We start from the raw sequence: 144179 nt of genomic DNA on the forward strand, positions 1-144179 counted from the left end.
TTTGCCGTCGTTGGCAAGGCCAGCATTTGTTGCCCATCCCTAATTGCTCATTGAACTCAGTGGCTTGCTAGGCCACTTTAGAGGGCAGTTAAGAGTCAATCACATTCAACCACAACCTAGGAATTCACCAAAGCTCCTTCTACAGCATCTTCCAAACCCATGACCACGACCATCTAGAAGGACAAAGGCAGCAAGATAGATGGGAACACCACCACGTGGAAGTTCCCCTCCCAAGTCACTCACCATCCTGACTTGGAAATATATCGCCGTTCCTTCACTGTCGCTGGGTCAAAATCCTGGAACTCCCTAACAGCACTGTGGGGGTACCTACTACATGGACTGTAGTGGTTCAAGAAGGCAGCTCACCACCACCTTCTCAAGGGCAATTAGGGATGGGCAATAAATGCTGGCCCAGCCAGCGAAGCCCACATCCCATGAATGAATAAAAAAAAACATTCCTGTGGTTCTGGAGTCACAGGCAGGCCAGATCCAGGTAAGGATTACCAATTTCCTTCCTTGAAGGATATTAAGGAACTAGATGTGTTTTTACGACAATCAATAATAGTTCATGGTCACCATTACTGAGACTAGCTTTCAATTCCAGATTTCAATAATTAAAGGGACTTGAACCTGTGTCTCCAGCATTATTCTTGGCCTCTAGATTACTAGTCTTTACCATTACATCACCATGGGACCACCACCTCCCCTTAGCAGTTGAGAAAGGCTTACAGATATGTGGTGCAGACCATCAAAGGGTATTTGGCTTGAAAATTAAGGGGCTATCTGCTTGAAGTGTTTACAATTAAAGGGTGCAACAGGATAGAGAGAGAGGAATTATTTTGTCAGGTCAGAGGAGTCCAGAACAAGGGGGCATAACTTTAAAATTAGAGCAAGACCTGCTGGAGTGATATCAGAAAGTATTTCATCATGAAAGGTAGTGGGAAAATTGGAATTCTCTCCCTTAAAAAAAGACTATTGGAGGTTGGTCATTTGGAAAATTCAAAATTGAGTGCTGGCTTTTTGTTAGGCAAGGTTATTAAGGCTTATGAAACCAAAGCAGGGAATTGGAGTGAAGATACAGATCAACCATAATTCAACCAAGTTGTGCGATAGGTTCAAGGGGCTGAATGGCCTCTTTTTATTCCTATATTCCAACTACCCACTAAAGCTGAATATGCACAGTATTTGTTTTGTTTTTAAACAAAACTACAAGCAATTTATTCCCCTGACCCCAGCCATGCATAACCACTGGATGAGGTGGATCAGTAGCACCCCAGAGGTCATCAGCAACAGAAACTGCCCATTTACATTGGGTGGTAGAACATGGACGCTGTACATAAATAGGCTTCCACCCTCAGTTCTGAAGCTGTGATTTGTGATTTTGTTGCTAGCTGTTCCTAACATTCCAAATGGCAGATTACTTAAAGAGCAGGATGGTCCAAGATGTTAGTCACTGGCCAGATGGTGCTAAGTACATTTCTGATTTGAAAACAAGTGATCCTATCACTTCAATAGTAGCTCGAAAGCATTTTAATATTTATGTGCATTTGTTGGTAAAACGGCTAAGACCTAAAGTCGAGCATGAGAGTGATTTCTCATAGCTGAGTTTCTTTATTCCCTTGATTACTAAATGGAGATATATGTTGGTTAAATAAAGATACATGTCACAGAGTAACTATATTTTATGTGGGTAAGGGGTTTTCCACTGAAATAAGTGTACATGGTTCAAACAGCCTCATGGCAGCCACACCTGTGGCTAGACTGTAATTTCTAAATAAGAAACAGAATGAGGCCATTTGGCCCTTCAAGCCTACTCCATCATTCAATAGGATAATGACCGATATTCCAGCTCAGCTTCACCTGCCCACACTATCCTCATATTCCTTAATTCATTGGAGAGTCCAAAAATCTATCTATTTCTGTCATGAATACACTCAACGATTGAGCAACCACACCTCTCTGGGGTAGGGAATTCCAAACCACAACCTTTTGAGTTAGATTTCTCCTCCCAGTCTTAAATAACTGGCCCCTTATTCTAAAACTCTTGACACTTCGATTGAGAATCCAGCTGGGCAAAACATCCTAGTGGCACCTACTCTACTGATCCGCTTAAGAATGTCACGTTTCGATGAGATCACCTCTCATTCTTCAGATCTCTAGGGAATGTTCCATCGAAAAGCGCCAGGATAAGGTCAGCTAATGGGAAACTTCCATTGGCCTGTGCAGGCAAGCTGTTTTGCAAAGTCTGGAGTGGTGGCTGTGGGGTGCAGTGCGCTCTTACGTTGATTCTCGAGGCACCCATGGTAATCATCCCTTCTCATTAGCTTTTTTTAAGGAAGTTTTCTTTCACGGGATTTGGGCATCGCTGGCTAAGCAAGCATTTGTTGCCCATCCCCAATTGTCCTCGAGAAGGTGTTGGCGAGCTGCCTTCTCGAGCCGCTGCAGTCCCAGACTCTCCAAACACAGCAATGCTGCCTCCTGTACTTCACTAAGCTGACACCAACCTGCAGTTGCTGTCAGTGACTTTGCGGTTATGTGAACAGGGTAATAAGTGGCTCAGAAGAGAAGCAGTCTCAGCAAGATTTGATTTGCATCTAGGCCCTGAACGCAAAACCGGTAATGAAATTTCTTTCAATTCCAGCATGGCCTGGTGCATCTCCAGTCTAATAAACGACGATCCGTTTAATCATTCCAGTTGGAAGCACTGGCTGGCTCGACTTGCAAACGAGGCTTCACCGATTCCACTGATGAAGATATTCTATCAAGCCAATGGCGGACAGATGCCGGGGGAGGGAGGAGGGAGGGAGGAGTGAGATGGGGCTGCAGTGGAAAAACAAAAGCCAAACACACATTATTCTTTCCAGCTTCATCCACCAGTTTATTTTCATTTGTCACCATAAGGTACTCATTTAACACTCAGCAATTCTACTAGATTGTGGCAGCGTGTGACTGTAAACAGCTGATAGGATAGACAGGCGCTGAACAACTGGCAAGTGCTCGATTACCTCTGGAAAGACAGCTTGTATCTGATTTAAAAAAAAATACAATGATCCTATTCAAAAAAATTTAAGACACAATTGTTTGGTCGTAGACGAGAGGGGTGGAATACAACGGCTGAGGTGCAGTTAAAGGCGCCACAAGGCTCCCGGGCGGGTGCTTGAATCAGATTCACCTTGATAGCCTGGTTGGGAGGGAAGCAGATTTCAGCAATAAATCCCCAAGACCAAAACCCATTAGGCTGCAAAATCAGAGTCAACAGAACTAGCCATTTACTATTACAGATCCGCAAGTGTCGTATGCCTTCCGGTTCCTGCCTATCATTACACAACAGCAAAGAGGCAAAAAGAAGAAACAATTGTCCCTGGAGGAGGAGGAAAAAAACTTGTGCCTGGAAACCTGTTTCACTCTGCCTGAATCCAGCCAGCTGAGTACTGAGCAACAGTAACATCTGTTCCCCATCGAGGGAGGACTGCGAGGTTCTGAGCACTTGTAATAGGACAGAGATTTGGGGAAGGGTCAAAACATTTTGGGGATGGAGTGGTGATGGGGGTGGGTAAGAGAAAACCACTTTCAAAACAAAATTAAACCACTTTGGCAAAGACATCAGTTGGTTATTATTTCATTTTCAGACTTTCATATTTCGGATTTGTGTAACATTAACAGATTGTGGGACCTGGCTTCTTTGGGGGAAGAGAAGGAAATTCTTCAACCTACATGTCACAGAAGCAGTATGCACAGAATCTTGAGCCCAGACCTGAACCACATTTTTAAAAAAAATGTGACTTGCTGCTCTCGTAGAGGAAGACCAATAGCCAACTGTACACACAGCAGCTCTATCAGCCTCATTGGTTTCCTCACATAAATTTTACAAGCATTAAAAAATTTATTTCACCGAATCTTGCAGAGTATTGGTTGAGGTTGGATACTGAGCTGAGTCGCTGTGTCTTACAGATTTTGTGGGGGGGGGGTGGTGGGGGAAGACTGCATCGTTAAGAAAAAAAAATTTGTAGGGTGGCGATTTAGTAACCAAGTGGCCAACGATGGGAGGTCACACCAGAGATTCTCGGGGTGGGGGTAGGAAAAAGGCATCGTTTTGGAAAACTGCCTATAGGGGAGGGCTTCAATTAAAAAAAACATCAGAAAACTGGTCCGTGAGGGAAAAAGGTGCCTGCTGGGTTAACAGTGCTGCAGGCCCCAAAAAAACTCATTGCCTTCGCTTCTTCACCAAGAGGTTCCAACAACCTATTCGAGAAAGAAAAAAATATCATTCAGAAATCAATGCATGACAGAGCAAAGAAAATATTAACAAAGTTTTTTTTTGAAATAAGCTATGTAAATTAATTTGTTCCACCATCCAGGGCACCTTTGTCCCTCAGTTGTCAGGGTCAGATGGGAATCTGCTGAATGCTGGTCTGGACAGTCAGGTAGAAGCATGACCAACAGTGGCTGTCACAGATACCAATTCCTGCTCCCTCACTTTGGGGCTATCCACAGTGCATCCCCTAAATGGGTTAGTCAGGATTGGGGATACTGGGAAACTGCGTACACCCGACATTTTGCAACACATTTCAGAGAAAAGTCTCCGATTCGTCCAACTGCAAGTCCAGTTCTGGCGAAAGGGTTCTCTCTCCACAGGTGCTGCCTGGCCTGCTGAGTATTTTCTGTTTTTATTTCAGGTTTACAGCTTCCGCAGTATTTTGCTTTTATGTTAGAAATACCGACACTTGGGTTTCCCCATTGCTCGCGGTCTGAAAGAACTTGGGCTTTGCTTCCCCACTACAAACATGGGTGAAACTTGCAGTGTGCCTAATGGCTTTTAAACAGAATGCAATCAGTACAATTTTTTTTTGGAAATAACAGCAACGAGGCACTCTTTCCTTCCTCGCCGCTGTTTCCCTAGCCGACCGACCCCTGTCGGGTCGGAAGGTCCATACGTGGGTTCAAGCCCTTAAAATCAGGACTTAAGCACACAGTTGAGGTTGACACTTCAGTTAATTACTGAACAAGTTATGCACTGTCTGAGCTAATTTGCACAAATAGCAGTAAGTGACTTAGGGAGAAATATTGGCCATTGGACTTCTCTGCTCTTCAGTGAATTACATCAAACATATTGCACAGAAACAGGCCATTTGTGCTGCTTCTGGCCACCTGCTTCCATCCGCAAGAAAGCCACGTTACAGAACTGCTCTCAAAGACCCGCTTAACAACAGGAGGATTAAGTACGAGAAGAAAAAGGCCCTCGGAAGGGAAATGGGTTAAGCAAGAGCACAAACTGAATTCTGCAGCGCTAGGGCAACTTGGTTCACCTGTTAAGTCCACTTGCCCGATTCTCACAGTTCATCGTGGTCTGTGCCTTCCCCATCTCTTTCCTCCTGGCAAAAAGCAGGTGTCGAGAACTCCATCAGGTATTCACAGCGGCTGGGCTCCGAGGTGGACAGCACAGCAGTCTCTTTGCCACAGGACAGCTTAACCTGTTAACAATTAAAACAATATTAAAGCCAGGCTCCTGCAGCCAGGTTAAAGGTTACACACTACCGTGCATCACTTTTTATGTGCCTGTTCACTCCCTGTTGGAGTCAGTTAGGTGCAGTGTCAGCATTCCACCTCTGGGTCAGAAGGTCCATACATGGGTTCATGCCCTTAATCAGGACTTAAGCACATAATTGAGGTTGACACTTCAGTTAATTACTGAACAAGTTATGCACTGTCAGAGCTAATTTGCGCAAACAGCAGTATGTGACTTAGGGATTAAGTGAATATTGGCCTTGGACTTCTCTGCTCTTCATCGAATTACATCAAACATATAGAACATAAACAGGCCATTTGGCCCAACAGGTCCATGTCAGTGTCTGTGCTCCACATCAGCCTCCTTCCAACTTTCTTCATCTAACCCCATCAATACGCCCTTTCTTCCTCACAGGCTTATCTAATTTTTCCCAAATGCATCTCTATTTGTTTTAACTAACCCTTGTGGAGGTCTTGTGGCGGTCTTGTGGCACGGTCAGTAGCACCTCTGAGCCAGAAGCTCCGGGTTCAAGTCCCATCCCAGGATTTGATGGCCAAGGAAGGTGTGTTCATAAAGGGACCAAACAGGTTGAGTATCAACCTGCAAATCCTTCCAACACATGCCAATGGCAGGCAGGAAGAGCGGAGAGATTCCTGCTCAGCCGTGTGAAGAAAAGAAAGTCGGAGCTTCTACCATCACTATCCATAGCTGCAGACTACAACATGCATGTAAAAAGTGCACAACAATTCAGACCACACACACAGACACACACAGACACACACACACAGACACACACACACACACACACACACACACAGACACACACACACAGACACACACACACAGACACACACACACAGACACACACACACAGACACACACACACAGACACACACACACAGACACACACACACAGACACACACACACAGACACACACACACACACACACAGACATCCTTGTGCTACGAAATCCTTTATGCCCACCTAAACCGGCAGCCAGGATTTTGGTTCAATGCCTTATTGTACAAGGCAGCACCTTAATCAGTGGAGATATGCTTCAGTACTACACTGAGGCAATGACCTGCATTATGTGCCAAGGTCTTGTACTCAAAACCTTCCAGCCCAGAGACAAGTTCTACCAAAGAGCCGTAGTGACACCAAACTGACTAGCAACAAAATCATGATGTATTGTTTCTCGTGCACATGACAAACTATCCACACACATCGCACAGATACAGGTCTAGACGCACTTACCAAAGTGGACCTGCTTGGCCCCTGCCAGCAGCCTGTACCATGTTCGTACTTCATTGCACTAAACCTGTTGCTTTCCGGTCCAGCCCACGAGCCCCATAAACTGCATGCAAACAAAAAGAAAGAAAGGCTATAATGGATCCCTGAACTAGCTCGGTCGGCCGGCCAGTTGGCCAGCTGCCACGTGAATCAGGTTAACACCAACAGCAAAGGGGGTTCGATCCCTGTTCCTGCTGAGGAAGATTCGGGGCCACCTCCTTACCCTGACCTGCCGCAGGGGAATCGCAGCAGTCTGCCATGGTTCAGCGAATAATCACCCAGGACCTGCCTTCGGGCAGAGAACTCAAGAGGAGAAGATGACGGCACCTCAACTCCACTTACCTGCCTTGGTTCCGTAACTCTTCATACCCTCACCCAACAAAAATCTATCCATCTTAGTTTTGAAACTTTCAATTGATCAAGCCTCAGCAGCCTTTTTGGAGGAGAGTTCCAGATTCTCACCTCCCTTTGTGTGAAGTGCTGCCTGACAACAACAATTTGCATTTATATAGTAACCTTAATGTCGTATAGTACTCCTAGGTACTTCACATTAAGAAAATTTAACACCCGTCAACTTATGATGATAATGGGACAGGAAAGCCTCAGCAGCCTTTTTGGAGGAGAGTTCCAGATTCTCACCTCCCTTTGTGTGAAGTGCTGCCTGACAACAACAATTTGCATTTATATAGTAACCTTAATGTCGTATAGTACTCCTAGGTACTTCACATTAAGAAAATTTAACACCCGTCAACTTATGATGATAATGGGACAGGAAAGCTAGGTTTCATGCAGCACATTAAAGGAGACGGGGATTAAGAGGGCTGCAAGGTTGGGGGGGGGCAGCAGAACCCAGGGCTTGAGGAGCTGAAGCTATGGTCGCCAATGGCACAGTGATGAAACTAAGTACACAAGAGGCCACATGGAGGAGCGCAGAGATCGCAAAGCATTGATGGACTAGAAGAGGTTAGAGAGATCAGGCGGGATGAGACTGAATAGGAATTTGAAAACAATGATGAGAATTTTAAAACGGAGGTGGTTAACAACCAGGCCAGGAACCAATGTAGGTCAGCGAGTATCCCTAAACAACCTAGCTCTGATTTTAAGGTTTTGCTCTCTCGTTCTGGTTTCCACCCCATAGGAAATCATTTCCATCTATCCTGTCAAATCCTATGATGTTAAACATCTCAATTAGATCACCTCTTAACCTTCTATACTCAAGGCAATGCAAACATGTCAAGGAGGGAGCTTTCCCCAAAGGTTCAGTGGGTAAATGCACCACACATATAGTACTGGAACACCAACACACCCCCACCCATGGGATATGGGTATTGATGGCGAGGTCAGCATATGTTGCCCACCCCTAGTTACCCTCGAGAAGGGGGTGGTGGGCTGTCTTCTTGAACTGCAGCAGTGCATCTGGCGTAGATACACCCACGGTGCTGTGAGGAATGGGGTTCCAGGGTTTTGACCCACTGATGACAAAGGAACAGCGATGCAGTTCCAAGTCAGAGTGATGTATAACTTGGAGGGGAACTTGCAGGTGGAGGTTTTCCCATTCACCTGTTGCCCTGGATCTTTTAGGTTGGAGAGGTTGCGGGTTTAAGAAGGTGCTCTCGAAGGAGCTTTGGCAAGCTCCTGCAGTGGATCTCACAGGTGGTACACACTGCTGCCACCAGACACTGGCAGCGCATGGTCTGCGCTCAGTTAGCTGATGTCAGCAGGTGTGTAGCACCTGATCTGTGCTGAACTGGGGTTCAGTGGAGGTGGTTTAAATAAACCAGCACTGGTTATGGCTGCTGGGAAGTGTTCATGTAGGTGTTGGGCAATGGCCAAGCACAGCTTGCACCCAGAATGCATTCCATTGTCAGCTGGAATGCTGACACTGGATGTTTCTCACACACACGGAGAATGACCGCTTGGATAGTGATGCCCAAGCACTGCCAGCATTTTCCAGCACAAGTCATTGCAATCAAAGGAGGGGGGGGGGGCGGGGGCGGGTGGAGATAACATGTCGGGGGGGGGGGTGGGAAAAATAAAATGAGCAGACAAAACCCATCTCATCTGGTGTTCAAGATCTGCAGCAGGGAAGTGCTCCTAATTCACTAAGAGTCGCCACCATGTCCTCCCCGTTTACAACTACCAACCAGAATAAATGTTCACTGAACGTGCTTCCTAGGCCAGGGCTTTCCCCAAACTACGGATCTCGACCAAGATCTTGGGATTGTGAGCTCAGAGGCAGCAATGGCTGTTGTGGAGCTCAGACTGAGTTGGCAGTTGCAAGGCCTCTTTAAATCCTGATGATTTTTTTTTTTTGGTGACGGGCATGGTCAAATGGGCTTCTTTCTAAGGCTTCAAAAAAAAAAAGCCTGCAAAATGGTACTTTTTTTTGTAGAAATCCTGCTTTTTCATCATCTCCCCCAACATTTAACTCCAGTTCTCTGCCAGCACCCCCCAGTCAAGAGATAAAATCCTTCCTGCCACTCAACAGCTGAAGCCCCGCCCTCCCCGCCCAAGGGCCGAAGCCCCGCCCAAGGGCCGAAGCCCCGCCCAAGGGCCGAAGCCCCGCCCAAGGGCCGAAGCCCCGCCCAACGGCCGAAGCCCCGCCCAACGGCCGAAGCCCCGCCAACTCCCTTTCTGCCTCCCTCCCCTCCAGCTTTCCCCTTTCAGCAAATCTCGTACAACCACTCCCCACCATCTCCCCGCCCCCCCTCCCCCGGCCCCCCAACACCCCCACCTCCCCAAATTTCCACTCTGGATTCAAACAAAGTCTGAAGCATTCAAACTGGGGTCACATCAGCGGGGGGGGGAAATAAGTTTGGGAGGTACTGTTCCTAACTACTGCAGCTGAAGCAGTTCCTTCCCTTGGGCGTCCAAAATCACACTGTGCGTCTGTATGAACATTTCGGTTTTACGACGGAAGGACTGGAAATGTGACTCTCAACCTAAACCGCCCTAGGCCCACTGGAGAAATAAAACAACAGAAAATATTGCAAAGATACAGCAGGTGCACCATCAGCTGATAGGGGGATAGGTGAACATCTTGGGTGCGGACACTTCTCAGTTCTGGTGAAGGTTCTCAATGCGAGCCATTAAGTAATGCAGCAGAGTCCAGGTTAGGGCTGCCAGTAGAGAGGGGTCAGGGGAAGGGGCACAAGGATTAGCTTTGGATTTCTTTCGCAAAGAGCCGGCACAGACATAATGGGTTGAATAGCCTCCTCCTGTAATGTAAACCTCCACAGTTAACCAGATGCTATAAGTTATCATTAATTTTCATAATTATAGATTTCAGCAGCTGTTCTTTAGTTCCACTATAGGGCATAGGTCATAATAGGTGGCAATGCTTTTGGCTCTGCACTCGTTTCGGCAATTTGAGATGATTCCAGCCTATTTTTGGCGCTTCTGCTTCACTTTTTATTTTAAAGATAACATTTAAGACGACAACCAATCACTAGCACGTTAGCACTGGAAGAGCAAAGTGAATCAAAACTAGGCATTCCCTCCTGTAGCATTCAGGGTTTAGATTCTGCATTCATTTCATAATGTGTTTCATGTAAAGACTCTGTGCTCGAAATACCTAAAGGATTCTCTTTGTAAACAGCTCAAGAGATAATGGATTCTATTACGCATCTTGGAAATCATCCTACACAAGTCAACAGAAGCAGGAAGGAATCATTCAGCTTTAATGATTGTTCAACTAAGGAGTGATTATGAAAGAAAGATATTAAATATTTAACACCTTTTTCAAAGCAATTTTGAGATACCCTGGACATTTAAATGTCAGGGCACTTTTCTTTAAAATAGGACTAAAACAGTAGTTGACAGAAAGAAAAATGGTTATTATTACAACAATATAGGGGATTGACTTTCACTCTACTTTGCCAAATATATACTCTCTGCTTTCAAGGTTTAAAACAGCCCTTTTCCTTTCAGGCGCCTTGACTAGCACTTGTTATTCATTACATATCGCCCAAATGGCAGACAGAACTAGTGCAAATTTGGATCACTGTTAGGTGGGATTAATTAATTTTTCAGTCTCTGCCTGGCTACAGTTCATCACTTACACAGGAGCTCACCCGGGGACTGCCTTACACAGTACAGCCGGCAGAGTGGTCCACATTCACAGGGTCTTTCGGCACACTCTCGGGTTATGAAGCCTTCACCGCGTTGCCAGATTTTTCATGGCTCCCTCTCCCTCTTGCTTTTTGCTGTGGCCATTTACACCTCTGGGCCCATCTTTTGCTTCTTAGCCTGACCCCTTCGGCCTTTCATCATAAGGGCACAAGAACAAAAAAAAAGGAGTAGACCACACAGCCCATTCAATACAATCGTGGCTGGTCTTAGGGCTTCAACACCATTTTCCTGCCCGTGCCCCACATTCCTCAATTCCCTGAGGCACCAAAAATCTACCCCAGCTTTCAATGTATTTCAACAATGGAGCATCCACTACCCTCTGGGGTAGAGGATTCCAAAGGTTCACAACCTTTCGAGCGAAGAAATTTCTCATCCCAGATCAAAACGATCGGCCCCTTATCCTGAGACGATGCCCCCGTGTTTTAGATTCCCCGGCCAGCAGGAATAATCTTTCAGTGTCCGCCCTGTCAGACCCCTTCAGAGTTTTATGGGTTTCAATGAGATCACCTCTCATTCTTCTAAACCCCGGAGAATATAGGCCCAAATTACTCAGCCTCTCATCATAGGGAACTCTCTCATCCCAAGGACCAATCTAGTGAATCCTCGACGTACTCCCTCCAATGCAAGTATATCCTTTCTTAAATGTGGAGGTTAAAACTGTACACAGTGCTCCAGATGCGGTCTCACCAAACCCTGTAAAGCTGTAGCAACTCTTTTGTCATCAAACCGCCCTGCCTACCACCTGATCACAGACCTTTCCCTTATACTGTTTCCCTGACCCTCCAATCTGTAATCGCTTAAAAGCGGTTCATCTCTACAGCACTTCCAGTTCCGGTGACAGATCACCGATCTGAAACGTTAGCTCTGTTTCTCTCCCCACCGGCTGAGTGTTTCAAGAGCTTTATATCAGATTCCCAACATCCACAGTACTTTGCTTTCATTTTTGCTTCAATGCATTTCAGAAGTTTGCTAGACGGATACTTGGAATGGGTGGGTTGTCTTATGAGGAAAGGCAGGCAAGGCTGGTATCTGCTGTGGTTTAGCAGTAAGAGGTGGCTTGATCGAAACATAAGATCGTGAGGGGTCTTGACCAGGTGGACGTGGAAAGGTTGTTTCCTCTTGTGGGGAAACCTAGGACTAGGGGTCACTGTTTAAAAATAAGGGGTTGCCCATTTAAGACAGGGATGAGGAGAATTTTTTTTTTCTCAGAGGGTCCTGAGTCTTTGGGGCTCTCTTCCCCAAAAGGCGGTGGAAGCAGTCTTTGAATATTTTCAAGGGAGAGGTAGATAGATTCTTGATAAGTAAGGAGGTGAAAGGTTATAGATGATAGACAGGAATGTGGAGAATTCAGATCAGCCATGATCTTATTGAGTGGCAGAGCAGGCTCGGGGGCCTATTACTCCTGCTCCTAACTCATATGTTCATAATGTTCCAAGCAGAGTACTTTGAGTTATTCCATATCATGGAGATACTTTTGTGCAGTACTCATGGCTACTGGGACAGCAGACTTGGATTGGAGAATGGCATGGATGATCAGTCTGGCTTGAACCACTCTGATTCTACTGGCATTCAGATAAACAAGCCAATCTCAGGCAGGTTCGCTTCAACAGGGTCGATTGTGCTGATGGCACAATGTGCTCACATACCAAAAACTGCAATGTCCAGTGCCACAACACCATGCAATGCCTCTGCCTTTCCTCACCACTGGACCAGGAAAGCCTGAGCATGAGCAATTCAGAGAAACTGATGTTCAAATTTTCCACTCACGTTAACCCATGCTATTTCCTACATTTAGAAGTGAAGAGGTAGGAGGAGAATAAATGAGAAAAGAAAGTAATTTGAGAAAAAAAAATGTTAAGGAACATCCACTCTGCGCATCGACAATGATCTTACCCAAGGCTTGTTTCTGAGCCTCCATGTTTTGGCTTCTGTGCCACTTTATTGAACGGACAGAGCTTGTAGATGTACCTGTAAGGAACAGAAAACCATCGTTAAATTCCTGAACAGTTTCTAGCTTAGGGGTGTCCACATACGGCTCCACCCCCTCCCCACTCCACACCGTCACCCTTGCCCTTAAAGCCGAGGTAACTCGATCCTACTTTCTCTTCTATTTCTTGTTGGTCTATTTGTCCTGTCTGAATTTTGTCGGCCTCGAGGTATGGGGAGGATTGTTTTGAAGCTGAGTGCATAAGTTTTAAATGAAGACACTAGCAAATTAAGATATACTGTCCATGTTTCCCAATAATTTCATAAAACTAGAAGCTCCAAGGTTCCCTACTGCACGCTCATGCAACGCACCAACGTTAAAGCCTGAACATGCAAGTTCTAACCTATTCAGGAGTTTCTTTTACAGGGGACTTGAGAATGCTTTAAAATAGGCAGCATTTAGTGACACCCCTATTCCCGATCAGAATGGAGATGATTAGGTATTTACCCCTGTCAATCACACCTGGAGCAACTAAATTTTGTGTACGTAAAAATTGTATTATGTAACTCTCCTCCACTCACTGCACTTTGCTGGCAGAATAACCCTGCCTATGTCGGAAGACTCTGCTGTAGTTTTCGTCACAAGTTGTGCTTGCTGCACAGTAGTTTGTACAGGCTCTTTTTAGAGTAAATAGACTGTTGGACACAGTTCTCTGTAAAATAGATCATTTGCAGTTGGTCTTGCCCTAAGTTCTATCCTGCCAGCGACCCATGGGCTACCTCGGTGATGACCACAGTCGCTTCGCCAGCAGTACATTAACAAGGCAACACAACAGAGACACAACCTGATCAATGCTCCAACAGAACATCCCAGGAGCACTTCACAGAACATAGGCTGGGAAGAATGTTTCCTGCTCACCATAAAAAGGATAAACTTACATTTACATAGCATCCCCCAGGTCCTCAGGATGTCCCAAAGCGCTTTACAACCAAGGAGGTACTTTTGAAGCACGGTCACCGTTGCAATTCAGGAAACACAACAACCAATTTGCACACAGCAAGCTCCCACAAACGGCAGTGTGACAATGCCCAGCTAATTTTTTTTTAAATTGGAATTGATTTGAGGGATAAGTGTTGGCAAGGAGAACCATGAAAAGCTCCCCCTGGCCTCTTTTGAATAATGCCATGAATCTCGTACATCTATCTGGCACAGGGGAAGATGGACTTAATGCCTCATTTAAAAGACGGTGTCAGAGCGCGCACACACTTACGTATGTGCATTATCGTCTCTGCAAGATGAACGAACAGCCTTCAACAATGACGCAAATGTAATGCACTTCAGCCATAGAATTTTATTTATGGTGCCAAGAATTGGAAGTATTTGCACAGTCCCTCTCAGCACTTATACATAAGCACCTCACCTCCATTTGTAATCACATTTGATCGAGTGTGGCATCAAAGAGCCCTAGCAAAACTGGAGTCAATGGGAATCAAGGGGAAAACTCTCCGCTGGTTGGAGCCATACCTAGCACAAAGGGAGATGGTTGGAGGTCAGTCATACCAGCTCCAGGACATCACTGCAGGGATTCCTCAGGGTAGTGTCCTAGGCCCAGCTGTCTTCAGCTGCTTCCTCAATGGCCTCCTTTCCATCATGAGGTCAGAACTGGGAATGTTCGCTGATGATTGCACAATGATCAGCACCATTCGCAACTCCTCAGATACTGAAGCTGCCCATGTCCAAATGCAGCAAGACCTGGACAATATCCAGGTTTGTGCTGACAAGTGGCAAGTAACACTTGCTAGGTTGCCATTCGCCATCCTGACTTAGAAATATATCGGCCGTTCCTTCACTGTCGCTGGGTCAAAATGCTGGAGCTCCCTCCCTAGCAGCACTGTGGACTGCAGCGGTTCAAGAAGGCAGCTCACCCACCACCTTCTCAAGGGCAATTAGGGATGCGTAACAAATGCTGGGCTAGCCAGCGATGCTCACATCCCATGAATGATTTTTTTTTTAAAAAAAACACCATTTTTAAATGACTGAAAATAACGAGAAAATAGCTCCACATTTTTCAAGTAATGTAAACCTTAAAAAGAAACAGCTTTCAAAACCTTTTTTTTTTAAAAAAGTGTTCATATTCATGTCCTTTCACCCAAAAGATCCAGCTTAAATTTTAATTTTCTCCATTTGTAATGGTGAAATTGAAGAAATGACTTGCCAGTCGCGACACCTCTCCTCCCACTAACAAGCTGTGCCACCGTGCTGACTAGGGATATTTATCAGAAACAGATTCATAAAGACAGCTTATTTTGAAAGCAGAGAAGATTTTTTTTTTTGTTTTAAAAAGTGTTCAGGCAGCTAACAAGTCTCCCTGCCTAAGTACAAACGAATGCAAGGAGAAGTAAGAGTGAACATTGGAATTAATGAGTTACCAGTTACAGCATCCTTCCAGCTATGAGAGAAGAGGGACATGCAGTTAACAAATCTGTTTCAGGTGGGATGGTGCTGAAGGCTGCAGAGGCTGATTCTTGAGAGGCAGGATCTGCCACAAGTGCTGCACATTGAGCTACTAGGTGTCATTGTGGGTTACTGGGTTTTTTTTGGCCTGGGTGTCTGTCGCCAAACTGCTGTAGCCAGTGGTCATCGCGGTGATGTCTCCATTTCCCTCTGTCGTCAGCTGGTTGACTCCCAGGTGCGATAATCGATGTCTGGGGCCGTGATGGGCACGCCTGCACGTGTCCCTGAAGTGGCGCTTTGAGCACCTACTGGTTGTGAGGCTCCAGCTACCTCACCATACACCAAGTCCTTGGGTGTGTGACCGTCTTCCATCCTGCAGGAGTGCCTGAGCCAGTGAAGCCGCCTCTGTGCGTTAACGAGTGCCAACAAGCTTGGGAGCTCTGCCTTTGAGATGCACAGGGAAAGCAGCTCGGGACAACTCACGGAACGCGCAAGAAATAGCATCAAGCTGACCCTTAGGGCCGAGCTGATGGTTCATAAGGCCTGTGTACCCCCGCACTTCACTGTATGACTGTGAAACATGGACCACTTGCAGCTATCAAAAAAAAGTTCAACAATTTCCACCTTCACTGTCTGTGGCGCATTATAAGGTATTTCCTGGCAGGAGAAAATCACGAACGCAGCAGTGCTCTCAAAAACAGAGCGCTCAATGAGTTACCACAAACATTGTAACTTGGTGATTTTGTTCTGTTTTATAAAGTACTGCAATGGCAGGAGTCCTGTAAGGGGATTTTGGTTTTTGTTACATGGATTATGCTAACGTGAATATATAGACCTGGAAGCGCCGTTCAATTGCTTTTCTCCCCCACAGTGAAATTCACCCAAAATCAGCTTAACAGTTCAAAACGTTCACAAAACGTTCAACGCAAATTGCATTCAGTGCAAGTCAAGTTTCTTTGACCATTTGCGCTAGTTTTAAAACGAATGCACTAGAATCCAGCCTTGCCCATAAAACCAGCCATACCCTACACACACGCACACACCACCCCCCCCCCGGAGGAAACATTTGCCAATGGGAGTTTTCGCCAATTGTCACAAGCCATCAAGATAGCTTAAAAAATTAAGCTGGATCTTTTAGCTGCAAGGACAGAAACAAGAATGTTTTGCAAGGTTTTTGACTGCAGTTTCTTTCCAAAATTTACTAAGAAATTGGCCCAACTGGAGAATACCTGTGCACTTTCTTTTATAAAAAGTCACGTTCAGTCATTTTAAAATCAGTTTATTCGCAGGTGCTGGATTAACACGACGATTAAAAATGCTCATCTTTGTGTCATAAACCCATTTTCAGCTGTATTCATTGAACGGTGCCAAGTTACCGCTCCTAAACATATCAAGGCACATTTTTTTTAAAGCAACTTTGCTGAGAAGGAGAATTACATTTACAAACACTGCCTGATTGCAATGTTTTCATAGCAGATTATGCATTAGGTGATTTGTAAGTGAGTTTGAGCAGAACCTGGGAGTGGGGGAAGGGAAAGAAACAAGTTTCAAAACGGACAAAATTTGTGCCCAGATCCTCAATTGCGCCCAAAGCAAAAACTGACCCCATAAACCCTAACAAATCATAAAACACTAACCTAAAAGATGAGATTTAAGATTACAAATACAAATGTTTTGAATATTCAAGAAACATATTTCAAAACAACAGTACACTTGGTCCAGAGCACTGTGGTAAACTAACATTAAGGAGATTTGTGTCTGCTCTTTATTTTAGCATGCCCAAATTTCATCGATTTAAAATAATCCGAGCTTAAGTCACTGTTTCTCCGGAACACCATGGTGGTGTTACTGATAGATAGTGCAAGAGAGCTGAATAATGGCTCTGGAGCCATTATCTAGCGCTGCATCACTGATCATGACATTTCGACATGAGAGATTCCAGATCAATTCTGCTTCCCCCACACCATCAAATGCTAAAGCTCCTCCAAATCAATTCTTCTAATGATACCATCAGCACCAACTGCTGAAGCAAAAGCTAACGGAAACACGATTTTCAAATGATGGCAAATACTCCTCTGAAAGAAACTTCCGCGCAATGAACTGCAATAATGAGCTGATGGGCGAGTGGTTGTATGGAGCTTTCAGTTCATGGGGGTTAATGAACCCACGCTGCAAGTGCCAAGACAGGATTAAACGGAAAATAAAGCAACAAGCTTCTAATCAGGGCACTGATTATCTGATGAGAAGAAATCAATTGTGAAGTTGAGTGAAAATAAAAATAATAATTCCAATTCTCCTGGACCAGTTTTGAAGTGAGATTTTCTCCTCTCTTAAATGTCTGTATGCACACTACTCTTATCTCAAATATCAAGAAAAGAATATGCAGTGAAAAGTGGCCTGACCAGTTTTATGAGGTTAAATTTATCTGTACTTGGGAAACTAGCAAAGCCATATTTAATGCTCATCCCTCGTACCCCAAGGTGCTGGTGAGAAGGTCTCACATTACTGTACAAAAATTTCAATACTTTTAAACTCAACCCTGAAGCTTGCATAATGAATATACATTATATAAAAACATACACAGATTAATTGTGAGCAGCATAAGGATCAAGATCAGGAAATGTCATAACACTGGCTTCAAGAATAATTAAAATCACAGGATTCTTTCATGGCTTAAAAATCGTGGAGGACATGAAAATCTTATGAGCCCGAGATTTCTGTTGCTCCACAGTGTTAACACCTATTAGGAGGGATAAAAACAAAAAAAACTGCGAATGCTGGAAATCCAAAACAAAAACAGAATTACCTGGAAAAACTCAGCAGGTCTGGTGGCATCGGCGGAGAAGAAAAGAGTTGACGTTTCGAGTCCTCATGACCCTTCAACAGAACTGGCAGTCAAGAGGACTCGAAACGTCAACTCTTTTCTTCTCCGCCGATGCCGCCAGACCTGCTGAGTTTTTCCAGGTAATTCTGTTTTTGTTACCTATTAGGAGGGGACAGGTTTGGCTGGGCTGGGGACGGCTGTGGACCGTAGGGTGTGCACACCAGAGTTCTGAGTCCATCCAAATGGCAGGGGCTGAATCACAAACAGTGCAGCACTTTCTACTCCTGCCATCCTTGGCAGAGCCTTGTTTCTGCGTAATACTGAAATATGCTTTTTTAAAAAAGGACCAAAGAAAAGGCCATCTACGTAGCGGCACGGTCAATTCAAATGGAGCTAAGCTGACAAATAACAAAGAGGTTGGCAGGTGAGGTGTAACAGGATGGCATCAGCAGAATCCTGTAAAAAAAAACACAGCAATCTTCAACCAGCTGCTGTAGATCTAAATACAAGAGTTTCATCTTGTGCTTTTCATAAATCATGCAATAGCCACAAGTGAACTCTCCTATTAGATAGGGGCGGCGGGGGGGGCAAATGTGATTGGGGGGGGGCGCGGGGGGGTGAGGGGGAGAAGAGGGGAAAGAGGGGGTTTGACAGTAATTATCTGCTGTTGCCCTTAAGAATTCGCTGCCCGAAGCTTTGGTTGGGTCGTGCTGATCTAAATGAGCACTGTGGAAGAAACATCATTTAAATAGATTCAGCTGCACAGACAACACACAAATATCTATTCCCAAACACCTGCTTCGAAAGCAGTGAGGATGTAAATTCAGCAAGCATATTTTTAAAAATAACCTCCCAAAATGAGACTGTTATTCCTTAACCCGGCTTGGTGTTAATGTGTGTGTCCGAACATAACTGGTCGCTTTTAGAGTTTGCTCGATCCTGCTTCAGAGCTCCCCATTCCTTATACACTGCGAACGCTGCACAATACAGAGATCCGGAGTGGGGGAAAAATAAAATCTGCAGGATCCGCTGCTTGTGTTTGCTTTATTGAAGACAGCAGCCTTAACCGAGAAAGATTTTTTTTTTTTGTTTTGTTTTGCAGGGTCGCAGTTCCCTGAACATCAGGGTGTTTATCACACCATGGAGTGCAGCCAACTGATGGAGAACCACACATCTGCCATCAGCGACTCACCTACTATGTTAAATCACCTGTGGACTGAGGCAGCTGCAGAAGCTTAGCATCCATCATCAATATGAGGGACTTTAGAAACTTAACAAATCAAACTTATAAAACAATCCAGCACTAGTGATAGAAATGCTGCAGTCAAAACGCACGAAACAGGTGATCTCACTGAAATACACAAGATCTTGAGGGGGTTTTGACAGCGTAGATGCTGAGAGGATGTATCTCTCCCCCCCCACAACCCCCCTCCCCTCCCCTCCCCCTCCCCCGCCACAAAGCATGAGGGAATCTAGAACAAGGGGCCACAGTTTCAAAATAAGGGGTCTACCATTTAAGATGGAGATGAGGAGGAATTTCCTCTCTCAGGAGGGTCGCTGGTGTTTGTAACTCTCCCTCAGAGAGCAGTGGAGGCTGGGCCATTGAATGTATTCAAGGCTGAGTTAGACAGGTTTTCAATTGATTAGGGAGTCAAGGTGAGGGTGTGCAGGCAGTAAAGTGGGGAGAAGGCCGTATCAGATCAGCCACAATCTAACTGAATGATGGAGCAGGTCCAAGGGACCGAACAGCCCACTCCTTGCTCCTATTTTTTTTAATGTCCTTACGTTCTAAAGATCGTTGATACGTTGGGACCATTTAGCACGTTAAAGTTGCTATTTAAATCCAAGTTGATGCTGCTGGTGATGATTGCTTAATGACAAAGAAAAAACCCTAGCTCCCATATACTCCGTAAGCAGCTCTTTCCATTTGCCAGGACAGCATAATGATATATTTTTCCCACCTTGACAAAGTTAGGTCCTCAGGATAATGATCTGTTCACCTCAGAACCTTTTACTGCGAACACAAGCAAAATAGCAAAAAAAGGTATGGGGAACAAAAGATACCACTCACTCATTTGTTGTCATTTCATAGCACTGGTTGAACATGTACGCAAATTCTCCATCGGCTCCAAAGTCAATCGTAAGCTCCTTCTCAAGACTCCTGTAAAACATCAGCAGTGAAACTGTAAATCAGGTGGTGCTATTTTCTGGGGGTTTTTTTTTAATTGATCACTCACCACAGGAATGATCACAGTATGCTAAAATAATCAGAATCATTGGATCCAAATTCCTTATCTCACTGTCGTAACGGCAACCAGTCAATCAAAAAAGGTCAAGAATATAAAAATAAAATGTAGGCATCTGGTTAAACAAAGTCGAACTTTCACATAAAAATGACAGCCTCAGCATAATGCTGTAAAACGTAACTGATCCCGTCACTCAATGCTGTTATCATTACTGGATAAAACAGCAGCTAACAGAGGTGACTTCTGCTCCTTAGCCAACGCCCCCTTAAAAATGTGTTTAGTTTCAGTGTCTGGGCAATCATGAAACTATTCAGACTATGATCCTTGCTTCCTGGTCTGTACAGATATGGGCAGACCCAGACCAAGGCGGTTGACTCTTAACTGCCCTCTGAAAGAGCCTAGTAAGCTACTCAGTTCAAAGGTAATGGATGGGCAACAAATGGTGGACTTGCCAGTGACACCCACATCCTATGAAAGAATAAAATATAAAATCTAAGCCTCATCTGGAGCAGGACAATCTGCTATGGCCAATTTCTTACCTCTTTAAGTGTTTGGGGGAAAAGCTCCATTTAGGTACAACACAGGACATTCTATACTGCGCATTTATTAGCACATAATGCCATACCTCACCCATTCTATAAATATATTTCAGAGCAAGATGTCGCCATTTTCAGTAATCCAAGTACGTTACAATTTCAATTTTTCAACCTGTGTTGTGCTACTGGTCCAGTTGGGCCAACAGTCAGAGCACTACAATTGGCCTCAGCTGGTGGGTGCAAGGAAGAACATCAAAGTAAAGTGGAATGGAGTTCCGGTGACTATGCAACAACTCCTGCTGGGAGTATACATGCGAATGTCAAGATGGGGACAAGATCATTCCTAGCTGTGATGCCTCATGCGATGATAACAGCAGAGTGGCCTATAGCATGACCAAGGAACCGAGGACCTGAAGGCACTCTCGGAGCTGGGCCCAGGACACAGTCACTACCTTCAGGAGTGAAAAGGAGAAATCTACTGCTTTATTTTAAAGTTTGACATGCAAAGGAGGAATTTAAAAAATGGACTTTAAAAAATAAAGAATTTATGTAAAAAAGAAACAGATGAATTACCCATATGCTCTTATCTGGTCCATTCTTATATATCTAAATGTTAGAAGCTATGAAAAAAAATGTTACGGTAGGGCACTTAGAAAAATTCAAGGCAATCAGGCAGAGCAAAGTGGTTTCCAGAAACATTTGACAAGGTGCCACATAAAGGGTTATCGCAAAAAGCAAAAGCTCATGGTGTAGGGGGCAACATATTGGCATGGAGAGGAGATTGGCAGTCTAACAGAAGTAGAGAGTAGGCATAAATGGGTCTTTTTCTGATTGGCTGTGGTGTGCCACAGGGATCAGTGCTGGGTCCTCAAGATAGGTAGGAATTCACCAAGGCTCATTCGGCAGCATCTTCCAAACCCATGACCACTGCCATCTAGAACCACAAGAGCAGCAGGCACATGGGAACACCACCACCTGGAGGTTCCCCTCCAAGTCACTCACCATCCTGACTTGGAAATATTTTGCAGTTCCTTCACTGTCACTGGGTCAAAACCCTGGAACTCCCTTCTTAACACCACATGGACTGCAGCGGTTCAAGAAGGCAGCTCACCACCACATTCTCTAGGGCAATTAGGGATGGACGATAAATGCTGGCCCAGCCACCAAAGACCACATCCCGTGAATGAACAATAAAAAAAAGACATACAGAGTCTACAAAAGGGGCATAGATGGGTTAAATGGGCAAAGATCTGGCAAATGGAGTATAACGTGGGCAAATGTGAAGTTGTCCATTTTGGCAAGAACACCAAAACAACATATTATCTAAATGGTGAGAGGCTGCAGAACTCTGAGATGCAGAGAGATCTGGGTGCTCTGGCGCATGAAAAGGCTAGTACGCAGGGACAGCAAGTAATGAGGAAAACTAATAGAGTGTTATTGTTTATTGAGGGGAATTGATTACAAAGGAAGGGAGGTTATGCTTCAATTATACAGGACATTGATGAGACCACATCTAGAGTACTGTGTACAGTACTCGTCTCCTTATTTAAGGAAAGATGTAAATGCATTAAAAGTTCAGAGAAGGTTTACTAGGCTAATACCAGGAATGGATGGGTTGTCTTATGAGGAAAGGTTGGACAGGTTAGGCTTCTATCCGCTGGAGTATAGAAGAGTAAGATGTGACTTGGTCGAAACCTTTAAGATCCTGAGGGGTCTTGACAGGGTGGATGTGGAGAGGATGTTTCCTCTTGTGGGAAAACCTAGATCTAGGGGGTCACTGTTTAAAAATAAGGAGTCACTTACTTAAGTGAGCAATAAGGGCAATTTTTTTCTCTTAGAGGGTCTTGAGTCTTTAAATCTCTTCCTCAAAAGGCAGTGGAAGCAGGATCTTTGAATATTTTTACGGCAGAGCTAGAGAGATTCTTGATTAACAAGGGGGTGAAAGGTTATCAGGGGTAGGCAGGAATGTGGTGCTGAGGTTACAGTCAGATCAGCCATGATCTTATTGAATGGCGGAGCAGGCTCGAGGGGGGCAAGTGGCCTACTCCTAATTTGTACGTCTGTATGTTCGTATGGCCAGAGTTTAATTTGTAATGGCTTCTCTTCCCACTCCTGCATCACTACCTCTGGCGCCCCCTAAGGATCCCTCTAAGGCCTTCTCGTATTTCTCATCTACATGCTGCTCCTTGATGACAACATCTGAAAGCACAGTGTTAGTTTTCACATGTACGTTGATGACACCCAGCTCTACCGCACTGCCACCTTTCTTGACTCCTCCACTGTTGCCCAAATATCAGGCTGCTTATCTGACATCCAGCATTGGATGAGCAGAAATTCCCTCCAAATAAATATTACGAAGATTAAAACTATTGTTTTTAATTCTCCCCTCCAAACCCTAGCCACTGACTCCATCCTCACCATGGCAACAGTGTGAGACTAAAGCAGTCTGTTCACAAACTTGGTGTCATATTTGACCCGAGATGAGCTTCCGAACACACATTCGCGCCTTTACTGAGACAGCCTATTTGTACCTCCGTAATATCGCCCAACTTTGCCTGCCTCAGCTCATCAGCTGCTGAAACCTTCATTCCTGCTTTCATCAGCTCTCTAGTATTCCACTGCAATCCTGGCTGGTCTCTCACATTTTAACCTCCATAAACTTCAGGTCATTCAAAACTCTGCTGTGTCTGAGCTCACGCCAAATCCTGATCACCTATCAGCCTCATGCTCCCAGTCAAGCAATGTCTTCATTTTAAAATTCTCATCTTTGTTTTCAGATCCTTCCATGACCTCGCCCCTCCCTATCTCTATAATCTCCTTTAGCCCCCACAACTCTCAGGAATATCTGCATTCATCTATTGGCCTCTTGAGCATTCCCAATTTTAATCCCTCCACTATTGGTGGTCATTCCTTCAGCTGCTTAGGCCCCAAGTTTCTGAATTCCCTCTCTAAACCTCTCCACCTTGCTTTTCTCCTTTAAGACACTCCTTAAAATCTATTTCTTTGACCAAGATTTTGGTCGTCTGACCCAGTATCTCCTAATGAGACTCAGTGTCATACTTTTTGCAAAGCCCCTTGGGGCATTTCATTATATTTTTGTACAATATAAATATAAGCACTGTTGTTGTTCTTGAAGTGTTATACCTTTATCTAGACATCCACTTCCCTACCACTGGATTTTCCTCATTCAATATTATTAAGTTTCGAGGTTGCTCGTTTCTATCTGAAGTCTTGCATGTGAAATCTGGAATTGAGACTAACAGCACCCACAATAATTTGATGGATGCAAGACATAGAGATCGAGTATCTTTATTTGGAAAATCTGTGGGCCGCTGAGATTCACCAGGACGTCAATGAACACCTTCTTGGCTATAATGCAATAGTCAGTCCCGCACTGCAAGTTACTTTGAGTGGCGATTCTCTTATGTTTGCTTGCACACAGAACTCTGTACGCAAAACACGTGAAGAAAAACAATGGATCTGGACATTGATCTGACTTTTTTTTTTTAAAACACACCTGGTCCCTAGTACCTTATAAAAGAAAACTTGATAAAAGGTTCATTATACATGGGTCTGGGTTCACGGAGAAATAATGTACAATTCTAGGCCAGCATGGTGACATGTCATCACAGGTGACTATCTCTAAATGTTGCCAGCACAGGACTATGACAGGTTCCGCAGCATGTAATGATTTACATGCTGCACCCACTCTTCCACTAATCTACTTGCCAATCTCACTCAGACACAACCCTCCCAAACCAAAATACTTATTTCCTTTCAAAGGAATGTTGCCAAAACCACAAAATATAGAACGACCTACAATAGGCAGGTTTCTTTAGTCCAGCAAAACCTTCCTCACCTGACCAGCACAGACACGATGGGGCGAATGGCCTCCTTCTGCGCTGTAAGCATCTATGAGTCTACAAGCAACCACTTCCCTCCAGCAGCGACAATGTATTGAAATGTCACAGAAACAATCCTGGGGTTTTCTGTCCTCGGTAATAATCACCTCCCTTAACAAAATAGAATAATGCCACATCCTGGACTACTTTTTCCAATATGACAACAGAGCTGAGGACATCAATAGCAACAAAAGTACAAAGGTCAGAACATAAAAGTTATTCAAAAAGGAAATCGCACCAAGAGGACACACGCCAAGTTATGTGCACTTAAAAGTCTTAAGAGGTTGAAATGTTTCATTATTGGGAAGTCAAATCACAGGACAAAGGCCCTTGACATACAACACTATCCAAGTGTAGGAGGAGAAAAACGTAGCAGTGTTCAGGCAAAGTTGGGTTTAAAATAGAAAGGCAAGTAAGGAGGTAAGGAGACCCTCAGCGATGAGTCCAGATTTCAAATTTTAAAAAACTCAAAACAATGAAAATATCTAGCGAGTCTACAGCATCTGTGGAGACACACCCACCCACCACACCCCCACACCCACACACACACACACACACTCTCTCTCTCTCTCTCTTCAGGTCTGTGACCTTCCAACAGGACTGGGAAAAGTTAGAAACACAATGGATTCGAGCAAGCGAAAGGGAGGAGAGCGGGAATAATAATAAAGGAAAGGGTCTGCAATAGGGTGGACGGCAGGAGAGATTAAATGACAGAGGGTTTCATCGTGCAAAGCCAAAAGGAGTGATAATGGGACAAGTCAAGAAAGAAAAGCAGTCTAGAGGAGGTGTAAATGGCAGGATGCTGAATAGCTGCCACCTGAAAGCAAAGTCAGGGAAATAAGAGAGTGAAACCAGCAAAGAACAACAAAAATAGAGAATGGGAGCAGAGGTTACTTCCCAAAATTGCTGAACTTAATGTTGAGTCCAGAAGAATGTAAAGTGGCGGGGAGGCAATGGTGTAGTGGTATTGTCCCTAGACTAGTAACCCACAGTCCCGGGGTAATGCTCTGGGGACCTGGATTCAAATCCCACCACAGCAGGTGGTGGAATTTGAATTCAAAAATTTGAATTAACAGTCTAATGAAAACCATTTTGATTGCTGTAGAAACTAAGACTAGGGAAGGAAACCTACATCTACAGCAATGTGGGTGACACGTAAGTGGCCTGGCAATCCACTCAGTTGTATCACAATCGTTACAAAGCCTAGAAGGGATGAAACCAGACAGACCACTCAGTATCGACCTATGCACCAGAAACAACATTGGCAAACTCAGCCCTATCGAGCATGCAAAGTCGTCCTTGCTAACATATAGGGGCTTGTGCCAAAACTGGGAGAGCTGTCCCACAGAACAGACAAGCAACAGCCTGACATAGTCATACTCATGGAATCATACCTCGCAGGTAATGTCCCAGGCACCATCATCACAATCCCTGGATTACTCCTGTCTCACCGGTAGGACAGCCTGCAGAGGTAGCAGCACAGTGGTATACAATTGGGGTGGAGTTGCCCCGGAGATCCTCAAAATCAACTCCAGACCTCGTGGCACAGGTCAAACATGGGCAAGGTAACTTCCTGCTGATTGCCACATACCGCCCTCCCTCTGCTGACAAATCAGTGCTCCTCCATGTTGAACACCACTTGGAGGAAGCATAGAGGGTGGCAAGGGCGCAGAATGTACTTTGGATGGGGGCTTCAATGTCCATCAACAAGAGTGGTTGGTAGCACCACTACTGACTGAGCTGGCCAAGTCCTTAAAGACATAACTGCTAGGCTGGGTCTGCGGCAGGTGGTGAGGGAACCAAGAGGGGGAAACATACTTGGCCTCATCCTCACCAATCTGCCCGCCACAGATTCACTTGACCACGACCGTACTTGTAAGAGTGACCACCGGCAAGTCCTGTGGAGACAAAGTCCTGCCTTCACACTGAGGATACCCTCCTTCATGTTGTGTGGCAAAACCGCCGTGCTAAATGGGGTAGATTTCAAACAGATCTAGCCACTCAAGACTGGGCAACCATGAGGCACTGTGGGCCATCAGCAGCAGAATTGTACTCAACCACAATCTGTAACCTCATGGCCTGGCATGTCCCCTACTCTACCTTTACCATCAAGCCAGGGGATCGATCAACTCTGGTTCAAAAGAGTGCAGGAGGGCATGCCAGGAGCAGCACCAGGCATATACCTAAAAAAGAGGCGTCAACCTGGTGAAACTACAACACAGGACAACTTGCGTGCCAAACAGCATAAGCAGCATGCGACAGACAACAGCTAAGCAATCCGACAACAGCTAAGCAATCCTACAACCAACTGATCAGATATAAGCTCTGCAGTCGTAAATGGTGATGGATAATTAAACAACTCACTGGGGGAGGTGGCTCCACAAATATCACCACCCTCAATGATGGGGGAGCTCAACACATCAATGCAAAAGATAAGGCTGTAGCATTTGCAACGATCTTCAGCCAGAAGTGCCGAATGGATGATCCATCTTGGCCTCCTCCGGAGGTCCCCAGCATCACAAATGCCAGTCTTCAGCCAATTTGATTCACTCCACGTAATACTAAGAAACAGCTGAAGGCACTGGATACTGCAAAGGCTATGGACCCTGACATAGTCCAGCAATGGTACTGAAGACTTGTGCTCCAGAACTTGCTGCGCCTCCTAGCCAAGTTGTTCCAGTACAGCTTTGACACTGAAATCTACCCTGCTATGTGGAAAATTGCCCAGTTATGTCCTGTACACCAAAAGCAGGACAAATCTAACCCAGCCAATTACTGCCCAGTCTACTCTCGGTCATCAGAGAAGTGATGGAAGGTGTCATTAACAGTGCTATCGCGTGGCACTTGCTTAACAATAACCTGCTCACTGATGCTCAGTTTGGGTTCCTCATTACAGCCTTGGTTCAGATAATGAAAAGAAGAGCTGAACTCCAGAGGTGAGATGAGAGTCACTGCGCTTGACATAAAGGCAGTGTTTGACTGACTGTGGCATCAGGGAGCCCTAGCAAAACTGGCATCAATGGGAATCAGGTTGGAGTCATGCCTGGCACAAAGGAAGATGGTTGTAGCTGTTGGAGGCTAATCATCTCAGTTCCAGGACATCATTGCAGGAGTTCCTCAGGGTAATGTCCTAAGCCCAATCATCTTTAGCTGCTTCATCAATGACCTCGCTTCCAACATAAGGTCAGAAGTGGGGATGTTAGCTGATGATTGTACAATGTTGAGCACCATTCACAACTCCACAGATACTGAAGCAATCCATGTCCAAATGCAGCAAGACCTGGACAATATTCAGGCTTGGGCTGACAAGTGGCAAGTAACATTCGCACCATACAAGTGCCAGACAATGACCATCTCTCCTTGGCATTCAATGGCATTACCATCATTGAATCCCCCACTATCAACATCTGGGGTTTACTGAAACTGAACTGGGCTAACCATGTAAATACTGTAGCTACAAGAGTAGGTCAGGGGCTAGGAATCCTGCAGCGAGTAACTCACCTCCTGACTCCCCAAAGCCTGTCCGCCATCTACAATGTACAGGTCAGGAGTGTGATGGAAAACTCTCCACGTATCTGGATGAGTGCAGCTCCAACAACATAAGACGCTCGACACCAGCCAGGAAAAAGCAAGCTGCTTGACTGGCACCCCACCTACAGACATTCACTCTCCCCACCACCAATGCACAATGGTAGCAGTGTACCATCTACAAGATGTAGCGCAGGAGCTCACCAAGACTCCTCAGCACATTCTATACCCACGATCACAACCAGCTAGAAGGACAAGGGCAGCAGGTACATAGGAACACCACCAACTGCAAGTTCCCCTCCAAGTCACTCACCATCCTGACTTGGAAGTATATTGCTGTTCCTTCACTGTCATTGGGTCAAAAATCCTAGAACTCACTCCCTAACAGCACTGTGGGTGTACCTACATCACAGGGACTGCGGCCATTCAAGAAGGCAGTTCACCATCACCTTCGCAAGGGCGATTAATGCTGGCCTCGCCAGCAACGCCCACATCCTAAGAACAAACATTAAAAAGTACCCAGTCGAAAGATGAGGTGTTATTCTTTGAGGTAGCACTGAGCAAGCTGAATCTAGATTTTAACACTGCTCCGATGCAAAAAAGTTAATAAACCTCGTTCACTCCTATACATGCTGCTAACTGCTGGATCACCTATTGCTTTGCCCACATATGCTCAGGACAAGGCAAGTTTCCTTCCATATGCATTGGTGACACTGTTGGTACAAGAATGGGGTTCGAATGCTTATGAAGCCCTACCTGATGGCTGAAGTGTGCAGCTTACTACGTGCAGCAGATTGAATAAGGAGCGCACGCCATGTGTATGTCTACATTGCAAAGCAAAGATTCTCAAGAATATAGGATGGAGCTTAATTAGCAGAGCAGAAATGGTCAAATGTTGTGTTGACAACTTCAGATTATTAATAAGGCAGACTAATAACTGAACATGCCCATGGACCATAGAACTGAACTTCCTTCCACTCTAATCCAGTTAGCCTCAACACGAATGAAGTATAGCCATTTTCAGCGTAATAATGATCAGATTTTGATTAACAAAAGTATGGCAAGATTTCAAGAAAACAAAAAAAACGTATTGCTTTGCTCAATTCTTTTTTGAGACAAAGGAGTACTGTAGGTTCCGATTTGCTTATACAAAGGGAATTTTCCCTTTCAAAAAGGAAAGACTGTATTCAGTTCAACTGACAAAGTGTTTCAAGGTGAGAGTGGCTGATGCAATACTCCAGCATTCAGATGCTGCACCTCCCTGCACCTAATAATGGAGAGCCCAAGTGCTGTCCATCCCGTACATTTACACTACAGGCAATCGCAAATACAAATAGTGAACCAACAAACAGAAGCCTTAAAAACATTGCATGTCTGGCTGGGTCTTTTGTGGGTCAGATTAGAATGTGGCTTTGTAAAGTTTATTCTGTCCCCTTGGGATAGACTCAGCAATTCATATATCAACCTTTCAGCGCAGCACAAGAATTCACTCGATTCGCAGCAATTATTTAATGTTAATGTTTTTACAAAAAAGGTACCTTTTTCATCCAGATCTTTGATGACAGATCATGTTGGGGAATTACCTTCCATGTTAACTACGTCAAATGCCTTCAGTTAGTCACAGCACAAATAGGTTGTAACATAGATCCTTTATGCTCTGCCTTAACTTTTATCGCAGCTCGCCTTTATCCTTTCCTACCTCTTCCCTGCCCCCACCGAACACCAATTAGTCCTTAAGAAAACAGGAGTCCAACAATATATTGCCTTCAAAGGTCATGTGCAATTCCTCAGCTCCAATGGGAAAACTGGCAAAAAAGCAGAGCATTCAAGTTTTTTGAACTATTTCAAGCTCTGAGCCCACAGATGCTATTATGGCTTCTCAGGGAGAGATTTTCTCACCTCAGAGGATGTTTCAGGATTTTTTGTTTTTGGAAATGTCAGACACTATGCCTTGAATATCAAACAGCTGATTATCTTTAAAAATATATCTGAGGTACATTACCCGATCGAATTCTCCACCTCCTTCAGCGATTTCTCGGCTTCGGAGAACTCATTTCGTGCTTTTTCAGCGGCTGAAAATAGAATGAGATGCAGGTAACCAGGAAGTAAGGTTAATGCAGCATTGTACAGGATTTCAAGAAACATGACAACTTTTGTTGTGACACAGAGGTGTAAACGTTCTTGGAATGCATTGGTCAGCACCCCTTTATTTCTCTCCATAAATAAAGGTGATGATGTTGGCATGAACGGAACGCCTTACATGTCAGAATGTCTCAAAGTGCTTTATAAAATGACACAGGCTCTATTACCTAATCTGCTGTGATAGCGCAAAACACTGACTTATCCACATGCTGCAACCAGTTAGATGTCCAAATACTCCAAAAGGCAGCGAGTCACCACTCAAAGCACCCCTCAAGAAACTGGGGGTGCACCGCTACTGGCAGAGGTGTCAAAGGAAGCCACGTGTCTAGCAGTAGCCTGAAATTCTAAAAATAGGAAAAGCTTTTTCCCCTCTTCCCCGCCACCTTATGGAAACAGTCACTTCAGAAAGCTGAAATTATTTACTTTCAATCTGGCTTCTGCATGACTAGTTTACAAGACAGCTCCTAGAAATATGCCGCACAGCTGCATACCGGGAGACAATGAATCCTATAATGGAACTGCGATTATCTGGCATTAATGTGCATGGCTATATACATGCCAGCACCTCTCCAGCAGTCATACTCCTCCTCTTCTCAAGGTATTCTGCTCAATTTTCAACAGTCATAAACCAATTTACATTGCTGCTCCTAGCAGGAAAGCTGTTTCTGCATTATTCGGATGAGATGTTAAACGCCTGTCTGCTCAGGTAGATGCAAATTTTTCCACCAAACTATCTGAAGTGGGGCAGGGCCGATTTCCTATTGTTCTGGCAAAAATTTATCAACCAACACCATTAAATACAGGTGATCTCATTGCAGCTTGCATGCAAATTGGCTGGCAGGTCAGTCTACAAGTGACTGCACTTCCAAGGTAATTTGTTGGCTGTATTGTTAAACATCCTGAGAACATTAAAAGTGCCATGCAAACATAAGTTCATGCTTGCTTACTAATAAACACATTACTGCGCACCAAACTCAGATCCTATATAACTCGGAATTGCCTCGAGTTGTTTTCCTCTCTCCTCCCTCCACATCAAGTACGTCTCCCTCATTTATCCTGACTGCCCAGCAGTAAGGAATTACTCATGGGGTTTCATGCAAAACGAGATGCTTTGTACCTTCTCGCTTGTAAAGCCAAGGGTAAATACGGTTTCACAAGCCGGGCGGAGGTGGGGGAATCCAGTCAGATTCACTAATGGAATGGGACAATGAGTTATCAAAAAATAGTCTTGGGGCTGTATATGCACCAACTTCCATAGTTCTACACACAAGAGACACATCAACCAGAATGCAAGGTTGTTAAGAATTGAGTACTCCCTTGATTATGCACTGGATAACGATCACCCCTAGTGCAGCAGGAAGGCAGTGAAGACAGAAAATTTCCAGTTGAATTCCCCCGTCTCAGCTGAGATGGCCCTGGTTGGAATTGGCTAAGGTTGAGATGCCCCAGCACCCGTGAACTAAAAAGGCCAAAGAAACGGCCTCAGGCTTCCCCCAGATCACTAGCCACTGGCCCAAGCTGGAAAATGCAGATTCACAAAAAGACCTAGCTCAGATACAATGCCCTCCCCTACCCAATGTTCTACTGGTATTCACTGGGTGCGCATATGAAGGATGGCTGCGAGAGTCCAGCAAGAGTTATGGGAAAGGGGAAGACAGATAACTGGCAACAAAAACACAATTAAAGGGTTAGTCACTAAGTTCCTGAATAATATAGCATCTTTTACCTCAAAACATTTCAAAGCACTTGACAGCCAATCAATTACTTTTGAAATGTCATCACTGTTCTATAGGCAAATGTAGCTATGATGAATGACCAGTTAATCTATTTTTGATGATGTTGGCAGATGAGTAGTTGTTGTCCAGGATACCTGGACAACTTCCACACACTTCCCTGAGTAGTGCCATTGAATCATCAATAGCCAGTGAGGAGGGAGGGTGAGAGGGAGGCTCGATTTGATGTTTCACTTGAAAGACACCACCTCTGACAATGCAGCGCCCAGAGAATGTTCCCAAGTCTAGGCATGGGACTGCAACCAATGACCTTCTGGGTCAAGAGGTGAGAGCGTTACCAATGAGCCAAGCTTGGATCTACAGGTGAATGTTATGACATGAACAGCTACTCCATCAGCATTTACCACAAGTCAACAGCAAGTTTCAGAATTGGCAAAGCAACTGAAGTCTTAAGCAAGATGGTGCTTGATGAGGATAATGAAAGTGAAAAATAATTATGCTACAGACTATTGAATGGTGAAGAGGGAACTGGAACCATTCCATATAAAAAAAACTTAGTAGCTGAGGGGTTAAAAAAAACCTCTGTTAAATGGGTCTCAAGTGTGTAACTACATGCTCACAGCAGGGCCAGGCTCCAGCATGATGTGGTGCCACAAAGGCTGCAGCCTTGAGCCGAGAGCCAGCAATTTAGATTGGAAAATGCTGCATTATCCTCACAGCAGGAACTCGCACCTGCTGTCCTCCGAGACAATGACATCAGCTTTAGGCACGCTGACACAGCCACTTACACAAGCACCATCTTCTCTTCTGGGAACACGGCTACTCCATATTTCATGACGATCGATTTTTTTTATTATTAAAAAAAACAACGCAAAAATAAATTTGGGGAAAAAAACATGCTAAATCCATTTCTGCATATGAAGATCGTGCACGTGTGCGGAATGATTTTTAAAAATAACGAAATGAAACGTTGTGCTGACTGGAAACGGGGCTAAATTCAATAATTAAAAAGGTTATCTCGTGCATATTATGTTTCAGGAGCAGTAGGTGCCGGGCTGCCTGCCAGTAAAGTGACAGATTGATGTGTCTCACCCCAGGTCATCAACTGGGTCAGAATTTCAGAGAGGGAGAGAGAAAAAAAAACAGGTTAAGATATAACACTAATTTCACTGTTTGACAGGGAAGTGACTAAATATACTGAGGTCTTCTGTGATTAACAATTTAGATTTTCTTTCTCTCAAGTTGTTCAATTATAATCCTCAATATGGGGCTCCCTTCTCCATCAAATTGCAAGCGTGCATGCAGAGAAGGGGGAGGTGGGGACGGAGATATACTCTCTTCACCGACGGTTGTCAAGAGTCTTAAGGGATTTAATCCAGTAAGTAGAACCCCGCCACACTAATTTGGCAATGTTGCTGAGAAGCTGAAGGAGACCAGGTGCGACTCAGAAGTGCATCGTTATGAAAAATCAGACAGCTATAATTAAGAAAACACGAACATCAGAAAAGTCAGGCACGGACCATCTACAAAACTTAGTCCTTCAGTAATATAATTCTTCCGTCCCAGAGTCTAGCTGCACACTGAGCAATATTTCAGTTTCCAAAGCCCTGATTATTTCAAACATCCATCATTCTTCCCTGCTTCATTTTCACTTCTGTGTTCTTGCCCTATCTTCTCGGCTCACTTTGAAGTAATAATCTGGGTTTAATTTATCTATTGTTGAATATTTTATACACACTGAATAATGCCTCCTTAACCACCTTCTCTCTAGCCTGTAAAGCAGATTCCTTAATGTTCCCCACAGCTCATCCTCTTTGCATTCAGGAGCAGCGTTAGCCCTTTTCGGCATGTCTTCCTGGGACTTGTAATAGCTTTCAACGCTTGTAAGTTGCTATCTATTTGGAACAAGTACAAAATAGCCCTGTCATTACTACCAGCACTTTGCTAATGCAATACATAATGAAGTAAATTTTTTATGATTCTATGGCTTCTTAAAATAAAACAGGTATTATTCATGTCCTCCATTTCAAAACTAAAATGTATTTAAGATGGCAGCTGTAAACGAAGCCCACAACTTAAGGAGCCTCACTTTCTTTCCATCGAAAATAATTTTCCATTACTCGGAGATTTGATAGAAACCAAACAGATATTTACAAGGCAAATAAGCCCAAAGCAGAAAGAAAAATTGACTCCTTCTGTCAAGTCTATGTACTTGGATCAAAAAAATTCAGATAAGCTCATTTTGTAGTTTCAGGCCTTGAACTTCAAATAGAGAGAAAAAAAAAAAAATCTCCTCGGTTCGTCAAATGAATTGGTATCCAGCGGACTGCTCCGCAAATCTAGGTCACTTTCATAGATGCAAGCCTGAAAACTATCCTGGTACAAGGATAAGTGCTGGCAGAAAGCTGCTGGCTCAGCCCTGACCGGTCCTTTGATGTGCTTAAAAATGAAAGATAAAGAGGATAAAGCAAGGAAGCAGAAATAAAAAGGAACACCGCCAGCGGTTTTCTGCTGCAGTAACAACTTTGCTGAAACAGAACGGTGAAGCCCACAGTGGCTTCTCCTTGTCCTGACCTCTCGGAACAAGAATTTGCTCAGCAAAGAAATAAAATTATATAGAAAAGCCGAAAGCTGCTGCGTTCTTATTAGGTTCTCTTCTCAAAACGGTAGATTTGGAAACTGGAATTTTTGACGAGTGAAATCCAAAATTTCTTCAAAACTACTCTTCATGCTATTTAGGCAAAAAAAAAATCCCATAACTCACACTTGTGTGATCAATTAAATGAATATCTAACATAGAGAGGCCTGCACAACAAAGGGCTGTTGTTACTGTATACACATTCACCATCTCAAAGCTGGTCAGACCGCATGCCTGATATCCAGTATTGGGTGAGCAGAAATTCCCTCCAAATAAAAATATTGGGAAGACCAAACCCGTTGTGTGGTTGTTCCCTGCTTCAAAAACCTCATTTCCTAGCCACCAACTCCATCCCTCTCCCTGACAGCAATCTGCGACTGAATGAGACCGTTCGCAATCTTACGTTGTATTTGACCCCGAGATGTGCTTTCCACCACATACCAACAGCATCACTAAGGCCGCCTACTTCCCCTTCTGTAACATCACCTGACTTCACCTCAGCTCATCTGCTGCTGAAAGCCTCACCCATGCCTTTCACATCTCCAGACTCCAATGACCTTCTGGCTGGCCTCCCATCTACCACCCCTCCCATATACTTCTCCTTTGTCTTTCCTGCCCTCGCCTCTGTATCTGCTTAAAACGTGTTACATCTATAAATTTTCCCAGTTCTGAAAGGAGGTCATCAACGTGTAACACTGAAACAAAAATAAAAATACCTGGAAAAACTCAGCAGGTCTGACAGCATCTGCGGAGAGGAACACAGTTAACGTTTCGAGTCCGCATGACTCTGCAACAGAACAGCTGAACGGTTCTGTTGCAGAGTCATACGGACTCGAAACGTTAACTGTGTTGCTCTCCGCAGATGCTGTCAGACCTGCTGAGTTTTTCCAGCTTTTTTTATTTTTGTTTTGGATTTCCAGCATCCGCAGTTTTTTGCTTTTATCAATATGTAACACTTCCTTCTCTTCATGGATGCTGTCTGATCTGCTACACATTTCCACCATTTTCTGTTTTTATTTCAGATTTCCAGCATCCGCAGTATTTTGCCGTTATAGGAACATCTCTTTTCTTACTCTATAATTCTACGCAACACGATTGCAATCGTCAATTGTAAGTAAGTGAGCTGAGGGCCATCCTGAGGTACTGACCTGAGCTGTGGCACAGCGTCATGCTCTCCTGTCTAGCCAAACAATGTGTCCGAGAGGAGGCAGCAGACCACATTTGGATTCATTTGCAGATTCATTTGAAGCCCAGTACAAATTAATCCTGGAGGCTGACCCTTCCAGAAGCGGAGATTCATTTAAAACTGCAGACGAAATCTAGGCCAAGCTTTAGACGATGTTTGATTGGTTGTTCAACCTTCATGGGTTTTCCCAGGGTCAACTGTACTGGGCCTGCACTAATGCTTCTTTGCTGTCTTCCTAGAAACCTTACTTGTTCACCACAAATTCAAGCCGAATTCGACGGTGATCAGCTTCACAACATTAAAAGTCAGGAATCTCTTCTGCCTAAGCAGAGCATTTCTGAAACAAACAGTGCAAACATCCAAATTTGGGCTTGATCAACAGCAGCCACATTAACTAAAGGTGGTGATACCCTAAACGCATGGCTATGAATTTTCCAATATCAGAAATCTTCATTAGAGTCATTCACATTAACTATTGATGGGGTCTAAAAAAGTACAGGACAAATTGTTCATTATATTAACTCTGGGCCGTGCCCTAGGCCCAATATTCTTCATGTGTTTCATTTACCTGCCCTCCACGGTACCGTTTGAAAGTGGGGTTGCTCGATGATCATTATAGTGTTCAGATGCAATCGTAATTCCTCATGCAATGAATCAGTTTGCCAGTGTACACAGGAAACCTGGACAACCTCCAGGCCATAGCTGATGTGTAGTGGCTATGTTACTTTCTACCTAAATGGACAAAGGTCATCTCCAACAACTGTGTCTACTCATCTCCCCTTGATATTCAATGGCCATCAAGTCCACCACCATGGGAAGGGTTGTTGCGGGGGGAGGGGGGTTAACTAGACATACCATAGCATCAAGAGCAGATCAGAGGTTGGTCAATTTGTGGCGCGTGATCCAAAAGCTGACCAACTACAAGGCACAAGTCAGGAGTGTGGCACCCCATTATCCATCTTAAACATTCACTTCCTCCATCACCAACCCACCGTGGTCAGTGTTGCAAAATGTGCTGCAGAAACTCCATGTCCTTTTGAAAGTTAGAATCCTTTTTATCATTTAATCACTCATACCCTCCACATTATCACAGACTGTCCACCATCTATAAAGCACAGGTCAGGAGTGTGATGAAATGCTCTTCCCTTGCCTGGATGAGTGCAACAACGCTTAACAAGCTTGACATCATCCAGGACAAAGCAACCCATTTGATTGAAACATCATCCATCACCTTCAACATTCATTCCCTCCACTGTAGCACACAGTGGCTGCAGTGTGCGCCATCTACAAGATGCACTGCAGCAACTAACCAAGACGCCTTCAGCAGCACCTTCCAAACCCACAAGCTCGACCACCTAGAAGAACATGGGCATGGGAACACTGCAACCTCCAATCCACAGGCCACCCTGACTTGGAAACATATCATGGTTCCTTCATTGTCACTGGGTTGAAATCCTGGAGCTCCCTCCCGAACAGCACTGTGGGAGCATCTTCACCACACCGACTGCAGCGGTCAAAGAAGGCAACTCAGCTCTGCTTCTCAAGGGCATTTAGGGACGGGCAATAAACGCTGGAGACCCTCATCCCATGAATAGATGAAAAAAGATCAAGTTGGGCAGCAAGTGGGTGCCCAAAGCCTGCAGAATTCATCAGTAAGAGGGTATGAAACAAGTTTCAAATAAGCAATGACATATGGGCTTGAAACAAAAGCAGAACGCTGCAGATTCTGGCAATCTAAACTAAAAATGCTGAAAATACTTGGCAGGTCAGGCAGCATTCGTGGATAGGAAAAGCGCTAACGCTTCCCGAAAGCTCACCAACCTGAAACGTTAACTCGGTTTCTCTCTCCACAGATACTCCCACACCTACTGAGCATGTTTTGGCATGGATTTGAAACTCAGCTTTACTTAGAACATCTATTCTGCATTCTGGCATTAGGCTATAGAAGCAATAAAAAGTGGATGTGAAATCTGCAATGAGTAAAAAGTATTCATACCCAGCAATGGAGTATCCAACACTGGGCAAAAGGCAAAAATTTCTTAAACTAGGTAGGTTAGCTAGCTCATTGTCAATGGCTGTTTATAGATATTATATAAACTGACCATAGCATATGCCGCCCCCAACAAAAATAGCCAATATTTGAGGGAATGTTAAAGCGCGCACGCAAAAAAGGAGCTTGTATAAATGTGCGTAAACAAAAAAGATTTAGCAAGTCAATCAGAATCTGAGCTCTCCTGTGCATTTTCAATAATGTGTTTAATTTCAGCCCTCTCAAAATTCACTTCTTTCTTATTATTAATTTGTGTAACATGTTCATTGGGGCACAACAGCTTTGCAAACATGATGCCTCCAAGGGCTCTCCACTGCTAACTTGGGATCCATAAAAAAAAATAGATAGAGGCGTCACCATTTACATGTCATGTCCTGCATGTACCAGGACGCAAAGCAGCGCTGAGGACAAAAATCACACCCGCTATGACCATCCTGCATATCCCTCGCCCACAAGCAGCTTTTAACTGGGCTGCCTTCTGGGCTCAGATTTCATCCCCGCCAAACAGGTCTCAACCTGCAGTAACCCTGGTTTCATTTTGAGCTTGCAGTGTGTAAACAAGCATCAGACACCCCCAGATGAATTAAATGGCGACACACCTGAAAATCACAAAGAGCAAGATAGCTGTAAATAAAGTGGCGCGGCACCTGCTCGCTCCTCTTCAGCTGGCCGAGAATCACAGGTGTAACTAAAATGTGTAGACAACTTGCAGCCCCCTGTGGTGATCCCGCAGGGTTTCACCTTGTGTTTTGTTTCTATAATTGCAGGGACATGCCCCCATGGAAAATGACACTTAATTTTTGATGAATTGTCAGTTCTCATCTAAATCGCTGTTGTGACTATTACTACCCAAAGGGGATTTTTTTTTTTAAAAGATGCTGTTTTTACTTCTGTTTAAACCAAGTTTTTTTTTAAAAAGTCAAAAAGGTATCCAACAGCTCAGTAAGTAAAAAGGCCAAATTCTGATATCTGTACTAGGTGATCTCAGCCAGAGCAATAACAGGGACATCCATAACTGGCCTCAGCACCAGCAGACAAAGAGAGAAGAGAAAAAAGAAAAGAGAGAAGAGAGAGGGGGAGAGGGGCAGATGTAGAGAGAGGGGGAGAGGGGCAGAGGTAGAGAGAGGGGGAGAGGGGCAGAGGAAGAGAGAGGGGGAGAGGGGCAGAGGAAGAGAGAGGGGGAGAGGGGCAGAGGTAGAGGGGGGGTAGAGAGAGAGAGAGGGGGGGTAGAGAGAGAGAGAGGGGGGGTAGAGAGAGAGAGAGGGGGGGTAGAGAGAGAGAGAGGGGGGGTAGAGAGAGAGAGAGGGGGGGTAGAGAGAGAGAGAGGGGGGGTAGAGAGAGAGAGAGAGGGGGTAGAGAGAGAGAGAGGGGGGGTAGAGAGAGAGAGAGGGGGGGTAGAGAGAGAGAGGGGGGGTAGAGAGAGAGAGGGGGGGTAGAGAGAGAGAGGGGGGGTAGAGAGAGAGAGGGGGGGTAGAGAGAGAGGGGGGGTAGAGAGAGAGGGGGGTAGAGAGAGAGGGGGGGTAGAGAGAGAGGGGGGGTAGAGAGAGAGGGGGGGTAGAGAGAGAGGGGGGTAGAGAGAGAGGGGGGGTAGAGAGAGAGGGGGGGTAGAGAGAGAGGGGGGGTAGAGAGAGAGGGGGGGGTAGAGAGAGAGGGGGGTAGAGAGAGAGGGGGGTAGAGAGAGAGAGGGGGTAGAGAGAGAGGGGAGTAGAGAGAGAGAGGGGAGTAGAGAGAGAGAGGGGAGTAGAGAGAGAGAGGGGTGTACAGAGAGAGAGAGGGGTGTACAGAGAGAGAGAGGGGTGTACAGAGAGAGAGAGGGGTGTACAGAGAGAGAGAGGGGTGTACAGAGAGAGAGAGGGGTAGAGAGAGAGAGAGGGCTAGAGAGAGAGAGAGGGCTAGAGAGAGAGAGAGGGCTAGAGAGAGAGAGAGGGCTAGAGAGAGAGAGAGGGCTAGAGAGAGAGAGAGGGCTAGAGAGAGAGAGAGGGCTAGAGAGAGAGAGAGAGAGGGCTAGAGAGAGAGAGAGAGGGCTAGAGAGAGAGGGTAGAGAGAGAGAGAGAGAGAGGGGGGTAGAGAGAGAGAGAGAGGGGGTTAGAGAGAGAGAGAGGGGGATAGAGAGAGAGAAAGGTAGGGAGAGAGAGAGAGAGGGGTAGAGAGAGAGAGAGAGGGGTAGAGAGAGAGAGAGAGGGGTAGAGAGAGAGAGAGAGCGTGGTACAGAGAGAGAGAGGGGTAGAGAGAGAGAGAGGGGTAGAGAGAGAGAGAGGGGTAGATAGAGACATAAGTATTATGCAATAAACCCCTGTGCATGTGAATATTCAGTGAGGGCAGGTTGGGCTCAGCTATGATGCCTCCAGCAGTTGAATAACCTGTCAATGTCTGGACAGACGTGCACATAAAAAAGGCTATTACAAAGCTGCTATTAGCTATGAAGCTATACCACAGCAGGGGACAGGAGGAGGGAATTATCAAGAAAAAACGGGCTATTACACCATTCCCAAAGCACTGGAGCTTAGCAGAATGAGAGGTGATCTCATTGAAACATAAAACCTTAAGGGGCTTGACTGGGTTGATGCAGAGAAAATATCTCCCCTGGCTGGGGAATCTAGAACACAGGATTACAGTCCTGGAATGAGGGGTTAGCCATTTGGAACTGAGATGATGAGAAGTTGCTTCACTCAAAGGGTTGTAAATCTTTGGAATTCTCCATCCTAGACAGCTGTACATGTTCAGTTAGTGAGCCTATTCAACAGAGGTCAAAAGATTTTTTAGATACTAAAGGGAGATGGGGATAATATGGAACGGTGCAGTTGAGGTAGAAGAACAGCCAGGATCTTGCTGAATGCCAGAGCAGGCTCGAAGGGCCTTATGGCCTACTCCTACGTCTTAGGTTATGTACAAAATAATTGCTGGAACCTCCATTTGAAGAACCAGCACAAGACTTGTTGGAGCGAATAGCCTCCTTCTGTCCTGTACAGCGCTATGATTTATTGACACTCCAGTTGTCCATCGTTCTGTCTATTCAATTTAAATAGAATTTTTGCTACCTGTAGCCTCATGTTGTTCCTGGTCTTTACTCCCACCACTTCAGTGTCAACTCTTCAGCATGCAATCTGCAAATGCGTGAACTCTCAGGTATCCAGCAAGTTCCATTGCTTACCAAAATGTCAACATGGATAACTATTGAGGTTCCATGTTAAAACCGACAAGTTTTGTTACTGGCATATAATGAGCTTTTCACTATCCTATAAGTCTGAGATATTATTGTTTGTATGCAGATCATGAATGAGACAGGCAGGGAAATGCACCCTGTTTATACTGCCACAACATTGCTCATACTGCGTTTTCCAGCTGTCCAGGATAATTTTTAATAGGGACTTCAAACACATTTCATTATGACCCCCACTTTAACTCTGTATCACTCATCTGATATCCCGAGTGTAAGTGGGGCCTTCCCAAATCTCGAGAGAGATTAAATCACCGTAGCCGGAGACAGAAAAGTCCCCCCCAAGATTGAGCCCCTAGTTTTCCCTGAGGGCTGGGACTCAGCTGGGACGGTGAAAGACTAGCTGCGCTTTGGCTGCAGCACCGCTGACGAGGGGAAGGGGAGAAATGGAGGTCTTGCCCGCTCCGGGCCGCTACTCAAGAACCACAGCTGGAAGGACACTGAGCGAGGGCAGTGGACCAGGTTTAGTACTGACCCCCTCTGCCATTGAGGTTTAGTTGCAAACAATAACCACCGACGCAAGTTATCTGAGGATGACAGTCACTTGTACACTGCACTCCAGCGGAGGGGCCAACACCAAGGAGATGAAGGGGAAAATTACAGGGGAAGATGCTTGTGCAAGGAACACGAGAACATTGGCAGCTTGTATAAAACACTGTTTGCTTTAAGCTCTATGTGCAAGTGCAGAATCTTGCATTCTTCCTTTCAATTAAGCACTCCCACGATTCCCCAATTTGAGAGGCGAGCACGCTACTGGAATGAGTTGGGGACAGAGACTTGACAAGAAAAAAAGATCAAAAACAAGCACGCGGAAACTCTCATTCTTACCTTGCGGAAGGTAATATTTTCCTACAGTTCCTGCAAATCCTCTCAGGTATTTCCTTTATCATAATTTATTTAGCACAGAATCAAGGATATGGCAAGGCTCAGGCTAATCTAAAGGAGGAAGGCAATAAATGACTTGCATTTATGTAGCGCCTTTAATATGGTTTAAAAAGTCCCAGGAGAGTGTTAACAAGGCAGCGTGGTTTAGGGAGGGAATCACAGAGCTTAGTGCCTAAGCACCTGAAGGTTTGTGAACCAATGAAGGAACTATTAAAATAAAAGCAAAAAAACTGGGGATGCTGGAAATCCCGAAACAAAAACAAAAATACCTGGAAAAACTCAGCAGGTCTGACAGCGTCTGCGGAGAGGGAGACAGTTAATGTTTCGAGTCCGTATGTCTGGTGAAGAGTCACACGAACTCGAAACGTTAACTGTGTTTTTCTCTGCAGATGCTGTCAGACCTGCTGAGTTTTTCCAGGCATTTTTGTTTTTGTTAAGGAGCTTTAAAATTGGGTTGCACAGAAGGCCAGAATTGAAGGAGCACAGAGATATCAAAGGGTTTCAGGACAAACAAAAAAAAAAGGCGCATATAGAAGGACTTTTAACCAGTGGTTTGTTAGATTAAAGTCCTAAGGCCACCGGTGTTGAGGATCTAAGCTTCAGAGCTGGTAGCTGTTTCAATTCAATGCTAGGTCAATCTGTGGAACGTACCCCCCGCCAAAGAATGAGGAGCTCAAGCTCAATAATGATCTCTCCAGGTAGAGATGGTGAGGTCCGGAACCTGTAATCCCTCAACGAAATGGAGAGGTTTTCTCTTCATTGTAGAGAGGGAAGGTCGGGGGCGGAAGAGAGGCGAAGGAGAGCGCCTACGTGGGAACATCACTCTCAAGAAAATTTATGATAGTCTTTGACTCAGTTCAAAGTTTTTTTAGATCAGTAAAAGGAAAAAAAAAAAATACCATCAATCAGAGCTTGGGTCTCTTCATCATATGCCGGCATTTTGTCTTCTTCAGTATCTTGCTTTTCTGGAAAATATGGGGCTGATTGGTCCTATAAAGAAAAGGAACATTACTTGTCCGGAAGGTGAACTGACACATCATGTTAAAAGTGGCCAAAGTTCAATAACTAGGTTGCCTTCAGAGACCAGAGTTTTTGACCAGCAATACACCAGAGACTGAGTGGTACCCAATCAAGACTGCGAGTTAGACTGGGAAGTCCAGTATCAAGTGCATTTTATACATGCATTTAAGCAGCAAGTAAATTAAACATTTAAAAAAAGATGCAGTGGGTTTTCAAAAATACTTGGAAATACATTAACAAAATCAGGTTATGTATTTAACATATCTCTTGAATAAACTGAACTTGGACTCCCAATTTCTGATAGTGTATTAACCTGGTACATGTATTTAGTGTACTTTTATTGAAAAAAACATTAATAGGTAACTAAGACCACCTTGGAGACAGCATTTCCTTAAGTAGCACTGAGGCCAAATTGTTCTTCCTCAACTCAAGCTGACAATAGCTAACTTAAGAGAGCAGGAAAGAAGCTTGTGGCCTTAAAGATCTGCACAGCTACATTATTCACTGGGAGCAGAAACTGGCAATGCTGTTATTGAAAATTAATACTAAAAAGTATAAACCTACCACTATTGCCGGCAGCTTCCATACACACCTGAATTAATTAATGATAACAGCAAGAATTCTTAATTAAAAAGCAGCACGAGATCATGATTATTCTACTGAAATATAATCTTCTTTTTCTCAAGTGAGATGCACAGAAATCAGGTTCATCATATTTTGATGCTAAGTATTTAGACTTGACAGATAAATCAGATCAAGATTCAACATAACAAAACCACTGGGCTAAAAGCCATGGTACGCACTCAATATTAATTGTCCCAGGGACCCTCGACATAATCTTTCCTCTCCCTTGTTTTGCTCCTCCAATTCTGAAGGTGCCAACTCATGCCGACATGTAGATGCCTGCGGTCTGTACCTTGCCCTAGTTGGCATTCTTCACACAAAGCACCAGCAGGTTGTCTGAGCACTGAGGATGTCACAGCCCAGCCTCACCCTGCTCTCACCCAACATTTTCACAGCCGCACTTTTCAACACTTGTTGGCAGTGACGAGCAGAACCAATGAGGGATGCTCCTTATCCAGCCCAAGGACAATTACGCCAACTGTGCCACCTCAGTCGCTCCCCGAAGCAGATACCAATTCAAAATACTGCAGGAGAGTGACTGAACCAGGAACTGCCTGTTGAGTGGCTTGACATCACACTGTACTCTTATCAAATAAGCCAAGTGAGCACTCACTACTCCTTTAATGGTCTACACTGGATAAAGCCAATAGTTTGCCACTACACCCTACAAGAGGAGGGAGCTCTCCCATACTAATCTGTGAATTGGTGGACTCCACTGGCCCAGTCATTGAGGTGCTGCAATTGACATTTTCCCGTCAGGGGAGACGAGCGATGTATACCAGCAAGGAGGCCAGATTCCAATGCTGCTTGGTGTCTTTGCTGAAAAGTGTGCTGGTGGGTGCCTGCGGAGAACAGAACTGAGCTGCACCATGAACAGACACAGACAAACACAAACACAGGGAGGCACGCACACAGACACACACACGCAAGCACAGACACAAAGAATGGCACGGTCCTTCCTTGAGTTTTCTACACAAGGTGCAACTGAGAGTCAGCAGCTTCGAGCAAAGGCAGCAAGGAAATTTGGTCGTGGGGCACTGGCAGGGGTGGGGAGGGGGGAGGAATCTGGGTAAACAGCAAGGATTCAGAGTCGAAACGTAATTTTCTTTGACAGCTGCAAAGGGTACAGGATGAAAAGGTACTCAAAAGCTGCCTTAAAATTCAATAAATTTTACTGCTGGCCTTCAAGAGGAATCACATTCGGGGTAGATGTGGATGAAGAAAAGTTATTTCTATTTTCAGAAGAACTATGCTCCATTTTTAGTTGAGAAAACTGAACACAAGTGGATATGGTGAACATTCCCATGGATATCCAGGTAGCTTATGCTAGTCTTTTTTTTTCCCCTTTTCAAAGGAACGCCCTCAGGCACTCATTTGAATTATTATATAAAACCGAATTACTGACTGGGAGTGAATTCAAGAGAGATTTTTCAATTCATATTGAACTGTAACAATATCACAATGAATTAGGCGCTCAGGGGATTGAGGTTTATAAGAAAGAGCCCACTCCATCACTCACACAGTTGGATTTGACGGTAGGTGAGAAAATACTTGGAACTTTCGGCTTTGTCAGTCACCGCTTCCTAAGCGCAAGCACTGAGCTTAAGGTAGAAACAATGTAAAATCAACTTTTATTTCAGAGTCTCCCATTAAAAATTGACAGGCGTGCAAGAAATAGGCATATTCCTCACAGGAAGGGCAAAGAGATTTCAGAATAATTCCTAGGAATGTGAAGTGACATGATAGCACTTTTCTTTTTGAAGTGGCCAAATGCGCTATTTTCTCTCCAGGCTGCCATGCACCAAGAATTGGGATGGGCAGAGCAATGAGACGGAAAGGGAAAAAACACCGCACAAGCGCAATGATATAAAAACAGAAAATGCTGGAGAAACTCAGCAGGTCTGACAGCATCTGTGGAGAGAGAAACAGAGTTAACGTTTCAAGTCCGTGTGACTCCTCTTCAAAGCATCCGCTGAGTTTCTCCAGTATTTTGTTTTTATCTCAGCTTTCCAGCTTCTGCGGTATTTTGCTTTTTATCACAAGTGCAATGATATTCTTCTCTATCAACACGCTCCAGCTTAAGAACAGTCCACTAAAGAAATCACGGCAAAGGACATGGCCGAGGGAATAAATGGGTGCTTTGTAACTGTCCTCACTGCAGAGAAGAGGTTGCTGATAGTGCAGAGGGGTAAAAGGAGATAGAAGAAATATCAGGTACAATAAGAATAAAGAGGAGGTGCTTAAAAAAAAAAGTACTCAAAGCAGAGAAAGTTGCCTGGTCCAATTGGGTGCATCCTAGGTTACCAAGGGAAGTATGGGTGGAAATAGCGGAGGCCTGGGCCACAATATTCCAATATGATTAAGTGTGAGAGTGGTGTTAGAGTATCTTAAGAATTCAAATGCTACACCGCTGCTTAAAAAAGGGGAGGGATAACATCAGCAATTACAGGCCAACTGGCTTAATGTTGGTGGTAGGGTGATTTTTAGAGACAATGAGCTGGGACAAAATTAATTGGCATTTGTAAATGACAGCACCAATTTATTAAAGGCAAATCATGTCTCACTAACTTGATGGAGTTCTTTGATGAATTGATGGAGAGAGTTGGGGCAAAAAGAGAAGATTAGTGGCGAACGATTATTCGTCAAACTGGAAGGAAGTACACAGTCACGGACCCCAGGGTTCGATATTACAGAAATAAAATAGTTATTTTTATGGTTTTTACATATATATATATATATATATATATATATATATTTTTTTTTTTTTTAAACAGTTATGGCATCGCCCTTGTGGAAGGATGTCAAGGGCTTAGAGGGTACTTACTGGAACAGTACCAGGAATGAGAGAAAGACTAGAAAAGCTGGGATTGACCTTCTCTGCTGCAAGGAGAACAAGAGGAGACATTTAAGAGGCGTTCAAAACAATGAACGGTTTTGATTGAGTAAATCAGGAGAAACTGTTCCAGTGGCAGTAGGACAAGTGATCAGAGGATAGAGTTAAGGCACTTGGTAAAAGAACTAGAGACAACAGTGGAAGCAGATTCAGTGGTAACGTTCAAAAGGGAATTGGATAACTACTTGAAAAGAAAAACATTTCCAGGATTTATGATGAAGGAGCAGGCGTGGATAGTTGGATAACTATTTCAAAGAGCTAGGCACAATGGGCTGAATAATCTGCTTCTGTGCTGAAGCATTTTCTGATTCTATAAGCTGCTCCAATACAGCTATAACACTGACATCTACTCAGCAATGTGGAAAATTGCCCAGGTATGTCCTGTACACAAAAAGCAGGACAAATCCCACCCGGCCAATTACCGCCCCATCTGTCAATTTTCGAGCAGCAGTAAAGTGATGGAAGGGGTCATCAACTGTGCTTTCAATCAGCACTTGCTTAGCAATAACCTGCTCACTGACACCCAGTTTGGGTTCCATCAGGGCCTCTCGGTTCCTGGCCTCATTACAGCCTTGGTTCAAGCATGGACAAAAGAGCTGAACTCCAGAGGTGACAGTGACTGCGCTTAACATCAAGGCAGCATTTGACTGAATGTGGCATCAAGGAAACCCAACAAAATCGGAGTTAATGGGAATCAGGGGGAAAACTCTCCACTGCTTGAAGTCATACCTAGCACAAAGGAAGATGGTTGTGGTTGTTGGAGATCAATCATCTCAGTTCCAGGATATCACTGCAGGGTAGTGTCCGAGGCCCAACCATCTTCAGCTGCTTCATCAGTCATTCCTTTCGACATAAGGTCAGAACTGGGGATGTTCACTGATAATTGTACAATGTTCAGCACCATTCGCAACTCCTTAGATACTGAAGCAGTTTATGTTCAAATGTGGAAAGACCTGGACAATATCCAGGCTTGGGCTGACAAGTGGCAAACAACATTCATGCCACACAAGTGCCAGGTAATGGCCATTTCCAACAAAAGAGAATCCAACCATCGCCCCTTGACATTCAATGGCACTACCATCGCTCAAACCTACACTATCAACATTCTGAGGGTTATCATTGACCAGAACTGTACTAGCCATATAAATACTGTGGCTACAAGAGGAGATCAGAGGCCAGGAATCCTGCAGCAAGTCACTCATCTCCTGACTCCCCAAAGCCTGTCACCATCTACAAGGCACAAGTCAGGAGTGTGATGGAATACTCTCGACTTGCCTGAATGAGTACAACTCCAACAACACTCAAGAAACTTGACACACCCCAGGACAAAGCAGCCCGCTTGATTGGCACCCCACCCACAAACATTCACTCCCTCCACCACCAATGCACAGTGGCAGCAGTGTGTACCACCTACAAGGTGCACTGCAGGAACTCATCAAGGCTCCTTCGACAGCACTTTCCAAAACCACGGCCACTACCATCTAGAAGGACCAGGGCAGCAGGCACATGGGAACACCACTACCTAGACGTTCCCCTCCAAATCACACTCTATCCTGACTTGGAACTATATTGTCATTCCTTCACAGTTGCTGGATCCAAATCTTGGAACTCCCTCCCTAACAGCACTGTGGGTGTACCTACACCACATGGACTGCAGGGGTTCAAGGCAGCAGCTCACCACCACCTTCTTAAGGGCAATTAGGGATGGGCAATAAATGCTGACCTAGCCAAGATGACCACAACCCATAAAAGTGAATGTTAAAAAAAAGGACTACCATTTAGCTGATTGTAGTGAAGGAGGAAGTGCAATTTTCTTTTTCTGGATCTGGTGTGCAGTGCCAAAGAGGTGTTTCGTTTCTCTACTGTTGACAAACGAGAATGCTTCGGGGCAGTCGTTGCAAGGCAGCTGCCATGGTTACAGTTAGTGCTTGCTGATTGAAAGAGTGAGTGTGCAGCTCTTAAATGCTGATGGCATGTGGTAAACTAGCTCTAGCTGGACCATTATCTCACACAAAGAACATCTATCCTCTGCTGTTCTTGGCCTCACATACTGTGCAACATTCCCAATTGAATTCAATATGCCAAATTCCAATGCATTTAAATCCTGCTGTGCAAACCAACAACTACCTAGTTTTTCTTTAATTACCTTATAATCTTCTTCGCCTCCATCATCTTCCTCCTCCTCCTCATCCTCTTCATCATCATCATCATGCTCCTCACCACCACCATCGTCATCCTCATCGTGGTCATCCTTCCTCCATTCTTCATGCTGTGGCTTAGAATGGCTGTCCTCTGCCTCATCCACAGGGATCTCTGGGGGTGTTAGGCTTTCAATTACTGCCTGCGGAGCAAGGAAAGAGATGCTCTGAACATAAAGCTTTGGGTTCAGCGAGGTGCCAACAACGCAGTTAAAAAGCAGACATACTAAACGACCATTTTTTTAACAGCTTGAATGCCAATTTTTTGGATGGCACAGCAGGTAAGGACACCTGCCAGTGTAGGATTAAACCATATGAAACAGGATGCTCCGAGTATGACTCCCTGGGTTTGCTGATCTCAGCAGATCTCAGCGCAGCATAACTGGTCTCAGTGCCTATGAGGAAAAAGAAAATTTCCACAGAATTCCCACTCCCAGTGTCAGACGGGAACAAAATCAGGCTTGGTTATGAAGCATCCCACATCCAAATTGCTTCCTAACTCTGCCCAGCTGGACTCCAAGTTGTCAAACAGCCATTTGAGCGAGGTACCAGAGGGCAATCAGCATCCAGGGAGCCATGCCCCCAACAAGAAAGCTTAACGTGTGCATGGCCCACAGAAAATTCAATAAATTATATATCTGTAAGAGGAACATCTTGTATCTAATTTGTAATCTAATGAAAAGCACCCACCTCAGACTTGTACTTGTCCTGGATACCGGCCCAGATAGTCTCCTGGAAGCTGCTAACATCAACCTGACTGACACCTCCCAGCACGCTCTGTCAGAAAAGGATTCACTTTTTTTCAGTTATCGTATGGTTAGTTATTTAATAACCCTAAAAAGAACTGGTCACCTCTGTCACTATCCTCTTTTGCTTGTTTAATATTTCCAGGACTCAAGTCTGGCCTTGTTAAAGTTACAATTTAAACATCTTTGATCCTTCCCATTCCTCGGAGACATCTGCAAAAATGAAAAGCACCCTGCAGCTCGCCATATTTCCCGAATTTCATCTCCCAGTACACAGCATTAAAAATTTACCAAGTCATTTTTTTTTTTGCAGGTACAACTCGCGTATTTTGAAAGCTGCAGTGGGGGGGGGAAAGAAATTCAGCTCAGAGTGATCGGTCAGTCTGCCAACCCGCAGACCCCCTCGCCAGCCAACATTGCAGTAGCTCCCTATGCTGCTCTTAGTTTTATTAATCGTACACTTGCAGGCTGGCCTGGGTGGGTGGGTGGGTGGGTGGGTGGGTGGGTGGGGGTGGGGGCAGGGGCATATATCCGCAGACTTTTTGCTTTGGGCGAAGTTGGGAAGAGGAGAGTGCACACAAAGAAAAAAACAGAAAGGAAAATAGGAGCTCAAAAAAAAAAGGGCAGCCATGGAAGAAGTTTAGAGCGGGGGACAAGGCAAAAAAAACCACCCGATGCATATTTATGCTGGTTAATAATTCTCACAGCAGCGAATGAAGGAAGAAGGACAAGGAAATGAAAGAATAAGATCAATTCCAAACTGCAAGAGATGTGAGCCGACAGGGTGGGGGGGTGAAGTGGTACCACTAGCTATAGTGTTGAAGACACTCTTTGTCCAGATCTACCCCCTTGCCTCTCCCTAGGTCTAAACTCAAGAACAACTGGGTGAAAGAAAATATGAGAATTAAGCTATAGCAAAGCTAAAAACACATTTACGCTGTACCTCAGCCTCTTGCTCAGATACCACACCATCTCCATCGCTGTCTAACTCTGGATGAGTCTGAACTTCACTTATCGAAACACTGAAATTGAAAAACAGAGATTCCATTTACTTACTCCTTTTCTTTATATAGGGGAGTTACTCTCGAAATCAAGGCTCGAAGAAACCACTGGTGTTTTTTGTTGAAAGACTAAGGCATATCACTTCCGAACCAAACGTGAGCTCGGTTAAAATAGAGGCAAAAAAACAATTCATCCAAGTTGCACTCTGAAATTAATTTGATCCAATGAGATAATGGTCTTTAACCTTGGATACTAACTTCACCATCTAATTGGGAAGAATATTGCAAATAAAAGAAAACGCTTTGTGTTTCACTTCTTGAATCCACCATTTCTTTTGTTGATTCCAACCTTTTGCACAAATTAATTGAATAGGCGGCATAGACTTTTCCCTCAAGAATACGCTCAATTTTACTTTCCGATCACAGAAAATAGTGACTTACGTGAGACACACAATTTGCATTTGCTCCTTTTCAATCCAGAACACTTGACATCAATGACAGCACCTCCAAAACCCACAACCCTCTACTCCCCGAGAGGAAGAAGGCAGCGAGCGCTCAATGGAACACCGCCACCTGCAAGCTTGCCCTCCAAATCACACACCATCCTGACTTGAAAATATCATCACCGTCCCTTCATTGTCCCTGGGTCAGAACCCTGGAACTTCCCCAACAGTAGCTGCGGGAGTACCTTCACCACACGCACTGTGGGGGCTCAAGAAGGTGGTGCAGCACCACAGCCTTGAGGGAAATTAGGGATGCCTTGACAGCGACCCCCAAACCCCATAAGAATAAGAAGCTATCATAGGCACAGTAGTGCAACACAAGTAAGGGAGTTGAACTACTTGCAATTCGTCCAAAGTGTAAGGGAGAAAAGGGGAGAGAAAAAAAAAAATCAATATTGCCAGACCATGTTTCAAAAGCATGCTCACAAAGCTGAGGGGTTCTAAGCAAGTTGAAGCACTAGTGCCACAGACCCAGGCATCTTTGACTGGTGAGCTTGCTGAAAAGGACTATGCAGAGGACGTGCGAACGCTATAAGCAGGAGGAAACACTGCTGCCACTTTTGAGCAATGTGTCACTCAAGGTGGAAACCTTGGGAAGTCAGGGCAGCAGATCAGTAATCAGTGCCAGTAAGTCAGCGAGGACACAGGAGTGACTAATGTATTTAAGTGGCCTTTTTACAATAGAAAGCTGTAGAAAGCCAGCCAGGACACAGACTGATAAACTCACAAGCCGTCTTCATTGTCGTCCAGCTCCTTAAAGGTTTCAGAAGCCTTGGCTTTTTCCTTCTCTAACTTACGTACAGCTTGGACCTCTGTCAAAAGAAAAGGGATATTAAGAGCCACCTCATGTAAATTTGGGAATATGTGGCCAAGACCCAAAATTCTATAATAAGTCAAGGCCACTTCCACCCTATGTTGTTTTTTTTCAGTACAAGCTTTTGTTTTATTTTGTCATTTATTTCTAAAGAGGTCAAAATATTGTGTCACAGTTTGGAGTACAATAAATCTGGGTAAGCCATCATAGAATAACACTAAATAAAAGTCTTTTGTCATCATCGGAAGGCATTAATACTCTTTGCTGTGCATTCCCATATCAAGGACATGTAGCACGGCAACAGCTGTGGCTAACAAGAAAAAAAAGCAACAAAATTGAATTGGAAAACACTACAAAGAAAACCACGTAAATCGGAAGGAGTTCAAGGCCATTTTGCAATCTTAGTTTAGATGTTGACTTTAAAACCAATCCACCTCCACTCCTGCAGCTTAGGATGTCACCTGGAATACAAAGGTGTCAAATTTTATTTTGTAATGTTCCTGTGAAGCGCCTTGAAGCATTTTATTATGTTAAAAGCGCTAAGTTGTTGTTGAATGCACCCCCCCCCCCCAACTCACCGCCCCTCCAATTATACTGCAACCATGGTGTTTGGCCAGGTATTCATTATCCACTTTTCAGAAACAGGCTATACCACAGTACTAAATCCTATTCTCCCCTCCACTGTGGAGTGACGGTTCACGTTAAGTTTAAAAATAATTTGCTCACATGAATTATTTATCAGCTGGCAAGCTGCTCCTCGGTTTCTAGAGCACTAGTGGCACGCAAGGATTGGAGGCTTTTTTTTTATTTGATGAGTAAAGAGAACCTCTCACCAGTGACCGTGATTTCCAGACACTTTCGCACTAATGCAAATGGAAATCAGTCACTCAGTTTTGTAAAAAGGTTTTTTCCTAACAAAGACTAAACAGCAGTAACTTGTCACTGCTAAGCTGTATGGACGCACTTTACCAACCAAGCTATATCCCTTCTCAGTCGTTGACCAGAGCTGCTCATTCAGCAAAAGATGGCTAGCTGTTTGCAAGCTAGCTACACAGCTAAGGCTAAATCAACAGAGAAACCACAAATAAAGATTGCTGCAGAGACAAAGAAAAAAAAAGGAGAAAGGAAGAGAGCTCCATAAAGGAAGAAAAGGAGACAAGAGTAGACAAAGAGAGAAAGTGAGACATAGCATGAGAAAGACGGATTCGTGTGTAACCCTGTTTAAGTTTAGACCTCAATGTCTTTTCAGATCATCCCAAGGCATTTTCAAGTATTTTCTGTATTACGTGAAATCAAAAGGCTCATGGCAGTGAGATTTCTGATTTGCAGTTACTTAAACAGCGACACGTCTGACATGAATGCACACATTACCACTGTGATAAAATGATTGGTTGCCCTCAAACAATTTTTCTCCATGCAAGAACATTGCTTTAAGACTGTAATCAAGTCAAGAGCCACTACAGCATAAAAGGAGTCCATTTGGCCCATCGAGTGCATGCCGCCTCTCTGTAAAACAATTCAGTGTCATTCCCCACTTCGCTGCAATGCATTTGTCTTTAACATTACCCAGCCAAGTGGGCACAGAAGGGGGCTACCAAGATTCTGCCAGTACCCTCTTACACCAAAGCCTGCAGCAGACACCCTTAATTCTTCACACCAAGCATTTTCCATCTCCCGCCCTCAATCAACTTGCTCGACATTGCAAACTCGCCCGGTTATGAAACCTGAAGGGATGTCAAATGCACATGTCCTGCCGCTGCTCCATGTATTAATTACCCTACTTGCTGGCAAACTAAGACACTTTGCTGATGTGCCTGCAGTTTTTAAATCAAACGGGGAAGAATATTATTTTGTTGTTGGGTGTCGAGGCACTTTGAAAAACTATACCCAAGCAGGTTTTATCTACAAGGCTGCAGAAGACATTTGCATCTAACTTACACAGATAACAGGACAGGGCTGAACGTCAGCTCTAGAGATAAGAGTAAAGTAAGCCACAAGATTATGTCACTGAAACGAACTCATTTGCTATATAGCCTGTGAAGATAGAGGCAACATCATCTGCTAGCCAAGTTCACAAATACACTGACTTTTATCACTGATAAAGAAAGGAAAGATAATATTTTGAATGGTAACATTTAGTCAGATGTGCAAATAGTAGGGTTTAGCACCACCATGTGGCTAAACATGAAATATATCTGGTAAATAAATTCAGCTGACGGCTCCGCAAGTGGCTCAGTAAACGCATCCAGGGAGTAACATCAGCACACAAAGCTGGAAAATCCCAGGTTCAATCCCAGTCTAGGCAGTGTTGGCCTGCACGCATGAAAACAGCAGTTGAGCTGTAACAATTGTCCAGCGGGTCTGAGAGTTGGTCACTCCTGATGGCTATTCAGCAGCTGCAACTGAATCAATGCTCGGGACAGGGAACAGGTTGCCAAGAGTCGCCGCTGAACTCCACACTGGGCACAGTGCTACAGGATAATCCCTATCTGTGGAACCCTACCCCAGAAACCACGTAAGTCTTTAGCAGAAAGGAGGAAGGGATAGCAAAGAAGAAAGCCCAATAAATAGACCTTAATAGTGGACATCCTGGGGAGTTAAGGGTTAATAGCTGAACTCCCTTGCATCTTGGAATAAAAGGCTTCCCAACATAAACAAAATCGCTGGGGGATGCCAGAGGAGGAAGTATAGCCTGTCCTTTGTTTCTGATGTCTCAGTATTACCTATGAACACGAGGGAGAAATGAAGAGAAGGCTATCTTCATGGGGTGAGATGAAAGGTGAGAGGAGGCCTATGGACTCATTGATTGAATTACCTCTTTCTGTGCTGTAAATGCCTCGCAATACCTTGTAAATCCTTGCACACGGAAAAAGTGACGGGGAAGACATCCGCCATCGGTGATTAAAGCATAACTTTAGCAACCACTTAGGCAAAGGGATTTAATGGCAATAGTGTGGGAAGGTAACAGTTAATAAACCCAAGGCTTCAAAGGATGCGAGAGCAGTAATCAGAAAGACTCGAGAAATATATCTTTGAAATAAACAACTATAACTACTTAAACGAATAGTTTGTTTCCAAAGGATTCAGGAACAGATACATCACGGGGTCTTATCTGTGACATGCACCTTTGATGTACGCAAAATATGGGTATGAAGGAACAAAGTTTTCATTGGAGGGCTCAAGACAGAACAAGAAACCAAAAACCAGTTACCCTGAATGCACTGGACATCAATAAAGTCTGCTGTGTGCACTCCACCAACAAGTGTCCTGTGCTCACTCAAAGCATGTCATGGTGAGTCAGAGAAGGAAGGAGTTCAAAAGAAGAGTCATATTCAGCTCGAAACATTAACTCTGTTTCTACCCCCACAAACGCTGCCAAACCTGCTGAGCGTTTCCAGCACTTTTTTTTTATATTTCAGATTTTCAACATCCGCAGTATTTTGCTTTTATATCAGAGAAGGAAGGGGGCTCGCCAACTGTTAACAATGAATCAGACACTCAAGGCAGCACCTTTTTTTTGGAGCAACAGCAGATATTTTTCACAGGCCCTAGTGCTGCACTGTATTCCAGGGAGTTGTGAGGGTTTCATCTACAGGAAGCTGAAGGTTAAAATTTGTGTTTTAAGATTCCCCACTGAGGGAAGCAGAGGCAGGATACAACTGAGAAACTGCAGCGAACATTTACATTTTACTTTATGTAAAAAAGAAATCAGCTGCATTCTCAATTTGTATGCAAATACCACAGGATACCTTTAGGTCACACTAAAAAAAAAATATATTTTTTTTTTCACTCCCTCAATGAACTCGTGGATAAAGACGGCACTAAATCAGATTAACCAGAAGGCCCCGTGGTTCAGTTCCAGGTCTGTGGTGGGCAATGTTCCCTTTAAAGTTTTGTCATTAAGCGCAGCCAGTTTCTTCAACTTCAATTTTATTTTTGTGCGCCCGTACATTTAACATGGAACAAGGCTGCGGGGTACCTTCCCCAGGCTGCTGTACAGCCACACACGCCTGTAGCTTAGCAGGAACATTGGCATGGAGTTAGTTCATCTCTATTGGGGCAATAGTTGAGGAGCGACAATTGACGGTGATTCAGCCGAGGATGCGGAGAGAAATTGCCTGCATTAGATTGCTACCCAGCGATCCCACTACATGTACGAATGCTGAGTCAGGGAAAGTTTCAGACTGTGCTGCAACGCACTCCTATCGTCATATATCCTACCTCGAATTATGGAAGAAAATTAGCTCCTTAGAAAAGCGGAGAGTTACTAGTCACCACACAATTATACAGGAGAAACTGGCTTATTCTCTTTACAACAAAGCAGGCCAATAGAGAATTTGAAAGGGATGCTTCAAACTGTGAAGGGTTTAGATCAAGTATATAAAGAAAAACTGTTTTCAATAGCTGAAGGGTCAATAACCAGAGGGATTAATTTAAAGGCGACTGGCAAAAGAAACCAGGGGTGACATGAGGATTTTTTTTTAAAAACACAAGGGTGGTTTGCACTGTCTGATTGATTGGGGAAACAAATTCAGTAGTAGCTTCCAAAAGGGAATTGGATAAATACTTGGAGGGAAAGAAAAATTCAGGAATACCGAAAAGACAATGGGAGTGGGACTAACTGCATTGCTCTTTGAAAGCCGGTACAGGCTGAATTGTCCAAATGGCCTGCTTATACGCCGTAGGGTTCTATGATTCCATATTTCTGCAAGAGAAAGAATGAGGATTGACTGGTTTAACACTACTACATTCCATTAATTTTTCTCTTTGTCATTTTTATGAGTGGAATTGTTGAGGCTTTACAAAAGTAAAACGTAAACTTGTGCAAAATGGTTGAGAATGCTCAAAAACCTGGCTCTCAATCTTGAAACCTATCTAACGTCAAAAACAAAGACAGTGATTCATAAGTCAGTAATGCTGAACAGCTTCTGCGCAGAGTGTTGCTGAGCTAGTTAACAAACAAAAAGCTCCAAGCAGTGCAACAGGCAGGAAGACTTTACAGTCTGCAGCGAACAAACAGCACCAGCCATTCATTACGCTTACTCACACTAGCCCACAGACTTGCTATAGGATTTTGCAATGCAGGGTGCACTAACTAGAAACCAAAGGCAGCACAACAGCCTCTACAGGGTATCTGGGACCAGTGTGAACTGGGCAAGCAATGGTGGGTCTCCTTAACCAATAATCAGATTGCAGAATCCTAATTGAGGTATGCAGAGTCTAAATCAGGAAGTGTACATTAGAATAGTTAATTCAACAGCAAATCATGAATAAATGAGGAAAAGAGTAGGAGGGAAAGGTGGGATTGAGAGAAATAAGAGAGACAAAAAAGTTAAAACAATTTAACTGTCTTAACTTTTTTTTAAAAAAAAACTACAATAATTAAAATCTAAAGGAATGAGACCCATATACACCAACTTATCTCCATTCCAGGTACTTCGATGCAGAGTCTCTTAGGGAGATACAGAAGCTCCGAGAGCAGCATGGCAACTTGGGCAGTAACTTCCTGATCTCTGTGTTTAACTGTTCATGTGGGGTTACCGGAAGTTGCTGTCTGATTTACTCTTGGATAACGGCAAGTGCCGTTAGTCTTAGTGTTCATTTTATTGCAAAATCCGGATAAGCACGTCTAAATTAATAGTCTGTTATCCTGAGTCGCTCATGGGGAAAATCTATACACGCCATGGTGTTGGAATTGAGAAAGTCAACCTCAAGAACAAATAGGTCACACTATGGCTGTGTTACACAGCTACTGAATTAGCAGTTCTTAGGAAATGATGAATAACCCACAAAATTAATATGATCAGTATATAATTTGAAGAATTTTAAAGAATTGAAAATTAAACTGAGTCATGTGGAAATATCTAAGCTGGGTTGGTTGAAGGGTTTAATTAATCATTCGCACAAATGTAAGGTATATGATTTGAGGATCAGCGCTTTTCTGGGCAATGGGGGACTGTGAGAATCAGAGCTAGGAGGGCCACACGTTCATGTGGAAGAATAATTGAACCATAGAGTGGAAGAATAAGTGAACCATAGAGTGGAAGAAACTTGGGTAGTTTCTTGGGTCCAATTATAATAAATATCATTATGATTAATGAGTGACGGTGAAATGCAATAGAAAAGTTACCGGACATGGCACTTTAGAAAGTGTGCACCATATGCAAAACAATAGTAGTATCGCCCACAGTCATTCCTCCAGCAGAATGCAGTCAACAGAGGAAAGTTACATAATACAAGCAAGTGAAGAGGGCACTTAGTAGAGCACATACCTCACCACACTGTATTAACTCAACATTATTACAATTACACAGTTCTTCCTTGAGGCCTTTTCCTGCCTAGTTGATGCTCTGTACTACAAAGCTGAAAAAATAATAATTTTTACGAAGAGCCTCGATCTCACTGAAGAGGCTTCAAGCCACTCTGCATCCAATAACCTGCTCTGAAAACTCTGCTCACATTTTGACAGCTGTCACAAATTCTACCACTGCAGCTAAGACAATCCACAACATACTCAAATCAAAACCATTCTAAAGCTAACAACCCAAAACATCCAAAAATCAATTCACGCTATCTCCCAATGTGAACAGATCCTTTAAAAAAAATTCCAGGATCCGAATCTTTGCCAAAAACCAACCAGTTTTTCCTTGGGCAATACCCTATCTATGCACTGAGCTTTGCTGAAATCCGTCTGCTAGTTTTTGAGGTATAGTGCTTATCTTTAAACAAGCTAACAAACGGGTGAAAGCATTACCTCTGCCCACCTTCAGTGGCAGAGGTAATTATGTCCATACTGGAGCATGCTTTGTAAAGCCATATCTCATGAAAGAGAGGAGAAAATAATTGGGACAGCAAAGGGAGGGGTGGTAAACTTTAATCAATCACATTTTGCTGTTGGTCATATGCCAGTCTAACCACACCCTCCCCATTAATTAATTAAGAGTTTTAGTCATTTGGTAGCATAGAATGTCAGTACTGCTGAATAAAGAGACATAAGCTCTTAACTTCTGAGTTCCGCGGCAGTGTATCTGTGGGGCACCCATGCAATGGGAACCACCTAAAAATGTGATTTAAATCACAAACTTCGGATGGTCCTGACTGTGTTACATCAACAGTTACCCAGAGGAAGTTAGAAGAATTAAAACCACTTCTAGCTTCTGGGCAACTATCGTACTGACCTCCCACAATCCCCCCCAAGGGATTCCCAACCATCCCTCACAACCCCCAACACTCCCATGGGACCCCCAACACTCCCATGGGACCCCCAACACTCCCATGGGACCCCCAACACTCCCATGGGACCCCCAACACTCCCATGGGACCCCCAACACCCAACCTCCCCACAGGGGACCCCTGGCACCCCGCCCTTCGACCCACATGGGACCTCCCGACTGTCACCCAACCCCTCAATCTGAACCCCTCCACAGGCCTCCCACACCCACCCCCGACTGATCCCTGCACACCTGCTTCCGACTGGCCCACCTCCAACTGACCCGCCCCAAACACCCCTCCCCCCACTGACCCGCCCCAAACACCCCTCCCCACTGACCCGCCCCAAACACCCCTCCCCACTGACCCGCCCCAAACACCCCTCCCCACTGACCCGCCCCAAACACCCCTCCCCACTGACCCGCCCCAAACACCCCTCCCCACTGACCCGCCCCAAACACCCCTCCCCCCACTGACCCGCCCCAAAAACCCCTCCCCCCACTGACCCGCCCCAAACACCCCTCCCCCCACTGACCCGCCCCAAACACCCCTCCCCCCACTGACCCGCCCCAAACACCCCTCCCCCCACTGACCCGCCCCAAACACCCCTCCCCCCACTGACCCGCCCCAAACACCCCTCCCCACTGACCCGCCCCAAACACCCCTCCCCACTGACCCGCCCCAAACACCCCTCCCCACTGACCCGCCCCAAACACCCCTCCCCACTGACCCGCCCCAAACACCCCTCCCCCCACTGACCCGCCACAAACACCCCTCTCCCCACTGACCCGCCCCAAACACCCCTCCCCACTGACCCGCCCCAAACACCCCTCTCCCCACTGACCCGCCCCAAACACCCCTCCCCACTGACCCGCCCCAAACACCCCTCCCCACTGACCCGCCCCAAACACCCTTCCCCACTGACCCGCCCCAAACACCCCTCCCCACTGACCCGCCCCAAACACCCCTCCCCACTGACCCGCCCCAAACACCCCTCCCCACTGACCCGCCCCAAACACCCCTCCCCACTGACCCGCCCCAAACACCCCTCCCCACTGACCCGCCCCAAACACCCCTCCCCACTGACCCGCCCCAAACACCCCTCCCCACTGACCCGCCCCAAACACCCCTCCCCACTGACCCGCCCCAAACACCCCTCCCCCACTGACCCGCCCCAAACACCCCTCCCCCCACTGACCCGCCCCAAACACCCCTCCCCCCACTGACCCGCCCCAAACACCCCTCCCCCCACTGACTAATCCCCATCCCCATTGACCCACCCCCAGCCCCCTCCCCACTGACCCACCCCTAGCCCCCTCACGATTGCACCCACCACCCCCCTCCCAACTTCCTCTCTACTGACACCCCCCGACTCTAGCCACTTACAGTATACACTTTCTCCCTGGTCTGGACCTTTAAACTTAGCTGGTTTACGGCAGCTAGTGCTATAAAAAAAGGGAGCGCAGTTTATTTATCTTCCACTCTACAGCCCTAGGCTGTAGGCCCCAGGAGCACACTGCACTGCATGGATCTCACCTGGCATGAATTGGAAGGTCTGGCGAGATAGGAGTGCCTGGATTTGAAGCTAAGAAATTAGGAACGTGGTGGCAATCGGACTCAGTTACCACTCCGTTGGAAGTTATGGCCGATGGTATCAAAGCTTTTTGTCTTGCACTCAGCTGGATAGATTCGCAAGAATACCAATTGCAAAGGGAACGACAATTTATAGTGCATGAGAAGTGAGTGCTAATTGGTTGGCAAGTGGACGCTGATTGGTAGGAGCATTGCCATGGAGAATGCACCAGGGAACAGTTAACTGCCAAGAGAGTTTTCTTAATCACATTCATTTGAGAAGCTTATCAAAAATCCAACTGAAAAGGGATACAATACCGTCCCATGCTTTCTTATGAATTTCTTTTGCCTCCTGTTCAGGCTTCTCTACTGCTTCCTTTACTGCTTTCAATGATTCAACCTGTGCTTCCCAGATCTCCTTCTTCTTCTGTAACTCTGTGAGCGTTTGCTGTTGAAAAACACAAGTAAAGCACATGACAATTTCTATTTGGCAAGTTTTGTTTCACCGAAGTCAAGGGATGCTGCTGTTCAGCAATGGGACAGCTACCCCCTTTTGGCATCCTCATGTAGATACAGCAAGGCTCCTCTGACTTTGTTTTTTTACATGTTTCTCTCACATTTCATGACACATTTCAAAGGTGGACATAAAGGATCCCGCATCACAGTCTGAAGAGAAGCACAGAGCTCCCCTGGTGCCCAGAGAACAATTCATCCTTCAACCAACATTGCCAGAATAGATCAACTTGTTATTATCTCACTGCTGTTTCTGAGATCTTGCTGGGCATAACTGGTCATTGCACTTGCCCCAAATGACAGTGGCTGCACTTCCAAAGTAAGTTTTCAGGAAATGGGAGGTACTTAGGATACGCGAGGTAAATGCAAGGTTTTTTTTTTCTAAACACGCTGCATCAAACCAGGATCATAGTTCTCTCCCTCATTTCCACTCACCGCAACACTTGCCACCTCCACCACACGCAGCCTGCTGAAGTTCATTACCTAGACTTAAACATGACCGTCCAAGAGAAGTCACCGAGGAGAAAAGGCCAAGCGGCCCATCAAAAGTTCAACCTTTACGAGAAAGCCCAAGGATAATTCTTCCTGATACAGCATCTTAGTACAGTCATAGACAGACAGCTGCCATGCCTGTGAAACCATATATTATAGTCAGTTACCACCCTCAGGTGTTAAGTGGGCAGGGGTGGAGAGAATTCATAAGAAATAACAATGCAAAAAAATAGCTAAACCAACAGGTTAATTTCCCTCAATTCGCTCATGTTCTGGAGCTGTGACAGAAAAGTGGGAGGGGAACCAAAGCACTTTTTAAAATCTTCATAAATAGAAACCATTTCTGACATATTTGCAGCCGCACATGCCTCAAGAAAGGCTATGATAATTTATGTCTGTTTCCAGTGAATCAAAAGAGAAGTGCTCATGGCTAATATTAATCCAAATATTAAAGCAAGCTGGTCATGCCTTTTTTAAAAAAATACCGCACAAGTGAAAACTGGACATTTACTGTGCTCATGAGCTGGTTATGTAACTCAACTACTTAGACAGCATTTCAACATCCACACCTCAAAGTGCAACAGGTCAGAGGTGTCAACAGTCACCTATAAAGAGCTCGAATACAGAGTGAGGGGCAAACCTGTTTATCTTCCCTGCTTCTCTTTGCTTCTTCGATGAGCTGCTGTTTGAGTCTGAATCCTTCTTTTGCAATTTCCGCCATTTTCTGCAAGGTTTCCTTCTCCTTCCGCCCTTGCTCCCTGTTTTGTTGTAAAGAGGGCACAAAGATTTTTCAGCTCTTGGGATACAGGGGCCAACAGTTCAACAGTATTGATTACAATTCTCAGAGACAGGCATGGACCACAGAAACGTTACTGAGTTAATGTCCCCAAAGGGCCATAGTTGTCTACTTCTCTAAAGTATGAAAGGAGTTTCTATGGGGTTCTGCAACTTGTGCCTTATTTATTCATTCGTTCACTCACGTGACCTGCACCTTCCTGGAACGGCCAACATTTATTGTTCTATCCCTAATTTCTCTTATGAAGGTGGTGGTGGCGAGCTGCCTTTGTGCCTTGTTAGGCCATGTCAGAGGGCAGTTGAGAGTAAACCATATTGCTGTGGCTCTAGGGTCATTTATAGGCCAGGTAAGGGCAACAGGTTAATTCCTCCAAGGGTCATTTGTGAATCGGCTGAGGTTTCTGACAATCCAGCAATTTCATGGTCACACTCACTGATACTAGCTTTCTGTTGCAAATTTATTTAACAAACTAATTTCTACTCACAAAATGTCGTGGTGGGATTTGAATTCACCTCTCCAATTATTAATCAGGCCCCTGGATTACTAGTCCAGTAACATATCCAATGCTACTGTACTTAATAGAGTACATCAATTTCTACAAATGCTCCTCAGAGTTACGTGAGATCACTGAGCTATTCAGGCAAGGGAATCCCCAAACACAATACGCAAAAGTCTGCACTGCGCTTGTTCATCTCAACTATGCCAACCCGTCAGGATGTTTTAATTGACTGTCGCGTCAGTGAGCTAGGGTGGAGGGAAAAATAAAAGATCCAGGTTCTTATTTATCAGGCACACAGTCATTGTAAGTCATTCAACGGGCAGAACTAGGCACAGCTGCGGTGCTCGTCACAGCTGATAAGCTGACCAAAACACATCAAGACCCAGAAAGCATTAGCCACAAAGACAAGCACCCAAGGTGCTCCAAACAAGGAATCAGCACCTTCAGGAAAAGGAGGGGACAAAACTGACAGAAGTACAAAGATGGTGAAAAAAGAAGGGCTTCACATTCAAGGTATTGACCCTCCTTAGAAGGCATGTTAATGAGTTAGCTGTGCAAATCAGATATTATAGAGATGACAGAGTTTATGGAAAATCAGCTAATTGAAAAGAGGAAGGGGAAAGGAGGAAAATAAACGAGTGGGGGGGGGGGTGCCTTTTGTTGAAAAATATTTATTTTATGCTGGCCTGGAGAAAAAAAATCTTGTTCTTAAATTATTTATTTTCTGACCTCCAGGGTCAAGTTTCACTTGTGCCTGGCCGCACAATCCTAGCACTATGAGGGCTGACAGCCAGTCTGAAACTCAAAGACCTCTTAGCAATCCTGAGGCTAATCCAGGACACTGTCGGGGGTGGGGAGTGGAGAGAGGTGTGTGTGTGTGTGTGTATATATTATATATATATATATAATATATATAATATATATTATATATATATATAATATATTATATATATATATATATATATATATATATATACACACACACACACACACACACACACACACAGCAGCCAGGTGGCACTCCTTTGCTGATGAAAAAGCAATCCCTACTCGAGCGTCCTATGCCTTTGGCAGCGCCCCTACTCATTTCGATTGAATAGGTGTGTATAAAAAAAAAAGTGACCAATGATAATGTAAAGCACTTCACAAAACGATCCCTAAATTTAAAGAACAACAGAATTTGGAAAAGTTGCAATGATATCCTGGTCAGCAAGGGCAAGAACGCAAGAGCTGGCAGAACAGACAGGCAAAGGGGAAATCAATCAGCCGTTTACGCGGGTATGAATCTGACTCATCAGCAAGGGACCTCATCATCCTGAGGTGGCTCCAACTGGTACGGTCGAAAATGCAGAGTTTGGCTGACTTATTGTTACAACAGAAAGTGCCTTTTTGACCAAAACTGACCTCCATTCGTTCGGATAAATGCAGCATTCTTGCAGCCTATCGGAAAATAGGTCTCTTACGCTGTTACTGAATGACAGATCAACATGGTTACACTCACTTGCAGGTATTTTCACACGAAGCACCGCTGTTGTATTCATCTGTAGTATCACAGCAATCTACAAAAGGTGACAAGAAAGGAACACAGTATTTATGCAATGAGAATAATGTTCTAAGCAAGACAACGATCAGGAGCTCTGGGGATTTAAGTCTGCCACAATTTACTGGCGAAGATGCATCAAATTGACTGAAGCCTCATAAGCCGAGCAACAAGCTCCCCTGTCATGTAAAGGACTGCTCATGCCATAAGATCTGGTGTGATCCAAATGCACCTTCCGTTGGTGGCTCAGCTCCCAGCTGGGTAAGACCAAGCCACACAGACCAGCAAAACCCAAGGCTTCAGGCTAAAGCACAAATGTAGGAAAAGCTAACTCTCCCCGATGCTAGTTTTTTTTTTTGGCTATGCCCCAAATAGAGATAGATAACACCTCCCCTAATAGGGACGGGGAAGCAGGAAGCATTGCCCAGTAGCTCGCACAGAGGAGATCATCACCAAGGAACTCAAAAAGGACAGGGGAAAACTGCAAATATTAAAAAGGAAAAATAAATAAACGTACACAAGTGGTGGCAATCTAACTTGGCACGAGACGAATGAACATCTGGTCATTTAATCAAAAAAAGTTGGGTCTGAATAATGAGAAGCCAAAACAATATTAATAAATTAGTTTTCTCAATACTAAAAGGGTAATTTGTCACATTGGAGCAGAGCTGCTACAGTATTTAGCTCTTCCTATGTTATAGCAGGCATCATCCTCCAATCACTCAGCCCCACCGACAGCCTGAATGGAGCTACACTCGGTCTTTCTGCAGCTGATAGCTCAGTTTGATACTCCTGTAACTGTGCACTTCATTAGTTCAAATCACTGGTCTGAAATTCCCCTCATTTGGAAGAAAACATATGAGCTATCAATTTTAGCTTTCGGTATGATTTCCATTGTACGAATCTTTATATTGCATGCATGGCTAAGATTGCAAGCAGCAGATTGGTATTTCCCACGTTTGATGTTTTTTTACCCCCTCCTCCTTCCTTGAAAATGTTAATTCAGACTGGTGAAAGATTGCTCAGGCAACAGCGGCGAACAGCATTCAGGAGTGGGACTGCTTTCCACTCCAGGGACAATGATTCCAAATGCAGTGCCCCAACTGCCGGCTTGGCAGGGATCAGCTAATTCTGCTCCATGCAGAAAACAAAAATCCAAGATCTACCCCTCCGCACTGCTTAGTTCCGCACCAGTTGGTGCGACCTCTCCACTGCAGGCCAGAAAATTGCCGATGATAACAACCGGACTCAAACCACTTTCTCAAAAGCTCTGGAGAGCTTTTGCTTATGCGCTCTTTTCTTTTCTAAGAAGGAAAAGAAATTCGGACCAGCTATGCTTCACTCAGCAGCAAGCTCCATCTATAACCACGCCAGCTGGCACTGAACTCCTATTAATCTAACGGAATCACCCCAGCTAGCAAAACGCACAAATCAAACGATTCAACCCATGTCACCGAAGTTCGAAGAACTTGGTAAAGCCAATGCTTGAAATTTTCACTGTATCTAGGTTTTACCTTCCTAAACCAGGGACGTGTCTTCGTCAGGCTTTTTTGGATGACATTACACTGGAGTGAAGCACAGGCGGTGGAGGCAGTAGTGTAAACACTTTATCATGTATTTAAGAGTGCCACATAAGCAGCTCACTGCTATACCACTGAAATAAATTCATTTACGTCTTACTTTGGTACCAATATGCCAAGTGGCACCATCATTATGTCACTCCAGACAAAGGAGGTGAAAAATCACAGCACTAAATCAAATTCTCACGCTAAAGGAACATTGATTCTGATTTTCAAACAAAATAGCTAGACAAGAGGAGGTACGTACTTGGACAGTTAAGTCACGAAAAGGACGTTAACGGCAAGAGTGGAAATCAGCATTACATAAATATGCTTCTTACGCTTTATGCATATCAGGATCAGAATCAAATGCTGAATTGCAATTGAGGCAGTGTGAGGAATTTTATATACTGTGATATCATAGCATTTTTATAATTACCAGAATCACGTGGGTAATGTCTCAGCCTTGCAACACACTATCACACTACTTTAGATGGACAAAAAGTCACCTGTGGCTCAGAGAGAAACAGGGGCAGTTTGAAAAAACCTTGAGACCCCAACAGGCCAAGTGGAGAGGGTGCAAACCTTAAACAGCAAAGTGGGAAAGCATGAATAGTTAAGAATACTCAAATAGTAACACGAGCAACAATAACTAAACATCAGCTTATTGGCAAATGTGAGCTATCATATCAGATTGGATAAAATACTGAAACAAACAAAATTCAAAGATTCCTCCACATCGAGAGCACGTGGTGACGTGATACTCAAGTAGGCTGGATGGGCAGAAAATATAAGTGTCAAGGGCCTTTATTGAATGATGAATAATCATCATAAGCCATACTTTGTCCAGGAGCACACCCGCGTCATCACTATCAACATCCAATTAAGCTGAGAATCCCTCCCCACCAACATGGCGTCCCCTGTGTGTGGCTCATCCCAAGGTGCACCGGCCACAATTACGTTGACGGTAGTCTAAAAGAGGCGGCCAAAATTGCAAACGTTATTTTGCCAGAACCTAGAAGTGTTCAGAATCTTCCCAAACTAAGCACACTACACAAGGTACAACGAAGGGATGGCCCACCTTAAAAGAGTATTGTGATTAATAAGCAAATAAATACCGTGTTATTTTACAGATGTACTAAAACATATTACGAAAAATTAAAAGCAGAGAGCCAGTATCGATTCCTATACATGGCAAGCTAGCCATATCAACAGAGACCAAATTGCAGTTGACCATTGTAGAAGAGAGCTCTTACCACAAATGCCATCATTCACACGAGAAGATGGAATGTACCGAGGTCTGTGGCCAGCGTTAGTACAGTGGAAGCTACCATTTGGACAGGCCGATGTTCCTAGGAAGAATAAACTCCGGTCAGACATTACAACTCTCACTCACCCAGCGTGGTGAACCTTCACACGTACTAGGCAAAAGAAAAAAAACCAGAGACTCAACAGGGGCTAGTCGCGCAGTGAGTCAAGGTGACTAAAGGCGTGGTCAAACATCCACTTTGGGGTTTTTGAAGGTGAATGCAGACATTTCAAGGCAAAGGGATTGCAAAAGGGGAATCCAACAGTATAGGGGGTAATGACTAGTTGAAGCTGCGTACAATCAGAATGAAGCGCGAGTTGAGATTTGGGCCAAAGGAGGTTGATGGCAGTAGAAAGAAAAAAAATGTATTTATATAGCACCTTCCATGACCTCAGGGTCTCCCAAAGCAATTCATAGTCAATTAAATACTTTCAAAGTGCCGTCACTGTTGTAATGTAGTATGTGCAGTAGCTAATTTGTGCAGCAAAGTCTCACAAAATGTGATACTATTTTCCATATTATTATAAAACGCTGGCCAGGAGATCAGAAAGAACTTCTTCGCTCTATCAAATCGCACACTGGGATCTTTCACGTCGGCCTGAGGGGCTTCAGTGTAATGTCGCACCCTGTAACTAGCCTATCTCCTGTGCCATCACATATGGGGGTACCCCCAACAATGGAGGCTGTTAGCAAAGATACACAGGTACAGGAGAATCTAAAGTCACATGGACCAAAAAGCTGGGAGGGGAGAAAGCACACAGCTGGGAGATGGCAAGGACAACATTAAGTTAGCTTGGTAACAAAAGGCAAGAAGAGCAAAGGCTCCAGAAATGATGCAGGAAGGCTAGCATGTAGGTGCTGAAAAAGTGAGCCCTGTGAAAGCAAAAGCTGACACACAAACAGAAAGTCAGGACAGGGAGCTATATTGGAAATTCTGTATGGCCCTTGAAATTCTTCGATGATGTATATATGTTGTTACATTATTATTATTTGCAGGGATATATAGTAAGCTTGGGAAGAAAGCAAGAGCCACTGGCAGCTTTTCCCAGTGGTTCTATTTTGCAAACCACATGCTCATTTGACCTAATCAGAATATTGTGACTTACCATTTGTGTTCTAAAATCATCTCAGGGAGATACCGAGGGGGCAGGGTGACAAAAATCACGGATTGATCCTATAGTAACTTGAAGTTAACTTACATATAAAAATGGATTATGAGCAACAATGTGCTAACCTACTCCTTCACCTAGTCTCTGATGTGAAGTACAAAACAACTGCTTCCTCCTGACTTTTTTAAAAATTCATTCATGGGATGGGGGCTTCGCTGGAGGCCAGCATTTATTGCCCATCGCTAATTCCCCTTGAGAAGCTGGTGGCGAGCTGCCTTCTTGAACCGCTGCAGTCCATGTGGTGTAGGTACACCCACAGTGCTGTTAAGGAGGGAATTCCAGGATTTTGACCTAGTGACAGTGAAGGAACGGCCGATATATTTCCACATGCAAATCTGAAAGATTCACTCGACTGGTTCCTATGAGAAAAGTTCGAGTAGACTAGGCCCATAATCCCTAGATTTTAGAAGGACGAGAGATGATCTCATTGAAACATGAGATCCTTAAGGAACTTGATAGGGTTGATGCTGAGAGGATGTTTCCACAGGTAGGGGAGTCGAGAACTAGGGGGTCCACCATCTCAAAATACGGGATCGGTCATTTAGGACTGAGGAGGGGGGGAAAATTTCTTCACTCAAAGGGCTGTGAACCTTTGAAATTTTCTACCCCAGAGAGCTGTGGATGCTCAGTCTTTTGAATATATTCCGGACAGAGATTGATGGGTTTTTTGGATACTGAGGGATTAATGGGATAGAGCAGGAGGGGACAGTGAGGCAGATCAACTTTGACTGAATGAACAGGGGAGCAGTTTGAGGGGCCAAATTACCTGCTCCTATTTCTTAGGCTCTTAAATTTAATTTGCCTCATTCTGGAGCAATCAACACACCTGCCCAGTTCTACAATTCCTCTGCACTAGAAACAGTTGAATTTTTAGTTTTGAACCTTTTTTTCTAATATATAAGGTGACTTGCACACTAATTATTACGTTGCACAGTCAACACGGAAAATTTCAGAAGTGAATTAAGAATTATGAATGAATGAGCTAAGTATTAACGAGTTGGTACGTGCCAAGCAACATCTCCGTTAAAATGGTTCACAACTACTTGAATTTTGAGCTATCACAACAAAATACTATGTGAAGCAGCAAGGTAGTACAGTATTGAGTGCCACAAACACACAATAGCAAGAAGCAGCTTTAACCCCTGGATGGAAAGAAAAACCACCAAATTAAGCTCTGGTATGAGGGGCTTATCCTGTGAAGAAAGGTTGAAAAGACTGGGCCTACACCCCTTGGAAGAATGACGAGTGATCTTATTAAGGGGGGGCGGGGGGGAGACTAGAACTAGGGGACACAGTTTAATAAAAGGAGTCCCTTTTAAGTCTATGATGAGGAGAATTTTTTTCTCTCCCTCAGAGGACTGTTAGTGTGTGAAATTGTCTTTCCCAGAGGGCAGTGGAGGCTGGGTCACTGAATTCATTCAAGACTGAATTAGACAGGTTTTTAAATCGACAAGGAAGTCAAGGGTAATGTGGGGCAGACAGGAAAGTGGAGTTGAGCTAGATCAGCCATGATCTTATTGAATGGCGGAGCAGGCTCAAAGGGCTAGATGTCCTACTGTATTCTTGCTCCTAAGTCCTATGTTCCTATGTTGCTCATTTATGCTTAAGATTCATGGGTCTTTTTAATAGCAAGGCCTGGATCCAAGAATGTGACTTTTTTTTAAAGAGGTAATTCGATCCAAATCGCAATACTTGTATACAAAGCCTCCTGCAACGCTATTAAAATAGCTTAATTTGCTACTGGATTATCCAAATAATTGAATTAATTAGATGTTGCTTGTTTCTGAAGTTAGGACTGCTGATAGGTAGGTGGCAGCATAAGTACATGATAGGTGACCTGACTCCGTGAACAGCACTGATTGCCCGTTGCTCGTGATCAATTAGCTAGGCCTACAATCTTACCAACATCCCATCAAAAATATATGGTTGAACTCCTGTATATGAAGCACACTATAGCTGTGAAGCACCAGCACTTCAAGACACTGCAGACAAAAGACCAGGCAGAAAAAAAATCACTCGCACCTCCATTATTTCAGCTAACATAGCATAAGTACCACATGCGATAGGTTAAGTCTAAAGTCGATACAACTGCAAATTTGAGGGTAAATTAAATTTGTTCTTCTAAGCAGTGACAGCCTCTTAAAGCTCCCTTTTGACCTTTGGCTAAAACATAAAAATGCAATATAGACTTGAAAGGTAACAGCACAAAAGCAGGTTTCCTGGGAGGAAAAGATGGTGATTTAAGGCAAGATGGAACAAATTACTATTTGAGCAAATAAGTTAACCTGACATGACATCCAATGAACACTTAAAGTGCAACCATGAAATGAAATTTTACATAAAGGACATCATTGCCCCATCAAGGAAGTAACAGCAGCAGTTTGAGCGATAACGAATCACTTGCCCGAATTATTGTTACCAGTTCAAGTGATGTTAATCTCTTCACCTTCCGTAAGATATGGCAGCTTTTCTCATAGGCTCCTTTACTGGCAAATATGAATTCTCTTTTACATAGACCAATGGAGAGAGAATTTCTGTTTGTAAAGTTTTATAACCTGTGCCATCTGAGTAGTTTGGTGATATGATACATTTTAATTGCACACAGAATAGGAGCAATGCACAGCACTAAGTAACAAACCTGTCTTGTCTTTGGTAAAGACCCAATGCATTACAACTCACTAATAAAAACCTGTGCAGTTATACTTCCTCTGGCAGTGCACTAGTTAGCATATTGCTGAAAAAAGAGACACATTGAAGCTTTGCACATGTACACAAATGAGTAATGTGGTATATGAATTTCAGTGCCAGTGTGATGCTAGGTACAAAGGCCATACATCCCTAAGACTGGCAGGTCAAATCAAACAGCATGCTCAGCCACTGTTTGCAACAGGCAAGGTACAGACCATACCCAACCAGCCTGTGCTTGCAAAACTCAAAACACATTGTCCAACATTAGACTGCGATTCCGCAATTGGACATTTGCTAAATGTTGCTCAGCGTGCAACCCCTTATATATGCAAGCGTTTAGAAAGGGCCAGGATATGACCCTCAACAAGATGTAAACTAAAAAGCTGACCTCGAGCACGGTTACCCCCACAAGATAGGTGGTAACCACCCTGACTTCCTGAGTGCCTATCCTGTATCCATTGGTCAGAATAGTTAAGACAGACGATTGACACTGGGTAAGCTACCAGCCCCCTGAAAAAGGATATGTATAATCAGTGTCACACTGACGGTGGGGAGTGGCTGAGGTGCTGGTGAAGTGGCAGTGCTGATTGGGCAGCTGCCTTCTCCAGGTGGAGGATGGACAAGAGGAGGAGGAGGAAGATCGAGGGAAGAGTTTCCTAACACTTCGACGAGAGAGCGGAGTGCTGTCACAGGTTGCATACATTAACTAATGAGGCAGATAAAAAGTAACATATCTAAAAAGTTGTTTCTTAATAAACCATATTAAAATTACTCATGAGTAGTCAAATGCCTATTTAGGGATCAGCAAAACACTGCGGATGCTGGAAATCCGCAACAAAAACTAATTCTTCGGTTCTGAAGAAGAGTCATACAGACTCAAAGCGTTAACTCTGTCTTTGTCTCCACAGATGCTGTCGGACCTGCTGAGTTTTTCCAGCAATTTTTTGTTTTTGTGCCTATTTAGGTGTCTGTGGCCTGAACCCCGAAATCTTAGTTAATGGTTCAGGCTGATGACCTGGAACATTAACCCGGTGGTTCTTTCTCCACAGGTGCTGCCTGCTGCTTACACTTTACATGTTGTTTCCAAAAGATTGGGGGGAGGGGGGGGCTGTTCGAAAAAATAGCGGTGCTGCCTCTGGTGGTAAATCAAGAAATGGCCTTAAGCAGCTTCCAAGCTATGATTCTGACCTGGTTCATCAGAGCCATCCTTGCAATCACAGTAGTCGTCATTCACCTCGTCAAATGGAATGGTTTTGGAGCCATCCAAACATGTAAATGGTTTGGTCTCATCATAGAAGTGTCGATCTACAAGGAAAGGGATGAGTCATTGTTTAAAAATCAGGATCGCGCAGATCTTTAATTTTAATTCAGCTCATCTGAATTGTTATGTAGAATTTACAGCATCAGCCTAACTGACATATGAATGGTGTTGATGCTCCACACTAACCTTTTCATTTCACTCTATCCACATATTCTATTCCTTTCATGTACTTACCCAAATTCCACTTAAATGCATTTTAAACCTCTCCCCTCCTGCTATCCAAACCTATTTTCATGCATTTGATGAAGGGAAGCGTTGTCTGAGCTTGTTTTGTTCACACCTGGAATGCAATTACTAAGACACAGATCAGACTTCACAACTGCAGTATTTAAAGGCTATGCATCCATTAGCTTTTCACACATATAAATCAGCAAATACAGTGCATTTACGAAGCACAAGCTTATTGAACAACCTACTGAACTGTCTGAAATAGCTAATACATTTAAATAAGCACCACTTTGGTAACGTATAGCTGTTCAAAATCAGGAAAGGTCTGGAGAGTAGGCAGGGAGAAACAGTTCCCATTGGCATGGAAGGATCAAGCATTGATTTAAAGCGAATAACAAAAGAAGTCACCGTGACCCAAGGAAAAACTCCCTTTTTTTTATTATTCAGCAGGTGGTTAGGATCTGGAATGCACACCTAACATTGTGGCGGAGGCAGATTCAATCACCGTTTTCAAAAGAGAATCAGACTATTCGCTGAAGAGAAAGCGTCCGCAGGGCTGGAGGGAAAAGGCAGAGGAGTAAGACTGAACGAGTTGCTTTTGCAGAGAGCCAACACAGACCCAATGGACTGTACGACCTCCTCCTGTACTGTAACCATTCCATGATTCCTCTGGTACCAGCAGATGGTTAGTGCCATCTGCCTGAAAGAGACTGCGACTCAGTGATAAGCTTGAACAATGTTAAGTGGTGGGCATTGTATTTTTGAAGTGGAGACATTATTATAACAAAAGGAACCACATCAGCCAATTGATATACAGCAAGGTCCCAAAACTGCAAGGAGATAGAGACCAGATAATGGAGACACAAAATGCTGAAAGACTCAGCAGGTCTGGCAGAGAAACAACGGACGGTTCAGGTCGATGACCTTTCATCAGACTCAGTGATCAGATAACCTGTTTTAGTGATGTCAGTTCAGGAATAAATATTGGCCAGGACACTTGGAGAATTGCCCTGCTCCTCTTTGGAATAGAGGCTTTTGGAATCAAAAACATGATTTTGATTTGCGGACATTATCAAATTGGAGTGGATGGTCAATACTGAGGAGGACTGTAACAAATTATAGGCAGACATTAATAAACTTGCAGAATGGGTAAATAACCAGCAAATTAAGTTCGATACAGGTAAATGTGAGGTAATACATTTGGTAGGTAGAATAGGGAGGTCATTTATTACTTGGAAAGTGAAAGTTTAGGTGGGGCAGAGGAACAAAGGGAACTCCATGTCCAAACACATCAATCACTAAAAGTTGCACCACAAGCTAACAAGGCCATATATAAAAAAAAACACAAGTCAAGCTCGTTTTTAGAATTAAAGTCCGAATTAAAGTTCGAGTCCAACTCGAACTCAAGTTCTGTCGAAGGGTCTTGAGGACTCGAAACGTCAACTCTTTTCTTCTCCGCCGATGCTGCCAGACCTGCTGAGTTTTTCCAGGTAAGTCTGTTTGTGTTTTGGATTTCCAGCATCCGCAGTTTTTTTGTTTTTAAGCTCATTTTTAGGTTCATTTTTAGAAGGACAGATTTGAAAACAATGCTAAGGTTGCATCAAACCTTGGTTAGACCAGGCTTAAAGAATACTCTGTACAGTTCTGGTCACCATATAATAAAAAGATATAGGGACACTGGAGAGGGTGCAATGACTTACAAGGATGTTACCAGAAGGACATGGGTATACACATCAGGAAAACATTGATAGGCTTGGATAAAAGCAAAAATTCATAGGCTTGGTCTCTGAGGGGGAAGTGGGGGGGGGGGGGGGGGGGGGGGGGGGAAGAGTGAGGGAAGGGAAGTGTGAGGGAAGTGGGGGGGGGGGAGTGTGAGGGAAGTGGGGGGGGGGAGTGTGAGGGAAGTGGGGGGGGGAGTGTGAGGGAAGTGGGGGGGGGAGTGTGAGGGAAGTGGGGGGGGGAGTGTGAGGGAAGTGGGGGGGGGGGAGTGTGAGGGAAGTGGGGGGGGAGTGTGAGGGAAGTGGGGGGGGGAGTGTGAGGGAAGTGGGGGGGGGAGTGTGAGGGAAGTGGGGGGGGGGGGAGTGTGAGGGAAGTGGGGGGGGGGAGTGTGAGGGAAGTGGGGGGGGGAGTGTGAGGGAAGTGGGGGGGGAGTGTGAGGGAAGTGGGGGGGGGGAGTGTGAGGGAAGTGGGGGGGGGAGTGTGAGGGAAGTGGGGGGGGGGAGTGTGAGGGAAGTGGGGGGGGGAGTGTGAGGGAAGTGGGGGGGGGAGTGTGAGGGAAGTGGGGGGGGAGTGTGAGGGAAGTGGGGGGGGGGGAGTGTGAGGGAAGTGGGGGGGGAGTGTGAGGGAAGTGGGGGGGGGGGAGTGTGAGGGAAGTGGGGGGGGGGGAGAGAAGGGGGAGGTGAGGGGAGGAGCGTTTACTCACTAGAAAGGGAGACCCCTTGGGGCCGCTTCACCTCCACGGCGCTGTTCAGAGGGAACAGCAAGAGGCCCAAAGTCGCCAGCATCGACATCAGCACCGCCATCCAATCAGCAAACGAGTTCACGGCTACCGGCGTCCAATCGGCGAGCGGGTCCAACACGGCCAACCAGCGAGTACCCGCCAAACGAACGTCGTCCAATCAGCGAGCGGGTTCCAGTAGAACGACGTCCAATCAGCGAGCACCTTCACGGAAACCGGCGTCCAATCGGCGAACCAGCGGCGACCGGCCTCCAATCAGCGAACGGGCTCGATTCGTGGGGCGTCCAATCGGCGAGCGCGTTACAGCCCAACGGCGTCCAATCGGCGAGTTCGCAGCGACTGCCGTCCAATAGGCGAGCGGGTTGGAGTCGAAAGCCGTCCAATCAGCGAGCGAGTTTCCAGCGGCGGGCGAACTGCACCAACGCACAGGCAATTGGAAGAGAGATGGAGCGAGACAGGAGGCGTCGGAAAAACGGAGGCAGGATTTGAGAATTAAATTAAATAGAGCTAAAGTTTAAAAACTTTTTTTTAAAAATCCCGAAATGAATTGGAGCGGCTGTCTCCCCCCAAGCCCCTTCACCCAGCTCCGGCGCCGCGCGACGTTCTGGCTCCTCAAGACTGACCCGATGCCCGGGTGACGCGTCACCTCAGCCGCAGCCTGTTGATTGGATGGAGGGTCGCGGGCCGCACCGCGCATGTGCCAACCACCGACCACACACCCCCCCCCCCCCCCGGTGCATTCCGGGAGTTGTGTTCTTCTCCTCCTCCTGTGACTCATTCAAAAGTGGGAGGCAGGGGCTCCTGTGCTCAGGACTGGAGTAGGGGGGATGTAAAGGGGAATTATAGTGGAATATATGTGGAAATAGAAGTTTAAGAGCAAAAGGGATTTAGGGGAACAGGTGAGTTAATTTTGGGGAAAATGGATTAGAGGAGGTTTAGGGGGAAAGGGGGGTTTAGGGGAACAGGGGAGTTTATCTTGGGGAAAGAGGTGAGAGAGTTTATGGAAAGGAGGGACTTAGGGGAACAGGGGAGTTAAATTTGGGGGCAAAGGGATTTGAGAGGGAGTTTATGGGGAAATGGGATTCAGGGGAACAGGGGAGTTTATTTCAAGGGAAGGTGGATTAGAAAGTAAGGGAGTTTATGGAGAAGGGGGAATTGGAGAAAGGGGTTTATGTGGAAGGGGGAATTTAGGAGTTTAAAAGGAAAGAGGTGGCTATAGGGATTGGAGGATTTGATGTAGAGGGTTATGTAGAAAGGGGTTAGATTATAGTTTACAAGCTGTTAAGAATATTTAAATATTTATAAGAATATTGGGTTAGATTATAGTGTCACTTTGTTAGAAATGGAAGCCAAAGAAAAAAATCTGACACCAGGATTAAAGTTATCTTTTACTAGTTTACACTTTGTGTCTGCTTGTCCTAATTTTGCAGTTAACTTTATAGCAATATTCCAGATTTGCTTTTTCCATATCCTTAACTCACATAATCACTTAACTTCAACTTGAAAAGCACAAGTTTCCCCTCATTATTTGGTCTTTTAAACCAGGAAGAACACTTGTGGTCTCTTGTCCATACTGCACCCAGTTCTTGTGTTGTCCCACATGTTTCTCATCTCAGTGTAACAGTTTGACCGGAGAACATTGTACAGTTTGATCACAACTTTTTCTGACCGTATTGCCATTCCATATCCTACACGCTTTGTTTTTTCTTTTATTATTTCATGGGATGCGGGTGTTGCAAGGTCAGGAATTGTTGTCTGTCCCTAATTGCCCTTGAACTGAGTGGCTTTCTGGGCCACTTCAGAGGGTAGTTAAGAGCCAACCACATTGCTGTGTGTCTGGAGTCATATGTAGACCAGACCAGGTAAGGATGGCAGATTTCCTTCCCCAAAGGGACATTAGTGAACCAGAGTGTTTTTGTTTTAACTACAATCAATTACAGTTGTCATGGTCACCAATACTGAGAATAGCTTTATTCATAGAATTTATATTCCACCAGCTGCTGTTGGTGGGATTTGAACCTGTGTTCCCAGAGCATTAGCCTGGGCGTCTGGATTCCTAGTCCAGTGACATTACCATTACACCACAATTTCCATTGATTGCTGTTCTGAATAGGTCAGAGGCAAGAGTACAGAAATTGAATTTGCTAAAGGAGAATTTTCACTAAGCATTGAATAGCAGTATCTTTAAACAGACAATTCTGCTTTTGTTTTAGAACGATACAGAACAGAAGAAGGCCATTTGGCCCATCATGCCTGAACTAGCTCTGTGAAAGAGCTATCTAATTATTCTCCCACCACCACCCTACTCTTTCCCCATATCCCTGAATAGCGTTCCTTTTCAGGTATAAATCAAATTCCTGATTGAAAGTTGTTATTGAATCTGTTCCTATCACTCTTTCAGGCAGGCAATTTGAGTTCATAACAACTTACTGTATAAAAAAATACTCCTTATTCCCTCTGTGATGCTCTTGCCTTAAATCTGTATCTTTTGGTTACTGACCAGTGGATACAGTTTCTCTTTCTTTACTATAATCAAAATACTTCATAATTTTGAACTATTAAATCTCCCCAGGAGAACAATCGCAGCTTCTCTTGTCTCTCTGCATTGCTAAAGTCCCTGGTACCATTCTGGTAAATGTCCTCTGCATTCTCTCCAAAGCCTTGGCTTCTGTTACAGAGTTGATCTTCAGACAACTTTTCTTAGTGGAAACATTTAACTTTATTTACAAGACAGGCAGCAGCAGCGTATACATGTGTGTATCAAACTCCATAACTAAGGAAGAACTCCACAGTAGAGGTTCCCTGTGCTGCTAACACATTGGTTTACACAGATCATGTGATCTTATAACACAGGATTATTCATCAAGCTACAGTCCTACATTTCCCAAAACTATAATTACATCATTCCTCCTCTACCTTTTCTGCACATTTTGTATATATAAAGCTATTTATTTCATGATGTTACACTATTTACACAGGTCATGAAATTACAAGTTCAGTCTTTCAGGTGGTTTCCTGATCCGTGTAGAATGTTGTAGCTCCACGACTTCCAATTCTTTTGTAGGAACCATGTTCTCTGGAACCACATTAACATCAGGTACCTCATTAGGCACATGCAGTTTAGTGTCTTCCACTCTGACAGAGACATCAGACATGTCTGTCCTTGGTTGGGCAACTTCAACAGGAACCACAGGTTCAGCAATGGTTACAGATGGAACATCATTTTGTTGGGGTAGCTCTCTTTTTCTTAAATGATCCACATGCTTACAGGTGATCCGGCCCTCCACTTCCACATGGTACGACAATGGTCTGGTCACAGAGCTTACTTTACCAGGTAACTACTTTGATCCTCCACCAATATGCTTTACATACACTGCTTCTCCAACAGGAAATTGTCACGACGATGCAAATTATGAGGTTGCCTTTTGGTTCCGTTGACTTTTCTCTACCTTCTCCTCCAAATTGGGAAGTATCAGGCTCAGTCTTGTCCGAACACAGCGCCTCATCAATATCTCTGCATCTTCTTTCTTTTTACCACAGAGTTTAGTCTCAGCCTTCTTGTTGACTTCACTGTCGGCCAGACTTCCCTCAGATGCAATCTCAACTTGTCTTCGTTCAGTCATTGAGCTACCCATGACTTCATTATCTACTCGCATCTTGGAAAGTTCTTTGACTTTTGTTTTCAAAGACTCTTTAGCTTCATTTAGCTGATTCTTCAGCTCTTCTGTCTCCTTATATCTGTTGGCTTCCTCCTGGAAACTTAAACATTGCTGAGTCTTCTCTGCCAACAGGTTTTTCAGTTTGTTCCGAGAGGTGTTAAATTCTTCCTGTTTCGCCTCGTACTTTTTCAGAGGCACAAACTTTGACCTGAGGGAATCTTGTCATGTGTGAAGGTCTTTCAACAGGCTGTCCTTTTCTTTGCAAAGCTCACTCACTTCATCGCTCACCTGTGAACGTTTTCAAGTTGGCAGAGGTTCGTTCCAAATTTAATTGGTGATCACTTTTATTTAAATTTCTGAAAGTGCGTTCTCTTATTACTGTGGTAGAAGCATCCATATCTGCTTCCATTTTTAATAGTTTACCATTCGTTTGCACTGTAACAAATATCGGCTCTGTCTTCCCAACTTTCAGGTTGAATAATGAATAAATGTCAGAACTGGTTGTTTCTGGCTGTTCTACACTGTAGACTTCATTTGTTGTTTGGAGGCCTGTTTAAATCTCGCTTTGCACTGTCTCATTAGGTATTCACTTCTGTGACAAAAATAACATTCTACTTTTTTAAGTTGCCAATCGCTTAGCAGACTGATTGTTTCCACGTCGATGAAAGTTATTTTTCGATTTAGTTGCTTCCTCTCATTTTTTGGTTAGCTTGACGGTGGAGTCCCAGCTTTTCACTCCACTTTCGGCTGACTGTTCGGGCCCGACTAGGAGAACATTTTGCCCCCCCCTCTGAATTGCTTGCGAATCCCTTACAGCGCTGTTTCTAATACTTTCTTAAGATCAATATTCACTTCAGCCAGCAATCTTCACTGAATAGTGTCTTCCTGCACGCCACATATTAAACGACCTCTGAGCATGTCATTCAATTCAAATCCAATTAATAAAACCTGGAAATGACCATGAAACTATCACCAATCGTCATAAAAACCCATCTGGTTCTTAAGTGTCCTTTAGACATGGAACCTGCCCTCCTTATCTGGCCTGGCCTACATATGACTCCAGACCCGTCTATTTTCTCTATTCGCTATTGCCTTAGTTCTGGTGAAGAGTCATACAGACTCGAAACATCGGCTGTATTCCTCTCCGCAGATGCTGTCAGACCTGCCGAGTTTTTCCAGGTACTTTTGCTTTTGTTCTAGATTTCCAGCATCCGCAGTATTTTGCTTTTACCACAATGTGGTTGATTGTTAACTGAAATGGCCCTGAGCAAGCCACTTAGTTCCAAGGATGAGCAACATATGCCAGTGATGCCACTTTCCCATGAAAGTATAAAGAAAAATGCTCCACATGAGCCTCCTCCCACACTATTTCATCTAAACCCTATTAGCAAATCCTTCTTTCATTATGTACCTATCTTGCTTCCCCTGAAATGAAGGTTGCCAGTCCTGTAGGATTAGCCCGGTGTCTCCAGGAACTGGAGGTTAATCTCCAGAGCACTGCAGCGGATAATTCAGGAAATTAAAACGACGTTTTTAAAATAATTTTTGCAGATTAATCTTCAATTCCTGCAGACCCTGGAGGGTTGGCGACCCCTAACTTAAGGGGAAGCTACATTTCCCTACGTTTGAACATATTTACAGATATAGTGCAGATGGGGGGCGTGGAAAGTGTTTGACACTCAATCATCACCCCATTGGCTAATGAAGTCTGTTTTGCTTTCCAGTTGCCTGGGGAAGGCGGGATGGGCATGTTGTGCGACCAATGGGGAGAGCGTGGGGCGGGCCTTGTAATAAAGCCTTCCAAAAATATGCTCAGCGTTGGCAACTGTACATCCTTAAGTGTATTTGGGGAGCGATATTCCAAACTTGGACCCAACCAGAGGACTTATAAAAGTTTAGGATAACTTCCTTTGCTTTTATACACCAATTTGGGATGGGGGGGGAGCTTGAAATTGGATACATTTCAACTATCCAGGGGATATTGCTACTTGTGAACCAGGAAGTGAATCAGTTTTGAATGAGGATGGTTGAGATTTTACTGCAGGTCCTGAATTCATTCAGTGATGAAGAAAGCAGGACAGATGTGACTAAGGATTGGGACACCAGGGATCTGGGGGCTTGCCTGCTGCTGGGGGAGGAATCCTGCGGCAAAACCTCCCTCCTCTTCCTGGCAGCAGCCTCAGCAGCTGGCCGAGAGGGCAGGCGGGTGCTCTTCCTGGCCCCCAGCCCAGTGCAAGCGCTGCCCTCCCCGCTCCTCAGCCTGGAGCCCAGCAGCCTGCGGAGGATCCAGTTCGCCTACCCCAGGTCGGCGGAGGAGCTGCTGGAGGCGGTGGCGTCCTTGCACGAGAGCCCCTGCAGCCTGCCCTCCCTCATCCTGCTGGATGGGCTGGACAGGTACCTGCAGGGCGCCTGCGGGCAGGACATGGCTCAGCAGGTGGCGCTGATCGCTGCCTTGCTCCGGGACAGCGCTACCTGGCTCAGTGAGAAGCTACGATCCAGCACAGAGATCATTGCGACACTGAAGGTGGATAACTCACTCCCAACTAACATGCTGCATTTCATTCTAAAGATTCATTTTATTGTAATAGAATATTTAAATGTCTCATTGTCACTATAGTGTTATATGGAATTATAGTCGGACAATCTAGTTTTAATTTATTCTAACAATTTTTAACCATTAAGTGTTCTAGTTTTATTTTATTCTTAAGATTTTTCCTATTGTTTTAAATATTCTAGTTTTATTTTATTCTTAAGATTTTTCCTATTGTTTTTATATATTCTAGTTTTATTTTATTCTAAGAATATTTTTACCATTGTTTTCATATATTCTAGTTTTATTTTATTCTTAAGATTTTTCCTATTGTTTTAAATATTCTAGTTTTATTTTATTCTTAGGATTTTTCCTATTGTTTTTATATATTCTAGTTTTATTTTATTCTAAGAATATTTTTACCATTGTTTTCATATATTCTAGTTTTATTTTATTCTTAAGATTTTTCAAATTGTTTTAAATATTCTAGTTTTATTTTATTCTTAAGATTTTTCCTATTGTTTTTATATATTCTAGTTTTATTTTATTCTAAGAATATTTTTACCATTTTTAATATATTCTAGTTTTATTTTATTCTTAAGATTTTTCCTATTGTTTTAAATATTCTAGTTTTATTTTATTCTTAAGATTTTTTCCTATTGTTTTTATATATTCTAGTTTTATTTTATTCTAAGAATATTTTTACCATTGTTTTCATATATTTTAGTTTTATTTTATTCTTAAGATTTTTCCTATTGTTTTAAATATTCTAGTTTTATTTTATTCTTAAGATTTTTTCCTATTGTTTTTATATATTCTAGTTTTATTTTATTCTTAAGATTTTTTCCTATTGTTTTCATATATTCTAGTTTTATTTTATTCTTAAGATTTTTCCTATTGTTTTTATATATTCTAGTTTTATTTTATTCTTAAGATTTTTTCCTATTGTTTTTATATATTCTAGTTTTATTTTATTCTAAGAATATTTCTACCATTGGTTTCCTATATTCTAGTTTTATTTTATTCTTAAGATTTTCCCTATTGTTTTAAATATTCTAGTTTTATTTTATTCTTAAGATTTTTCCTAATGTTTTTATATGTTCTAGTTTTATTTTATTCTAAGAATATTTTTACCCTTGTTTTTATATATTCTAGTTTTATTTTATTCTTAAGAATTTTTTCCTATTGTTTTATTGTTTATGAGGGGAATAGATAGAGTGGACAGGATAAAATTGTTTCCCTTGATGGAGAATTCTAGAACCAGGGGACGGAGTTTCAAGATAAGTGACAGAAGGTGTAGGGGGGATATGAGGAAGAACTTTTTTACGCAGAAGGTGGTGGGTGTCTGGAATTCGCTGCCCAAATTGGTGGTGGAGGCAGAAACTCTAAACTCTTTTAAAAAGTATCTGGATATGCACCTTAAGTGCTGTAAGCTGCAGGGCTATGGGCCGGGTGCAGGAAGGTGGAGTTAGAAAGGGCACCTGGGTGTCCTCGGGCTGGCATGGACAAGATGGGCCGAATGGCCTCCTTCTGTGCTGTAACTTTTCCATGGTTCTTTGGTTTTGATTTATTCTAGTTTAATTTTATTCCAGGTTGTTACTTCTGTTTTTATATATTCTATTTTATTTTATTCCAAGAATTATAATTATTGTTCTTATGTATTTTAGTTTTATTTTATTCTTAAGAATTTATTTTACCATTTGTATATATTCTAGTGTGATGTTGATTGAGAGATAATCATTGGTCAGGACACCAGGGATAACTACCCTGTTCTTCGAAATAATTCCACCCGAGAACATAGATGGGGCCTTGGTTTAACGTTTAATACAAAGGACCACACCAAGCCCTGTTCACCCGTTACACCTGTGCTTGTTGATCTAGATGGGGTCCTGATCTGGCAACGCCTCAATCTTAAAATTCTCATCCCCGATTTCGAATCCTCCCACGGCCTCACTGCTCCCCAATTTCTGTAATCTCTTCCAGCCCTACAACCGTCCGACATCTCAGCCTCTTCCAGTCCTGGCCCCTTGCAAATCCCTGATTTTCTTTGTCCCGTCACTGATGGGTTTTAGCTATCTAAGACCTAAGCTCTGGAATTCCCTCTCTAAACCTCTCCAGCCGTGTGAGCGTGTGCGTGAGTATGCGCGCAGGCATGTGTGCATGTCTGTGTGTGCGCGCATGCGTGTGCATGTCTCCATGCGTGTGTGTGCATGTGCGTGCGTGCATGTCTGCGTCTGTGTGTCTGCATATGTGTGTGTGTGTGTCTACATGCATGTCTCTCTCCTCCTTTAAGATGCCCCTTAAACCCTCCCTTCTTGACTAAGCTTTTGGACAACCCGTCTAATATCTCCTTATGTGACTTGGTGTCAAGTATTGTTTGATCATCCTCCTGTGAATGCTTTTAACAGCATTAAAGGTGCTATGTTAGCGCAACTTGTTGTGGTAATATCCTTTAGGAAATGGAGAACCCACTTAGCCCCCAGACCTGACTCCAATACACGGGACATGGTTGATTCTGGACATGCTCTGCAGTGGTTTAATGAGTCGTTTCATTAATCTCTGGATTATGTTACAGCGAGCTTGATCCATTTCACTCCAGATGAGAGGTTTCCACAAGGTTTGTTGGATAGTGCCTGTGAGTGGGAATTCTTGCCAAAGTCTCTCTAACCCAGGGAGGAAAGGGGTCACTAATTCCAATGCCCCTGTACCTGAGTTCAGCTAATGCCGCACAAAGCAGAGATTCATCCCAGTTCTTTCTCCATTTGTATGACTCAAGACTTACCCACTTTACAAATGAAGAAACCCTTGCTCGCTGATTTTTTTTTATACTAACAGATGCATTGACTGATGAGCACCTTTCATTTTTTGCACCTTAGACGCTAGATCAGGAGGAAACTGCAGTGGAGCCGGGTCTGCCTATAATCGAGCGCTATTTCCCAGTGAAGTGCATGGTGAAGGAGGAGCCGTGTAAACTGGAAGGGGCTCAGAGTTATCTCATTTCGTTCGCCGGACTGACAAAGAGTGAGGCTAAAGGGCCTTCTACATCTCAAAGCGTGGAGGACTGTACCTGGGAGATGCTTTATGAGGCTGATAATGTGACAAGGATCCACCCTGTAACAAGAGAGAAGAAGGAAAGTGAAGAGACACAGGACACTTGGGGATCAGAGGAAGGAGCTTCCAACTAATTCTTAATCTGCTTTCAAAAGTACCAAAGAACAATTCTAGCTCATCATTCCTTTGGCGTCCCAACCGCACTTCCAATGCAACTAATGTCTTTATTTCCACTGTTCTACTCAGCACATTATTCAAAATGCTGTCAGAGCTGTCACCCACTGGATGTGATACAAAGTCAAGGCCCTGTCTGCTCCTGTCGGTTGGCCAAGAAAGGTATCGGTCGAGGGAAGAATGTTCAGGAGCTTGAGGGGAGTCCCCTGCTCTTCTTCAACTGGTGCCTCTTCTTCAACTATTGCGTCCACCTGAGAGGGCAGGCTTAACATCACGAGCAAAGGACAGCACCCGGGTTGGATCATGTGCTCACGTCTCTGTAACTCTTTAGAGTCAAACAATTAAACCAAATTAGCAAAATCGGGGATACAATGAAAGGCAGCCCGGTGAGGGGAAACTGCAAAAACAAAGACAAAATTCCAAGGAAATTTACCAACATTAAATCAAAATGTGATCAAAAGGGTCTGGAAGTGCCCCAGTCCCTGTGGTGCTCACTGAGCATGGAAGGTCTCGACAGTGCCGACAGACACCAGTGGGGCTTGAACCTATAATCTTCTGACTCAGAGGCGAGAGTGCCGGCACTGAGCTAAACCCTCCCTCTTCTAATTTCCCACCTATGCCATCATGGAACACGTGTGGCTCCCTTAAACATATTGACGTTTATCTGAACAATACAGGGGGGGGAATCGTAAATACATTTAGCAGGTTACCCTCTCTGGTCAAGGACGCTTCCAAAGGTCAATGTTTAAAAACGAAGGTTGATTGTGAGGAAAAATGAAAGAAGCCTATTTTTTTTTTCACAGTTTAGCTCTGTGAGGAAAATGTCCCTAACTTCAGGAAAGAAAGTACTAATTGGTGTCCAGAAGTTAAGCCCAGACTGATATCTCATGGCTAGCCAAGAAGGTAAGGCCTGTGGAGTTTGGAACATAGAACAATTGTTGGGAGAAATGTGGTCACTGATGAACCTTTCTGGACAATGTAATCAAAACAGTAGCAGTCAGATTACAGTTCGATTTTATAATTGGAGAGTGAGATTACAAGAGGGAAGATCTTAAATGAGCCAAATGGCCTTTCCTCTGACACTTTTTATCCCACAGTTAGAATCGTGAAGATACACTGTGCTGAACATAAAATGTTGCTTATCTCAGCTCCCACTGGATGGAGCTCTGCTTTCTCAATTGACTAAGGACCCCACCTGGGAGGTAGAGTCCAGTGCTGGTGCTGGAATGAGACTTTAGCTTCGAGCGAAATAAGGGAAAGTCTAAATTTTTGTAAGTTCTGAAAGTTTGCAACTTGGATGTTCCCTTTAAACAGGGCTGACTTTTATCAAGCTCCACATCAGTCTGAGTAAAAATATATTAGCTGCAAAGCACAAAAGGAAATCAAAATGGCTTCCAAGGGTCAGAGGTAGATGAATGAGCGTGATAGGCACCACAGTGCCATTGACCAATAAGCAATTCATTGGCTTTGAAGCCCAAGAACCAAAAGGTGCTATAGAATTACAAATTGTTGTTAATTTTTATAACTCGGCCCCCATAGCTCTTCTCCACCATTTCAAACCAACAAGGGTGAGGGTAAAGAGAGCACTTTACCCTCGGCCCTTTGCAGTCAGCCATAAGGATAAGCCAGTCACTTATCTGTCTCCACTATTGGGAGTTGCTGACCAAGGTCAGGACTCCACTGGTCCCAGTTTAACTCCTCTTGCCCGGCAGAAACCGGGATTAGGGAGGTGGTGTGAGCGTAAGGGGAGGAGAAACAATAGTTAAAATGGGGACAGTCTCTGATTCCCCCTCTGATCCAGCTACATTCCGGCCTTGCCCCGTTCAGGAGAGGGATACCCACAGGAAGGCTGTGGGGTCTTTAAAGATAAGATCATATCCCAGCGCCGTTACATGGAGGAGGGGGAAGCAGTGCCGGGTTCTCTGTCAGGCTCGGTCTGTTGGGAGGTGGGTCCATGGGTTGGACGAGGCCCCAGTAGATAAGTTTAATCTTAGATTCGGTAAGTGCTTAACCAGGCCTGACAGAGAGGCCTTGGGCATTCATGGGGCCAGGCTCCCACCCCACTCACTGATTACCTCACGAAGCCTTCTCCCCCACCCCACTCTGACACTTCCCACACATCCTCGGATGAGGCCTATCCCGAATCCCCACTCCCGCCCGCTGGCCTTGCGTTGAATCCGATCGAGTTCCAGCGGGATTCTGAGAAAATTTACAGCAGGGAGGCTCAAACAGGTCCCCGGACTCCCCCGGGGTTTACCAACCAATGTTGGGGTTCGTATGCACCAGATTCTCCCAACCACCTCCAATTTAAATTCAGAGTCGTGGTGTCAGTGATTGGTCAAGACAGGTCTGGGCCTTATTGTTCTGTAGCCAGCAAGCCAGTGGACATTATGCCATTCGAGCATTCATCGCCGTGAATTGTTCCCTTGACCGTGCAGAAGTTTAACTGCCCCCCTCGCTGGCTGCGTGAATTCATCCTTAGTCAGTAGCTGAGCTGTACACTTTAAGAAGGTCAACAGGTGATCTCAACCCTGGAAGGGTGGGGAGGTGAGGCGGGGGAGTGAGATGGGACAGCACGGTTTCCCTGGGTTCTGGAAGGGTAAAATTGCTTTGTGGTTTCTGCTTGGTAACCGGTGATTGCTGACTGGAAGCGCTTGAGCTCATATATCGATTGAGGTTGTGGTCAGGCAGGGCTGTGACAGTCCCCCCCACCCAAGTCAAATGGCCTACTGACACTCAGTGTCGAGGCTCCAAGATGCAGTGCGGCAATTTGGATGTAGTGTGAGAGTGAACCAGTCAATCCCTTCAAAGGGGGAATTAATTTTTACAGTTTTCTCTCACCTGATGTTTGAATGGAAGCAAAATGAGTTATGCTTTGGAAACGTTCTGAGAATCCTTGTTACGGAATAGTTTTTTGTTTGTTGATGTTATTGTTTAAACTGAGGCTCCATAAGGTATAAAAAATGCGTTGAAAGTCGTTTTCTGCGTGTGTATTTGTCAACATGCATCTTGCCCTCTTTGCCGGGGAGGGGAGGCAGGCTCCGGGGAATCCTGACGCAGGAGGAACATCCTCTCGATACAGAGGAAACACAGATCGGTCACGCCTGCCACAATTCCCTGCAATGTACATCGCTAGAGGTTGGGAACCATCACTGGATCTCTGGTTCAAACTGATGCCGTTACTCTGTACCCTTTCGGAGACTGAGGTAACCTTTAGCTCCCTTTCTGAGGTGTGTCCCTTTGCACAGGTGTAAAAACTCTCAACCCTCAAGGCATTGGGGTTACAACCCCACAACCATTGTAACTCGCACCGTGTCCTGTTCGTCCATCACTCACTGACCTACAGTGGCAATGCCTCAATTTTAAAAGTCTCATCCTTGTATCCAAATCCCTCCATGGCCTATCCCTGTAATCTCCTCCAGCCCCACAATGCTTGGAGATATCTACATTCCTCTAATTCTGGCCTCTTGCACGTCCTCGATTTTAATCGCTCCACCATTGGCAGCTCTGCCTTCAGCTGCCCAAGCCCTGAGTTCTGGAATTCTTGCTCTAAGCCCCTCTACCTGCAAAGGGATATGGATAGCTTGAGTGAGTGGGCAAATATTTAGCAGACGAAGTATAATGTGGGAAAATGTAACGTTGTTCACTTTGGCAGGAAGAATAGAGAAGCAAAATATTATTTAAATGGAGAATGAAAAATACTGTGGTACAGAGGGCCCTGGATGGGTTTGTACATGAATCACAAAAAGTTAACATGCAGGTACAGCAAGTATTAAGAAGCACATAGAATTTTGGCCTTCATTGCAAGAGGGATGGAGTATAAAAGTGGGGAAATCTTGTAACAATTGTACAGGGCATTGATGAGACCACACCTTGAGTACTTTGTACAGTTTTAGTCTCTTTACTTAAGGAGGGATTTACTTGCATTGGAAGGAGTTCAGAGAAGGTTCACTGGGCTGATTCCATGGAGTGAAGGGTTTGTCTTATGAAGAAAGATTGAATAGGTTTGGTCCATACTCATTGGAGTTTAGAAGAATGAGAGCTGATCTTATTGAAACATGCAAAATTCTCAGGGGGCTAGACAGGGTAGATGCTGAGGGGGTGCTTCCCCTCATCGGGGAATCTAGTACTGGGGGCACAGTTTAAAAATGAGGGGTTTTCCATTTAAGATGGAGATGAGAAGGAATTTCTTCTGTCAGAGAAGCTGTTGGTCATCATTCTTAATATTCCCCTCACGTGTCAACATTTGCTTGATAACACTCCTGTGAAGTGCTTTGGGAAGGTTGGCCGCATTTCAAGGAGCTGGATGAATTCAAGTTATTAATGACCCCATTGCAACACCACATGCGAATTTATAATAGGAAATCCGTATGGCTGTAAAATGTGTGCCCCGATCCAATTAACCTCAGTTCACCTGAAGACGACCTGTGGTTTTGACTCCCCAGGTGCAATGCCACAGGAGGTTGACTAATGCTATTGCAACCGTGGTGCTGGGCCAGAGATGAGAGTTGGACACAGGATCACAGAATCACATAGCGCAGAAGAGGCTCTTCGGCCCGTTGAGTCTGCACCGACACGTGAGAAACACCCGACCTATCTACCTAATCCCATTTACCAGCATTTGGCCCATAGCCTTGAATGTTATGACGTGCCAAGTGCTCATCCAGGTACTTTTTAAAGGATGTGAGGCAACCCGCCTCCACCACCCTCCCAGGCAGCACATTCCAGACTGTCACCACCCTCTGGGTAAAAGGTTTTTCCTCACATCCCCCCTAAACCTCCTGCCCCTCGCCTTGAACTTACGACACTTCTCTTTGTGTCTAGCCAGAAGCACCAGTATATATGATATTCTCTGGACACGGTCTCTTTTCGCGCCATATCTGTGTCAGTAGGAGTTGTGGAGGAGCCTCTAATCTTATTGCCCTGATGAATTTCACTGTGTGTGAGAATTATTTGGGCGAGAATGTCAAAAGTCTCCCTCAGCCACTGCATGGCTGACTTGAAAGAGATAAACTTATCGTGCGTACTAACAAGAGTTTCATCTTGGCGCCCACCCAAGTACAGCCTGTGCACAATAGATGAGAGCTCTCCAGCGTTGAAAGCCCTTGAAAACACTGCACACTTAAAAAGACAGCTCAGCCTCATTTCCGAATACACACGTGCACGTGGTTTAAAATTCTTACCCGTTTTTAGGTCTCACGTTTGGCTTGTACACAACATTGGCTGCAACCCAAATTATCTGCCTTTTCTTGATTTCTGTGCCTGGAACGGAAGATGGTTGATGAGGAGAAACCAGATCCCAGGAAGGGAGCCAAGAAAGCCTTAAGAGAAACCGGTAGCAAAGAGTGGCAAGAGGTTGAGGAAGGAGAGTTACCCCATCTACATCTACAAAGTGATGGAGCAGGTTCACCCCGACACCGGCACCTGCTCCAAGGCCATGAGCATCATGAACTCGGTCGTGAGCGATATTCTCGAGCGCATCGCGGGTGAGGCTTCCTATTTGGCCCATCACAACAAGCGCAGCACCGTTAGATCTCTGGAGATCCAGATTGCCTGTGCCTGCAGTTGCCCAGGGAAGCTGGCTAAGCACGCCGTGTCGAAAGGAACAAAGGCAGTGACCAAGTACCACCAGCTCCAATGAACTGGAGAACACTTATCCCAACCGGTGAGGCTCTGGGTCAGCCATTGGGAAATGCGGCTGAGGAGGAGGAGAAATTTCTTCACTCCTAGAGGGTTTGGGAATCATTGGAATTCTCCACCCCGAAGGGCTGTGGGTGCTCGGTCCGTGTGAGTCCATTCAAGACCGAGAGCGATAGATTTCTGGACATGGGGACATGGGCGTGGGGTGGAAAGTGGAGTAGAGGGTAGGAGGCTAAAATTTCGGGCTCCAGTCAGGAATCGTGGCAAATGAAGCACGTAAACACTGGCCGCAGCTGATGTGCTGGTTTCTCCTCGCCCTTTTTGGCACCTGCCATTTTTACCCAGGTTAGTTTGGGGCTGGCGGGACTGCTTGCTCCCACAAAGCAGGTAACTAATTAGGCTCTTCAAGAACCTGGTTAACTTGAGCTAAGGGAGGCCGACTGGGATTTTCCAGTTGGCCTCCAGTTTCCTAACCTGGAAAGGGGCAGTTTAGGCGCCTGGAGGTCAGTGCCTAGCAGCAGGCCGGGGGTCTCAGAGGTCCAGGCAGGCCTTCAGCCACCACCTCCCCCCCCCCACCCCCACCCTCCCCTGCCTATCTGGGGCCTGGGTGGGGATGCAGCCAAAGGCCACCCCATAGGGGAATTCTAACACCACCCCCTGCCCCCGGCCACATTGGTGGCCTTGTTGTTGTTCCTGTTTTTTTATTAATTTTAGATACCATGATGAAGCACCCTCTCAGTTACTTACCCTCTACTGCAGCCTGCTGCTCCTCTCCAGCTCTTAGTGGGCCTCAGAATGGCCTTCTGGCTTCAAAAGCCTGCCAACTGCCCTTCATTGGACAGGGAACCCATCTTCATGCCAATTAAGGGGGTGCTTCCCAATGAATGACAGTTGTCCTGACAGGGACGGGATTGGGACCTGGAAACAGGCCCAATTCCCATTTCCCAAGCCCAATCTGAAAATCCAGCCCAGCAGATCAGCCATCATCTTATTGTCTGGTGCAACAAGCTCGAGGAGCTTTATGGTCTATTCTGCTCCTATTTCTTGTGTGATAAAGATGCCGGGCCAACTAGTTCTCTGAATTTTTATTGAAGCTGCATGTTGGTGGGAACTGGGTTCCCCATTGAACGAGTGATTGTACCTGACTCCAAGTGAACGGAGCATTCATTACAGCCTCACAATTATACCCCACCCCTTCCCCCACCCCCCAACCCACGCCTGTCTTCACTTAAAGGGGGCATTCCCATCCAGACGCTTCTCTGTAGGAATCTTACTGGTGTGCAATACCTCGACATAGTAACTGCTGCTTGTTTGTGAGTCTAGGAAGTGAGTGCTGGTGATCGACTCGAAGAAGTTCAACTGACTACCCCTCTCCAATGGGAGAAGCTGGTTTTTGACCGTTTCTCCCTCCCTAATTTAGGAGCTAAACATCTAACTATACCAACACCAACATCTGTTACCAAAACATAGCCAAAAGGAACCAGAGTAAACCATGCAACCTGTCGAAACTGCTCAGCCGTTCAATGGCTAATCTTTTGCCTCCACGAACTCCACCAATCCAACCACTTTAGGGCAGGTGGTGGCAAAGTGGTGTTGTCGCTGGATCTAGTAATCCAGAGACCCAGGGTAATGCTCTGGGGACCCAGGTTCAAATCCTGCCACGGCAGATGGTGGAATTGGAACTCAATAAAAATCTGGAATCAAGAAGTCTAGTGATGGACATGAAACCATTGCCGATTGTTGTTAAAAACACATCAGGTTCACTAATGCCCCTTGAGGGAAGGAAATCTGCCTTACCTGGTCTGGCCTACATGTGACTCTAGACCCAAAGCAGTGTGGTTGACGCTTAAATGCCTACTGAACAAGGCTAATTAGGAATGGGCAATAAATGCTGGCCTAGCCAGTGATGCCTACATCCCATAAATGAATTAAAAAAAACTCCCCATATCCCTGGCCTGCCTGAGAGACCAAAAATCTATCTATTCCCAATGTTAAATAGATTAAATGATGGAGCATCCACAACCGGGGTAGAAAATTTCAAAGATCAATGATCCTTTAAAGTGTGGAAATTTCACCCCAGTTCTGAGCGATTGACCACCTATCTGAAGACTGTGCCCCCGTGTTTTAGATTCCCCAGTTAGCGGAAACAATCCCTCAGCGTGTACCCTGTCAAGCCCCTTCGGAATTTTAATTCTAAACACCATAGAATATTGACCAGATTTTTACTCTGTCTCTCATCATTGGACAATCCTCTCATCCCATGGATCAATCTAATGAACTGTGGTGGCTGTGCCACCTCCAATACAAGTGTATCCTTCCTTAAATATGGAGACTAAACTGCACACACTGCTCCAGATTTGGTCTCACCAAACCCTGTACAATTATAGCAACAGAGTAGGCATAAATTGGTCATTTTCTGGTTAGCTACAAGTGGTGTATTACAGGGATCAGTGCTGGGGCCTCAACTTTTTATGATTTATATAAAAGACTTGTATTAAGGGACTGAAGTTATGGTTGTTAAATTTGCTGACGAGACAAAAATAGGTAGGAAAGCTGTGAAGAGGATGTACGGAGGTTACAAAGGGGCTATAGATAGGTTAAGTGAGTGGGCAAAGGTCTGGCAAATGGAGTATACTGTGCGAAAGTGTGAAATTGTTCATTTTGGCAGGAAGGAGAAAAGGAGCTTATTATCTAAATGGTGAAAGATTGCAGAGCACTGAGATGCAAAGGGACCTTAGTGCATGAATCGCAGAATATGCAGGCACAGCAAGTAATTAGGAAAGCTAATAGAATGTTACCATTTATTGTGAGGGGAATTGAATACAAAAGTAGAGAGGCCATGCTTCAGTTATACAGGGCATTGGTGAGACCACCTCTGGAGTATTGTGTATTTAAGGAAGGATGTAAATCCGTTGGAAACAGTTCAGAAAAGGTTTACTAGACTAATACCAGGAATGGGTGGTTCTCTTATGAGAAAAGGTTAGACAGGTTAGGTTTGTATCCACTGGAGTTTAAAAGAAAAAGAGGTGACTTGATTGAAACATATAAGATTCTGAGTGGTCTTGACAGAGTGAGTGTGGAAAGGACATTTCCTCTTGTGGGAGAATCTAGAACTACGGGTCACTGTTTAGAAATGAGAGGTCGCATGTTTAGGACAGAGAAGAGAACTTTTTTCAGAGAGTGGTGAGTCTTTGGACCTCGCTTTCTCAATCAGCAGTGGAAACAGAGACTTTGAATATTTTTAAGGCAGAGTTAGAGAGCTCCTTGATAAACAAGGGTGTGAAAGGCAATCGGGGTAATGCGAAGTTGAGGTTGCAATCAGATCAGCCATGATCTTACTGAACGGCAGAGTGGGATTGATTATATCTGTTCATGGGATGTGGGCATTACTGGCTTTTTATTGCCCATCATCCCTAATTGGGGGAACAGTTAAGAGTCAACCACATTGCTGTGGGCCTGGAATCACATGCAGGCTAGATATAGATGGCAGATAAAAGGGACATTAGTGAACCAGATGGATTTTTACAACAACGGCATGGTTATCATTGGACTTAATTCCAGATTTATTAATTGAATTCAAATTTCACACCATGCAGGGATTGAAATCCAGGTTCCCAGAGCTCCACCCTGGGTTTTCTGGAATACGAGCCTAGTGATTAAACCACTATGCCACCACCTCCCTTTGATGGGTAGGTGAGTTGAAAATCTCTAGAATTTGCTGGTTGGTTGCTGTTCTGTGTGGAAATGGCTTCTTGCACTTCCTGTTCCCTCACGTTAATTACTCATTCAACTCACCTCAGTATGTAAGGACCCATAGCTAACAGCGTAAACATGATTTTCATGGTGTGATCATTGTTAATGCCAAACAACCTGGCCGACAAATGCAATAACTTAATCCAGTGAGTCACAATCCTGCATGAAGTAAATTGTTGATTTAAAAGAGAGTGAAACGCGTTTTTTTTTAAATAAAAGGGTCACAAAAAAATAGATGCATATAAAATAAATCAATCCATTTTAATTATAGAAAAACACCTGCCCAAAAGAGGAGGGAATTGCTTGAAAAAATATACAAAATATATATAACTTTTTAACAATGTTAAAAATGCTTTCTGTAAGAATAAAATTTTATGTACATCGGTTTGAGTATTTTACAGTGAAATAAAAATAAAATATGGCAGAAGGTGGAAATCTGAAATAGAGACAGAAAAGTTCCTCCCACTGACAAAAGCTCAACAATCTGAAACGTTAGCTCTCCACGGATGCTGTGTCCACCCTACAGGCTATTTTCTCTCTTTATGTTTTACAGTAATGTGAATTCTAAGCCAGGTGGCTCTCTAGTTAATGACAGGAAAATGTACGGTCACTTGAGGGGGCTGGTATCACGGCAGTGATAAAACACACGGTTAGGTAAGTTTTACTTTACCTCACAACTACAGAACATGACTTATCTTGTTTTGCAATGATAAAGTTGAGTTTTTTTGTTCCCTTCTGCCTGGCATCCCAGCAATTGGTCTAGGAACCTCTTAGTTATAATAGGAAACTTGGGAAAACAATTGCACGTGTGATATAACGTTACAAAAACTCATCGCACCTTCTCCACCTCTTTCCAGGGCTGAATGGTTTTTATTCCCATTCTTCTTTCTAAAATCTTTCAAGACTTTTAAGACCAAATGGAAGAAATTTAGCACAGAGCGGAGAAACTTTCCTTTCCCCCATCTCCGCACCGCCCTAAAGGAAAAAAACAGTTCAGACCAGTACTCTTATTTCCCAGTTTTTACTGGTGTTCCATTTTAAGGGATACAAGACCAGTTCGGACTAGTACTCTTATTTCCCAGTTTTTACTGGTGTTCCATTTTAAGGGATACAAGACCAGTTCGGACCAGTGTTCTTATTTCCCAGTTTTTACTGATGTTCCATTTTAAGGGATACAAGACCAGTTCGGGCCAGTACTCTTATTTCCCAGTTTTTACTGGTGTTCCATTTTAAGGCATACAAGAGCAGTTCGGACCAGTGCTCTTATTTCCCAGTTTTTACTGATGTTCCATTTTAAGGGATACAAGACCAGTTCGGACCAGTACTCTTATTTCCCAGTTTTTACTGATGTTCCATTTTAAGGTACACAAGACCATTACGGACCAGTACTCTTGTGTCCCAGTTTTTACCGGTGTTCCATTTTAAGGTATACAAGACCAGGTCGGACCAGTGCTCTTATTTCCCAGTTTTTACCGTTTTCCTCGTTCTGGGCACACAAAATGCTGTGAGTCTCTGTGGAACACGAGAAATATTTCAAGCAAGGTTGCTGTGCTTGGGATGGGACAAGCTTAAAAATTGTATCGTTTTGAATGGTGAGGTTTCACCAGGGTGGAGCCCTGCCACATTGGTGATAAATCTCCAGGAATTAAAGTGAGAGGGATGTATGTTCCAGTCACATTAATTTGCTGCAGCAGTGATCGTTGGTAAGTTTAAAATACTTCAGTGTCAAAACTGGGAACAGATTTCACTGTACCCGCTGCATCAATATAAAACACCCAACTGCAGTGAGCATCCAACGCAAAAAAATAACATATTGGATGGCCTACCCAGCAAAGGCCCCTCAAAATTCTTTGTAACTAGCCTATGGGTGTGTTGTGATTTGAAGAACACACCATTCATTCTCCCTTCTCTATCCACCAACACAGACTCTGGTACTGATACTGTCTAGTCATCGATGTGACAACACTTTTAAGAACGATAAGCTGTGCGGTTTATCCAAAAATTCATTTGTCTCATGCCATTCAAGGGGTGTTCCTTTCCTTGCTAATGTTTAGTCCTCCCTTCCTCTCCTGAAGGCATTGACTTTTTGCAGACATCCAGCACCTCACTGAATTAGTCCTTATTCATATTTTGCGTCGTGACCACCCATTTGAAGCCAGCAATCATCACAGTTGAGTGAGAGTCTTGACATCCTTGCATATTTACTCAAGTCTGGAGAGCAAAACCATTTTCGCCTCCCTAGTCCAGGATCACCGAAAGAAAGACTTGCATTTATATAGTAACTTTCACGTCCTCAGGATGTCCCAAAATGCTTTACAGACAATTAAGTACTTTTTGAAGTGTGGTCACTTTTGTAATGTCAATCAATTTTCACACAGCAAGTTCCCACAAACAGCAATATGATAAGGACCAGATAATCTATCCTGGTGATATTAATTGAAGGATAAATATTGGTCAGGACACTGGGGATAACTCCCATGCTCATCTTCAAAATAGTGCACTGGGGTCTTTTACATCCACATGAGAGGGTAGGAAGGGTCTCAATTCAATGTCTCATCCAGAAAGTAGAAGTTGCTTAGATCTGCACTGGAAGGTCAGTCTGGATTTTGTGCTCAAGTCTTTGTGGGACTTGAACCTATGACTTTCTAACTCAGAGGCACCATGAGGTTAGCCTGAGGCTAATTAGACACTCCTTATCATCACTTCAACAGAGGCCAACTAATGTTGCACAGTCTGCAATGAAACTTGGGAGTCTTCACGATCAGTGTGGCTTAAGGCACTAGGTGAACCCCAGTAAAGCATCAGGTGGCTTTTCTTGTCTGTCATATGATTATTAAGTAAGATTTTTGTCATAACTGCTTATTCTGTTTATATGCAGAGAGATTATGACTCTCTAAGCTCACCTCACTGTGGCATAATGGGTTGGAGTCCTTACTTATCTCTACGGTAAATATCCAAACAAGATGAACTTCAATTTCCTAGTCTTCACCTTAGTCATAGTGAGTCTCAACCATCTGGCTTTCACCTTCACACACCACAAAGATCAGATAGGCATTCTAGCAATAAGTGGCTAGTGTATGGATCCATGTTCTGTTGCTTCTTCTTTGAACTGAACGTTCCCAATTTGCTGACTTTCTCACCTTTCCTATTTGTCTGCCATCATCCCACCTGTGTGTATATGTGTGTGTTTGTGTGGTGTGACATGTGTGTGTGTGTGTGTGTGTGTGTGGTGTGTGATGTGATATGTGGGTGTGGTGTGATATGTGGGTGCGGTGTGCGTGGGTGTGCGTACACAATCCCGAATCTTGAATATCTTCAAATTCCTCATGGAATAAGACTGACGTTCTTTCTCTGAAAGAACTGGCTCTTCGCAATCAGTACCCATCTTCAAGTTGCTGCATTGACATCAAACCTTCTTGCGCTGAGTAACAGGGCTTTGTTTGGGTTCAGACATTGGTCCTGATCCAGATCCTACTGCTTGCTTATCTACAGATTTGTGTGGCATTATAAATTATTAACCCTGCACGTCAATGGATTTGCTTGCTTCATTCCTTCCACCCAAATGAAGCAGGCGATGGAATACATTACGTCAAGTCTCTACCAAGATGAGTTTAGCTGCAGCTCACCTCTTTTTCACTCACAAAAGCTTTGAAGGTAAGTGAACTTGTGAATGATTCTGAGCCTGAGGCATGTGTGCACTCTGGAAAATCTTCCCTCCTGTAAAGGTTTGTGTAAGCGCCCGTGTCCACTGTGTTCCTACGCAACTGGAAGTCCGTGATGCTGAAATCAGCAGAAACCCCAGAGTCTGACATCTGAAGGTAAGGATAATATCTGTCTCTCTCCAGCTTGACTCTTAATGGATTCAGGTAAAGCAACTGCCCGCCGGAGTCACACTTGGCATAGTCAAAACATGTTAGCGTCACTGGACTTCCTTGCTCTATCCCACTAGACAGTGAGGACTGACATGATATTGAGGCATCCTGCAAAGAGTCTTCCCCTCTGGTGGAAGACTTATCCTCCTGAGAACTCATTCCAGAGCTCTCAAACAACAATTGCAAAGGCATCTCTTCGTCCGAGACATCGTTGCTGTTCTGAGTGAGACTACATGCATCAGACAAAGAGGTGTTACCTGATAAAAAATTCTGATTCAAGATAACATAGGCCTCCCTGTTGTCAGACGGTACCTGCACTCTGGCAGGCAACTTGCCTTCATCCATCAGGGTCTCTCGCTGCAGCTTAAGCGGGTCAAATCCAGGGACCAGGAAGCTTTGCTCGTCCAGGAAGACTTCCTGATGTTTGATTTTGACCAAGTCTGGTGGAAACGTCTTTACCTCGGACAAGATCTCCAGGGCACTAGCTGGCTCGTTGGTGCTGAAGAACTGCAGGTTCCACCAAATTTGCACACTGCTTCGGCCCAACCATTCCTGCAAATTACAAACGAGATTGTTACCCTCAGTAACCAGACCCGCCAAACAGATTCTGATGAGGAAAGTCACTCAAAACAAGGCTCCCTCATCTAACAACTTCTTAAATTACTCCAAGGTTCCTCTCAGCACTTCTTTATTCAGGGCTCTATCCCGCATGTAGGTTCTCCTTGTATAAAGGACTCATGTTTATCCAGTGCTTTTTATATCAGTGGGACATCCCAAAGTGCTTTACGGACAATTAAGTTGTATTTTGAATTATAGGGGCTGTTGTGATGTTGAGAACAGGGCAATCAATTTGTGCACAGCAAACTCGCATAAACAGCAAAAACAGAATTACCTGGAAAAACTCAGCAGGTCTGGCAGCATCCGCCGATGCTGCCAGACCTGCTGAGTTTTTCCAGGTAATTCTGTTTTTGTTTTGGATTTCCAGCATCCGCAGTTTTTTTTGTTTTTATTTTTTTGTTTTTATCGCATAAACAGCAGTCAGATAATGACCAGATGTTCTGGTTTTGTGGCATTGGTCAGGATACCGGGGAGAACTTCCCTGTTCTCCTAAGAAATGGTGCCACAGGATTTATTACCTCCACCTGAGAAGACAGGTAGGGCCTCGGTTTAACGTCCCATCCAAAAGACCGCACCTCCAACAGTGCAGCCCTCCCTCAGTAGTATGCCCTCAATGGAGAATGAGGTGAGGGATCCATGCACCTGTGTTCGTTTGGTGTCAGGTGAGGGAGAAATGGTGACACTGAGAGACCTCCTTACGTTTCTTTGGATAGTGCCTTGCGGCCTCAGCCATCCACCAGACCACTGGAACAGCTAGATGTTCCCCTGGTAGATCAATTCATCCGGTTGCCCTTCTCATCCAATGGACGGCGTAGCTCTACCTCTGTACTGCATTGGAGCATCAGCCTAGATTCTGTTTTCCAGTGCTTGGTTGAGCTGCAAAACTGCACCAGAGGCAACTGTGCTACCAAATGAGCCAAATGGAGATGCAACATAACCTAACTTACACTCATGTAAAGACAAGCAAACACGTTCTTGATTTTAATGTGTCATTAAACCTTCAATTAGGAGCAGGAAAAACCTAACCATTTTGAGTCCCCAAGGAGAATATTTGAAATTCTGGCTCAGTAGAGACTAAGATTTATGTTAAAATGAGATGACGGTTGCTCCCCTGTCAGAGACTTGGCACTGTGCTGAAACTCTCGGTCCAAGTCATCCTCGGGAAGGCTTTACGATGATCAACAGCTAACAAGCTTTCCTTGATGATTGAACTTGGCAAACTCAAATGTTTCATGCAAGACATTGCCATTTTTTGTTTGAGATTTAATTAATTTTCAATTAACTCAATGATAATGTCAACAAACTCCACTGATGTTACTGTGGAGGTCGTGGCTGTCTTCAGGAACAAGTGCATATTTGCAGTTCATGGCCACCTCAAGTATTCCTGCATTAGGCCAGGGCTAATGCCTGATGGTGCGTGTGTGTGTGTGTGTGTGTGTGTGTGTGTGTTGTGTGTGTGTGTGTGTGTGTTGTGCGTATGTTATGTGTGTGTGTGTGTTGTGTGTGTATAGTGTGTGTGTGTGTGTGGTGTGTGTGTGTGTTGTGTGTGTATAGTGTCTGTGTGTGGTGTGTGTGTGTGCGTATATGTGTGTGTGTTGTGTGTGTGTGTGTGTATGTTATGTGTGTGTGTTGTGTGTGTGTTGTGTGTTGTGTGTGTGTGTGTTGTGTTTGTCTGTGTTGTGTGTGTGTGGTGTGTGTATGTGTGTTGTGTGTGTTGTGTGTGCCTGTGTTGTGTGTGTGTCTGTGTTGTGTGTGTGTGTGTTGTGTGTGTGTCTGTGTTGTGTGTGTGTGTTGTGTTTCTGTGTTGTGTGTGTTGAGTGTGTGTTGCGTGTGTGAGTGTTGTGTGTTTGTGTGTGTCTGTTGTGTGTTTTGTGTGTGTCTGTGTTGTGTGTGTGTTGTGTCTGTGTTGTGTGTGTGTGTGTGTGTGTGTTGTGTGTGTGTGTGTGTGTTGTGTGTGTGTGTGTTGTGTGTGTGTGTGTGTGTTGTGTTGTGTGTGTGTTGTGTGTGTGTCTGTGTTGTGTGTGTGTGTTGTGTGTGTGTGTGTTGTGTCTTGTGTGTGTGTCTGTGTTGTGTTTGTGTGTGGGTTGTGTGTGTGTCTGTGTTGTGTGTGTGTGTGTTGTGTGTGTGTGTGTGTGTTGTGAGTGTGTGTGTGTGTGTTGTGTGTTGTGTGTGTTGTGTGTGTGTCTGTGTTGTGTGTGTCTGTGTTGTGTGTGTGTTGTGTGTGTCTGTGTTGTGTGTGTGTTGTGTGTGTGGTGTGTGTGTGTGTGTGTTGTGTGTATGTGTGTGTGTGTTGTGTGTGTGTTTGTTGTGTGTTGTGTGTGTGTTGTGTGTGTTGTGTGTGTGTCTGTGTTGTGTGTGTGTCTTGTGTGTGTTGTGTGTGTGTTGTGTGTGTATTGTGTGTGTGTGTGCATGTGTGTTGTGCGAGTGTTGTGTGTGTGTGTTTGTGTGTGTGTGTTGTGTGTGTGTGTGTGTTAACTCTAGAGGTGCAATGATTTTATGTCTTTTTTTTCCCCTGGCTTTTTGTGGTAAAACAGCTGACTTTCTTTCTTTCACTTTTCTCATGGGGAGCATAAAAGAGCCTAGAATAACCTGTCAAGTGGATTTGGTCATTGTGCGAGTGCACATCTAACTGAAGAGATTCTCACTACCCCAGTCAGACACTGGTCTTCCTTTGCCCTGGCACAACAAGAACTTGCATTCATCGAGTCAAACCGCCGCAGCGCTTGACAGGAGCGTTGTCAGACAACTTAAATCATTAAGGCCCCAATTAGGGGCAACTTAGAGGGCTTGCCAAGAGCTCGCCGGGGCCAGTGTAGCCCCTCCCCCTCCCCCTCCCCTCTCACCTCCCCCCTCAGCAAGGGGTGGCCGCTAGTTCAATGAAGGCTTGGGGGGGGTGGGATTCTCCCCGCGGCAGTGGTTGGGGAGGGGGTGGGGTGGGTATGGTATTCCCTCAGAGGGGGAGGGGAGGGTCCACCTTTGCAAAGGCAAAGGCACAAAAGCTTCCGCCAGAAGGGTTTCTCCTCCGATGGGAGGAGCCTGCCTGCTTGGACCCTCTAAAAAAGTAACGTAATGATTTTCACCCCTCCAGGGGCTCCGTCATTTTCAGGCCCCCCCCCACCCCCAACGTTCTCGGACCTCCACCCTTTCCCACTGGGGATGCCCCGAGGCTCTAGAGTTGCCAGCCCTCTGATTGGTCAGTGCCCACCTGCATGGTGTTCGGGGCATCATGACAAACGACTACTCCCCTGCCCAGGATCCCATATGCTTTGCTACCTACTGCTCAAGGTGGCAGCAGAGGTCCCAGACTAAACTAGAAGTATTAAATGTGGTCACGGAATCATATTCTAATATGATTCTTCACAAAAGAAGACTTTTTTTTATGGATTTGAATGTAAAGTCAATAAGAATGCAGACTGCAACGTGATTTATAAAGCTATGTTTTACCTGGAAGTTCCCCCTGTACACAGTGAACAATCCATCGAACATGTTCTCAGGGGAGGGCACCAGAGGCCAAATCTTTTCCTTTATCACTCTGAAAATGAATAAAAGGTCCAGTTGGTGTTGAGTTGAGATAAATATGTTATTATCAAAGGTGCTTCTTTGCGCTGATCAAATGAAGAGCTTGACATGGAACTCTTACCACCTTCTGTCGCATCAAGCACCTTAAGATGAGGTACGGTTCAGTCAGATGCTCTCCCACTCATTCCTACTGCACAACGAGACTTTGACTCCTACCCGCCAAGCAACGTGCCCATCCAACCATCCAGGTGGCCTGTCCATGTGAGACTGCCGATCGGTTCTACATTGTGGGCAGCTCTGATCCTTGGGCACAGGTCCACTAGGAGCTGAGTTCAGGAGATGGTTCTATGGCCGCTTGGACCCATGACACTGGCAAACAGATGGTGCACCACAATGGTCTGTGTCACATTCCAGGCCGGTCCCAGAGGAGAAGGGATATAGCTCCCAACTCCCTGCTCAAATCTCCAATCCTCACTAATATTTAATTAAAAATGAAAAAGACCAAGGGGCAGGATTTTGGGTCCATTGGGGGTCCTAAGCCTGCCCTGTGTCAGGAACAGTCACCCACCCGTCAGCGACTTTCCCTATTAGCAACCAGAAAGTGAGCTCGTCATCCAAGTAAGGATGGTGGGTGGGTTCTGGAAGCTGGGGGACCAATGGGAGCTCCTGCAGCACAGATGCCATTGCAGGGTGAGGGAGAGAGAGGTGGGGGGGGGGGGGTGCCTCCATCTTGAGGACCTCCTCTCAGCAACTCTAACAAATGGGAATTGAGGAATGGCCACATCTGTTGGGCCACCATTGTGGATGGGAAATCCCTTCACAGGGCAGCTTGTGGCCATAGCGGGAGCCAAGTCGGCAGTGGGGTGGGGGAGATGGGGGGGGGGCCTCAAAGGCATCCTGGAGTGTTGGCTGACCAGTCAGCCACTGGGAGACTGTGGCCAGGCAGTTGGCCTGTTCCTGACGCCGTGAAGACCCTCAGGCCACATGGAAAATTCCACTCTGCTTCGAGTATTTGTCCCTAATTGGTCTTTAACCCACCCTAGATGGCTAGTCGCCACATGCAGGTTGGTAGCCCTCCCCGCCCTCATCCTGCCTGAGGGGAAGTGGCTCCAGGGGCAGTGTGAAATTATGCACTCGCCTCCATCCCATATCGGGGCAAAAATTCAGCCCTAATTGTCTCAACGCGACAATTATCCTTCGGTCGATTTCATTCTATTCCATTGAATTCACCTTAAATATTACTTCTCATGGTGTTACCAGCCCAGGAATTCGCAATCATAGAATTTGGCTGTCTATTCCTGCTGGTAAAGGGTCAAACACCAAGTCCAAATATAGATACTAACTATGTCCAAATATAGATACTAACTATAAGGTAAGTTTTTAAAAAAAATACTCGACTCCCTGTGCCCTTAAAGTTGGGAAATGTTATAAATGGGATGCCGGGGGTGATGGGAATTTTTAACCAATTTCATGATTCTGCCATTTTTTTCCACGGAAATTGTAAACCAGTTTTTACATTATTACTAAAGAAAGAACTTGTTATATAACACCTTTGATGACCCAAGGATATTAATGCACTTTACAATCAGTGTAGTCGCAGTCATAATGTAGGAAATGCTGCAACCAATTTGTGCACAGCAAGCTCCCACAAACAGCACTGTGATAATGACCAGGTAACCTGGTTTAGTGATGTTGATTGAGGGATAAACATTGGCCAGGACATCAGAGAGAACCCTGCTGTTCTTCAAAATAGTGTCGTGGGATCTTTGACATCCACCCGAGAGCAGACAAAGTCTTTGTTCAATGTTTCACCTGAAAGGCAGCACTACACTGGAATGTTTGCCTAGATTTGTGTTCAAGTCACTGGAGTGGGACTTGAACCTACAGCCTTCTAATCCCAAGGCAGCCATGTTACCAACTGAGCCACTTGTCTTTATCACTCATGCACTTTTTCAGAACCATTTCATCCAATTCAGGGCGGTGGGGAGTTAGAATCTATCCTGACAGGCAATGGGCACTAGGTGGGATGCCAGTCCATCACAGGGTACACACTCAGACATACACACACAGGAAGGGGCAATTTACTGTAGCCAATCCACCTAACCAGCTCATCTTTGGACAGTGGAAGAAAACCAAAGCCCTCAGCAAAAACCCACACAGACATAGGGAGAACATGCAAACTCCACACAGACAGTTTCGAATCCAGGTCCCTGGGGCTGTGAGGCAGCAGCGCTAACCACTACCCCCCCACCCCTCCCCCCCTTATCACTGTGCGGTGAATTCTTAATTCTTTCTTTCCATTTGTACCAGGGTTGTGCTATACAACAAGTTGGTGGGAAAGTTACATTAACTCTGCCAACAGAAAGGTAGAGTACCTGCGGTGGGTCATGAGGAGAGTCAGAAACAGCAACATAATGATCATGACAAGGACCAATGATAAGCTTAGAATCAACGGATCCAGGTCTGGAAAACAGGAGAATATAGGAATTCAGCAAAGTTCTTAGAGGTTTCTCTACAAAGCAACATCAGCACATTTTTCTTAACACGAGCTCCATGAAGTACCACTCGAGGAATATGTTTTCCAACACCCCATGCGCGGACTGATTTAAAAGGGCAATACTGCCGACTTGAAGGTTCACATAAGAGAAAAATTACCCTCATTGTAAACACTGCACATAATTCTTATGATAATTATATGATTTGCATGGAGCCAACATTTCCAAGTAGCCAGGGTGTCCAGGTTTAATCGAGCTCTTTCAGTGCTGAAGCCACTTTGATTTGCTATTTGTCCATGCCCACTCTCATGGCCATTTTGGGTCATCTCTCCAGCACTGAATGTCCCCTGGCCTGCTCTTTAAGCTCAACTGCACTTTGAACTCCCCTGATGTTTTTGAGGTGGTCTTGTGGTGCAGTACATTCTCATGTACTTGATTCTTCTGTGAGTCATTTGGGGCCGAATTTAAATGGCCAGTCTCATTTAAATAATTTATTAATTATGATCCCTAATGGTATGGTAACATAGGGCAGAATTTTGCCGTCGGTGAGCAGGGGGCAGGGCCCGCTCGCCGACGCGTGAAATGACATGGGATGACATCAGGGGTTACCCCCTATGTCACCCCGCTCCATTTAAATTTTCAGGAAGGCGGGGGCGCAGCAAAATCAGCTGCGGGCCCGCTGACCTGTCAGTGGCCAATTGAGGCCATTGACAGGATCATTGAAACAATTAAAGGACCCGCCCGTCCAATGTTAAGGTTGGCGGACAGACCAGGAGCCCCAGCGGTAAATAGAGAAAACATGAAACCTCATCCAGCGGCGGGATGAGGTTTCATTCAGGATTTTAAACAGTTTAATAAAGTTTTATTGTAATTTATGAACATTGTCACATGAGGGGCCATGTTAAGGATTTTTAAAAATTTCTATTTTTAATGTTTTTAGAAGTGTCGGCGATCTCCCTGAGGCTGCACTTAGCCTCAGGGAGATGTGTGCTCTATCGTGCGCATGCGTGAAAGAGCGCACTGTCACTTTTGGGGAATCCCCGCCCACACGGGGAGCGCATAGCACTTCCCGCCGGATGTCACGCTGGGTGAGCCTTAATTGGCCCACCCACGTAAAATGGCGGCGGGGATAGGCTACCCGCCCGCCAGAGATTGGGTGGGGCCCCCGCCCGACAGGCAGAAAATCCTGCCCATAGTGTTTATGTTGCAGGACTAGTAATTCCAGAAGTCTGAGCTAATGATCCTGAGGCACGGATTCAAATCCCACCAGGGCCATTGGAGAATTTAAACTCAAAGCTTAAATAAAATCTGGAATAATGTTATGGATGACCATGAAACTCCTAGATTGGTGTGAAAACCCATCTGCTTCACGAATGTCCTTTGGGGAAGGGAATCTGCCGTCCTTACCTGGTCTGGCCTACATGTGACTCCAGACCCACAGCAATGTGGTTGACTCTTAACTGCCCCTCTGAAATGGCCCAGCAAGACACTCAGTTGTATTAAAGAAGGTGACTTACTACCACCTTCTCAAGGGCAGTTAAGGATTGGCAATAAATGCTGGGCCTTGCCAGCAACACCCAGATTCCATTAATGAATTTTTAAAAATCATTATACAGAATATATAACACAGGAACATGTCATGCCAGTGTTTATGCGCCAGACAAACCCCCTTCTACCTGTCTTCATCGATGCCTACAGGCGCAACCTTCTATTAGTATCTCCCTTATTTGTTTACAGTCAATTAACTACTTCTGAAGCAAACCCAGATTTGTAACATACAAAATGCAGCAGCCAATTTGCACACAGCAAGCTCCCACAAACAGCAATGCGATAATGACCAGATCATTTGTTTTTGTGATGTTGGGTGACGGATAATTATTGGCCAGGACTTTAGGGAGACCTCCCCTGTTCTCCTACGAAATAGTGCCATGGAACATCCAGTTGAGAATGTAGACGGAGTCTCAGTTTAAGGTCTCATGTGAAAGACGATACCTTGGGCAGTGCAGTACACCCTCTGTAGCCTTGATGTTCTTGAGCTTAAAAAGGGACAGCTAGATCAAGAGACAAGTTTTAAGGAATGTCTTAAAAAGGAAGAAAGAGAGGCGGTGAGATAAAGAGAGAGTGAATTCCAGAGCTTAGGGCCTAAGCAACTGAAGGTAGAGTCACAAGTATGGAGTGATTATAATCAGGAATGTTCGAGAGGTCAGAATTGGGAAGCACAGGGTTCCAACAGGGGCTGTAGGGTTGAAAGAGGTCATAGAGATAGTGAGCGGGATCTGAAAACAAGGATGGGAATTTTAAAATCCAGAGGTTGTTCAACCAAGAGCCAAAGTAGGTCAGTGAGTGCCAGGGTGAGAGCAGAACCTGGTGCGAATCGGGACATTGGCAGCAGAGTGGATAGTAGAATGTGGGAAACGAGCCAGATAAAAAGCAGGTAAATTGGAAAAGGCAGTGGAAGATGTCAAATTTACATGAATAATTTGAGAGGGGCACCTTTTGTGTTTATGTTCTGCCCTTTTCTGCTCCAGCGTGTGCATTATAGATGATTTATTTCAGAACAGCAAGGCATTCCCAGCCAGCAGAATCCAGTTAATCTGTCTATTGTATGTCCAGCTTTGGTCATCAAGGCACAAGCCCTAATATCAGAGCAATGAAGAGTCTCTGAAGCTTAGTATTGGAGGTCTGAGTTGTTAATGGTGTGTTAATTATATTATTACGATACAAAGGTAAAGGGCATTGTTTTCTTAGGTACCCAGAGCACTTAAAAGGAGAGATTGCTAGGACAGTGGGTTGGAAGCAAATATATGTAATGCTGCATTCTGTGACTAAACCTAATATCCAGAAAAGTACCAGTGCCTAGTTTCATACTTCACCAACTGGCTTGGGATTAACATTAGTAACAGACTTGAATGGCGTTAACAAAATAGGTACATCAAAGGTAGGGTATAGGAAAGGTATATTCGGAAGAATAATTCAAGTTAAACTGAGACAGTAGGACAAAGGAACACAGGTGTAAACTCCCAACACTGACAGGAAGCTCATCTTCACTTGCATGGACCATAAATGCTGGCATAGACCTGTTGGGCTGAATGGCCTGTTACTGTGCTATAAAGCTTTATATAATTCCATTTAATGTTAAAGAAAAACATGAGCTTGATTTATGGGCAGGACTGTAACCTCAAAAAATCCAGAATAATTTTAGAAACGGATAGACTCCACGATGGGGAAAACTCTTGTCTTTTCACTGCATGGATGAGCTAGAAATGGCTGAGGGCATATCTATCTCCTAAATTCTGGTTATTTGTCTTCTGTTTCTAACATGAACATAGATCTTCCCAATGGAACTTGTCTGCGTCACAGTGTTAAATCTTACACTGAGTGGCACATGGATTGGAGAAATCCCACTCCATAAACTCTAATTCTGCAAAGGCGAAGAATGTCTGGTCAGAAAACACAGAGATAATTCAAGTACCTGAATCTGTAATGACAGACACAGGCTCGGACCATACAGTCCAATAGCCATCTATGGAGAGTCCATCAGGCTTCGCACGGATACTGACAAGGTACTCAGTCTGGGATTTGAGCTTCGTAATGATGCATTCTGTCTTCTTTTTGATGGTCTCCACCTACACAGTTAATAGAAGGTAATACGGATACATGTTGCACAGTGGCTAAGTTCATGATATACATTCATGCAGCAATTTACAGGACTTAGATATCGGTGTAGCAACCAAACGTAGATGACCTCATAGCGTGACAGCACTAGTCGCAGCTAGAATGGAGATGATTGGTTAGGTTCCCCCAGCCAATCGTGCCTGGAGACCGCACTGCTGTAAGTGATTGCGATCGATTTTTCACCCTCCTAATTTGTGCTATCCTCCGCTCACTGCATTTTAATGGAGGCATCACCCTGTTATTATCAGGGAAGATGCTGCAGTGTCGGCCATGAACCATGCTATAAAATAAGTGAGCCCGGCTAAAATTCCCTCCCTGCCTACTACTCATTGGCAGCTCTCCTGCTGGCAAAGTGTGTCAAAAAACATTCTCAACATAAATGGGGACCAGCCTCATCGAGTGCCTGCACACATGGGATGAGGAACAGGAACAATCTTTGGACTTTTCATCTCCAGACCGAGTAGAATCATGCAATCATAGAACGGTTATAGGACAGAAGGAGGCCATTCGACCTGTCATGTCCGTGACAGCTCTTTGCAAGAGCTATTCAGCTAATCCCACTCTTCTCCGCCTTTTCCCCTAGCCCTGCAAGTCCTTTTATTTTCAAACAATGATCCAATTCTTTTTTGGATGCCTCGATTGACCTTGCTTCCCCCACACTCTCGCTCACTGCATTCCAGGTCCTAAACACTGGCTGCGCGAAAATGTTTTTCCTCATGTCCCCATTGCCTCCTTAGCCAATCATCTTAAATCGGTGTCCTCTGGTCGCCAATGGGAGCAGCTTCTCTCTATCTACTCTGGCCAGACCCCTCATGATCTTGAACATCTCTATCAAATTTCCTCTCAACTTCTCGAAGGAGAACCACCTCAGCTTCTCCAATATATTCAAGTAACTCCAGTCCCTCATCCTTGGAACTATTCTCAGAAGTCTTTTCTGCACCCTCCTGAAAGCCTTCACATCCTTCCTAAAATGCAGTGTCCAGAACTAGAACCAACACTCCAGCTGAGGCTGAACCAATGTTTTATACAAGCTTATCAGCATTAACACCTAGACTCATGAGGCAGGCACTGCTACTCATGTAAGGAAGCATGAGTTCTGTTACCTTTTGTACATTGGAACCAACTGAAGAAAAGTTGACTTCATACATTAATGAGTTTTCCAGGTACTTCAACTGAGGTGCTGACCACTTGACATGAATCTGGTCAGGTTTCCCAGTCCGCTGTACTGTGACATTAGATGGTGGATCTAAAATAACTGAGGGAAGAAAAGGAAAATCAAGGTTGAGATCTTTTTTGCTCTAAGCTGTGCATGTAGGAACAGGAGGAGACCATTCAGCCCCTTGAGCCTGTTCCACCCGCCATTCAATGAGATCATGGCTGATCACAGCGGTTAAAGGAGACATTAAACTGGGGGTCAGGTGGATCTTACATATCCAAAGGCACCTGTTTGAAGAGGAACAGATGTTTATCACGATATACTGTCCAACATTCTGTCCTCATTCGATGTCAACATTGAATAGATTAGCAGGATAGGCATTGCAGTACCATTTGTGGGACATTGGTAATTCAGAATGACCCCTATTTATGGCATAGCAAAAGTCACTGCACTTCAAAAGGTATTTCATTGTAAAGATTTACCTGCACGGGTTGAGAAGGCTTAATGTGAAAGATGGTACATAGATGTACATTTTCTTATAGTACAGAAGCCATTGCCTTACTCTCACCCAACCCCAACTTTACACGGAGCTTCAACAGGATCTTTTTTTATTGACCTTCAAAGTAAAGTATTGGGAGGTCTGTATTATGAGGTCTGTATTATGAAAGAAAGATTTGCTCTTCTCTCTGCATCTTACACAACCTCACAATGTGACACTGCATTCTACAGCCAATATGGTACATCTGAACCATATTGTAGGAAATATAACATAAAAAGCAATGTGATAATGACCATATCCTCTGTTTTTGGTGATCTTGGGAGAGGGATTTGGCCAGGACCCCAGACAGGACTCGCCTGTTCTTCAGACAGTGCCGTGGAATCTTTTATGTCCACATGACAGGACCCCGGTTTAGAGTCTCATCTGAAAGACACAATTTCTGACAGTGCAGCACTCACTCAGTGCTGCGCTGGAGTATCAGTCTGGATTATACGCTCAAGTCTTTTGTGTGGGACTTGAATCAACAGTCAGAAGTGAGAGTGCTACCCACTGAACCATAGCTGCTGCCATAGTAAGCTCATAGGTTATACTCACCTAACTTGTTGATGTAGATGTCCTGTCTGCTCGTTATCACACTTGAATTTAATGACACCTCAATTTCCAGTGGAGCAAACAAAGAAACATCCATCATTGGAAATGTACAGATGTATCGGATCATGTTGTCGCCAATCCTTTCCATGGATAGTGGACATTCTTTCTTCTCCCCATCATCCCTGTCGGATCAAGAAACATTGCCGAAAGATCTAGATTGAGTGGGGTAGGAGTCCATAACCAGTGAGTATAAACTTAGGGTAAGAGGTAGGTAGTTTAAGAGGGGACTTGAAGGGGAATGTTTTCACCCAGAGGGTTATGGGGATTGGGAACTCACTGCCTGTAAAGTTGGTAGAAGCAGACACCCTCACAATATTAAAAAAAACCTGCTTGGATATGCACTTGAAGTCCCATAACCTGCAAGGCTATGAGCCTGAAAGTGGGATTAGGCTGGGATGATTCCTTATCGGTCAGCATGGACATGATGGGCCAAATGGCCTCTTTCCATACTGTAAATTCCTATGATTCTATGATAAGAGCTGCTTAAAATTGAAAGTAGGGACATTGGTGGGTAAGTCACCTGGTCGATTTTAACATGCCTCTTCATCGGGTTTCTAAGGTGAAATTGGATTAAAATCAACCCCATTGCCCTCGGGTCATTCGTTATTTGTATGATATTGTGCAACAACAACAACTTGCATTTATGTAGCAACTTCAGTGTTGTAAAACAGCCCAAGGTGCTTCACAAGAGTATAATCAACACAAACGGCCCCTGAGCCACAGGAGGAGAAACTGGGAGAGTTGGACAAAAGTTTGGTGAAGGAGCTTCTTAAAGCAAGGGTAGAGGAGCAGAGGGGTTTAGGGAGAGAATTCCTGATGTCAGGGCCCAAGCTGCTGAAGGCTCGGCCTCCAAAGGTGGAGAAATTGAAATCGAGATGTGCAAGATGCCAGAAATGTAGGAAGGCAGAAGGCTTAGGGGGCTGTAGGGATCAAATTGCTACAGAGATAGGGAGAGGCAAGGCCATGGAAGGATGTGAACATTTTGATAATCACAATGTGCATGAAAAAAGTCGAGAAAGATTGGTTGATGAGAAAGAAACAAAACAATTTATTTGCAACAATACCACACACAAATAACAAAAGTTGTGCACTTACAAGCAGAAAGATCTTGCAGCGCATTTTTCATGAAGACACATCCCTATTGAGTATGGAATCCAAGCAAAAACAATGGCGCCTTTAGGAAGGTTTGTATAGTGGTCTTACGTAGGGAGACAGTTGCGTAGCGGTAATATCACTGGACTGGTAATCCAGAGTCCCAGCCTAAAGATTTGGGACAGGTGTTCAAATCCCACCAGGGCAGCTGGTTAATAATAATTATTAATATTAAAGTTAATAAATCTGGAATATCAGTAAAGGTAACCCATGACAACTATCATCAATTGTTGTAACAACCCATCTGGTTCACTAATGTCCTCCCTTTAGAGAAGGAAGTCTGCTGCCCTTACTTGGTCTAGCCTAGATGTGACTTCAGACCCCACAGCATTGTGGCTGACCCTTCTGAAAGGGCAATTAGGGATGGGCAACAAATGCTGGCCTTGCCACCCACATCCCACGAAGGCGAAAAAGATAGATAAATAATTGACCACATACTGGTACAGGTACTGGTAGGACAATCTGTATTTGTTGTTGTTGCCGCCATTCCATTCATCCCAGAAACAGAAGAACTCTTCCAGCGTTTTAGTGAAGCAGCTCAACGATTCTGATCCTCCTGCTGCTACCAGATGCAATAGATAAAAAAAAAGACTCCATCAGTCACTTCAAACAGGTGGTGCTGGGGGCTGGCTTAACCCATGGGGCTGTGAGCTGACTGACTGATCGCTGTCAACCCTCTAGAATAGGAGCGTGCAGTGAGGCTGTTAGACTCGGGGTGGGGGGGGGTCTGAATAATGGTTTGATAGCATTGTACTTAGATATTTATCAACGTCGGCTAAATCTCGAGAACCTTGAGTGCGCCACCATTTATAAGTACCAAATTGCTTTTATACTTTGGATTCCTTGACTTTGCTCCTGCTCCCAGTGTTAGCTTGGCTCATTTACATTACTGTCATCTCTAAGCTTCAAGTCCCACTCCAGATACACGAGCACATAATTCAGATGGACCCACCAGCGCAGCACTGAGGGAGTGCTGCATTGTTGGAGGTGCCATCTCTCAGATGAGACATTAAACTGAGGTCTCATCCACCCTCTCAAGAGGATGTAAAAGATCTCATGGCAATTTTACAAGAAAAGGAAGGGAATTCTCCCAGTACCACAACACAAATAAATACCACGTCCCACACACTTAAAATTGAAGGCTGGCAAGTACTGATTGACGATATTAGCACAGAAAGGCCATTCAGCCCATTGCCCAGGTGCTGGCTTTACAACTGAAGCTATCTTCTTCAGTATTGCTGAGAGAAGAGATATACTGTCAAAGGTTTTTGTCCTGCATGCACAAGGAAAGACCAAAGAATGCCAAATTTCAAAGGGAGCAAACAATTGTTCCCTTTGAAATTTGGCATTCTAGTGCTTGTCCCGCTGAGTGCAAGATGAAAAGCTTTGACAGCATGTCTCTTTTTTTCGGCAATATTCAAGTTCTGTACTACCAAACAACAATCGACTTTAATATCATTTCCCTGACCTTTCTCCAAAACCTTTTATTGTTTTTCCTTTTCAGTGACATAACTGATTCCATTTTAAAGAATGTTACACTCTGTACCTCAATACCACTTGTGGTAAAACAGTATTTTTCGATAACCCTACCTTCTAAAACCAACAATTATTCTCCTGGAACAATCCTCAATCTATATCCCCTTGTCAATGCTTTGTCAAATAGTTGCTTGTTAGTACAGAACTTGAGTATTGTGGAAAAGAGAGGTGTCAGAGCTTTTCATCTTGCACTCATCAGGATACTTCACAAGATTACCAATATAAGGGGAAAACAACATGTGTATGAGAAGAGAGTGCTGATTGATTGGCAAGTGGACTCAGATTGGTAGAGGCACTGCCATGTAGAATGCACCAGTGATGGCAGATGACAGTTAACTGCCAAGCATTGTTTGAAATTTAAACCAGGCAGCCTGACCCTGATTGGTCAAGGCATTGCCTTGTCAAATAACAGGGACAATCTTTTACAAAAACAGAATTACCTGGAAAAACTCAGCAGGTCTGGCAGCATCGGCGGAGAAGAAAAGAGTTGACGTTTCGAGTCCTCATGACCCTTCGACAGAACTAATCTTTTATTGTTTACTCTCTCTGAACTTCCTAGAAGTTTGTGAATCTCTATTGGATTCCCATCCACAGCCCCTCCTCTCTTCCAGTGAAAATCACCACCAATTTAGAGCATTCTTTCATAACAATTGGATCCTATGATATCTCTGCTTATTGAGCTCGCTTCTAACTCTTTTATTTTAACTGAGCCAATTACCCATTTTAAAATAAACTGTGTTAACACCTCAGTTAAAAAGCAGAGAGCACAATTTGATATAGGCCTGTTAATTGCTCACATATCAACAACCAGCAAGGTAATTTTCCAATTTAAGATCCTCGATAAAAGGCTGGGATCAGATGACCAACTGAAATCGCATAATATCTGCTCCGCAAATGTTAGGCTTTGGTCTAAGCTATTTAATCCCTAACCTGGCCCATGTCTTTGAAGCCACTGATCAGGTCCCCCTTCTTGTTGTAAGAGTTTTTTCAGTAGGTCTCACAGAGAGGTCCAGAGGTTTGTAAGGTTGATCAATCGTGTTTATTGGTAACACATAACTATTTATATATATACAAAGTATAGCCCAGACTATGAGCTAATTCCATGCTGACTTCTACACAGGTCTCTGCATACTCTTAGACTGACCCAGGTTCTGTCCCACATTAACTCTTGCTATGCCAAACACCCTTATGCTACAATTGTGAGAAAGTGCTTTACAAAGGCACATCCTGAAGCCAATTTTAGGCTAATTATTGTTACAATCAAAAGTGTTTCGAGATTGACAACAGTCCTCTTTGGGAAGAGGTCAAGTCACCTCAAGTCATATCAGTTACATTCCTGACCTTGATCCCAAAGTCAGGAAAACCAGGAGGAAAAGGTTAATCTTCTTATCGTATTATAGATTTGTTTAAAGAAAAGAATGTTCTGCTGTGATTTATTGGTGCTTTATATAAAATGTGATAGCTAAAGTATGATGGATACCTCTCAAAAATTTTTACACACGCACACACACACAAGAATACTTTCATTTATATAACACCTTTCCTGACCACAGGATGCTCCAACACTCAATGAAGTACTTTTTTGAAGTCTAGTCACTGATGTCATGTAGGAAACACGGCAGCTAATACTTATCCCTCAACCAGCATCACTCAAACAGATTGCCCTGTCATTATCACACTGCTGTTTGTGGGAGTTTCCTGTGTGCAAATTGGCTGTCAGGTTTCACACATTGCAACAGAGACTACATTCCATTGGCTGTAAAGCGCGCTGGGACATCCTGAGGTTATGAAAGGTGCCACAGAAATGCAGTTTCTTTTTCTCAGGTAATCAGTGAGAGGTCCAGCCCTGCCATCCAATCCCTCACATTCTGACCTTGCACATTATAATATTTACCAAGCTAGGGGACAGATCCACCAGATGACCTTTGACCTGCTGCTCGCCGGCTGACCAAACAGGAGCAGAGGTCACGGAAAACTCGTACAAAAATTAAAGGTAATGGAAAAGGGTCTGCAACCTCTGTTGCTGTACTTATCTTTCTAGTTTCACGGTGACTGCTAAACAGACAAGTGGTCATGGCATTGGTAACGTGTTGCTAATCTTCAGGGAGTCCCTTGAAGTGTCAATATTTCGTTTCAGTCTGAGCAAGTGTAGATAGCGGCTTGCCAGTCAGGGCAGGATTTTCAGGCCCTGCCGAGGTCAGGAAGGTAGGCAGACAGGGCACGAGAATACCGGAACCAACCAGTGTGCCAGTTTCCTGACCCCACTCCCAGTGTCGGCCATTTTGGCCAAGCTAGGTTTGCCAACCCTCCAGGATTGGCCTGGAGTCTCTGGGAATTGAAGATCAATCTCCGGAACACTGCCATGTGCAACCCTGGAGGAAAATCATAGGGACATTAAAAAGGTTGATTTTTAACGTCATTTTTTAAGAACGTTTTTCTTTACCGGATAAAAAAAATACTTTGAAAATAGGGAAAGAAAAGGCTGTTTGGCTGACAATCAAGAATCATCCAGTTAGGCAATGAATCTTTTTGCTTTCCAATTGGCGTTGGAAGGCAGTACGTCACAAGAATGGATGTGTTGGCCGGCTAATGGCTGGAGCATGGGGGTAAGTCACATGATAAAACCTCCAGGAATCCATTTAATCATAGTTGGCAACCCTAGCCAAGGCAGGCTGGGGGCCAGCAAGGCAGCTTGGTCCCACGAGGCGGCAGCCAATTAGGCGTTAAAGCAAGTTTGGGAGGATATTCCATGCAGTCAGCTCCTTGTTTCCCGACTCGATGAGGAGGGAGCTCAATCAACCTGGAGGTGGGCACCCGGTGGTAGGCTCGGGGAGGGGGGTGCTGGGGTGGGGGGGGGGGGGGGGGGGGGGGGGGGGGGGGTGGCGGTGCAGCATGCGCCTGGGTGGGACTGCAGCAATGGGTCTCCCTGTGGAAGGCTACCCTCCACTGCCCACATTGGTGACCTCACTACTTTACAGAGTACTGAGGGAGGCAAGGGAGGAGATTGCTGGGGCCTTGACAGAAATCTTTGTATCCTCACTGGCTACGGGTGAGGTCCCAGAGGACTGGAGAATGGCTGATGTTGTTCCATTGTTTAAGAAGGGTAGCAGAGACAATCCAGGAAATTACAGGCCAGTGAGCCTTTCGTCAGTGGTAGGGAAATTATTGGAGAAGATTCTTCCTGACAGGATTTACTACCACTTGGAAGCAAATGAGCGTATTAGTGAGAGGCAGCATGGTTTTGTGAAGGGAAGGTCGTGTCTCACTAACTTGATCGAGTTTTTCGAGGAAGTGACAAAGATGATCGACGATGGAAGGTCAGTGGATGTTATCTACATGGATTTCAGTAAGGCCTTTGACAAGGTCCCTCATGGCAGACTGGTACAGAAGGTAAAGTCGCATGGGATCAGAGGTGAGCTGGCAGGATGGATACAGAATTGGCTTGGTCATAGAAGACAGAGGGTAGCAGTGGAAGGGTGCTTTTCTGAATGGAGAGCTGTGACTAGTGGAGTTCCGCAGGGATCAGTGCTGGGACCTTTGCTGTTTGTAGTATACATAAATGATTTGGAGGAAAATGTAACTGGGCTAATTAGTAAATTTGCAGACGACACTAAGGTTGGAGAAGTTGCAGATATTGAAGAGGATTGTCAAAGGATACAACGGGATATAGATCAGTTGGAGACTTGGGCGGAGAAATGGCAGATGGAGTTTAATCCGGACAAATGCGAGGTAATGCATTTTGGAAGGTCTAACACAGGCAGGAATTATACAGTAAATGGCAGAACCCTTAAATGCATCAACGGGCAGAGGGATCTGGGTGTACAGGTCCACAGGTCACTGAAAGTGGCAACGCAGGTGGATAAGGTAGTCAGGAAGGCATATGGCATGCTTGCCTTCATTGGCAGGGGTATTGAGTATAAAAGCTGGGAAGTCATGCTGCAGCTGGATAGAACCTTGGTTAGGCCACACTTGGAATATTGCGTGCAATTCTGGTCACCACATTACCAGAAGGATATGGAGGCGTTGGAGAGGGTGCAGAGGAGGTTTACCAGGATGCTGCCTGATCTGGAGGTTATTAGCTATGAGGAGAGGTTGGAGAAACTCGGATTGTTCTCACTAGAGCGACAGAGATTGAGGGGCGACTTGATAGAAGTTTACAAAATTATGAGTGGCATGGACAGAGTAGATAGTCAGAAGCTTTTTCCAGGGTGGAAGAGTGAATTACTAGGGGACATAGATTTAAGGTGAGAGGAGAAAACTATAGAGGAGATGTGCAGGGCAAGTTTTTTACACAGAGGGTAATGAGTGTCAGGAATTAGCTGCCAGAGGAGGTGGTGGAAGCAGGTATGATAATGGTGTTTAAGAGGCAGCTTGACAAATACATGAATAGGATGGGAATAGAGGGATACGGACCCTGGAAGTGCAAAATGTTTTAGTTGACGGGCAATATGATCGGCGCAGACTTGGAGGGCCGAAGGGCCTGTTCCTGTGCTGTACTTTTCTTTGTTCTTTGTTCTCTACTTTTTATAAATTGCTGTTTTTTTTAAAAAATGGGTTCAAGCAGCAACTGAACATTTCCAGTGAGTTACAGAGAAAGAAATGGAGAGATGAGAAAACTGGGGCTGAGATTTTTCCAGATGGTTGATTCGGTCTGAAAAGCCTTCAGATCAAAACCACTGTTATCACTCAGTGGACATTTTGAGGGAATGAGCGGCAGAGACGGTGGCTGCGCAGAAGTTCTGAGTCCAACAAGAAAGATCTTGCATTAATCTGGTGCCTTTCACAATCTCAGGACATCCCAAAGCACATTGCTTTTTGAATTGGATGCACAGCAAGATCCCACAACCGCAATGTGATGTTGACTGAATAAGCTTGTTTCCAGCAATGTTGGTTGAGGGATAACAGGACACCAGGGAGGATGCCAATTGCCCCTCTTCAGAACAGTTTCTCCAACCAAGGGGCCTTGATTTAACGTCCCATATCAAAACTTGAGTTCTTTATTGTAAGTCACGGTCGGGGAGAGTACTTGTTTATGTTAATGGCTGGTTCATGTGCTCTTTTTGAAAAAAAGTTGGGACAGAATGCTAATCTTCTTCAACCATGTATGTTGAATCAATAAATTACACCACTCTGCACAAAATGCCCACTCTTGGCCCCATCAATTGAAACACATGTTTGGAAAGATAAGGCACACTCCTAACATCACTGCTCGTAAACCCTGTGACAAACAACAAGGTCGGCTGACACTTTGTACCATATTTGTGCTCAAGAAATGTTATCTTGAGGTACCTGGGCAAAAACAGTTTTTGCAAACCCAATGTTTCTGAAACATCCAAAGAGACTGGACATAAAGTCTTTTTTTAAAGTTAGATTTTACAAGTGCACTCCAGAATAAAATATCAGCTAGTTAAATAAATGCAACTGCTTCACTGGTGAAGGCTGAATCGTAGTCAAGCCTACGGAGCCTAACTGTGAATATAAGCACTTATACAGGGTGTTTTATTCCGTTCAAGGGACCATACAGAGTCAGATCAACAAAGAAGGAGGCCATTCAGCCCATCAAGCCCATGCAGGCACTCTGCCCATCAATCCAATGTTCTCACTTCTCCACTCTATCCATAGCCCAGTAAGTTTATTTCGATCGAGTGCCCATTTATTGCTTTCAAAATCATTGATCATCTCCACTTCCACCACCATAAAGAGTCAACCCACATGTAGGCCAGACCGGGTAAGGATGGCAGATTCTCACCTCACCTGGGTGGTCAAGGTCAGTGAATGGATCTTCAAGTGACATCCCCTACCCATCATCACCAACCTCTCATTTTGTCCAATGCACCACACCCCCATCACTCACTAAACTGCAATCAGTACTCCATTCAAACCAATAGCTAACCAGCTATTCGACCATGGCAAGCACAGCACCTCAATGCAATCACTGACGTTCCTCCTCTCTTGAAGAAGGAGAGGGTAACCCACAACAGGGGAGAGCAGAGCAGAACCAGAATGGGACAGGCACTTCTGCATCACCTGAGCCCTCTGGAGGAGACCAAAGGCTGGATTTTACACTCCTCCCATGCCCACCCCCACCCCAACCCCAGCCACTGGCAGGCTTGAAGGTTGGGGGGGGTCTTGGAAAATCCAGTGGGTGACCTTTCCACCGCCTGCCCACGCACCCCCTACCTGGTTGAAATTTTACGGAGGGCAGGGGAAGCATTGGACAGCCCATTCACCCTTGGGTCTATTGAAGTCCTTAAGTGGATAATTAATGGCCTCTTACAGGCCTCCCTCCACTCCCACCACAAGGTCCGCACAATGTGGGAAGCCCAACAGCTTTAGCTGCGCAGGTTGGTGTCAGGCAAGTTTGGGGGGCTGGGGGCTATCGTTCCTCTCCACCGTCGTACTTGCCCCTTTACTCTCCTTCTTGGCCTCTCAGACCAGGTCCCCACCCCTTCACACCTTCCCCTTACCAGGGCCTGCCAGCTAGGCCCTAGTGATGCCCCAGAGTTACCTTGGTGTCTGGGCTCCTCTTCTTGGGGGTCCAGCAGTGGCAACAACTCCTGCCTGGCACTGTTGGGACTACAGAGCTGGCAACCATGCAATTAAAGACCCTCTTGTCCATCCAGTCTGTACCACACAATTGCTTAGGCTAATAATGGGCAAGTGCCACAAGTGCCAGGCGATGACCATCTCCAAACTTGAGAGAATCTAACCATCTCCCCTTGGCATTCAACAATATTACCATCACTAAATCCCCTACCAACAACATCCTGGGGAATTAAACAGAAACTGAACTGGACTACTCATATAAATACCGTGGCTATGAGCAGGTCAGAGACTAGGAATTCTGCAGCGAGTAACTCACCTCCTGAATCCCCAAAGCCTGTCCACCAAATACAAGGCAACAAGCCAGGAATGTGATGGAATACTCGTCCATTGCCTGGATGAGTGCAGCTCCAACAACACTCAAGAGGCTCAACATCATCCTGAGCAAAGCAGCCCCACTTGATTGGCACCCCATCCACCACCTTCAACATTCACTCACTCTACCACCGACGCAGCGTGGCAGCAATGTGTACCATCTATAAGATGCACTGCAGCAACTCACCAAGGCTCCTTCGACAGCACCTTCCAAACCCATGACATCTACCACCTAGAAGGACAAGGGCAGCACATGCATGGGAACACCACCACCTCCAAGTTCCTCTTCAAGTCACACACCATTGGGACTTGGAACTATATTGCCATTCTTTCACTGTCACTGGGTCAAAATTCTGGAACTCCCTTCCTAACAGCACCGGGGTGTACCATGGACTTCTCAAAGGCCATTAGGGATAGGCAATAAATGCTGGCCTTGCCCACATCCAGTGAAAGAACTTTTTAAAAATGATTCTAAGATTTGATATAAATTCCAATAAATGTATGTCTAGTTCAGTCAATTTGAAAAACAGTGCCAAATTTCAATCAACAAAGAAAAATGAATAAATTGTAGGGTTTTTAAATTACTTAGCAACGCAATTAAAGATCAGCAACATAATTCCGGGTCACAATATTGAAATATTTATGCTGTAAATCTCCTGAAAGGACAGTTGTCACACTCGTGTGAGAAGGGCAGGCTCCCACTGGTTACAGAAGGCTCAGTATATCAGGCAACTCATATCACTTACTAGCAGTAAAGCAAATTATACCTAAAGGCAAATAATCAAAATTACATTTTTCTTCAAAGAGCATAAGAGCTGGAGTTGGCCATTCAGCCCCTCAAACCTGTTCCTAAAATTATCAATAAATGTCCAAGTCCTTTTTTGCTTACACGGTGTGCATAAGAGACTTGTGACCGAGAATCTAAACAGGCGCAGTAATAAACATAGAAAGCCTTACTGTTGTTTTCCAAATTCAGTGATCTTGCTTTAAGGACAGCAGCAGCGCTTAATACAAAGAGGTAAGATCCTATTTTCTGGTGGCAGTGAGGATGAACCATGGTGCGAGTTTTCCCAGTTGTGAACGTGCAGTGTGCCCGATAGCTCCTGGAAGTGTTCTGAGACCAGTAAACACACACCAACATGAGGCTGCTTCGCTAATCTTACAAGATCTGGCGGGGGAGGTGGAGAAAAGCACAGTCACTTGAATCTTTTAACAAGGTCTTTGGAAAATAGCCTAAACACACTCCCACAATGGTAAAGCCTGTATGATTGGACTAGTCAGCTTCTGTCTCAATTGGAAGCCAATACGATTAGTTACATTTTTCAAACCTTTTTTTTTCTGTTTAGAATGAACTTGTTCCTTTCACCAACTCAGCACATCCCAAAGCACTTTGCAGCCACTGAAATATTTTTGAAGTGTAGTCACAGTTCCCTGACATTGGGATCGCCAGCAGCCAGTTTGCGCAGAGCCAAGCTTCTACAAATGGAAATGTAATCGTGACCAGCTGTAATCTACTCTCTTATAAGGTTGACTGAGGGATCAACATGGAGCAGGACACCGGGGATAACTCCCCTCTGCTCTTCTTTGAAATAGTGCCATGGGATCTTAAACGTTCTGGGCAGCCAGAGGCCGGGGAATGAATTGTCGCCGGCACTCAGCAAAATACAGACCTGTGCGCTTTTGCGAATCGCAAAACGCGCACACGGCCCACATGCGACCTTAGGAGGGATTTTTGTCTTTTCGCGCAGGGCTCGGACTCACAGTGCGTGTTGCAAGCGGCGATGGTGTGTGTGAGGAGCATGGGGGCAGAGGCAGGCCGTGCAGAAGGCCCACCTCCGTTCTTCCAACACAGCAGCCCAGCTCTCAACATCGTTTAAAGGCCCCTAAGCCTCAATGCTCACCCCACTCACCGCCACCACCCCCCCCCCCCCACTCCCACCCCATGCCACCTCACATTTCCCATGTCACTTCTATGGCCCTAATGTATCATCCGTAGCCACTCACCCAGAGTACACTAAGTACAGGTCTTGGATCCATGCAGTAGCAATGGGAATTATTTTAAAGTAATTGAAAACCTCTAACAATCTAAGAAAGCCCTGAATTCAACCTCACTATCATCAATACCGGAACAAAAAGCCCAAAGGAAAAAAAAAGTTGTAATCCTTTAAGTGCCTATAAGGTTTGTAAAAAAAAATGAGAAACCACATCAATGATGTATTCTGTTATTATAATCTTGTAACAGTGTCAATAGCTCTTGGGTCAATAGGACCACCTGCTGAGATTAAGCTTTTGAAACCCAGCCTTCATAATGGAATGGTTGTCATACCAAAAGCTTCCAGCTACACTACAGAACAGATATCCATTCCTGTTTCAAAGTAGAGTACTTGTCAATCAATGGAGAGTGAGCAGGTGCAGACCATTTTTTCTACCTTCACAAGCAAGTTTTTTTTTAACAATGGCTAGACCTGCAAGTCCAACTAAGTAAGTGCACAAAAACATGACAGGAGTGGACTTTTTTTTCACACTGCCCAATGCATTATAGTACTTTCTCCATTGGAAAACTACTGTAATGCACGTGAACAATTACACAATACTGGTTAACATAAGGGTCAACTCACCTTTGCAAGACTGATCCCTATGATGAATCATTGCATTAAAAACACATCACCATTACCATACAGCATCTAATAGTGACATGTAGAGAATGTTCCTGTTTCCCCAGCAGGTTTTCCATTTTCTTTACAAAGTCTCAAACCTGGCATGTTTTTAATGGGCTTCCAGACCCCATACTACCAGATAATGGTGTGCAGGAGGAAATTTGACCTTTGTTCCCCCATATAAGATGAAGAACCCAAGCTCAGCAGTGTGTTTTGCATACTAGGCATTCCCAACCCACTAAAAGGCCAGAGGAAAATGGTGCGGGGTTGGGAATGTGGGGGAAAATCAGATTTCCTCCAAAACAAAAACTAAGTGTGATCATTCACACACTGAATCGCACCTCTGGGCAGCCAGATGAAAATTCGGCCCTTGGTTTAATACCTTATCCGAAAGATGGCACCTCTGATGCTGTAACACTCTTACATTCACCACAACGCCTGTCCACCATCTACAAGGCACAAGTCAGGAGTGTGATGGAATACTCTCCACTTGACTGGATGAGTGCAACTCCAACAACACTCAAGAAGCTCAACACCATCCAGGACAAAGCAGCCCGCTTGATTGGCAACCCATCCACCACCTTAAACAATCACACCCTCCACATTGGCAGCAGTGTGTACCACCTACAAGGTAGACTGCAGCAACTCACCAAGCCACCTTCAACAGCACAGTCCAAACCTACGATCTCTACTGTCTAGAAGGATAAGGACAGCAGATGCTTGGGGACTCCACCACCTGTAAGCTGTTCCCCAAGCCACATGTACACCATCCTGACTTGGGACTATATCACCATTTCTTCACTGTCATTGGAACTCCCTCCCTAGCACCACATGGACCACATGGTTCAAGAAGGCAGCTCACCACCACCTTCTCAAGGGCAATTAAGGATGGGCAACAAATGCTGGCCTAGCCAGCGATGCCCACATCCTAAGAATGAATTTTAAATGGTGTTTGGCAGGTATCATTTGCTTATCCAGTCATAATACAATTCATACAATGGTTTAAAAGTGTGCATGGTTATATATGGATTTGAAATATTTGTACCATGCTATGTTCTTCCTTATTGATGAACTTCGACCCAGGCAGTTCTAGATGGTCTCAATACCCTTTGGGTATGCATGGTGTAAAGTCAGTCTCCGATTCCTATCCAGCAACACAGGGTGGGTTTATGTGAATGTCTGGTGAGGGCAAGGTCAGCTAGCCCTTTGTGCTTGAATAATCTGTCAAAAATCGCTGTCCAGGTTGATGTATGAAGGTTAGTCCAGGCTACAGCCCACCTGTGCCCACTTCCCCCTGCGCGCCTCACCCCACCCCCAAATGCAGCAGGGTCCCAGCAGTTTTAGGAAAGGTTATACAATTATTAACCTGACGAAAAGTTGACTATACCTGCTGTATTGCATTCAGTTCTGGACACCACACCTCAGGAACGATTTATTAGCCTTGGCAGTACAGATTCACTGTAAAGATACTTAGGCTTGGCAGTGGTATATTACAGTTCAATCAGGGTGTTCTGATTGCTGTGGCAACGTGCACTTTTTACAGGTATGTTGCAGATTGGAGCTGTGGATAGTGACGGTAGAGGCTCCATTTTTCTTTCCATCACGTGGCTGACCAAGAATCTCTCCCGCCCTGCCATTGGCGTGTGTTGGCAAGATTTGCAGATACTCAACCTGTTTGGCCATATTATGAATGCACCTTCCCTGGCCATCAAGTTTTGGGGTTGGACTTGAGCCCAGAGCTTCTAGCTTAGAGGCAGAGATGCTACCCACAGCACCACAAGGGTTGGGGTGGTTAAACTATGACGACCAGTTGCATAGGCTTGACTTGAAGTTTAACAGTGATCTAACTCAGATGTTTAAGATGATTAAAGGAGTTAACAGAGTAGATAGGGAGAAGCTTGTGGGGGAGGGGGGTGTGTGTGTGAGGGGGAGGGGGGCAGGGTGTTGTGTGGGGGGAGGTGTGGTGGTCAGATTGGGGGGGTGGAATCCAGAACAAAAGGGACATAACCTTAAAAGCTAGAGCTAAGTCATTCAGGGTGCTGTTAGGAAGAACTTCTTCACACAAAGGGTAGAAGGGTAGTGGAAATCTGGAACTCTCCCACAATAAAAGCTGGTAGTAAGGGAATCAACTGAAAATTGAAAATTTGATGGGTTTTGGGTAAGGACATTATGGAATATGGAACCAAGGAGGATAAATAAAGTTAACATAGAGATAAGTCAAGATTTAACTGAATGGGAGAGTAGGCTCGAGGGGCTGAATGGCCTACTTCTTTTCCTATGTTCTGATTGAAAGAGCTTTTCCCCCTCTGGTTACGTAGGATGATATTGGTCACTTTGCTGGCACATCATGTCTCAATGGTAATAAACCCTTGTGGGTCCTTGTTCTACCTCAACTGGCTAAGATTGTCATTAAGCAAAGACCTTGAAATCAGCAGGCTTGGAAACTCAGCTTCGATTGAGAGTGAATATCTGAATCATTCATTTCAAACAGGGGCAATAAAAGAGAGTAAAATAACAAACTGAAGTTACCGTGTGGTGAGTGAAATGACCTGAGCTTTGATGAAAGACAGGAAGCTGTTTATCTTGAGGCGGTGGGTGGGGGTGGGGAGGACGGTGGTGGGGGGAGACACAGAGAGAGAGAGAGAGAGAGAGAAAGTTGCTTTCGATAATTCAATAGGGGTTAGAGATAAGATGTTGAAGGACTATGCCTGCACTCTCTGATAATCCATCTAGTCCATCTAGCTCATTCAGCACAAACATGGAATCATAGAATGGTTATTGCACAAGAGACCATTCAGCCTGTCATGTCCCTGCTGGCTCTCTACAAGAACAAATAAACTAGTCCCACTCCTCAGCCCTTTTTCCCATAGACCTGCAATTTTATTTTCTCTTCAAGTTCTTATCCAATTCCCTTTTTGAAAACCAGACTATCTACCTTCATACCCATCAGGCAGTTTAAAAATCATCCAAACGTTCTTGAAAAAATGTTGTGCAATCAGCACCATTAGCTTGAAGTGATCTTATTATATATCTGCTTGGTGATGCACTCTCACAACCCTCCCCCTATCCTCATACCATGGATCAGCAGGAATCCAATGAACATGTTAGCGACCCACTTGATTGGCACCCCTTCCACCACCTTAAATGTTCACTCCCTCCTACACTAATGCCCAGTGGCAGCAGGGTGTACCATCTACAAGATGCACTGCAGCAATTCATCAAGGCTCCTTCAACAGCACCTTTCAAACCTGCAACCTCTACCACCCAGAAGGGCAAGGGCAGCATATGAATGGGAACACCACCACCACCTGCAAGTTCCCCTCCAAGCCGCACACTGTCCTGACTGGAACTATATCACCACTTCTTCACTGTCACTGAGTCAAAATCCTGGAACTCCATGCCAAACAGCACAATGGGTGTACCCACATGTCAAGAAACTATCATATTTTTCCTCATATTCTTGCAGAATATTTTGAAGTAGGTTTATGTTTGTGTGTGTGCGTGGTTGTGTGTGTGTGTGTGTGTGAGTGTGGCTGATTTAATTGGGCTGAAGATGGATAGACTGCAAGGTTTAAATTACCAAAGAGGTGAGGTGTAAAACAAGCGTTTAAAATGAAGATAAGTAGAGCTAGGGTGAGCTCAACAGATACAGTGTGAATGATATTTGCATTTTTAGATAAGTGGACAAGTGTTTAATTTTCAAATGGGACATGGAAGATTTTTTACAACTGTCAAGATAAATAAGGCAAGGTTAGCACATTGATTACGGCCAGCACTTTTGGGAACAATGATAACATGAACGATTTTTATATTCTGGGAAAAGTAACTTCTAAAATGGAAACAATGGGATTTAGAAATCAAAAGGGATAAAATATATTTAAAGAAGGATGAAAGGCTGTGTGAGGTGTGGCCGTGTGAGATCTTGAAAGGTGACTGTGTGACTTGGGAAAACAGCCTCCAGCCACCCTGCAGAATTTTGCTGCTCTAGCAACCAAAGTTGTGTTAAAAGCCTTTGGAAGTCCATTGTCCAGTGGGTGCTTCTGGTAATATGACTGGATGACTTTATAAATTTGGTACCTATTTGGACTGTTGCATTAAAGGGGTGTGTAGTTCGGAGTCTGGTTAAGTAGGAATTCTGGGAACTGTTATAACTAAGCAATCTTGTGTGTGTTTAAGTTTATCTTTAAAACCTCTAAAAGGTGGTAGTGGACCCATTACTTCTGACTTCAGTGCCCAAGCCTTCTTGTAATAAATACAAATTGCAAAACTGCGGCGATGGTGTGGCCAAGTTTCCCATGTGGATTTGGTCAGCAAATATCACCCACCATATCATAACACCACACCACACGGACTGTCGCGGTTCAAGAAGGCGGCTCACCACCACCTTCTCAAGGGCAATTAGGGATGGGCAATAAATGTTGACCTAACAGGTGATGCCCACATCCCATGAATGAGTAAATAAAAAATAAAATAAAATAAAGAATTTATTGAGATTTATTTCTTTGGTTGAGCACTGCACATCATTCTTACACAGTGGGAAAAGAGCTGATCTGAAATATAGCTCACATGTTCTTTCAAACAATTGAATTTAATGAATACTAGACAATCTCCCATGAGGAAGCAGCAGTTCAGCAAAATTGATTTAAAGTCTGAAAAAAAATGGGAACAGTGAAGTATTTCTTGAAGTAGTGGCACTGTTGTAGGTTTTGTAGTGCAGTGGGTAGTGTCCCTACCTCTGGGCTAGAAGCTCTGGGTTCAAGTCCCACTTCTGGACTTGATTGTCATGGAAATTATGTTAATAACATGGCCAAATAAGTTCATTGTAAGCCTGTAAATCCATCCCAATATGCCTGATGGCAGGCAGTAAGAGGGGGAGAGTTTCCTGGTCAGCCATCCGGCAGAAAACAATTGCAAACCACTGCAGTGATTTGCCAGGTGTAATCATGGACCAACTCTATGTGCGTCCTTGGTAGCTAATGCTTCCTTAGGGCATGTCACCTGAAGGAGCGGGTGATTAAGAAAGCCAGCGTTAAGGGGAACTTGTTTGGGGCAGTGATATCAAGGAAGCTCAAATATTTTGGATGCATGATGCGAGCAGGAGGGGAATGTTTGGGAAAAAGAGGCGATGCAATGTGAAACATCTGGAAAACATGCACAAGGAAGACCCAAGATAACCTGGGTAGATAAGTCAGAACATGGACTGGCCTCGCTATGGGACAGGCAGTGAGGGCTGTGGAGAAAGATTGTTCGTAGTGTGGCCAACTCTCAGAACGAGGACAGATGCAAAACAGGACAATCTGAAGGAGGAGGAGTAGCCAAAATCCGCGGTGCATAATTCCACAAGCAGCAATGTGATAATGACCAGATAGTCTGCTCATTGGCCAGGATACAGGGAACAACTCCCTTGCTTTTCTTCAAAATGGTGCCATGGGATCTTTTACACCTACCTGAAAGCAGGTGAGGTCTCGGTTTAATGTCTCAGCGAAAAGACACCTCAGCACTGCGCCAGAGTGTCAGCCTTGATTTTCACTCAAACCCTGCAGTGGGACTTGAAACAAGAACCTTACGACTTAGAGTCAAACATGCTACCGACTGAGTCATGGCTGACAGACACGGGAAAGCTGTCTGGTTTTATGGCAATGAGTGTCATTTTGTTTTCAAAACGACCAGACAGCCAAAGTGAAGACCAAACATAATCTTCTGGTGAATTGGGAGTCAGAGGGTGGGGTATAATTGGACCAAGGCATCCGAATGTAATTCATACCCTATTTTAAACTCTTCTAACTTTCATGTTTTATTTTTGTATTTTATCTATTTTTTGACATTTAACCTCCATACGAATGGACAGATGAATAGTATTTCCCTGCCCTGTTCCCAAATCCCTTCAGAATCTTTTCCCATATCTACCTATCCAATATAATCTTGAATATTGCTATCGCTTTAGCCTCAAACACCAGGCCCATAAGTGAATTTCAAGGCCTCACAGTTCTGTGGGGAGAGTTTTCTCTTGCCCATTTCCCCCAGCCCACCCATTTTTTACATTTCAGGAAAAATAGACGAAAAAGGAAAACAATATAACACAACATGAAAGAAACACAGTATAAATTGAAAGGGAAAGGGCCCAGTCAACACTTGGCCTTCATTGGCCATTTATCTGTTTTAGGGATCTTGATGGTGCTGTTCTTCAACATTGGCAGATTTTCAAAGGGAAACAATATCATTCACCGGATGAAGCACTTCGTGGAAGATTTGCAAAGATTAACTATTAGGAAAAAAAACGAAAAGAAAGGACAAATAAAAGGAAGTAAGATAAAATAAAGTACATAACGTGGCAAGATACTGACCGTGCTGGTTTTGAGGACATTTATCAGATCAGTCCAGCTGGCCTCTTCTCATATAAAAAGCAAAATACTGCGGATGCTGGAAATCTAGAACAAAAACAAAAATACCTGGAAAAACTCAGCAGGTCTGACAGCATCTGCGGAGAGGGATACAGTTGACGTTTCAAGTCCGTATGACCCTTCATCAGAACTAAAAAATATAGAAATGAGATTAAATATAAGCTGGTAGAGGGGGGTGGGACAGATAGAGCTCGATAGGGGGCCAGTGATAGTTGGAGGCCAAGAAGAGATTGCCAAAGATGTCATAGACAAAAGGATAAAGGGGTGTTGACAGTGGTGATATTATCTAAAGGATGTGCTAATTGGGACATTAAGGGTAGGAAGCAGGACAAGCTAGTGGCAGAAGGCCCTAGTGGGGGTGGGTGGGGGGAAGGGATCAAAATAGGCTAAAAAGTGGAGATGAAACAATAGTTCGAAATAAATTTTAAAATTGGTGGGAAAAGAAAAATATATTTGTAAAAAAATGATGAATCATTGGAAAAAGTGGGGAGGGATCGGAAAGGGGGTGGGGATGGAGGAGGGAGTTCATGATCTGAAATTGTTGAACTCAATATTAAGTCCGGAAGGCTGTAAAGTGCCTAGTCGGAAGATGAGTTGCTGTTCCTCCAGTTTGCGTTGAGCTTCACTGGAACATTGCAGCAGGCCAAGGACGGACATGTGGGCAAGAGAGCAGGGTGGAGTGTTGAAATGGCAAGCGACAGGGAGGTCTGGGTCATGCTTGCTGACAGCAAAGATCTTAAAGAGAGAAAAGTGAAAAAAAAAGTGAAAAGCAAGGCGATCACCCAGTCTGCGTTTGGTCTCTCCAATGTAGAGGAGACCACATTGGGAGCAGCAGGTGTTCCGCAAAGTGGTCACCCAGTCTGCGTTTGGCCTCTTCTCATGGTGTTTAACATTAAATGCACCTCATCCACTTACCAATATTGGACACAACAACAATAACTTGCATTTATACAATCGCCTTTGATGTAGATAAACAACCTGAGGCGCTTCACAAAAATGTTATCAAACAAAACTTGGCACCACAGTCACATAAGGAGATATTAAGACAGGGGAACAAAATCTGAATCAAAGAGGTAGGTCTTAAGGAGCACCTGAAGGGAGGAGAGGTTAAGGGAGGGAATTCCAGAGCTTAAGGGCCAGGGCAGCTGAAGGCACAGCCGCCAGTGATGGGGACAATTAAATTCGGGGATTCTCAAGAAGTCGAAATAGGAGATTGTTGAGGGTTGGAGGGCTGGAGAGGATTACAGAGATAGAAAGGAGGAGGCCAAGGAAATATCCTGACATCATTAGCATATGTCTGCTAGCCAAGAAAGTAAATCTGAGGTAAAATATTCATCCATAAAAATAAAATTTTGTCATTATCTCCCACTGTTCAAAGTGTCAAAGATGTTATTAAAATAAAAGTAGTCATTGCAGTTCTGGTACATTCATTTTCATCCCCTCCACTTTTCCCTTGCAAGCTTTTCCCTCACAATGGAATTCTATAGTGTTATCCTTCACCTTCTATTTTCTTGTTCCTATAGACTCATGTAGCACAAAAGGCCATTCGGCCCATCATGCTTGGCCTGGTTCTTTAAAAGCACAATCCAATTAGTCTCACTGACATTTACTCTTCTGTAATAGCCCTGCAAATTTTTCCTTTTCAAGTATTTACCCAATTCGCTTTTGCAAATTAGTATTGAATCTACTTCCACCATCCCACCCCCTCCCCTTTCCAAAGGTCGCTTTCCACTGTTATAGGGTTTGTGTCAGAGATAGGGCTATAACACTGCTACTCCAATCAGCCAGCACACACACTCTGAACACAGCTCCACAATTGGAGTGTGGGATCACAGAATTAGCCCTCATAGCCAGTGTCGGGAGGCTTGGTGCATTTAAACAACAGGAATAGAGAGGAAATGGCCAACCCATTGCCATAAACAGAGAACTTTTCTCTCTTTAAGATCTTATAATTGGAAATTTACAGCCCTCTAAACCTTCTATTTCTTACCCGAAATCTAAATCCCTGGTTATGGACCCCTCATGCAAGGTGAATAGGGCCTTCCTATCTACTCTATTCAGAACCCTCATAATTTTATACACTTCAATTAGGTGTCCACTCTGCCTCCTCTGTTCTAAAGAAAACAACCCCAACTTATCCAATCTTTCCTCAGAATTAAAATTCTCCAGTCCAGGCAACATTCTGGCAACTCTCCTTGTATCCTCTCCAGTGCCATCGCATCTTTCTTATGGTACAGTGACCAGAACTCCAGCTGTGGTCAGCCTAGTGTTTTATACAATTCCAGGTATCTTAGCAATACCGTAGCCCGAATGTCTATAACCGTTAGCTGCTGTTAGAAGTCATTCTTGACAGGAGAGAAAGAAAGCTATGCTTAATCATTAGGCCTGAAATCTGTAAGGAACCTCCAATCGATGAACTTGTCTCACCAAATCACGATTGGCCTGTATCTATATTTACTTAACAGCAATTTAGCAGTACAATAATATGCTCTGAACTGTATGTCACTGCAACACAGCCCTAAAGCAATTGCCCACCTGACTTACTAAGAGCAGAATCACAGTGTTTCAGCTAAAATATATATTATAATGCGTCCAGTGTCAACAGGCTAATACTGGGCCCCACACTTCAGGAAGGATGTCAAGGCCTTGATGATGGTGCAGATGAGAAGAGGTTTAGAAGGAATTCCAGAGCTTGGGGCCTTGGTGGCCAAAAACTTGGCAGGCATGGTTCCACTTATGTGGAGAGACTGGAGAAGTTGGTGTTGTTCCCCTTAGGGAGTTGGTTAAGAGATCAGGTAGAGGTCCTCAAAATGGTGAATGGTATTTGCTGGAGAAAATAATAAGAAACTGTTTCCAGTAGTGAAGGATGGCTAACTAAAGGGCACCGGCGATAGTGAAAGGATCAGAGGTGAAAGGGCAATGGAAGCAGATTCAATAGTAACTTGCAAAAGGGAATCAGATAAATACTTGGAAAAAAAACTTGCAGGGCTATATAAGAACAGAGGAGTTGGCCTAATTGGGTAACTCTTTCAAAGATCTAGCATGGGTGATATGGGCCAAATGTCCTCCTTTTGTGCTGCATCATTCTATGATTCTAGTGTCCATTCATCATGTAGGGTTGCCAATCCTCCAGGATGTTATAATACATTACTCATTCACTGAGTAAAGGAAGGATCTGGAGCCAGTCTTTTCTTAACGTTGGGTTTTGTAAATACACCTGAGGGCACGGACACAGACATGGACACGGACACGGGCATGGACACGGGCAGGGGTTCCCTTTCTTCCCCCCCAATCACAGGTGGAAACCGGTTCTTAAATATACTTAAGAATAATGCCCTCGCCTTCTCCCAATTAGTAACAGCTGACCTCACTTACAACTAGAGCAGGTACTTCATTGTGACAGGATTGCAACATTAACACAGCATTGTCCTGGAGTTTCCAGAAATTAAAGATTAATCTCCAGGCACTGCTGCAAGAGACACCTGGGGGAAGAATCACAACTACTAAAAAATACAGTGTTATTGCTTTTTTCCTTCAGTTTTGAACACTTCCATTTCTGAGATGAAAAAGATCGATGATGGAAAAAAGACCATTTGGCCTACCGCCAGGGAGGACCTAATCAACCAGTGGTTGCTTTCCAGTTGACTGCAGGAAATTGGCACGCCACAACGATTGGGCAGCCAATGATGGGGCGGCTGGAGGTCACATGATGAGGCCGCTAGGATTACCCCCAGCTAGAGTTGGCAACTTTATCGCCAGAGCTGCCATCTAGCTCAGCTTGTTTGTTTGTTTTACATCTTCACACACACATTATTCACTATGGGGATGAGCGGGGAAGCCTTGGAAAGAGCAGCAGCTTGGTTATCCTGTTTGAGCCCCATCATTAATGCTCCCGCTGTGGCCAACAAGCCCTGGAGTGGGACTTGGATCCAGAGCTGCTGGCTTAGAGGCAGGGGGCCCTACCTGAGCCTACATTGCTCAGTATCATGACAAGTCGCTGGGCCATGGGCCTGAGTGTGGTGGGGGGGGGGGGGGGGGGGGGGGGGGGGGGGTGGGGGGTGGGGTGGGTGGTGTGTGTACAGTGAGGGTATCTGTGGGGAAGGTCTTGTAACTTGAATCATTGCAAAGAACATGAAAGACTGCAAAGAATAATGTGAATGTAAATATAAATGGTCAATATTCTTTAAGATGAGAGATCTCAGGGATAATTTACAGCAGGGGTAGCAAATCAATTTGTTACAGGAACAATCCAGGATTGCTTCCTACTGATTCTGATAAGGAATGCACTGTTGTTCCATCGACATGACTCTCTGATGGTGAGTGAGTTGTAAAATCCCTCTCTCCGCCCCTTTTGAGTTTTGAAAAACGTTTCTCACTCAGTAACCATCACATGAACTTGCCGCAACGTTCTGTTATTAAAATAACGTCTTGTTTATGTAACTTTTATTTTTGTTTTGGACTTGTTGATTTGGCACCTCCAGCGGTCGTGAGATCTTGTATGCCCCGCCAGGGTTGCTAAGAGACCAAGGCGCGAGGAGGAAGGGGGAGGGTATTGGGATTGAGGCCCTCACTTCTCCTTATTTATGATGGAGCAGGTCCTGTGGCTTTGGCTGGTGGCACAGATAAACACAGAAAACACACATGGCCAAGGGCGTCACAGTTAACCACAGAGCCAGCGGCATACTCGATCCCTAACAGTGAGAGCTTGTCGTAATCAGTATTGAACAGAACACAACAGAGACTCTAGGTCAAGCAGGAGGCACAGTCACGTAAAAATAATGGAACAAAAAGAAACACAAAATCCCCTACGACAACAGCAGAAGCTCTTGTGAAGATTATCTCTCTCTCTTTTCTTTTTAAATTTCAGTATAATTTCCCACCGAAAATGCTCAGTCAGGCTAAGCTCAGGAGCTGACAACCTTCCTGTACCTCAGCCAAGTCACCATCTTTCACACCCGACCTCTGACAGCAACTCATCTAGCCAAACATAGGGCCTTGCAAATGAGATTACGCCCACTCCCACCCCCACCTCTCCGTCCACATCCAAGCACCTTCAAGAAAGGGAGGCGGTGGGGGAGGGGGTATTGGAGGGCAGGTGGGTCCCTGTGGGTAGCAGAGAGGGAAAGAGATGGAGGGAGCTGAGGGTAAGAGTCAGCCTTTTCCCTCCTTGCTATCTCTGCAGCCGTTGCAATGATCAGCCAGAGTGTCCTCGGCTTCTCATCCCACGCCTGCACCGTTACCTCTGCAGTCCCACAAGAATCTGTCCTTGGCCACCTCTTCCTTAACTGTGCACTGCCTCTTGGTCACGTCACCTGAAGGCAATAGATCAGCTGGCAATACCCAACTCTATCCGGACCCCTCAATGCCTCTGTATTGTCAGAACGTTTACATCGTATTGCATGCTACACACCAGCCTCCTCCATATTTCACCTCATCCCATCACCATACCCAACTATTCGGCCCATCTACTGAGAAATAACCTCTCACTCCCACTTCCGCACCGCCCCCCCCCCCTCCCATTACAGCAACCAGATTCCAGATAAGCTGAGGCAGGCAATATAATGGTGGTGAAAGCAGACGGTGCTTATGAGGGAGAGGGTGCATGTCACCTCCAGTCCTAACTATTCCAATGCTCGCCTGACCAAGCTTCCAACCAACCACAGTAGTTTGAACGCAGCAGTTGCTTAACACACAGCAAGATCCCACAGACAGCAGTGCAGCGAGCGTGTGGTTTAATTCCTGTTTGACAAACTCTGGACGATAAAAAAGGTGATGGGCACAGGGACTGGGTGCAATCCAGAATCGCGCCAACAAAAAAAAACATTCAGCCCATCCGCTCCGAGATACTCTCCCAAACCCCCACCCCCCCAAACACTGCAACCAACCCTTTCTGAAGTGAGTCCAAGGCTTCTTCCTGTTCTTGCTGCACCAGGTTGTGAGGAAGCCTGTGGTGTTGAGAGGGAGGAGGTTCCTGTCTTGTCAAAAGCATGCCTAACTTTGCCTTGTGGTGTCCCTCACACATGGTATTTGGCTTCTGAGTCATTTTCCAGAGTGACCTCCCCTCATAAACGCTGCAAAACGGCGACTGGGGTGAGGAAGGGGTTAATTAACTGAATATGATCCCCAAACTCTTGGCATTAAGTATTTCCTCCAAGCTGTTTACACCTTTGCTTCCACTTTCTGGTCCCATTTTTTTATATATATATATATTTCTGTGAACTCATCAGACCGGCCTTTGATCTCGTTGAGACGGTGTTCCAGCCGGGTGCACAGGCGCCTGGTCCTCTTTTTCTCTCGGAGGAGCTAAATCCCGAGCGGCACACCTGAGAGCCTCCCTCCCTTTAAGGGGCGGGCCAGTGACACATTTACCTGCGAACGGTGACGTGGGCGTGTGGCTGACTCGGCTGGGTGGCAGGAAGGAGGAAGCTGCCCTTTTGGCTCTCGTTGGGAATCTCAGCAAGTTCTCAAATCACTGAGGCAATGTCAGCTTCTGCAATCTTTATTCTGGATCTTAAAGGCAAGGTAGGTGTTTAATTGACACACAGACAAGAACCAAAAAAATAATATACCAGGCTCAGGCTGGCACAAGAGGAATAAGCTTTCCAGCCCAAACTGCCTAGTGCCATCCCAGAGATCCCAAGGCGATGAGTTGGGGGGGGGTGGGGGGGGGGGTGCGGAAAAGCAATCCAGCCTTATCACCTCGAGTGCCACCTGCAGCTTTGGCTGGCTCGACTAATTTTAAGTTGCACCTGAGATGGATCTCCACCCTATTTCGGGAAGTTAACACAAGGCAGGGTCGCTGTATTGTAATGATTTTGTGTAAAGGCAGAATAATGCTCAGCTGAGCCCAATGTATGGCAAGGCCTTAATGGTGTCACATATTTACCACGCCCCCATTCGATCAAAAGCTGGTGGGCAGCGTGAATTTGTTTATTTATTTTGGATTCTAATTCCTCAAGTTTCAATCCGATTTGACTTCTTTTGCTCCTGGGGGTGAATTCCTGTTTCCAGTTGCCCGGGTACCCTCTTGGTGACCTGGGTCAGACTCCTGAAACCGGGCCCCCGCATGGGTCTCACCAGGTCGATGATGCTTGTGTAATGCTTTGTGGCTCATTGGGTAGCTCTCTTGCCCACCCCACCCCCGATTCCAGAAGGCTGTGGGTTCAAGTCCCACTCCGCCGACCTGAGCGCAAAGGTCTCGGCTGATGCTCCTGGTGCTGTAGTGGGGTGGGGGAGGGGCTGTGTGAGATGCTGGTCTTCAGATGTGGCATTAAACCCTATCTACCCTCTTGGATGGATCAGATCCATCGCATGGCACTATTTTGAAGAAGAGCAGGGTCCCTGGTGTTTGGTCCAATATTTATCCCTCAATTAGCATCACAAAAAACAGGTTATCTGGTCATTAATTTATTGGTGTTTGTGGGAGCTTGCTGTGCACAAATTGGCTGCTGCCTTTCTCATGTTACAATGGTGACTATTTTTCAAAAGTGCTTAATTGGTTGTAAAGTGCTTCGGGACATCCTGGGATTGTAAAGGGTGCTATAGAAGTGCAAGTCTTGCTTTACCTGTATTGTGAGGAGATCTCTGCTTGACTTTGAGTTGAGTATTTGAGTGAATGTGTGAAGTTTCTAATGGTTGCACTCCTTCAAAATCCGACTGTGTTAAACAAGGCAGGTTGTATTAAACAAAAACCCACTCTCCTCCCCACAAGGTGTGGCTTGCAGTATAATTCCTTTTGGCAGAGCGATTAGTGGATTGTGTAGTTAAAGAGTGATCTGATCAGCTTGTGTGGAGCCTAAACACCAGCGAGGAGCAGTTGGGCTGAATGGCCTGTTTTTTTGCTCTGTAGGAGTTAATATGTTTGACACCTTCAGGTCCATCTAGGTTAATGAAGAATGGCGGCTCTGTAACTGGCTCCAGTGCCCGAGGGAGGTTTCTTGCTCAAAACACCAGCTGGAAGCGTGGGTGGTGGGCGAAGACTCAACTGTGATGCCCCACGTGTGTGAGCAGCATGTCAAAACACCCACCAGATCCTCTGACGAGGTTGCCCAATTGGATGAGCAGCTGGAGGCTAGACAGTTCCCGAGCAACAACTTTTAGGGAGGTGGCTGGAAGAAGGTATTTAATTTAGCAAAGGGATGTCTTTAAGGGAGTGATTAGAAAGGCAAATGTAATGGTGGCTTTTATTGCAAGGGGAATTGAGCATAAAAACAGGCAACTATTGCCACGGCTATACAAAGCCTTTGTAAGACCACATCTGGAGTACTGTGTACAGTTTTGATCTACTTTCTTCAGAAGGAAGTAGTTCAGAGAAGGTTCACCCAACTGATTCCCAGAATGAAGGGGCTTGTCTGGTGAAGAAAGGTTTAATGGGTTGGGCCTATACTTGTTGAAATTTAAAAGAATGGGAGGCGATCTTATTGAAACCTATAAGTTCCGGAAGAGACTTGACAGAGTGGGTGCTGAGTAGAAGTTTCCCCCTTGTGCAGGGAGTCCAGAACAAAGGGACACAATTTAAAAATTAGGGGTCTCCTATTTAGGACGGAGATGAGGAGAATTTATTTTCTCTCAGAGGGTATCTCATCTGTGGAATTCTCTTCCCCAGCGAGCAGTGGAGTCTGGGTCACTGAATGTATTCAAGGCTGAGTTAGACAGGTTTTTGATTGACAAGAGAGTCAACAGTTACAGGGGACAGGAGGAAAGTGGACTTGAGGCCACAATCAGATCAGTCGTGATCTTATTGAACGGTGGAGCGGGTTGGGGGTGTGGAGAGGTGGCTGAATGGCCTACTTCCACAGGAAAGCGGATCTGAGGCCGCAATCAGGTCGGGCAGAATGGTGGAGCATGCTCGAGGGGCCCTGCTCCTAATTCTTGACTCCTTTGTGTTTAGGAAGAATAACAGTGATACGAGATAATTTAGACAGCGATGGGAGGAAAAGACAGTTTGCAAATGGACAGGAGCAAAGAAAGGTAGCGACAAAATTATATTTGAAAACATTCTTCATTTAATTTTTTTAAATTTTGAAACGTTGGTGCACTGAAAAGCAAAACAACGCAATTCCCCAACACCTAAGGATCTTTCGCCCTAGTGATAACAAGAGATTGTCCAGGGAGCTGCGACTCTATAATTCTTCTCTTCCATTCCTCGTGACTTTTGGCCATTTCACTATCATCTCTGAGCCGGAAGGTTGTTAGCTCAAGCCCAACTTGAGCAAGGAAACAAAATCGAGGTTGACACACCCAGTGCCGGACTGAGGGAGTGCTGCACTGCCCAAGGTGCTGTCCTGCGGGTGAGATGCTAAAACTGAGGACCCATCTGCCCTCTCAAGTGGGCGTATCAGGTGCCAAGCCACTCTTTGGGGGAAAGAGTGGGGCAGTTCTCCCCGGTGACCTGGCCAACTTTTCTCCCTCATTCGAAATTGAAACACAAGAGGATCAGCCATGATCTTATTGAATGGAGGAGCAGCCTCGAGGGGCCGAATGGTCTACTCCTGCTCCTATTCCTTATGTTCTTATATCAGTTGAACAGGTTATTTATTCTCATTTTTTTTGTGGAGGGTTGCTGCTCTCTGAAGGCTTGGCGATTTTTGAGCCTGATTAGGTATGTTGGCAGGTTATGTATGAATTTTTTATTTCCATAGAACCACAAAATGATGCAACACTGAAGGATGCCATTCAGCCCTGATGTCTGTGTCAGCCCTTTGGAAGACCTATCCAATTAATCCCATTCCCCCCACTCATCCCCCATACTCTTTTTTTTTTAAATCTTCAAGAATGTCTATTTCTCAAAGTTACTATTGAATCTGCGTCCATCGCCCCTTCAGGCAAATCGTAATAACTCGCTGTGCTTTTAAAAAGAAAAGTTAAATGACCAATTACATTAAACGCTTTGCCCCTGGATTGTAAACCCTTCTTCCACGAGAAACAGGTTTTCTCTATTTTCTCTGTCGCAACTGTTCATGATTTTGAACACCTCTATCGAGTCGCCGCTTAAATGATCAAATCTTGTAGGTCTGCCGTGCTAAACAGGATGCCTTTTTCTAATGCTTTGAGTCGAAGGCCGGGATTTTCTGGCCCTATTGTGGGTGGGACCCACCGTGGGTGAGGCAGCCCCCAGGCCGGAGGTCCATTGACTTGCGGCAGGACCGGAAGAATGTGGCAGTGGGTGGGTGCTGAAAATAACCTTCAGCCCCTTGGCATGCAGTCTGTACCCTTCCAATTCTGGGCTCTTGCTCACCCGCTATTTTAATTTCTCCAGCGCTGATTGCTGTGCCTTCAGATGCTTTGGCCCTAAACTCTGGAATTCCCTCCTAGAACCCCTCTGCCTACCTACCTTTCTCTCCTTCTTTAAGACCCTCCTTCCAAACTCTTGCTCCGACCAACCCTAATATCTCCTTGTGTCAAAAGCTGTTTGATGACACACCTGTGGAGGAGGTTCTAGTACTCTAGAGGTGGCATATAAATGCAAGTTGTTGTTATTTAGGTGGAGAATAAAATAACGCCTTTCAGAATTTTCAAGATCAAAAATTTGCTGACCTCCGTTTAATTTATAACCCAGTTGGAAGTCAATGAGTTGCAGCAGGTAATCAGCTTTTGTGTTCAGCTGATGCCACAGGAATGTGGGAGCGAATCAAAAAGGGCAGAGGTCAAATTTAAAAGAAGTGTGCTTTGTAAGTAAAATTACCAAAACTTCAAAGGTCGGACACCAGTTCTCTTCGCATTTTTTTTTTTAACGTGGCCCTGAACACAAAACTGACTTTGTTCAACGGTGACAGGCCCGCCATTTTGAAATCTGGTTTCCATGGCCACTGTGCCCTCTGCCAATGTGCGTTAGCGGCAAAGATGGCCGCCAATACATGGCTGCGTGTGCTCACTGGCCCACGATAGCATAGAAAACCGATTACGCTGCGGCCCAGGTTACGGCTTTGATTTATTACACATTCCGAATATTTAAGTACTTTGTACCAGGGCGATTAAAGCGCAAACTGCGTATGTACCCCCATGAGGGCAGAGTAGTGCCACACAGGCCTCAGGGCTCTGCTTCACAATCTAATTGGGCCAGAGCTTCATCCGTTTCTGGAATAATCCATTTTCCCCTTTGTCACCAGCCTTTTGGACACCTATACTACCATATATTATCAATTTTATCCTGTTGTCACATTTAACGAGAAAGAAAATGAGGCATTTTGGAGTTTGCAAGGGAAGACAACCCTGCGTTCTGTCTTTTCTTGCTTTGTATTCATTACCCTCTAGTGGTGCATAAGAGGGCAGCTTGCTACTGCATAGCTGTAGGGAATTGGATGAAAATTAGATTAAGTAAGGGAGTGGTATGAACTTTTGAACGAAGATTAGATAATTTAAATTTGAATTGCTGCAAGTTCAATAGTGAAAAATAGTGAAATCAGTAGTAGGTTTTTTTTCTTTATTCTTTCATGGGATGTGGGTGTCACTGGCAAGGCCAGCATTTGTTGCCCGTCCCTAATTGCCCTTGAACTGAATGGTTTGCCACACCATTTCTGGGGGCAGTTAAGAGTGAACCAAGCTGCTGTGGCACTGGTAGACCAGACCAGGCAATGATGGCAGATTTCCTCCCCTAAAGGGGCATGAGTGAGCCAGATGGGTTTTTCCGACAATTGCCAATTGCTTCTTGGGGCAGAGCTTTGCTCTTGGTGCGCAGGATCGGCGGGGGTGGGCAGTCAGGAGGCTGACCACCTCCTCCCACAGTCAACAGCGCATCGCAATTTCATGCTGGCCGGCCAGTTAAGACCCGCCCAGCGTGATACGCGAGCAGCAGCGCTCAGCGCTGTCAGTGCAGACGCTTCGGGGGGGGGGTGGGGGAGTGGAGATGAGGACGAGTGGGGCCGAGCGCAAAGCCCATGCACGCGAACGAGCGCTGAATAATCTCCCTGAGGCACAGAGCTGCCTCAGGGAGATGAAGAGTATGGTGAAAAAAAGTATCAAACAACAGGAAAATGTTAAGAAAACATGTCCATGTCATGTGACTCTGTCACATCAGCAGGGACACGTTTTTAATTTTAAAAAAATTAAATTTTCGTTTCATTTGTATTTGGGTTTGGAAAGCTCACCCCGCCTGTGAATGGGGTTTCCAAAATAACGCAAAGCCGCTCGGCCTTTTGGCCTGTCCGCCCACCGGTCAGTTGAACAGGCAGTGAAAAATGAGGGACAATTGATAACTTAATGGCCTTAACCGGCCTTTTGATTGTCGGTGGACGAGCTGCCGGCTCTGGCGCGAGCCTGCCGACCGAACTATCGTGCCGCTGCACATTCGGCTGATGTCAACGCGCGCCATTTCACGCTCAGTCGGACAGGCCTGCTGAGCGACAAACACTGCCCGTGGTCACTGCTACCGAACCCAGCTTTCCATTCCAGATTATTATTTGATTTCTAATTCCATCAGCTGCTCTGGTGGGATTTGAACCCTTGTCCCCAGAACATTAGCCTGGGCCTATGGAATACTAGTTCAGTGACATTACCACTACACCACCATCTCTACCCCCCCGCCCCCCCCACCCACCCCACCCACCCCCAACAGACATCACCATAAAATGGAGGCCGTCGCTCGCAATGATGTCACACCTCTGCCCACAGGGGGAGGTGCCGGAGGACCTAAGAACAGCTAATGTGGTTCCGCTATTTAAGAAGGGTTGTAGAGATAAGCCAGGGAACTACAGGCCAGTGAGTCTCACGTCAGGGGTAGGGAAACTATTGGAGAAAGTTCTGAAGGAGAGTATCTATTTCCATTTGGAGAGGCAAGGTTTGATCAGGGATAGTCAGCTTGGCTTTGTCAGAGGGAGGTCATACCTAACAAATTTGATTGAATGTTTTGAGGAGGTGACCAGGTGTGTAGATGAGGGTAGCGTAGTTGATGTAGTTTATATGGATTTCAGCAAAGCCTTTGACAAGGCCCCACATGGGAGACTTATAAAGAAGGCAAAGGCACATGGGATACCGGGTAATTTGATAAGGTGGATTCAAAATTGGTTTAGTTGTAGGAGGCAGAGGGTGATGACAGAAGGATGCTTTAGTGACTGGAAGCCAGTGTCCAGTGGCGTACCACAGGGATCTGTGCTTGGTCCCCTATTATTCGTCATTTATATAAATGACATAGATGACTATGTGGGGTGTAGGATTAGTAAGCTTGTGGATGACACAAAGATTGGCTGAGTGGTTAACAGTGAGGTTGAGTGTCTTGGGCTACAGGAAGATATAGACGGGATGGGCAGATAAGTGACAGATGGAATTTAACCCTGAAAAGTGTGAGATGATACACTTTGGAAGGAGTAATTTGACAAGGAAGTATTCAATGAACAACATGACACTAGGAAGTCCTGAGGAACAAAGGGACCTTGGCGTGTGTGTCCATAGATCTCTGAAGGCGGAGGGGCATGTTAGTGGGGTGGTGAAAAAGGCATATGGGACACTTGCCTTTATCAATCGAGGCATAGATTACAAAAGTAGGGAGATCATGTTGGAGTTGTATAGAACCTTGGTGAGGCCACAGCTGGAGTACTGTGTGTAGTTCTGGTCACCACATTGTAGGAAGGATGTGACTGCACTGGAGGGGGTGCAGAGGAGATTCACCAGGATATTGCCTGGGAGGAAACATTTAAGTTACAAAGAGAGGTTGGATAGACTTGGGTTGTTTTCATTGGAGCAGAGAAGACTGAGGGGCGACCTGATCGAGGTGTACAAGATTATGAGGGGCATGGACAGGGTGGATAGGGAACAGCTGTTCCCCTTAGTTGAAGGGTCAGTCAAGAGGGTACATAAGTTCAAGGTGAGGGGCAGGAGGTTTAGGGGGGATGTGAGGAAAACCTTTTCTACCCAGACAGTCTGGAATGCGCTGCCTGGGAGGGTGGTGGAGGCGGGTTAGCCTCACATCCTTTAAAAAGTACCTGGATGAGCACTTGGCACGTCATAACATTCAAGGCTATGGGCCAAGTGCTGGTAAATGGGATTAGGTAGGTAGGTCAGGTGTTTCTCACATGTCAGTGCAGACTCGATGGGCCGAAGAGTTTCTTCTGCACTGTGTGATTCTGTGCATGCACTGCACTGGCAGCAAGCGCTGACTTCCATGGCAGCTGGCTCTCCCACAACGTATTTGGTTTGCCACCTGAATAACTTTTCAGTCTTTAAAATAACCAGTGTGTGAAGATTAAAAATCAAATTGCGCATGCTGGAATTAGGAGAAGGGAACGCTCACAGACTCTCCATCCGGGGGTTGCCCTGGACCCTCCAAGAATTGCAGGTTAATCTCCGGGACACTTCTGAGAGCAAAAAAAACCTGGGAGAAAAATCATAGAGAGTGTTCTCAAAAAAGAAACTACATTTTATTTCACTTTGTTCAAACACTTTCACTTACTCATTGTAAAAACAGGAGACTTGGCCAAAGACCATTTCACTAACAATGAAGAATCATTCAATTGGATGCCAGAGTCTGTTCCCATTCTCATTGGTTGTGGGAAGTGGAGCATTATGGACCAATGGTGTGGGTGTGTAGGGCGGGGTGCTTTGAGACAGGAGGCCCTACGATAAAACCTCCAGGTAAGTCCAACCAGAGTTGGTCACGGTAGTGGATTCTATTGTTTAAATTTAGGATTTATTCACCAATGAGGAAGTAGCCCACTCCAAACACTGAGGTCGACAAAATGCCAACTGGACGAACCAATCATTCGGAAGTATAAGTAGAAATAGGACTGAGCTGCTTGTGTTCCAAGTGCTACAACAGGGAGTGGTTGAAGTGACTAGTATCAAAGCATTTAAAGGGAAGCGAGACAAGCATTTGAGAGAGGAGGGAACAGAGGGTGGATTTAGATGAGGAAGAGATGGGAGGAGGCTCAGGCTGAGCATAAAAGCCAGTTGCAAAGGAGAGTCGCATTGAACTTGATAAGTTAATTCTGTTTCTTGCTCCACA

The 144179-nt window shown here is 44.7% G+C and overlaps 4 protein-coding genes across 7 annotated transcripts in view; 2 read left to right on the forward strand and 2 right to left on the reverse strand.

Annotated features, from left to right (window-relative positions):
• Window positions 1–2854: 2854 nt before the first annotated feature.
• prkcsh (protein kinase C substrate 80K-H) lies at window positions 2855–75927 on the reverse strand. Its single transcript, XM_041176942.1, has 17 exons — window positions 75253–75927; window positions 72530–72646; window positions 67432–67527; window positions 64578–64635; window positions 62422–62539; window positions 61095–61224; window positions 51909–51993; window positions 50621–50699; window positions 49622–49708; window positions 48880–49074; window positions 43096–43186; window positions 30348–30417; window positions 20205–20294; window positions 12822–12896; window positions 6762–6861; window positions 5307–5471; window positions 2855–4242 (listed from the first exon to the last, which is right to left on the reverse strand). The coding sequence occupies exons 1-16, from the start codon at window positions 75350–75352 to the stop codon at window positions 5331–5333; spliced, it is 1632 nt and encodes a 543-aa protein (XP_041032876.1). The 5' UTR covers window positions 75353–75927; the 3' UTR covers window positions 2855–4242; window positions 5307–5330.
• A 4826-nt stretch (window positions 75928–80753) lies between these two features.
• On the forward strand, window positions 80754–87679 carry swsap1 (SWIM-type zinc finger 7 associated protein 1). The gene is made up of 2 exons (XM_041176944.1): window positions 80754–81471; window positions 84354–87679. The coding sequence occupies exons 1-2, from the start codon at window positions 80965–80967 to the stop codon at window positions 84660–84662; spliced, it is 816 nt and encodes a 271-aa protein (XP_041032878.1). The 5' UTR covers window positions 80754–80964; the 3' UTR covers window positions 84663–87679.
• A 7827-nt stretch (window positions 87680–95506) lies between these two features.
• epor (erythropoietin receptor) lies at window positions 95507–121356 on the reverse strand. 3 transcript variants are annotated; one of them, XM_041176988.1, is made up of 8 exons: window positions 121144–121356; window positions 112171–112291; window positions 110524–110702; window positions 109378–109529; window positions 108072–108225; window positions 104480–104567; window positions 102030–102117; window positions 95507–98519 (listed from the first exon to the last, which is right to left on the reverse strand). In XM_041176988.1, exons 1-8 carry the CDS (start codon window positions 121325–121327, stop codon window positions 97707–97709), a joined length of 1779 nt encoding a protein of 592 aa, XP_041032922.1. In that variant the 5' UTR covers window positions 121328–121356; the 3' UTR covers window positions 95507–97706. The 3 variants fall into 3 exon arrangements, with proteins under 3 accessions (XP_041032922.1, XP_041032921.1, XP_041032923.1); XM_041176987.1 differs by having other exon boundaries at window positions 112171–112294; window positions 121144–121355; XM_041176989.1 differs by having other exon boundaries at window positions 110524–110732; window positions 112171–112294; window positions 121144–121354.
• Window positions 121357–135626: 14270 nt separating this feature from the next.
• Window positions 135627–144179, forward strand: part of LOC121271360 (AP-1 complex subunit mu-2) — a 42138-nt gene continuing 33585 nt past the window's right edge. Inside the window, exons 1-2 of one of the 2 annotated variants that reach the window (XM_041177316.1) lie at window positions 135674–135766; window positions 138135–138214. Coding sequence is in view for 1 of the 2 variants with exons in the window: in XM_041177315.1 (XP_041033249.1) it covers window positions 135725–135766 (42 nt within the window). In the remaining variant the exon portion in view is untranslated. Of the gene's footprint in view, window positions 135767–138134; window positions 138215–144179 lie in introns of both variants that reach the window. The other variant, XM_041177315.1, reaches the window with a different exon arrangement.

This window comes from Carcharodon carcharias, chromosome 30, assembly GCF_017639515.1.
Source record: "Carcharodon carcharias isolate sCarCar2 chromosome 30, sCarCar2.pri, whole genome shotgun sequence".
NCBI lineage: Eukaryota > Metazoa > Chordata > Chondrichthyes > Lamniformes > Lamnidae > Carcharodon > Carcharodon carcharias.

Bases quoted from the DNA above. Each gene is read 5' to 3' on its own strand.
- prkcsh (XM_041176942.1), bottom strand. From the start codon at position 75,352: ATGGCGGTGCTGATGTCGATGCTGGCGACTTTGGGCCTCTTGCTGTTC. The intron at 61,225-62,421 runs GTTTGCCCCTCA...GTTTTTCAACAG, and splicing joins GAAGCAGGGAAGATAAACAG to CAAACGCTCACAGAGTTACA. The intron at 12,897-20,204 runs GTGAGTGGTATC...TGTTCCTTACAG, and splicing joins TATGAAATGACAACAAATGA to GTACATCTACAAGCTCTGTC.
- swsap1 (XM_041176944.1), top strand. From the start codon at position 80,965: ATGAGGATGGTTGAGATTTTACTGCAGGTCCTGAATTCATTCAGTGAT. The intron at 81,472-84,353 runs GTGGATAACTCA...TTTGCACCTTAG, and splicing joins AGATCATTGCGACACTGAAG to ACGCTAGATCAGGAGGAAAC.
- epor (XM_041176987.1), bottom strand. From the start codon at position 121,327: ATGTTGGTGTGTGTTTACTGGTCTCAGAACACTTCCAGGAGCTATCGG. The intron at 112,295-121,143 runs GTAAGGCTTTCT...TGCATCTGGTAG, and splicing joins ACTGAATTTGGAAAACAACA to CAGCAGGAGGATCAGAATCG. The intron at 102,118-104,479 runs GTACTCTACCTT...ATTCATTTTCAG, and splicing joins CTCCTCATGACCCACCGCAG to AGTGATAAAGGAAAAGATTT.